Source organism: Cyprinus carpio, chromosome B11 (assembly GCF_018340385.1).
Source record: "Cyprinus carpio isolate SPL01 chromosome B11, ASM1834038v1, whole genome shotgun sequence".
NCBI classification, from domain to species: Eukaryota; Metazoa; Chordata; class Actinopteri; order Cypriniformes; family Cyprinidae; genus Cyprinus; species Cyprinus carpio.
Window position 1 is genome coordinate 11,672,633 of NC_056607.1, and position 144,179 is coordinate 11,816,811.

A 144,179-nucleotide genomic window follows, 5' to 3' on the forward strand; every position below is an offset into this window, starting at 1 on the left:
AACACAAATGAATTTTGAACAAACCTACCTTGTGTGTCAGTCTGCATGTACATTGTCTTGAAAGACAGTATTTCAGTTTTATTGTATATGTGTTTTTACAAGAAGTACAGTACATGAGTGATTTATTTTAAGCTCTCCTACCAGCAATGTAGTTTCTGCAGTGAAGCAGTCACAAGCCATGCTCTTTAACCTGTGAGGTCCATATGGAACAATGCATAATTAAGAAGGCTTTTTTCCAAAGCATAGTTCAAAGACCAGTGGCCATTCTTAGCCATCTTATGTGCATTCTAAATGCCTAGAATAAGCAAGTAAGAGCACCAGTGGCATGCTTCAGGCAGGTATATCATGTGCTAGTGTTGCCAGACACCATGTAAGCTCTTAAGCGGCTCCTCCGAGCCCTAATAACCAGGATTGTGCACCGTTCAGAATCGAATTAAGAATGCTTTTTAAATTTCAATTCAGTCCATGAAGAATTGCAATTAGTTTTTCCAAACATAAGGACGTTAAATTTAAATGAATTGAAATTTAAATAAGTAAATACAGCCACAATTTTTAACAAGAAAACAAGACTTTTAGCTTTCCAAAGCTTTGTTTTGAAACATTTGAAGTCCTGAACTTTCAAAGTTTATAGATATTACAAACAGACAGGTGTGTAGATAGGTGATTGGATGGATGGATGAACGAACAGACAGACAGACAGATGGATAGATAGATAGATGATGGACGGATGGATGGATGGATGGATGGACGGACGGAAGGAAGGAAGGAAGGAAGGAAGGAAGGGAGCCAGTTCTTCAGTTCTGAATTTGGCCAGGCCCTGTTAACCGCAGAGGGAGTTTCAACAAACTGCCATCCGAACCAGCTGCCCCCGAGTGACCACAGCAGAGCAGAACAGACACATCAGACTGGTCCATCTGAGAGATCATTTCAGATCTCCCACCTGTACTGCTGCTGAAACCGCCAACAGACACAATGCCCGGTGAAGGACAGGCGAATTGTCAGCCTCTGCTTACACCTCCTAGTCGTCACACCTGGCTGGCTCGGGCCAGACGGATGGTGCAATGGACTCGTCAGCAGTGGCATTGGGTCTTGGTAAATGAGTCACTCTTCAGCAAGCTCTAGAGAGATGGAAGAGGTAGAGAGATGGAAATGAAAATGAGTGGTATGTTAATGCCTGTGTTCTGGAAACCAACCCCTGGTGTGAAAACTGGAACATGGTGCGGGTTGCCATCTACCATACAAATAGGATGCAACTGAATTTTATTGAGAGAGACCACCCAAAGCCAACATGCCAGTCCCTTTGATAACAATAGAGAAATGCATAGTTTGCGCAATTTAAAGGAATAGTTCACCCAAAAATGACATTCCTGGCATTAATTACTCACCCTCATGTCATTCCAAACCCGTAAACCTTTGTTCATTTTCAGAACACAAATTAAGATATTTTTGATGAAATCCGAGAGCTGTCTGACCCTTCCATAGACAGCAACACAACTGTAATGTTCCCAGGTCCAGAAACATAGCATAGACATCTGTAAAATAGTTCATGTGACATCAGGGGTTCAGCCATAATTTTACAAAGCTACGAGATTACTTTTTGTGTGCAAAGCAAAAATGTATCACGACAAAAGCACTTGCTTCTGCATCATGTAAACGATGCATGTGCGTGTTACGTAAGCACCATGCACATGCGTTGTTTCCACGATGCAGAAGCAAGCACATGCATTGTGATACTCTCCACAATGGTGGCCTACGCTACAGATGGAATTAAGAGGAGAAGACTTGTTGAATAAAGTCGTTATTTATGTTTTTGGTTGTATTTTTTTTTTTTTTTTTTTGCAAAAACTATTCTCGTAGCTTCATAAAATTACGGTTGAACCCCTGATGTCACATGGACTATTTTATTATATTTATTTTACTGTTGTGATTGCCTTTGTTTGTTTATGTACCTGGGTGGGTTAATTTTGTTTTTGTTTCTGTGTAGTGTAGGAGAGTTCTCAGATTTCATCAAAAATATCTTAATTTGTGCTCTGAAGAGGAACAAAGGTCTTACGCGTTTGGAACAACATGAGGGTGAGTAATCAATGACAGAATTTTCATTTTTGGGTGAACTATCCCTTTAATTACTCACCCTCATGTTGCGCTAAACTTGTAACTTGTAAACTTGACCAAATTAAGATATTTTTTGATAAAATCCGAGATCTCTCGGACCCTTTATAGACAGCAAGGGTACTACTACAGTCAAGGCTCAAAAACGTAGTAAGAACATCATTTAAAAAGTCCACGTGACATGAGTGGTTCAACAATAATTTTATAAAGCTACAAGAATAATTTTTGTTGTGTCCAAAAAAAAAAATAAAAAATAAAAAAAAAAATATATATATATATATATATATATATATATATATATATATATATATATATGTAATAAACAGAAATAACGACTTCATTCACTGATTTATTCTCTCCCCGGGGTAGTCCTCTGCCATTATCGAGAGTTCCATGACACACTGTGCATTCCTCTACTCGTAAACATGTTCATGCATGTTCTATATTAATGGTACTCTCAATAATGATGAAGAACTGTCCTAGGAGAGAAGAAATTGTTGAATAAAGTCGTTATTTCTGTTTTTTTTTTTGTTTTTTTGTTTTTTTTTTTTTTTTTGTTTTTTTGCATATAAAAGTATTCTTGTTGCTTCATAAAATTAAGGCTGAACCACTGATGTCACATGGACTATTTTAACGATGTCCTTACTACCTTTCTGGACCTTGAACGTTTCAGTTGCATTGCTGTCTATGCAGGATCAGAAAATCTTGGAATTCATCAAAAATATCTTAATTTGTGTTCCAAAGATTAGTCTTACAGGTTTGGATCAACGTGGGGGTGAGTAATTAATGACAGAATTTTCATTTTTGGGTGAACTATCCCTTTAAATAGTTCCATTCAGTTTTTCTGTCTTTAAAAATCTTATTTAATACCTGAATTTATGATGAACTTCACTGCATATAACCCATCTGATGTCTGTTGCATACAGAAATGTAAAAATTTATCTCAATAGGGCAATCTCTAATCTGATTGCCTGGCTTTGTGCACATATTTAGGGTCGGTCACTTTGATCAAAAATACAATAAAAGCTGTATTTTTATATATATATATATATATATATATATATATATATATATATATATATATATATATATATATATATATATATATATGATTACAATTTAAAATAACTGTTTTCTGTATATATTAAGATATATTAAAATGTAATTTATTCCTGTTATGGCAAAGCTGAATTTTCAGCATCATTACTCCAGTCTTCAGTGGCACATGATCCTTCAGAATCCTTTTTAATAATCTGATTTGTTGATTAATAAACATTTGTTATTATTATTATCACACTGACAGTCAAAAGTCTGGCTATATTAAATTGTGCAGAAAGAAATGGCTAAAAAATAGTCAATTACTAATCTGCACTTTCTGTTGTTTTTCAGAGTATTTTGCTTGTTTATTGGTATTGTCAGCAATGAAGGTTGAAATTTCAGACAGACATTAAGCATTTCATTTCCTTTTGCCATCAATATGTGCGTTAAAGTTTGTATATTTTGTGTGTGTGTGTGTGTGTGTGTGTGTGTGTGTGTGTGTGTGTGTGTGTGTGTGTGTGTGTGTGTGTGTGTGTGTGTGTGTGTGTCTGCGTGTCCGTGTGTCTTTGTTCATTCTGAAATTCCTTTCAGGTCAAGGGCTTGGTCCATTGATCTGGATATTTAATTTCATCCAGGAAAGCCCATTTGCAGAGGGATTCCTACTCTCTCATCTCTCTCCCTCTCTTTCTTTTTTTTCATTCAGCAGTGTTTAGCTCCTTAGTGTTGTTTTCAGAGGGGAGAATAGGCTGGTCTTCTCAATGGCGATAGAGGGAAAATGTAAAAGAGAAGGAACAAGGGAGAAAATAAGAGTGTGTGAAATGGGTTGAGTCAGTCTCTGGCGGGTAGAGTGGCATCAGCAGGGTACCTGTCAATCAAAAACTGTGAGAAAGACTAGCCCTTCTGAAAACTTCAGCACTATTATAGTGTAGATGGCTTATTCTTAGGAGCCGCTTCTCTATTTGTGTGCACATGATTTATTGCTTGTTTAATTATCAGAGGAAGGGAAAAGGAAAAAAAAACAGTTACTGAACTTACTGTAGTCACTTAGTCAACTGTTTAGCATGTAATGCAAAAAAAAAAAAAAAAAAAAAAAAACATAAAATTCATCGTTGTTGTTGTTTAAATTAAAAAAAAAAGTCCCAGTTCATCATCATTTTTAATTGCTTTTTTAATCTGTTAAAATATAATCTACAAAAATGAGGTTGCAAACATTCTATTTTATGTAGATTTTTTTTTTTTTTTTTTTGTATGTAAAGTGCTTCATGCAATATATTGAATATAATAACGGAATTATTATAATAAATAATAATATAATAAACTTCTTTAAAATTACAGAAGCCATTTTTGCACTGCGTTTGCAGCAACTTCAACGCTGATGTGCATCAAATCAGTTTGTTTATGCTTAAATTGAGAAATGTCATGAGAAGACGAGGCTTAATTTATGTATTTTAACAATACTGTTAATTGGTGCCAGACATGGATGTATGCCGAGTGTTTACATGTTATCTAGCATCAGCACAGCTCACAAAACAAGCACAAACTTTCCAAAACACTTCTGCTTGTCACAACACTCTCTTCTCTTATTTGTCTCAGCTAATACTAATAAGCTTTGTGTCTCACCTCTGTTCTAAACAAGGAACTGCAGAAAATATTCCGCTTGGTTTGTTGCCCGCTTCACTGAAATTATGTGAAACCCACACATCACATTTTGGCAGCTGTTCACTGACCTGTTTGTGAGTTGTAGCCCCAGACAGAAGCCAGTGCTAAAAGCCCTGCGGTGTGACGGGAGAGATTGTGGGGGAGTGTGTGTGTGAGATTGAGGTGTCTCATCTCACTTTAATTATGGCCTGGGATGTAATCCAGTGTCTCCACAAACTGTGCTGCCCTCTGCCACCTTGATTGACACAGGTTAAAATGAGATAACTGTCCAGTGCAATGTGTCCTCCTTTTGTACTAATTTATATGGAAGAAGCCATTATCACGAAAGAAGAAGATCAACAGGCTGTTTTTTTTTTTCTTTCTTCTTTCACTCTGTTTCCATGCTCTGTTTTACTATAAATGTCACTAATTCTGTTGGGATTCCATCATTTGTCTTGTCAAGGTGGGGACATGACACACATTCATTCTCTTACACACACCCAGGCACAAAAGCAACCTTCAACAGTCTTTCTCCACTAATACCAATATTTTGGAACAGAATACTGTTCTTACAATGTCTGTAGTATAAATAGAAAAGGGCTACATATACTTTGAACATTGACCTTCCATTTAGTGTGATGAAGGAATCAGACATAATTACAACTGCTACAGTATGTTTAACCTCTCTCTCTGTCTTTTTATTTGAAATAACAGTTTTTATTTCCTTGAAGCCATTCTGGAAGCCATTTACAAGTTAAATGACTTCAAGTGACAATGTAGCATGCTACTATTTGAAGAACTGATCTTGAAATAATGCCTACTGTGTGATATGCTGTTGTTTAAAAGTAGTAGGCACTACACAGTGTACACTATACAGTTTGCGCATTTTTCTTTCCAGTGGTGATGGTTTTCCTTAACAGTGAGTTATCGAAAAAAAATAAATCACACTTTAGTAATGGTAACACTTTAGTATAGTCTATACTATTCTCACTATTAACTAGTTGCTTATTAGCATGTGTGACCAAAAAAATTAAACCTGAAAAATGAATAAAATGAATACATTTTAGCTGTTTAAGCGCAACTTTGCACTTAACAGACATGGACTAAAAGCTATTTTAAATTGTCTTTAAAGTGCAAAGACTTCCTGAGTAATCTGGAAGAAACTGGAGGTGTCTAGGAGAAAAAATCCTAGTAATCTTAGGGTAGGTTTACATCACAGCAATGTACTAAAATTGAAAAAGTGTTTTCTTTGCATTTTTTTTTCATACATACGACAACATTGCCCAGACAATCCCGTTGGTTGTGATTTGTGTTTTTTGTTGTTTACATGGAAACGAGAATGGTATTGTTTTCAAAAACTTTGAATAACGTTTTCAAAAGCATGTTCTTCAATCCTTTAAAACTTGCTGTTGTGTAAATGAATAGCCAAAATGTATAAAAATTTTCCATGTCATATAAACGGCCACCTTAGTAATTATTTTGTGATTCTATATGTGCTGCAGACATTCGAGTCTTCATGTTTAGGAACTGTCGATCTGATTGTCTGAAGGTGTCAGACTGTCCTTTCAGCAGACGGATGATATCATTCAGCCACAAAACAGCAGTGTCATGATCACAGCATACTGCAGGTCCTCTAAAATGACCTTTAGCTGCAAAAAAGAGAGGGAGCGACCGAGAGACACCTAAAGATGATGAAGTGCTGCCACAGCCCCAGCTGATGGACTAGGGGTCAAAGGTTAGACTGTTATGTGCAGTTTTCCCTCCTCTCTTCCTCCCTGCCTCCCTCTTTCTTTCAAATTATTACTGTCTGTACATCCCCACATCAAAGCGGACTGATAATTCTATCAATTTCAACCTGGGGAAATACTAAGATACAACAGAGAGAGCAAAGGAGAAGAGCGAAGCAGAGAGATGAGTGTGTTTGGTTGCTAAGGAACTGCTTGGTCGAGCTCAGATTATACTGTCTGGTGTGTGTCAAAGTGATGGCGTGGAACCAGGAGTAACATGAAACCACTTTCTCTCCTTATTTTCATCTCTTGAACAGAGAGATAACCTCCTATCAGACCGCACGCATCGGGTCCGAGACCTCTCTTTAAAGGGTTAGATTGTAGCTGGGCTGCTTTACCTCTCAGCTCTACCTCATCAAACTTTATGGTTAACCTCTCATCTGTGCCTCAGCGCACTATTGTTAACCTTGCATCGAACTTTACCGTTAACCTCTCATCTCAACCTCGGCAAGCTTTATTCTTCGTCTGTGTAGCACATGTTTCAAAGTGAATAAAAGTCATAAACGGAGAACCTATGAGAAGCAGAAGATATAGAATCTTGCAGGAAAATGAAAAGAAGGAAAGAAAGTCTCGTCTTTCAGTAAAAAGTACCAATAAGTTTACTGGTAGAGTGTATATGTGCATTAGACTGGGCTACTTGAAAAATACGATTTTTCTTTTAGCCTAGTCTGAAGAAGTAAAATATTATGATAACATACAGTCCAGATTTTATTGTTGATTTGAAATATGTAATTGGAGCATAAGCTTAGCCAACAGTTGTGGAGATTTCAGTCTTATTCAAGTAGATAGGAGCCTGCATGCTTTTTAGAAATAGCCATCCAGGGACGTTGTCAAGATAGCCAACAAGTGAACTGGCTTGCTTTAAATGGAACTAAATCAGTTTTATCTGACAAAGCAAGAAGCGTTTAAAGCTATAACATCCATGTAAATCTAACATTTTGTAACCAGCCACAATAGGACATTCTTAGTTTCTATGGAGTGTTGCAGGGTCAACCTAAAATTTGGCGTCACCCAAATATCTTCAACAAAAATTTCAACAGGATTTTTCCATTTGGCTTTGGAATTGTTGCAGAAAATAAGCTCTGTGTCAAACAAAAGGTTGTTTTGTATATGTTTTGTTCACAGATAAACAAAACTTTTATGAATTTTGAGGCCTAAATGCAATTGCCAAAAGTAAAAAGCTAACCTTTATCTAAAATCTAGAGGCTGGAAAGTTTAAGTTACAATAGTTTGCAAGAGTGTAAGCATAAACACAACAATGCTATTAAGGCTATGAAAAAGTTTATCTTCGTTGTTGACGTTTAATGTCCCTGATAATCTCTCTAGACCCATTTTCCCACTTGTAATTGCTGCTTTTTTCAAGACGAGCACAATAAAAACTTAAAGAGGTCCTATTAGGCTCTTTTTTTGGGGTGTACTAGAACAGGCTCTCATACTTGGTTGTTCGGAAGACACATAATTTTTCACATATTTTACATTATTACAACACCTCTCTCCCCAGTCTGGAATGAACAGCTCGAACAGTTCCTGTATCAAATGAATGCCCGCCTTCTGAAATACGAAATGTGCTGTGATTGGTTAGCTGGGACAGTGTGTGTTGTGATTGACAGCACTCGGCGCCTGTTCGGGAAATGTCATGCCCCTTACCATAGCCGACTGTGAGCTTCAGTGTAAATATTGCGTCAAAATCAAATCAATTTGAGCACGATTTAAATCCGGATGATTGTAACCACTCTAAGTTCACCTGCCGTTGGAAAGCTAGCGTGTCTCCAACATGGTGATAACACTTATTGTGTCCTCTAGTGCTGCTCAACCAGGTCTCGTCCCATTCATCGATATTTGTGATATCACAAATCCCGGAAAATATGCGTTGTAGTTTTTGAAAAGTGATTTCTGTTAAATTAAATATCTACTTTTGAAGTGGACTTTGAGCTTTGTAACTTTGCAGATCTTTTAATGCTCAAACAGCAACATTACAGACTAAATAAAGTTGAAAAAGTGAAAAAGCATAATAGAACCCCTTTAAAAAAAGTGGGGTATAAGTGATGTATTTTAAGTCACAGATTAAAATAGGAAAATATCTTGAGCTTGTGGTAACTGCAGAGCTTGTTTCAAGCATTTAACTGAAAACCTATTCAGAAAACCCATTGACGTCAATGACGGAAATGGAAAAGCTACAAAAATGTAAATTCATTTCTGGGTTTTAGGACTCATTCCTGCAGCATGTAATTTTTGTTACGTCATGCTGGGTTGCACCACCCACAGTGAAATCTCGCTATAATTGTTATGTCTTGCTTTCATTTTCAGACTGGACAGAAAAATTACTTGTTGCTGGAAACCTGTAGAATCACAAGTTGGTGAGAGTGACAGAAATACATATAAACGGACTCGGCTAACTATATGCAGTGCAGGCTTGAGGGCAGTGAGCTATATGGATGTAATTATGGAGTAGGCATGGTGGAGGGATGCCAGAAGTATTTTCTCAGGAGTTGAGCAGCCATGTATGCAGAAATATGATTGGCAGGATTAGATATACATGGTTCTACAAAACTTTTGTTTCCATTATTATTATTATTCTCAATTTTTCATGTCACCGATAAGAGTTAATCATTTCTTGGTACTGTTGTCCACATTCATTGTAGAGAGTTCATTCATTTGTGTGCTACGTAATGTACATGAACATGTGGAATACAAATCAAGTTATTATGTAATTCCTGCTTTTTTATCTACATGATTTTACACCTCATTCCACGAGAGGCCAAAGCAAATAACAGCAATTACAATAACCACATTCACGCAAAATAACTGTGTTTACACCTGCTCCCTCTGGGCCTCACATACACACACTCTGTTTGTGTGTGTGTGTGTGTTTGAAAAGACACAAGGTTGGGGACAAACGATAGAGGTCATGGGTTAAAGCGATAAATAAAAAGAACATGAAAGCGCGTAAAGTCAAGGTTGAGGCCAAAAGGAATGACAAAAGGTTCTAAATCATCATTCATTGAAGATGAATAAAATTAAGGCCTTGTCATTTGAAGTCAACAAAATAAATAAAAAAACTTTTTACTACCAAATGCATTTGCCTTGATGTTTTGTTTGCATTTTATACAGGCTTGTGAAAGAAAAAGTCAGTGCAATGCTATGTAAACAACAATATTGTGTTACTGGCTTCATTTGCCTAATGATTACTAATGAAGATGCTTTCTCAATGGAAGGAGGTCTTTGTCCTCAGTGCCTTCATTTTAATCTTGAAAACAAACATTATAGTTTAAGATTGATACTTTCTCTAATGTATACATGTCAGTTTCTCTAATCTTTTTTTGTTTTTGTTTTACAGAAGAAAGTCACAGGTTTGGAATGAACACTGGTAGCAGAGATGATTAAATATGTATAAATGCAATGATTGTTTTACATGTTGATTGAACTGTAGCATTTCACAGATTCATTATATTCTGCTTTTCTACAATGCCTTTTGCTTACAATATTGGATAACAGCCAGATATCTGAAAAGACCAAGTCTTTGGGATATACAGAGGGTTAAAGTTTAAAGTTTTGAAGCATATATTATGTTGATTTTTAAATTACTGTTATTACTTATTTTTATACACTAGTCTCTGAGACCTTAAACATAAAGATAAATCAATCTAAGTGAATATGAGTGTTAAATTATGCACAACAAATGAGCTGCCTCGAAACTGTTCTGTTCTGTGTTTTTCACCACCTCTCAGACTATTTGAAATGAGTGAGCAAGCTTTGAATATTTCATTAGTTCGCACATATGATAAACTAAAATACAGAAACTCTTAAGTTAAGTAACAATCAGTGTTTTAGGCACTTTTGGAGGTACCACTAGGTGGGGCAAAAGAGCCAATAGAAGTGTTGAACATAAATCATTACATGCACTGTCCCAGAACTATTAGCTTGAAATTGATTTTAAAAATGAGGTATAATAGAAACAGTTAAGCCTAAGTGAGGATAGGATGTAGGGCAAAAGAATAGCTTGCTCAGACGTCTGTTCATTTGCATGCAGTGCAACTACAAGGTCCAGTATGTAAAGTAGGCAAGATGGGCAAAACTGACCTTTTTTGCTCTCTAAAACAGGTTTTCCTAGTCCAATTGTGATTGATCAGTGCATGGTTCTCCAAAGACTCCTTGTAATATTTAATCAAAATGTGGTGACATAGATGTTCCACTGTCATAAATTTGTTAAGATCAAGTCAGTTCTAAACATGTACCTAATTGTCTCTGTATTAAATTTTGCTGAGAAATTTAGCATTACATCACTTGCTCACCAATGGATCCTCTGCAATGAATGGGTGCCGTCAGAATGAGAGTCAAAATAGCTTATTAAAACATCACACTAATACACAAGTAATCAACATCTCTCACGAGTGTGTAAGAGTAAAATGCACAAACACCATTTACAAGCAAAAACAGTTCTAAACAAATATGTTGGTGGACAAAAAGAAATGGACATTTTCATTAAAGGGAACATTATGATGGATTATGGACTCATATTTTGGCCAGAAGCAACAATTTAAAATGAAAATGACTTGATGGATTTGTTTCTTACAAACATGCAGCACTTTACTTCACAAATCATTAATTGATAGACATGAACTGATGGGTAGTCATGTGGATTAGTTGTTATATGTTATTATCAGCTGTTTGGATTCTCATTCTGACGGCACCCATTCACTGCAGAGGATCCACTGGTGAGCAAGTACTATAGCTAAATTTCTCCAAATTATTCTTATGTAGAAACCACACTCAACTACACATCTGGGATGGCCCGAGGGGGAGTACTTTTTTTTTTGTTGTTGGTTTTTTTTAGGTGAACTATTCCTTCAAAATATCTCGTAATTATGCACGTACTTAACATAAGCAATCTGACATGTTGCTACCGTAGCCAGATACAATCAGGTAATGAGTAAATTTTAGTCGTGTCTGTATTTCCCAAGGGAATTCAACACAGCTAAACATCCTTAACCGCATAACACAGCTGGCACTCAGCAGTCATAAATAATAGAGATGGTAGTGTTTTGCTCTTTATAGACAGCACATTGGGTACAAGGATTGGTGCGTCACCTGGAAGTCAGTAAGGAATCCTATTATTTTACCCCACCTTGATTCCTCCTGGTATGAAAGAGTGCGGAGCGATAGGGAGAGCGAGAAAGCACATGTGAGCAGGCAGAAAGAGTGAACGCAGCTCATGCATGAGGGGACACGACACTTGAAATGGGTTACATGCCTGACTTGGCTTTGTAGCTGAAGATAATAGCAGGAACCAGCTGTGAATTGCTGGTTCGATACCTGCACAAGCACGCTTCCATTTATACACCGCAGAAACACAAGCCAGCGCACAGAATGAGGGAGAGAGAGGCAGGAGGAGAGCGAGAAAGAACAAACACTTAACAGCTATTTAGGGAGAGGAAAGAGGAAGGAGAGGGCAGAGAAAGTCAGAGAAAGAGAGAGTGATTTGTTTTATCTCAGTGGTGAGAAGCATCAATCTCTAATCATTGTCTCTTCGCAGGTGCATCAGTAGGACATAGATCCGTCTGACAGCTATTTAAATAGGTGCTATTTTAAGGGGCGGAAATACATCAAGAAAGATTGATCAATATGTTGTGCTGGCAAATCTGCCTTTGAAATCCTCCCCGGAGCTGGATTCAACCAAATGTTATCATCTATATCATGTGTGGTATACTATATTGACCAATCACCATCCAGAACTAGAACTAGTCAGTGACTAATGTGCAATAATTCTGGCTGATTATTCAGCCAAACTTCAAGACTCTGGATATCGTCTAAATCTCTCTTCCATCAGTTCCAAAATTTGCTGATAGCACTGGAAAAAGGATAATGAATATATGGTGAAGTTTGAGTAAACACTGTGTTAAGTGTGTACCTTATAACACATATAACATCTGTCTTTGCCAATACAGTTAAAGCCAATGAGTTCCAAAGCAACACTGGACCCTATTAACTTTCAAAACACAATTAAACTGATACCTTCTTTTGTTTTCTACAGAAGACCAAAAAGAAAGAGATTGGAACAACATGAGGGAAAGTAGATGATGACAGAATTTTCATTTTCAATGTGAGCTATCCCTTTATATGGAATAGAATGTTTTATTTATCAAACATGCACTTTAATGACCTCTGATGAGAAATTCCTGCAGAGAATCTTCCTAGCCATTGAGTATGCAGGACTGAGTGGTATGCAAACCCCACCACGTTAACTAACATTGTCACCCCTGATTTCCACATCAAAGTGTGCGAGAAGGCATTGTGAGATCATAAGAGGCTGCTCTTAACGGAAGCGCAGTGGCAAAAATACGAGTCAAGAGGAGTTAGATGTCGCTGTCGAGTGTCTCATTCTCAAAGCTCTCTTTCCTCAGAAGTATTTTGGACAGGTTTATAACGTGATCCAGCAGTGCCTCAATGGAATTACTGCCTGGTTTTCATGGGCTTCTGCCACCTCAGTCAGAAAAGCAAGGTTCACTTGGCTGATACTCAATTTGTCTTTTTTTTTTTTTTTTATGAATCCAAGTTTTTCGATGTTATTTTTTAAAGACAAAAACAAAGGTTGTATTTCATCCCAAAAACAAAGCAATAAATAATCAGTTTTCTTTTGCTGAATGAAAATTAAGCCAATTTCAGGAGCATTCAGATTCACTTTTCAGATTGATTGATTTTTCAAATTCTCATTAGTGTAATGGGCTACACTTTATTTTAAAGTGTCCTTGTTACAGTGTATTGATACATTTACGTACTGAGTGATATCAATTAACTATATGTATTTACTATATGGTTAGGGTTAGGATTAGGGTTTGTCTTAGGGTTACTTGCATGTAATTATGCATAATTTATTGTTATTATAATAGGAAGTATATGTAACGTAACAAGGACAGCTTAAAATAAAGTGTTAATGTTTAATTAAGATGTATACATTAAGTCTTATATTTAAATAAATAAAAAAAGAATTTGAATTGTAAAACAGCATGATTTTAATAGGAATTAAAATAAAAAAAAAAATATATCCATGCACATTATGGTAATGACACTTTTGGGGAAAGTAATGATACCCATGAAAATAATAAAATATAATTTATTTTTCTATCTGTTGTTTTGGGGGTAAAATGTGACATTTTCATGAGATTCTCCCAAATGTATCCTAAAAAAACACATTTATAAAGCTTTAATATAAAAAATATCTCTAATGGGCTTTAAACAAAAAAGCCAGCTGAACAGAGATGGTTTGCGGTTATATTATTTCCAATCTTCCAAATTAACCAAATATGAATAAGGGGAGAAGCTTAATGAATTGTTCGCCTCCTCACTTCCTGCTTGGCCTCTTTCCTCCAAAATGACCCCTTGTCCACATCTCTTTCTTTGGGTGAATAATAACAATAATTGGGGGCTAAATTACAGCTTGAGAACAGAGTCGCCTGACAGTAGCTTCCTCAGGCACAATTTCGGCTTCATCCTGGCCCTGTGACACTCACACATGGTCTCTGTCAGCTTCTAAAACATGTAAACATTTATACCTTTCTTCGTTCTATTTTACCGATACTTTGAAAATGTTGACTTACCCTCAGCTGGTTCTCTCATTTTATAGATGTACTGTAAGGACTCCAAGCAACAAATTCTATTAAAGAGTATGTGTGGGGACAAAAAAAAGTGTGAGAATTAGTCAAGGACAAACCAAATTAAGAGCTAAGAAAAGCATTTCATCCTTGATAGAGTCTTTGACCTTGTTATAATTACTTTGTTGGTCGGAATGAAGAAAGAAATGAATTTGAATGTTTGGTTCTGTGCAGCAACCTGACAGAATATGGAACAACATAATTTTACTCAACCTCATTCAGTTCGATTTTTGACACAGCTAATTGCAGGGTTACACTGAGAAAACATGGCATTCTCTGAGAGCGGAATAAATCAAGAATGAGAGATTTTTCTGATTAAAGTGACGATGGATTTATTATAGATTTCGTGTTAACTGTGATTCACATTATTAATTCATGAGCCAGGCTGTCAGTCATGTGAATTCACTGCTGTGAGCTCTCAGCAGTCTCTGACACACGCACACTTGTCATACAGTAGATGTGAGAGCAGAGGATTTATTTACTGTAGATAGGATGCTTCATCTACAAATATGTAACCTAGAGCATTAAAGGGAAGAAAAATCCCTCTCTCCCCGGTTTTCTTTTGTAGCTCAACTGGTAGATATGCAACTAGCAACACCAAGGTTTGATTCCCTGCTGAAAAAAAAAAAAAAACTAATCAGATCTATACATGCAGGTAAACTCTGTTTACTTCATGATTCATGACGGCGTACATCACTTCATATATCATTATTCTGTTGATAAAACACGCTGCGTTGTTGCTTAATGTTTCCAGCTAAATGTCTAAAGTATATCAGTCAAGTAATTTACAACTGATCATTTATAATTATTCATTTTAAATGAATATACCTGAAATGGTCATCGTACAGATGTTCTGTGAAGTCTGTATATTTTGGGGGCTTTTTGTTTTCTTTATAAAAAAAATGTAATCAACATTAAGGATGCTATTTTAAATATCATAAACTCAATATTACAATTTTGTGACTTGACGTCAATGAGTGTTAGAACTGATGTAAAACAAAACTTGTCACAAATGTTGACAAAGTTCCCTTTTAGCAGATCTTCTCTGATATAATATTGGGCAGGAAAATAAAATAGCAATCTAACATACTGTACACTAAACTGTGCTTATCAAGAGATTTCATTATGTCTGTAAAGCCACTTGTAACCGGCAATGTTTAAAACTCTTGTTTTAGCACAGTGTTTAATTGACAGACAGATCCTTTGCTGTTGGCGATGCATCAGGATATATTGCAGTTACACATGTGATGTGATCACAAACTGTGGGTTTTTCACTACCTCTAAATGTGTTTTTAGTGAACAAATCTCAGAAACTCCATCTGTGAAATAAATGTTAATTCCAGGTGAATATGGGTCTGGATATCTTTTTCCTTCTGATCTTTCCTTATGCTCTTCTGATGTGGAATCTCTCTTTTGCTTTCTCTCGGTATACAGATATATTAGACATTTAAATGTTGTAATGTATTAAACAATTACAATGAATTGCATAGGTCCACTACATTTTACGATATGCAAAATAAATAAATCACACGACATTGGCTAAAAAATAAAATTTACTTGCCTTTATTTTGAGTTTTTACATTTCTATAAATATTCTCAACAGCCAACACTGTGGCACAGATCACGATTATCCTCCTGGCTAGTGAACATGTATTTATTATTTTACTAAAATATTTTCTTTTACTTTGCGTAGATGCGTTCATAGTTTTCGAGGATGGCGCCATTGTGGCTTTTTGTATACAATACAATCTCAGACTTTTTCCAGTGAACTATTAGGGCGCCTTCATTACCAACTTCAAACTATTTAAAATAATTTCTTTACTTCTTTAGGGCTCATGTGCCTTGCCTGAAATCATGTGCTGACCCAACTCCCCAGAACAAAGAAAAAAATCCCTCTGACCCATTTTAGTGCGAAGTAGTGCAAGTTTCTATTCCGTCCTTACGGCTGAGATGAACAAATGAGAGCGCGGAGGCCGTCCCCGCTGTCTATAAAGAGCATTGTCTCACACAAACCAATTTATTGCAATTCCCACTAGGACAGAAATAGATTTGAGTATAGTGATTGTGCGCTGTTTTCATATAGACAATGATCATGCCCGTAGGGCTAGAAAACGAGAGAAATACAGAGAGGGAGGCAGAGAAAAGGGATGTAAAATTGCTGAGATGTTGGGCTGTGGAGGCTGGTTAACTATCCCACATCTACAATGAATGCACTCAATGGGTTTGCACCGCAACAGCCTGTCTGCACCATGAGTGCAAGACACAACAAAACCATTAAGCGTGTTTGGAGTGTTTCTCGCTTTGTCACGTGGTGTGGCTCGCTTGCAGTGTTGACACTTCAAAGTTGGCTGTGCTTCAGGGCTGATCAATAATCACATGTAGAGCATTAGTTTCTCCTGCCAAGTCCATGTCCTGTTCAGATATATACACCAACCCTGTAGAAGCCTAAAACAACGGGCAACTCAATATGATAAATACAGAGCAACAGCATTACACACCAATTAGAGCGAACTGAAAACGTGGGTGTTTATGTTCAAGTAGGTGTTGGATTGAAGGGAACAAAAACAATATTCTGATGGGTGGATGTACAATCTGAGTGTGGGAAATGTTAGGCTGAAAAGAGCTTTTGAAAGAATGTTCCGGGTTAAATGCAGCGTCTAAGGCATAAAACTTGTGTCTGAGTTCGTAGAAATAATCAAAAACTCACGTACAGTAAGGAAAGTCTAAGGGTCAAGTTATTTCTGTATACACTTTTTGGAGCATGATTTAGGACGAACTAGAAAACTTTACAGCAGATATTAGGCATCAAATTATTAATAAGTGCTTTAACAAAAAAAAAAATAGAAAGCTTCCCCGTTGGTTTTTAAAACCTCTGAAATGTCCCACTGACTTAAATTTTAAGTGCATTACTGCAACAGATGCTGTCGATAGTTGATAACATTAATCAATATTTTATTAGGGCCTGTTTATAGGCAGATCTTTGATGGATACTACCACACTGTAAATGCTTGATTTATGCAAATGTTTAGGGAAAATTAGTTTCCTCCTACTGCGCTTATTTATTTATTTAGGATGTTCTGATTTATTCTTGATCATTTATAAATAATCATTAGAAACGACGCCTGGTGGAAATTTGCAGCTCACTGTAAAATAACTTATGCAGGTTGTATTAATTATTTTGTGAGCTTGGGACTAGCTGGGTTTAAGGTTAGCAAAATTATTTCACTAATGATTGATGTGATATGAAACTTCCTGTCATCTGCATTATGAGAGTTGTTACTCTCATAATACAGTGGCAATTACAGTTAAGTGGTTTGTCTGTGTGATGTTTATAAGGCAGAAGAAAAAATGAGTCAATTATCTATGGTGGAAGAAAGCAAGGAATTGAATGTGTTTTTATGTGGCTACAGTGGCTGCTTGTACCATTAGCTCGAGAAACTTTCAGCTGTTTATTTCTTAATTTAATCTTCTAAACATTAATTAAAATGATATATTTGTATGTGCGTGTAGTCCAAATCACTGTCGTCCACTGATCTCACTGTGTTTTAGACTGACAAAACATTAATTAGAATTTCGCCTTTGTCAGCTTATCTCACACCTGCAGGACAGAAGCAAAAGTGAGAGAGAGAAAGAAGTTTAGCTCCACTGGGAGCAGGCGGGAGAAGAAGAGAGAGAGAGAGCGAACCCTAGATTTCATCAATGTGCTGCCAATCTCTACTGGCTGAGCAAGTTTAAGATCGATCAATGAAAGAAAAAATTTAAATAGAGGAAGATTTTGATTTTTTTAAAGTAAGGTGCCATTCAAACAGAATACGGTTTTGCATTTCAAAACACGGGCAGTGGAATAAAACACAAGTTCCATTGAACTTATTTTAATCTGAGCATTTAATTTTTAGAATGCAGTTTCATGAGTATCACAAATCCAGTCCAATCCAATGTTTAGATTGAAAAATAACGCAAAAACTCATTCTGTGAGCAGATATGCTATGCCAAACACAAATTTCATTTGGTTGAGTCAATGATTTGACTCGCTCATGAAACACTCATAAAACACTGATGAGGTGTTTCGAAAGAATCAGTTGAGTAAATGATTCAGTAACTTATTCATACAGACACTTGTTCTATACCTGAATGAATCAGTTTATTGAACAAATCGATTGATTGAATGACGCAGCATCTTGCTCGGAATGAGTCATTTGTCACTACCTACTGGCGTAACAATGTAACCTACAGAAAAAGTTTCAGAAAAATCCCCACCACTAATGTTCAGACAGATAATGTGTCCTGGTATTACAGTATATGCTAAATTAATAAATAAGCTCAACCCTAAAATATAATTAGTTGCTAGAAATGCTGTTCCTTAAGCATGAACATATGTGACCCTGTCTGTGAAATCCATGCTAAAGTCTCAAAATCGAATTATGAGATAACAAGCAGTTTGATTTCAACCATTAATTTCACTAAGATTTCAATCTTTGACATGGCCTTACTCAGTCAATATTAAAGATATAAAGGTTATATTTTCACAGAATGTTCTACATCTTTATGAAGGATGATTTTATGTAGAAAACAGTAAATCACAAAACAAAAATGACTTTAGCTGGGTTTTCACAGGCAGGGTCACATATAAGCATGTACGAATGTAAAGCATATTGACAGTATTTGATTCTGGGCTCTAAAATTTAGTCTAAACCACGTTTGTCCTTGTCATCACAGCAAGAGTGTAGACACACTCTTATTTTAACACATTCAAAATTGTATGCCTGGTTTGAACAAAAAGTCCATTCAGAAATATTTTCTGTTGATTTTTTAGAGTAAATGAGTGAAGTCTCTCTGTACATTCAGCACCTCAGAAACTGTATAAAAAAGCTTCGTGATCTGGTACAAAACAACATACATCTGCTCAGACTCTTGCACTTTTTCTTACAAACCAAAATGGCACACAAACACCTCAGTGCCATGTCTCTGAATTCAGTTGGCAAGGTCTTTCTCTTTCTCACACACAGACATCACCTCAGCACCATTACCAGTCCTCTGAAGGCAGCATGGCAGGGACTCCACACAGACAGAGCGAATGAAGCCAGCAGACCTGTCGCTCTCTCCTCCTCCTCAGCTCAGCCAAGACCCCCTGTAAGGTGGATTGAGGGTGTCTAGCAGGGTAGAGTGGAAACCTTCTTCTCTCAAACCACCCCAGGTCTGACCCAGACATTCTTGCTTGGCTCGTGGTGAGATGGAGCCACACACTGGGCCTTTTTTCTTGAGTTGTTGTGGTGTCGACTCTGAAAGCCTACTTAACTGTTCTCAACACTGAATGTACAGCAGGGATGGATGGGTGATACCTGCTGCTATGTACTCGTTTCACAAATTTATTGACCTTTCAGTGAGTGGGTGGCCTGTGGGGATGGATGGATAGACAGACAGACAGACAGACAGACAGATAGATAGAAAGATATATAGATAGATAGATAGATAGATACTGTAGATCAGGCAAGCACGAATAGACATTCAGATAGATAGACATACAGACAGATGTATAGATAGATAGGAAGATACATTTGAAGTTCTGACATTTTGTAAGTGCAGGGACAAAAAAGCTCTGATTCTAACACACCCCTTCATTCCCTTACCATTGCAAAACAGAACAAGAGGAGAAGAGAACAAACGAAGATGAAAATGTTACTGGAAAGGGCAGCTACATTGAAAAACCGTCTCCTCTGAGAATTGTCCTCGGCAGACGTGAAAAAAAAAATGCATTTTGTATCACATAAAAGCCTCATCTCCATAGAAGGAAGAGAGAAGGAGAGAGAGACGCTGCTTTTGAGGCAGCCCAGCCTGTCCATAAAGACCAGGCCCTCGCAAGGTCTCATTACCTGAAGAAAAACTGTGCCATTAAATTGAAATTTAATTTGCAAAATTGTGTTTTAATGTAGCTATTCGCTTCCATCCGTCCAAATGTGGCTTCTGTCGCCAGCATTTCTTAAGGCAATTTAATTGGACTAATAGAGACAGCTGTTAATAGTAGGGCTTCTGTTGTGTGGCTTTGGTGGTTTTTCATCAAGGCTGGACCCTAAGGACACACTGATAGAGTCTAAAGTAGATTCAGTTGGAATCCAGAAGAGAGGTTTCAGCTTCTGCAAGCAACAAGGAGAGAGAATTGACACAACACACACACAAGCACATGTGCCGTATGGCTTCTCTCATAAAGTCCCTCAAAATCTGCTGAAGTAATTCACATGCCAGTTTTAGCTTGCCAGTAGCACCATATGCATCTTCCATGTAGTTAAGAAGAGCATGAGAGGAAAAGATACAAAAAGACGGATATGCACTCTCTCTTATATCCCCTCTCTCTTATATCCCCATCCTGTAACAGCTCATCATGACTAGGACATACAGTATGTGCAGCACTTCTCAGAGAATAGAAAAACCTCATCATCAACGTCAAAAGGAAAGGTCATGTCCAAGGTCAAGGATACGGCAGCCCATATTGAGTCTGAACGGGAAGATTTACAACTGAAGCACTATCCAATGCTCCTCTATCTGCGCATAATCAAAGGGCATTAGAGACAGAGAAGCTTCAAACGGCCTGCATTACAGAGGCAGCCCTATAATGGTATGACAATGGAGAAGCATCTCTAGAATATTAAGGTGCCATGTGCCGGAATTCACAATGAATTCAGACACCGGCTCCAATCCCCATGTTGGCCGATGATGAGTCAGGCCCATGCGAGCAGCCTCCAATATGAGCCAGTGAAGACTTGCATCAGACAAAGGCGACAGATCTGGACTCAGATTTATTATTTGCCATATCAAAAAAGGATTACAGAGCATGACTGACACCAGATAAGTGGATGGGGTGAGTTCTACCTAAATATCTTTATATTTGTTTCAAAGCATTGTTCTACATGATGTTAATTAAATATTATTCAATTATAATTATACCATTTTTTTTAATTGAATTTTTATTTTTTTATAATTAAATAAAATATGGTTGAATATTGTTTATACATTTTTAGAAACATATACAAATAATTTGTATCAAACATTATAAACTTGTATTTGTAAAACATATTATAAATAATTTATATATATTATATATATATATATATATATATATATATATATATATATATATATATATATTTTACAATTAATCAAACACAAATAAGCAAAGACATTTAATGTTTAATAAATATACAATATTACATTTGTATTTCTCTCTGAAACAATATTTAATATTCAATCAAATGTAATAATAATAATAATAATAAATGTACTATAAATATGCTATATAAAGTACATTTAAAAAATATATACACACAATCTTTGTAATGTTCAGTCATAAACTTCACTGAGACTGAAAAACGAGGGAAACTCTAGTTGAAGGTTCAAAGGTGTCCACTAGAGGGCCTAATGAGCTGATAGAAGCATCTGGTGTTTTCTCTTCCCTTTTCATCCTTCAACTGCTTGGCACATCTCATAAAGCATTTATATAGCATTTAAAAACATTTACTTTGCTTATTATATTTTGTGTTCTTAAGCGCAGAACAGTCTGAAAACCTTGCACATTTTCACTGTTTTGAAGTATGCAAACCTATGCAGAGTATTCTAAATAGTCTACTTTAAAATGTGGCTGCCGGTCTTAAAAGATATTCTAGAAAGGTTTTTTTTTTTTTTTTTTTTTTTTTTAATTCTCTCTTTACTAAACACCATTCAAGCCATTAGTCTTGAAACTTAAATTTTCCTTATCTAATCATTACAGTTATATTTCTTGAGAATTACACACTTACTGTATATAGCCTAATAGTGACTCCTTAGAATTCCGAATTTAAAACCATTTGTAAAAATATATTTTCCTGGTGTTTTTATGTCTTTCTTTAGAGCTAAAGGCCAAATACAATACCAGCACCAAAATGTTGAGGGAAAAAAAGGGAGAAACAAGACTTGAATCTGTGAAACTGGCAAGTGTGTTCTAGAAATCTCAATGAATAAAACCAAACGATGAACGTGTATAGCCTGCAGGTTTCTAATCGTTCAGTTATCTAGTATGGTGTTGTTTTTTGAACATTTTTAGACGTATGCACCTTCCACAGCTTCATCAATTCCAACACGGAAATATGTTTCTTTTGAATTCATACCGGATATCATTTCGCATTATTATTAATAATGCTAGTCAGTAATATTATTAAAGTCTAACAAAACAGAACATTCTATGGGTGCGAAAACACTCACCAAGTTGAAAATATTCTGAGTGACAGCCACACAAACGTGTACCAATGACATTATTTAAATCACATTCAGTATTCAATATTTACCATCAGGATCTTCAATCTATGAGCGCACTGTGAAGGTCTTAAATGTGTATGTTTAATAGGCCTAGTGTGTGTGTGTGTGTGTGTGTGTGTGTGTGTGTGTGTGTGTGTGTGTGTGTGTGTGTGTGTGTGTGTGTGTGTGTGTGTGTGTGTGTGGACATTCTGGCTACTGAAGACCGATTTAAATAAAGGCAGTTTCTTCAACGTAAAAAATTCCAACCCCGCTCGTGCTCTCAAAGTTCAAGAGTATTTTATAAACTCCCGTCTGCGCTTAGAAACGTGTCCACATCACTCACGTAAAGGACCGCTTTGGAAGCCCCGCCCACAATTTGAATTCCGAGAACCCGATTGGCTGCGTTACCCCCCTCCTCCTTCATCCATTGGTTGGCGGCGGATCAGTAACAATGTTTAATGCACTATGAGACAGAGTCAGACAGTCAGAGAGAGAAACGCGCAGAGGAGACAGAAGGGACACCGGCACACCACAGTGCATTTATTCCCGTACCGTTATTGACAGCTGGTCTTAGTGACAGTAGGAATGGACTGAACACTTTCGGTTGATATGCACATTTAAACTTTGGACACTCTTGTTTTCTCCATTTCGGTTTTTGTATTAGGGACTGGACGTATATTTATCACGGGGATGTCTCACCCCGCATCAATGCAGTACAAGAAGCTGTTCGCGCTGGTGATATCAACGGTTGTGGATGTATGTTTTACGCTTGGGTCAAGATATCTGTCCTGAAGCGTCGATGAGCGGAGGACAGTCACTGCATCCTAATCAGCCTCATTGATATTACAAGCGCACTTTTAGGAAGCACTTTATTTTTCCATACAGTCTAGCTGGAGTTTTATTTATTTATTTTTTTTTCCACTCATTGGGAAGGTGCATGAAGGATGTAACTCGTCTTTGGTGATGGTTGTGTTTAGACTGGGTATAAGGCTACAGGTAAGTCTGTGTGATGTTTCTTATCATCATCCTCATTCTGTTCCAAAGTGTCACCCTGGAAAAAAAAAGATGAGGTGACATGTCATATATGATCCTGGAGATGCTGGATGCGCACAGTGCCAGAGAGGATGCAACAGCTTCTTCTTGTATTTAATCAAGAAGCGCAGTATACATAACCACCCAGGATTGTGTTTCGTTTGCTCTGCTTTATGCGACTATGTTAGAATTGTATTTAACAGCCGGATTATGCCGGTTAAGAGGCTTATTTCAACGCATTTGCATTCAGGGGGTTGCCTTAAGACAGCAAGGTATAGATATGGCATCAGTTAAGCAGCTGTTTCAGGACGCAGGGACATAGAAAGAGATTTATTTGTTTTTATTTGCTCACCACCTTAATGCATAATTGCGCGTTTGATGCGCGTAACGCTCTTCGTTCCACATGGCGCATCCTCGACGCATAGCTTAGCCTACATGTTGAAAGCAGAATAACACAAACATCCACCTGTGTTCAGCGCCAAAGCGCTCCGACGCATCTCAAGGTTGGATTGACATGCCATCCACGTCGTTCGCCAGGGAATGAGGAATTGCGCATTAGAATTACGCGGTCACACTACAGAGAAAGAGAAAAAAAAGCGAATATGTTGAGACGCGAGGTGTTTGTTAAAATCTGTATGTCAGAATTAAAATCATCAAGTGTAATATTACATGCAATAATCTGATAGAGATTTTTTTCTTTTATTTTTATTACAGGAAAAGAGGCTGGGAAAGGCTATTTCTTTGTGGAAACTGGATTGTGATTATGCCTCCAATGCGCCTGGGCGTTCAGCAGAATATAAATTAGCTGTACAGCCCCACCGTTTGTTGTAAAAACTCAGGATAAAGAGAGCCCTGCAACGGAGGAAAGAAAAGAGCATTCAAAGGAAAAGCCCACATAATGACTTTCTACATGTTTTATCATGAATTGGCATGTGTGCTCAGTAATTGAAGGTAGAAATTGTGATATTGCCGGGAAGATCAACAGGTTGGAGGTGTAAAACGCATCAGAAACCTAAGACACTCTCACTGAAAGGGATGCATCTTTCTGTTTTCCTTTTCCTACTTTTATGGGCGCAAGCCCTGACATTGAAAAACTTGAACTACTCAATACCTGAGGAGAAAATTCAGGGCGTCATTGGAAACATTGCCAAGGATGCGGAGCTGGAACTGGGAGAGCAGGGGAAAAAATCCAACTTCAGGGTGTTGGAGAACTCCGCCCCACACCTTATTGATGTGGATCCCGAAAGCGGGCTATTATACACTAAACAGCGGATTGACAGGGAAACACTGTGCAAACAAAACGCCAAGTGCCAGCTTTCCATGGAAGTGTTTGCCAACGACAAGGAGATCTGCATGATTAAAGTTGAGATACAGGACATAAATGACAACGCACCAAGCTTTCCTTCTGAACAGATCGATATCGACATATCTGAGAACGCAGCCCCAGGCACACGTTTCCCCTTGGGTGCTGCCTATGACCCTGACACTAAGGAGAACGGCCTGAAAACATATCAGATCACGCGGGATGATTATAGCATATTCTCTTTGGATGTTAAATCCAGAGGGGATGGAACCAAATTCCCTGAATTGGTCGTTCAGAGGTCCTTAGATCGAGAGGAACGTAGCCATCACACTTTAATTATAACTGCCACAGATGGAGGGGAATATCCCAAATCAGGCACAATGCAAATTAATGTGAAAGTCACTGATTCCAATGACAACAGCCCTGTGTTTGAACAGCCCTCATATGTAGTGGAGATCCCTGAGAATTCACCCCCAGGCATGGTACTGATAGATTTAAATGCTACCGATCCTGATGAAGGGATTAATGGGCAGGTTACTTATTCCTTTAGCTGTTATGTTCCAGACAGGATCAAAGAGTTGTTCTCAATAGACCCCCGAACAGGTGTCATAAAGATTCAGGGTAAAATTGACTTTGAGGAGAACCCAATTATAGAGATTGATGTTCAGGCAAAGGATCAAGGCCCCAACCCAATTCCTGGCCATTGTAAAATCACAGTTAAAGTGCTTGACAGGAATGACAACTGGCCGTCCATAGGTTTTGTAGCTGTGCGTCAGGGGGCAGTTAGTGAAGCAGCAACCCCAGGGACAGTGATCGCACTCGTCAGAGTCACAGACAAAGACTCGGGCCGCAATGGGCAGCTCCAGTGTAGGATTTTGGGGAATGTTCCCTTCAAGCTGGAGGAGAACTATGATAACTTCTACACTGTAGTGACCGACAGACCCCTGGACAGAGAGGTAAAGGATGAGTATAACATCACTATTGTGGCCAAAGACAATGGCAACCCACCCCTGAACTCAACAAAGTCTTTCACTGTTAAGATCTTAGATGAAAATGACAATGCACCCCGCTTCACAAAAATGGTCTATCTTCTCCAGGTGCCAGAAAACAACATCCCAGGGGAATACCTGGGTTCTGTTCTTGCTCATGACCCAGATTTGGGCCAAAATGGTACTGTATCCTATTCCCTCCTTCCTTCGAATGTAAGCGAGGAGTCTATCACTACATATGTTAACATCAAACCCACTGATGGTGCAATTTATGCCCTGAGGAGTTTCAACTATGAACAAACCAAGTATTTTGACTTCAAGGTCCAGGCAAAGGATTCAGGTAACCCTCACCTGGAGAGCAACACCACTGTCCGTGTCAGCGTGCTGGATGTTAATGATAACATTCCTGTCATTGTCCTTCCGTTACTTCAGAATGACACTGCTGAGATCCATGTGCCTCGGAACGTGGGAGTCGGACATATTATCACCACCGTGAGAGCGGTGGACAATGATTTTGGTGAGAGTGGTCGCCTCACCTACGAGATCTCAGATGGCAATGAGGAACACTTGTTCGAGATTGATTCGGTGACGGGTGAGGTACGGACGGCCCAGCCACTGTGGGAGGAGGTGGCACCTGTTGTGGAACTCATCATCAAGGTGACTGACCATGGCAAGCCACCACTGTCCGCCATGGCAAAACTTATCGTCAAAGCCTACTCCGGGCCCTTACCAGAGGGTGAACCGCGCATCAACGCAGAACACCATAACTGGGACATGTCGCTCCCGCTAATAGTTACCCTGAGTATCATCTCAATTATGCTCCTTGCTGCCATGATCACCATAGCAGTCAAGTGTAAACGGGAAAACAAGGAGATCCGCACATACAACTGTCGGATCGCAGAGTACACTCACCCGCAACTTGGCAAGGGCAAGAAGAAGAAAATCAACAAGAATGACATCATGCTGGTGCAGAGCGAAGTGGAGGAGCGGGACACCATGAACGTGATGAACGTTGTCAGCAGTCCCTCCCTTGCCACCTCTCCCATGTACTTCGACTACCAAACTCGTCTGCCCCTCAGCTCTCCTAGGTCAGAGGTCATGTACCTCAAACCCACTGCCAACAACCTCAGTGTTCCTCAAGGTCACGTTGGCTGTCACACCAGCTTCACGGGACCTGTTACGAACACCACCGAGACGCCAGTGAACAGGATGTCAATAATACAGGTAGGAACGACAACTTATATTCTCCTTCCTTATTACCCTCCATCCCCCTCTCATCCTGCTCTGTCTCACTAGGTCAATACAAGAATGGATGAGTAGATGTGTGTGCATACAAAGCAGCCAGTGAATCATAGCATGCGGGGGGAAGAAGGGGATCACAAGTGGTGATAATATGAAACACGAGTCGTTCTCCACTCTTCGCCAGATGCTGAAAAGCACCATGCTATCGTTTTTTGAAATCTAGCTTTGCTCATTTTGTTTCAAGTAATGCGTTAAGAGGAAATTGAGTATGGAATACAATTCTGTTCTGGAGATATTGTTTTGATGTTACCTCTGGTGTGGAGAGATTTGATGCACTGACAGGTTCAGCCCTAAAGGCTTGTTATTTCATAACGGCCGTACCATGATGATTTGCTGCTCTTGCCTAGAATATATTTCCAGCTACTATATTGCAAATGAATAGAGCTTCGATCAATATGTAGTTTCCTGTGGCGCTTTGAATGTAAGGTTCCTACGGTTTGCCTCTTAGAGTGACAGAATTAATGTTCTTTTTTTCTGCTATTGATCAAATGCTAGGTCAAATAAATACATGAAAATGTATTTACATCCAATGTAATGCAATTTGTCTTGACTTCAAACATTTCAATTTTCAGTCTTGGCACTGTAACACCCTAAACGTATTACTTAGCAGGTTTGTCTCACCTTCGTACTCAAAAACACTGTGACAATCCTTTCTCTATTAAAAACACTCATACTGCATTTCAACGAAAGAAAGAAAGAGCTTTCCCAGATTTCCTCATTCCTTGCTAATACGTCTTTGTGTGGAGCGATTTGGTTAAGCCAGTGACAACTTATGTGTGTCTGTGCTGCTAAGCCAGTTTAAAGTCATTTGAAATCTGTCGTGTTAGATGAGGCTAAAGTCACCTCTTTAAACTCTGTACATCAGGTACACGTGTATGTGCAGCGACTGAGATTATAGCTGGCAAAAATTAATTTACCTCTTTTTTGCTTAATGCCTTTAATCAATTTTTTGTAATATCTCTACTTAAGAACATGATTTAAGTGTATACATGTATTTATTTTCACATGCTAATTTTGCCTTTTCTCACATTTAGTGTTAAAGATTTGAACAAACCTCTAACTTTAAGTATTAAACTGGTGACTAACTCATCCCACAACCCTGTCAGCCATCCAGAGCACATTAGCATTGTGGCTAATTTAAAAAAAATATATATATCTGAGTGATTTCAGAGGTGTGGAGCCGGTGTTTTTGTGGATAAGCTTAAACTTGTATTTGCATGTTTTCATGAGTGTCTTGTCAATAACGTTCTCTAGATCGGTCTGTTTGCTGCTGCATGTGTCTGCCCATGATTGTGTGAGCATGTGCGTTACTATTCATCGCATCCCAGCTGCAGGTCATAGGTCAGAGTGAGGCCCATTATTCTGGGCCCTTTAATAATGAGCAGAATAACTGCAAAGGTCTCATCAAACCACAGACACAGGAGCTACTACATAGATACATGCCCTTTTCTCTCACTACCTTCAACAAGCAAGCTCCAAGACACATACATGCGTTCTGTGTTTACACAGATCCATACAATACAGGATATACTCTCCATAATTTATAGCAGAAGTGTGGCAAGTGGCAGATCTGCTATCCTGTTACTGAGCCCGTAAAACAATCTGGCTCTCCTCTCCCCTGGCCTGAAACACAGAGAGAGAGCGAGATTAAAAAAGAGCCATAGAAATGCGAATCCCAGTTGAAAGGTTATAAAAAATGTTAGAAATTCCTCCCTTGCCAGTCCCTGTCGATCGATGTGTTCTGGTGCTGTCATCGAAGCTAGAGGTAGCCTGAAAGCTGAAAATAAATGTATATATAAACAAATTATATATATATATACATATATAACCCACAGAGTCCCCAGTGCTTGCTACACAGCTGCACAAGAGCATTCGAAATGCATCCCATCAGGCCCGGTGGCAACAGCAGCAGCAGCCAGGAGCTCCTTAATGCTGTTTTATAGTAGCTGATCCAGAGGTTGCGAACAGCTGGCCATTGAAGTAATAGCCTACGTCTGAAATGAAAAGTGGTTCAGGGTCAATTACAGCACCAGAGCGGTCTGCTCTCGGAGAACACAACAGAATGAGGGGTGTAATTCGATTGGCCGAGAAAAGTTTCCTCGATAAAGGGATGTAATAATGCTTAATTGCACCACAGGCATCCGGATCTATTACTTAATGGTGAATTGAGGTTTAAGAAAATCTTCAGTGGTATCCTTCCAACCTGGTAGCAGGGGATTTTCTTAATTCTTTTGTCTAGAGAGCATTTAATATCCACCCTAATGTCTGCAACATACTTAACAGCATATTTGAGGCCAGAAAAAGCTAATATATAGTTGTGGATTTATTTGCAAGGGGGGAAAATCATAGCTTAAGGTGAAAATAACATTTTAACTGTTTGTTACCTCAGTTTTAGAGAGAGGAAATGTGTGTGAGGACGAGCCAGAGGCTCATATGGCTGCCGTGAGCATCAGGGTTGGGGTTCCTGGCTATAAAAGTGTCCCCTAGGTGGCGACAGTCTGCCTTCAGTGTCTGGCAAGCACATAGCAAAGTGAATGAGGCTTGATTTGAATGCACATGCAGTGTTTGCTATCAAATTTATGTCTTTCTGTAAGCGTGACTATAGAATGATGTTTGTGAAGTGAAAGCTGCATGTTGTTTAACATCTTTTGATGCTTCCATCCTTCTTTTTATGTTTTTATCCTAAATAGAGAGCTCAAGTGATGCGCTTAAGGTAAAACAATTAAGGCCTGAGTAGCAATTGTGGGAGGGCAGTGGGGGCAACACACTGCAGTTATAAAGGTCAGCGGTTGGAGGGAGTTTACCGCTGGAAAATAGTGATGCCTCTCCAGGGATTGTCAATCTGAGCTATTTCTTTCCATTAAATGCGCCTAAAAACAGAAAGAGAGGACTCGAAAGTAGATGACAACAAATCATGGTGTTGAGAGTAACTGCTTTGATATGAGGACTGTAGTTGTGCTTGTGGCATAATGCTGTTGTGTGGTGCGGTGAAGTCCCAGTGTTTCATAGAGATTGGGTTTCTGACTCCTTGTTTTTGCAAAATTGAGCGATAAAAGCGGCTGTCAGGTAATCAAATTGCTGCATGAGTTCTAGATGTATTGCTTTGGGAATTGAAGCGAAATACTGTCAAATGGCAAGGCATGAGAGAGTCAATGTCTGACAATCTGTTTAGTGCCCTTTTTCTCTCGCGCGCACTGTGTGTGTGTGTGTGTGTGTGTGTGTTTTGCAGTGGGACAGCAGGAGTGAGAGCACAGTCATGCATGCTAATGGTCCTGTCCTTGCATGCTGCATTATACGGTACATTGTGTGTGTGTGTGTGTGTGTGTGCAGTGTGGGAGGGGGTATTAGTGTGTGTGTATGTGTGTGTGCGTATGTGTGTGCTTGCAAATTGAGTCATAACATTTCCCCTTGATAGCTGTAACAGCCCATTGTTTGTCCTTCTCTTCTCTTCTCTTCTCTTCTCTTCTCTTCTCTTCTCTTCTCTTCTCTTCTCTTCTCTTCTCCTCTTCTCTTCTCTTCTCTTCTCTTCTCTTCTCTCCTCTTCTCTTCTCTTCTCTCAGTGTAGTTTTGTGTACTGAGGCTTAGACATTTTGAAATGCATTTCCCCCTTTAAGCTCCCTGCCTGAGAAATAGAGCGTTTGTTTATGGCTTGTAGTTAAAGACAAAAGACTGAAAGAGAGAAATAGGGATCAAGGAGAGATAATCATAAAAGTTCGGAGAGGAGTTCTTCCTCTTCTTTCAGTCCCAGCTCATCCTCCTTTAGCGTTTGCGTATTAAATGTGTTCTTTTTTCTGCCCTTGGTGTCTTGTTCATATTTTCAGATGGTGTGTTTGCGCTGAATTATTGATAGGTGGTTTTGATATACACACGTGATTGATGTGTTCTGCAGTGTACGAGGGAAATCTAAACAGCACTTGTCTGCCAGGGCTAAACGGTGCACATGAGACCCTACAGTAAATCTTGCCTTTGTTTGTTTGATTTCTTCAAGCTTTAGGCCTTCCAGAGTTGCATGGGTTTTATTTTCTTTACCTCGTGATCACTGTTTGTGTGGCTGTTTATTGTGTGTGTGTGTGTGTGTGTGTGTGTGTGTGTGTGTGTGTGTGTGTGTGTGTGTGTGTGTGTGTGTGTGTGTGTATTCTGAGCTCATACGATCCTCTGCTATATTTACTCGCTCATTAATAAATCATCAAATTTAACAGAACAAGACAAGACCAGAATGTCGCAATAAACGTCTTTAATTTCTCATACCACTTCATGTTAACAGCGGAAGAATGTGACCACAAAACCTCACCTTTATTAAATGGTCTATCAGAGGATGTGTTCATATTTTGGATATTTTCTTCATCCTTCATCTATGCATAATCATTTATGCTGCACAAACAGACACTTGTTTTTATTCATCTGCGGAGAAGCCTTGGGTCTCAAGTGCTTTGAATCCAGATTAGAAGAAGGATTGAGATTAGCCCAGTTCTTCGGGAGATGAAAATCAATCCCGCGAAGCCAGAAACAACAAATAAAAATCCATCTGTCTGTCCTCCCCTCCCTTCCTCCTTCACGTGGTCGCTGATTTTCTTTGGGTGCACTGGAGTGTGTTAAAACCTTGGCATGAAAAATGTAGCAGGGAGGGTGAAAAGATCTCTGTAGTTTTTTGGCACACATTTAGGTGATTAATTACTGCACAGTTGAAGTGTACAGATATGTGTATAATAGTAGAGACATTTGTTGAACTGCATGTATAATGTATGGCAATTCTGGAAATCCAAGTAATGTCGTTGAATTATTTATTGAGTTGTATAGCTCTATAACCCAGCTCTGTCCGCCCTGCGTGGTTTGGAACCCCAGACCCGTTTGGAAACCAGCGGGCCGAGGCCATTAATAACTCATAAATGCATTCGTAATTTTACCCCGCCCTTGTATAGTTCCGCTTGAACGATGGAATTAATCTTGAGAAAGTCATTGTGCCGGAGTCGTTGGGCTAGATTGATGACGTGCCTCTGAATGCGCAGACGAATGAATGGATGGATGAGTGAATGATACATATGGTCTGGAGAAACGAACGGATATGAGAGGCTGTCGGGTTTCTTCCTATCCTTCTATGTGACCAAATACATCTTATCTCAGTGAATTTGGAGCCAGAGAGACTGCTATAGTTTACAGTGCTGATGTTTCATATTTTCTTTAACTTCTAATATAGCTATTAACAATGTACTAATGATATCCCATAGTTATTTCTGTCACGTCTCAAATAATTTAACAGCTTTTTGTGGTGGAAATGACAATTAAACTGTATTATCACACTTTTTTGCATAAATTGACAAAATTACAGCTTGATCGGAAATGACCATATTTTCTCCTAAACAAGTACGTCATCTTTGGAGAACATTTTTAGGATTTATTTGTTGCGGTGAAAATGATGCCACAGCTGTGGGACAGTTTTAAACACATTTAGAAATGATCTTCTCATAAATATTGAAATGGTTTATGTTTATTTCAGTCTTGGTTTAGTTAATCATCATTTTAAACATTTAATAATTCATATTGGTATGATGGATTTCCATATTTGAAAACTGAAAGTGTGTCTGGGACAAGAGCAGTGCTGATCTAGGAGAGTATAGCACAGATAATTTTAGATGTTTATGTTAGTTAATGTGTCATTTTTGCGAAGCGCAGCAGGCAAGTAATGCGTTTACAGAGCGGGGGTTATTTAATTACTTAAGCAAGCCCTAAAACCTATTCGTTCTGAATGTGAAAAGGAGAAATATTCCGGCAAGAGTTACAGTATAAGACCACAAGATTTGACCCTTGAGGCAGAAAACATTGAGGCACTTAAACTAATTTGCTTGGTCAACTCAGAGAAGGATATAGTGGAGTAAAAAAATTTAAGGAATTGAGCATCAAAACTTTTGGTGCTTGTTTAAATTATACCTACAACAAAATGTTCTTTTTTTCTATTGATTTCACAGTAAACACCAATGTTTCTCGTTCCTTGTCCACAAGGACATTGCACGGCGGGGTGTTTGGGAAACAAGTCCCAGTTACTCCCTGTCAATATTTGTTCTGGCTCCTCCATGCGAACAGTAGTGGCTAAAGCTAGCCTTGCTAATGCTTGAGGGCATTGGCGTTGGAGTTGCTGTCAAAGGTTTGGTTGCTTATGTGCTTGTTTGTTTTGGATAGTGGGATAAGCTAACCCTGATGAACATGGTTTAGACTGTGTCAGTGGTGTCGGGCAGAGTGACGCCCACATTTCAGATGGCTTATGGTTGTGTGTACACTCCTCTCTCTCTTTTTCTCTGGCACTGATTGCCAGCTAGCCTTTTTAGCCATGTGGCGCTTAGTTTTTGAGACGAGACACTCAATAAGACAACTGCTCTTTAATTAGAAACGAAGACATCATCTGCATGTTTAAATGATGCAGACGCTAAGCTAGAAATCTGCTAGGTTACACGTGTCAAATGGTTGACCTCTGCCCTTGTTCCTTCCCTCTGAAAGCTGTAGCAACTTGTAAATAGTTAATGCTAGCTGTGTGAACAGTGTGGCTGCTAAACACAAAGCCAAAATCAAATTACAAGGCCAGAATGAAAGAATCCAAGACAGGAAAACTAATAATTGAATACGAGGACTAAATTTGTGCTGGATTTAATGAATTGAATGAAATCTCACACATCCACAGATAGTGAAAGATTACATTCACACAGTAACAGAATAGGTTTGTTAGACCTGTTTTAGAGTGTTTTTGCTTTATGCTGTGCTGTTTTTTCTTTTGTACTACCTAGCACTGCTTTTTTGCATCTTGCGGATGAATCCCATATTTTAAAGATGCCAGGTAAAGTTAAAATAAGTTTCTTGATTGGACTCATTAATGTGTTAATTGTGAAAAGACATTGAGTTTTTAAGAGTTGCCATCTTTGATACTTATTACAGTTGATGTTCATATTTATAGCACAAATAGAAAAAGAATTTGACTTTGGCTATTCGTTGTTGTTTTTTTTTTTTTTTTCAATTACTAATAATTGTGTTGATTACTCGTAAATATAGTCACATTAAAAGTTCTTTCATACACACATTCATTTGTTCTTAAACAAGTTCTAATATTAACAAGCGAATAATATTCTAAATGAGCGACTGTGTGCACAATGTTATTAATTTGCATAAAACACCAAACCCAAACCATCTCCATATAAGGTCTTTCCTTTAGTCTTTCACCACTCTCAGCAAATATATGATGCTCTCTAAAGATGCATGATTTTGCATATGTGTGGTTTCAGTTGTCCTACAATTTAAAATAAAATTTTAATACAAACGTTACTGATAAAATGTTTGTTCTTGAAAGCATTTGCATTCAGATATCACGTACAAATTTGTGCATGGTTAGTGATTAAGAGCCAATTTCTCACAACTACTGTAAGCTTTTGTATGAACAGGCAAACCGAAAGTTGCACCTGTTAGTAATTGCGGTTGTCGATTTTAAACTTTGTAGCCAAAGAAAACAGCAGCAACTTCTGCAAATTCTGCTCTTAATCAATGCAAACAGATCGTTTTCTCTGCGTCTTCATGGAAAAAACACACACAGCTGTTTGTTGCGGTGTGTTTGGCCATAGGGAAGCCAGTGCTCACAGCTCGCTGCTGCGTTCTTACTCTATGTGGCAGAAATCGTGGAGCATTGTTCAATCACAAGCTGTGCTTTCAAGCACCATCTCTCCTAGTATTATTTGCAGATTGCGTCAGTTCCCCTACAGGGCCACTCTAGACCCTGAAGGGTTCTTGGTATACCTCCCATGGGGCTGCTTCTGCTAAACTGTTTAAATGGCAGTATCCACTTAAGGCTGTGTTTGTTTGCTTTCCTTTATTTATTTTATTTTTATTTTTCGTCAAAAGACAAAGTTCATACATTAGCATTAAAATTCACAAAGCACACATCTGGGAATAGGTAACGATAAAAACGGCATCTTGTTTCAGTGTCAAACGATGTGGAACATGTTTTATTAAGTGTTGGCAGTTGTCCAATCGACAGATCTTTTTTCTTTTCGTTCGACAGATGTGTTCTTAGGTACTTTTTCACAATGGGATTTGTGGTCTTTTTTTGTTTTTTTCTCTGGAAAGTAAAGAGAGATCCACTTTCCACTTCTTAACGGTCTCCTTTTTCTTGCATCATGTCATTTTACGATTTGCGGAACTCTTTGTAAATATCCAACAGACATGTTGTCGGTTGCAACATCCTGATGCCATTAATGTTGTCAAAGAAAATAGTAATTAAAGAATTCCCGCTAGCATAAACAGTAAATTTGCACAGTTCTTGTCCGCCTCAGGGTGATGTTCGAACAAGTTCTTCATACTCCTCACACCTCTTATTCCTCACGCTTTAGTGAAATACCTAAAGATAGCTCTAGGCCTGTCTTTCCAGTGAGGTGTTGTGCGAAGGAAGAAGGCTCTCTTTCGAGATATCGGATTGCCATGTGACAGGGCCAGCTGGTAACATAAACCCCGCATATGTGGCCCGGTCAAGTTTAATGAGTGAGCTTGTCAGCACTCATGTTTTGTACACAGTCTTATCTGTCTACAGTTACATCTTTTCACCTGCACTGATGGGCTGAGGGCTGTCAGCACCCAAAGAAAATGGCTGGCGGTTTTTATGGGGTTTTTATTTCTGTTTGTTTTTCTTAATCCTAGTAAATAGAGTGGGAAAATGCTTGACTGGCAAAAACCTTCTATCTGTTTATGGTTCCTTTCTTCTGTCTATTTGTTTTGTTTTCCTCTCTGTCTGTGAGGGCGATGTCCTTTTCTGTATGCTTGAGTTCAATAATGCAGCATTCATACAGAGACATACGGTAAGACCTATGTATAAGGTGACAGGTGACACTACTCATAGGAAAATGAATGGGAGAAACTGTAATGCTCATTATGGTGGCTGTAAATATAGGAAAGTTCTGCCTTTCCATAAAAATATATCCAATAGCAGGATTTTTTTTTTTTTTTCAATTTATTCTAGAACACCAGTGCGCTTTTAACAAGAAGAACATCATTATATATATTATATATATATATATTATATATATAAGATTGATTTATATATATATATATATATATATTTTACTAGGTTTTGTTGTGACCAGTTTCCTATCATTCTTGGTAGCAGCAGAGTAATGATAAAATATATATTGATAAAGCATCCGTTATAATTGCCAGCATTTTCCTTGCTTTTTATTTTTTTCCTTACTTTGTTGAGAAAATATGAAGGTGTCCAACTTGAACCAAAACCTCTTGAATAGATGCTTGGATTGATTTTTTCATTGTTTTATTTAATCAGCACAGAAATAGTATAAGATGCTGGCATATTATGAAGCATTTACTTTTATAGAGAAGTCAGAAATCATGCAGATAATGTTGATTGTTCGTCAGTTTTCATACAGTAGAGGTTGCAAGGTTTCTGAGAGTAGATTGTAAATCAATGCCTCACACAAGTTTCTGTATTGTATCACAGCACTTAAACACCGGACTGAAGATTACTGTATAGCTATCCACTTATATTTGCAAAAACAGTATATCAGAACATGCTCACGTTACAAGCAAATAACAAAATGAATGCGCCTTGAAGGATGCACCATCTCTCCATCATTCTTGGCGCCCTTTTAAAGTTAAATCAATCCACAGTCTCTGCACGATTGATTGTTACAAAGAGTGAGAGGTTCATAACTGCCCGGGCCAGTCAGAGAGTTGTTTTCTAAAAGACCACTAACACACTCAGAGCTTATAATTGCAGCCTCGCTTTCTCGTACATGCTCTCTCTATGCTCTTGTCATTTCACATCAGAGGTGCAAAGGCTCATGTTGCTGACGACCAAATCCAAATTTCTGATGATTAGATTATCTTGTCACCATAGCAATCTTCACACCTTTCCGTCAATTGATTTGTTAATAAATGAAGTGATGCTCTCGAAATCCGTTGCCTCCATTCTGAGCCGGATCTAAGGTCAGTGAATATGCAGGGCTCAGCGATGTGAATGCCTTTCCGGCTCGGTGTTTTTAAAGGGATAGTTCACCCAAAAAAAAAAAGGAAATTCTCTCGGAATTTAGTCACGCTTATGACATTCCTTCTTCTGTGAAACACAAAAGAGGATATTGTGAAAAACATAATTGACTTGAAATGGAAAAAATTTAAAACAATTCTAAAATATCATTTTATAGGTTAAAATGTTGTTGTTCATATCTTAATACAAATGTTTTGCAAGATCCACAAATGTCCTGGCTTGCACTAAAGTTTTCCATCTCGTTCCTCGAGCATATCTATATACAGTAGTTTTATTTCTGGATGGATAGAAAATTGGAGCATAAGAAAAGCCAACAGGTTTAATTCCTTTAGTGCTGTCTGCAGAACATAACACTGCACGATAATTTATACAAGCTCCTATAATGGTATTGAAATTTATGCTGATAGTCAAAAGTCTGCCTTGTCTTAATTACTGAGCATAATTGCAGCCCTAAATGGATTTAATTCTGACAAAATTGATCAGACATGAGAATGACTAAACGACAAGTTGTGAAAAAAGATGTATTCGAGACAGAATCCCACCCTTAACGCCACCATTCCGAGGAATCCGAGGCAGGAGTCAGTATTTTCATAACAAACAAAAAGGTATAGCGAAGCCAAAGCAGAGGTCACTTTCAAACCAAAACAAAAAAAAAGAACTCGTATGGAATTTTATTCAGAATTGTTGGGAAGGCAGGAGGAGCAGTAAATCATTCCTCTTCATAGGAAGAAAAGATTGGAGGGCTGAAAGGAGAGAGAATTCTATTGACTCCCTCAATCTCCCGTTTGAAGGTGGAAATTTAAGCGCGTTTGAAGGCAAGGTCGGCCGAGTTTATAGCTTTAAATTATGCAATTGTTTCTTCAGGGGTTTGCTGATTAATTCCATACTCTGGCTGACAGGTTCTTAATGCACAGCGGACAGGGCTGCTACGGGACGTTCTGACAGCATTGCATTAAGCAAACCTCGCTTTTCTCAATTTATACGCACGCATAAAGAGAGATGCACATAGCTGACCCTGAGAGAAATGGAAATGGAGAGAGAACGAGTCACCTTGGAGTGAAAGACAATTGTTCTGAGCGCTGTGCTCAGGCTTTTATGTTTTTGTGTGTGTGGCATCTCTTTCTGGAGTTGTTTGGAGAGCAGTCTAGCAGCTTAACAATGCTTTCTTTCATTACTATATTGAATCATATTATATATTTAATTTTGGGCTTCGCTTATGAATTGTTTATCATCTCCCCGTGACCTAAATTCAAGGCTCTGTTTCTCTGTTGAGTCAGTTGGCAACATTTTAATCTTTATCAAAGCATTTCGGATTGCAGAGGAAGGCTGCGGCGCTAATGAATGGAGTCTAATGGAGTCTGGTCCCACGGTTTCTGGATTCTACGCCTGGCTCGTGGGAACCACTTTACCTGATCTTTGGTCTGGTATAGATTATATCATGTGTTTGTAAGAAAAAGCGTTTGTTTTGAAGTGGTATGCTGTAAACTAATTTGGGAAGAGATCTGAAACTCATTTGCTTAGCTTGTTTCCAAAATGCTCCAGGAGTGGATATGGTTAACCGCCCTCCTTTCATTATGCATCGCAAAATGCTCTACCTAGTTTGGTGTTTTGTAATTAGTGCTGCTTGCTCTAGGGCTCATGCTATCATTCATGCTTAGGGATTGAACAGACACCTTACCCTGAGAACTGCATCTCGGCATGAATGTGACCACCTACAGTAAAACCCTAACAATCACCCAGACCACCCTAGCAACCATCTGAATATTACTGTACCAAAAAAACACTAGCAACCAGTTTGAAATGTGTCAGCAACTTTTGCAAGCATAAGTTGCACTCACATTAAAAAAAAAAATAGTCTTTGTTCTATCAATAGTCTTTGTGGCAGAATGTAATTTGCAAGTTTAAGTGTGTAAAAAACAAAAAAAAATCATTAATGTTTTTGAGGTCAACAGCAACACACAGTCTCTTGTTTCTCATTTCTATCTAAACTTCTACTAATAAATCTTTCGCTGTTCACTGGGAGCCTTCAGGAGATGATCAGAGATGAAACTGCTTCTGCTGCTCTGCTTTTAAGCTCTGTGTTGGACATAACATACTCTGAATTGAGTGTACTTTGTTTTCAAACCTTGTTATTTAATACATTTTAAAAGCATTTTCACATGCCGGCCTGACGGTCTGTGGAGATTGTTCCAGCGTGATGGCAGGAAGCGGTTTGGCGTGAAACAGCCTCTATTTTGAGAAAGTGTGTGAACTGCTGTGTTAGGAATTTTAGGGAGAAGGGGAGGAGAAAAGCGATATTTCATTCCCCCGAGGCTGTACATGTCACAGATGCGGTTCGGTGATACCAACACAAACAGTCCATAGACATCCCGTTTTAAATTTCTTATCTTCTTTGAAGAAAAAAATAAAGCTTCCATTAACAATATCTTTGCTCATCATAAAAGCATGCTCATATGAGAGATGAGAGGCAGCTCATATACTCATCACTGCTCCTTGATGCATTAGTATTTTCAGCATTCAGACCTCTGAGAGGGTTGCACATAAATAATCCATCATTTGTTCTGCAGAGATCAGGTTCGTTCGTTCATTCACATCGGACTTCCCGATAAGTGCATAAGGTTTCTTAATACACACACACGTTTAAGATCACTAGTTCTAAACAGATACTTTGCATTCTGAAAATTTTTTGATAAACATGCATTTTTAGGAGAGCAAAATAAATGTTTATTGACCTTTGTTGACAGAAATCTAGTACAAATCTTTTGTTATCATAAAACAGTATATAATATTATAGAATTTAGTATTACATATAAAATTTTGTGTTATTAATTAAATGTGTTTATATTAGAGATCGACCGATATGGGTTTTTCTATAGCCGATGCCGATGTTTAGAGGTCAGGGTCAGCCGACGGCCGATATTTGCTGCCGATTTTTAGGGACGATATCTTGAAGTTTTCCCCTTTATTTACATGCTAAAATGTCACACTAATAAGTGGATGCACAACATTTCTAAACTTATCATCATTTATTGAGCACTGACTTGAACCATCTCTCGAATCTTAATTTTAAAAATGCGGTATTAAAAGCACGGTATTAAAAATAAAAAATATATCCAAAGTTAACCAAACAAATCAATAAACTGACCAAGTATTAAATATAACACAGGTTTATATATATATATATATATATATATATATATATATATTATATATATATATATATATATATATATATATATATATATATAAATAAAGTCAATAATTTACATAAAAGTTTTAGAGCATCTATCAAGCAGAATTTTTCAATTTTGTTGGAACATAAATGTAAACTTAAATATACATTTAAATAAAAATAAATACAATTTTATAAAAAAAAAAAAAAATCAATTAAACTGGAAATATTAAAAAAATAAAAGATATAAAAAATAAATAATAGCAACCAGCCACATTTGTGTTAGGTATAAATGACACAGAACATCTAAAGTGCATTCTAATTTAATTTTTATATCGGTGTGTTTTTTTTTTTAATATAGTGTACTCAACTAAACATATAAAAGGTTACACTGGTCAGTTTAAAATAGACCGTAGTATACCGGTCCACTCTGCTGTTATGCCAAGGACATTTTTTCTCATGTGAAGAGGATGATATTTTCTGTCTAGTTTACATTAAAAAAATATATATATTATAGTTTAACATTCAGATACATTGCGAATATGGAAACATTTGGATATGTACAGAACGAGACGTGAGCAACAACCTCCAAATACATCTAGGCAAACCCGCGTTCGCTCGCTCGTCCTCGTCTGCACGCACGCATGCACTGTCACGATCTAATGCACTGTAAATGCAGGTTTTTATTTTAAAACAAATAGGCCTAACATTACCGGAACGCAAAAATTCAAAATCGAAATTTTTTGCAGTACAGGATCAAATAAAGTACTGGTCATACTCGCATAAAAGGTTTAATGTCAAAAAAAACGGTTCACTGACTGCGCAGCACAGCCACACGCGCCACAGTTGCATTTGGGATAATTTTATTTTTAATACTATATAGTGTCATTTGAAAACATTGCAATTGCGTTTTAAAATACAACAACGAGCACCACGAAACCATTTAAAGAGGCGCATTCAGCGGTCTCCTTGACGGAAAACAGTCAACAAAGTAAAATGATCTGAAACGTACAGCGCGCTCCCTTCATTTTATCAAATCATCATAATCACATCTATTCATTTTACAGTCCTGCTACTAGCATTTTATTCAGACTAAAACCCCTTTAATTTGGGTGAGAAAGCTTGTTTTTCCGAGTGGCTTTTGCACATAATAATAATACCGCTGCAGACGCATTTTTTTTGCAGCATTAAGGTTATTAATTATTTAAACGACGATCGATCAGAAAACAAGGAAATGATCAAATATTGACATCCCTAAATGCAAATGAGTTGGATGGAAACCTCGCTATTGTCTGCATCAAACCATGCTTCCGAACAAATGTCATTCACCATTCTTGGCTGCTCCAGGACAGCTGTCTCTCCGAGCACGGTGCTGTCTGTGAGCGGGGCAAAGTAACGTAGCCCTCAATCAAGCTGCAGTGTTTGTGCGAGCTGCCACCTACTCCACCTCATTTACAGAGTGAAATTCTCTGACTACCTTTATCTCACGGGACTGTTGTTTGAATATTTCCAAAAGTTTTGGCTTGGGGTCCTTCACATGCGACAGCAGCACTTTCCACCAATAACACGGGGCTGCCCGCGGACGTGCCTGAATTTAAATCGGCGCTACTAAACACTGATATCGGCCGATGCCGATATATTAAAAAATGACAAATATCGGCCCGATATATCGGCCGATCGATATATCGGTCGACCTCTAGTTTATATGTAAAATACAATGCATTTTTATTATTATTATTATTACTATTGTTGTTGTCGTTGTTATAATATTTATTCATTGATATGTTCTGATAATTATGTACTGTATATTTAGGATAGCAAAATCTTGTGTTCTAGTAGTAAATGGATAAATAAAAATTATGACGATATAAAATTATAAAATACATAATTTAATATAAATATTAATAATTTAATAACAAAACAACAACAACAACAACAACAACAACAAAAAATATATATATATACATAGCAGCATGACTCACATGACACCTGGAGGTGGCTTAGGCAAAGCTGATGATAGCCTCAGCTCCCAAATCACTAACAGGTGGTCCAAGACTTGGCTGCACTCACTGTCTGCAAACTGCATGGGGTGTTTTCTAAGGAAAGATTAAGAGGTCTTTGACCTGCTGCACACTAGTTTTAACACCTTCTTTAGCAGAGTTAACCCTATTGGTGAGAGCTGTAAGGCTATTGGCCGAGGGGTTATCATGCTTAAATAGGTTTTACTTGGCGTGCCCGTTATCTGTTTTGTGCTTGAAAGACGACCAAGTGTCGTTACCTCAGGTCAACTCAGGATCCAACTTCCAGCGTGCTCCCACATGCAACCTCTCAGATACTTATCCAGCGATAATTGAATCTCTTGCGTCAAGGCCGGAGAATCCCGACCACAGCTCCATTTAAGTTCCCAGCTCCAGCCTTTTAACAGCGAGCAGATAGGACCGATATCGAGGGCCGACGTCTAGTTGGATGTGTTTTGTGGTTTGGCTTGAAATTTTCAAAAGGCCTCCGTTGCGTAAAGTGGAAAAACTAATAACGGAGGCTCCAGCAACATGGAGAATTGCTTTGTGCACTTCTCACCAACATGAGCTGTAAAAGTTTGATGTACAAGTTGAGCGCTTGTAGGGCTTAGGTTACAGTTTGTCTCTCAATCTCGTTTTCTTGTCATTCCTCATTGTCTTTAATGAGGAGATATGTTTGGGATGAAGCAGGTTGATATAGCTAGCTGCTAAGAAGCTTGGGAAGATCTGAGTGTATTGATTTTCCTGTTCTAACACTGCAGTCTCCACCTTGTGCTTCTTAATGTTCAAATTCTTCTTTGCTATATTTATCTTTATTGCCTTCTTGATATATGTTTCATTTCTTTGCAATTTTTGTACTAGGGTTGTCATATTTGTTGTTCTCTTTCTTTTAAATGTCACATCTAGTCCATCTCCTCCCTCTAGCTAGTAGCTCAAACAGGTATGAGTTCGATTTTTTGCTGAGAATGCATTAAGTCATACATTATGTTTGCAGGAATTTATTTTAAGATGGAAAAAAAAAAAAACTTTAGTGCATGATTCAGTTGGATTATTTGGCTTCTCATACATTTCCTAAATAAAAATAAAGAAATAATCTTCAAAACAAGTAAGAACAATTGATCATTTGAATAGCCATGGAAAGACTGCTAAGCACAGCATTTTGTTGGATTTTAAGTGTGTCGATGTTTATGAATGTAAGAGGCCGCAGTGGACCAGATCTTTGGCATTTGTTTGTTTTTAAAGTGCTTTAAAAGCTTTGCGCTCTTCTGCGAGGTGTCCTCGGGGAGGTCTGGACCACCAGTGGAGGAGAATCAGGAGGAATGCAGGAGTCTTTTGTGTGAGGCTCTGGGCTTTCAGGAGCGACCTCGGATGATTAACAAATCAATTACACGCCGCTGCATTTGGTAACAGAGAAACATGTGCCGTAGCTCTGTATCCTCAGCATGGAGCTGTGCTGAGTCGAAACACCCTGCACTCTGACCGACCCCTGACAGCACTGCTCCAGCCGTGAACCCAACGGGTGACCTTATCCAATGAGAGTGAGCAGATTGCACATGTGTTTGTTTGTTTTCACATTCACTGAAGCAGAAGTGTGCTTGACATTTCCAAAGCGGTACCTCAGAGCCGCCAGCGGAAACTTTTAACACCCTTCCACTCAAGAAACACATTCAAGAGTTGGCATCATACACCCAGAACCGCTCTTAATTAGTGCGCAGTCCATTTGCGGATGGTTCTATTTCTAATATACTTACATTATCTCTTTCAGTATCATGTTTGCTTTTTTTGAAACCACTTAGCCTTTTTCCAAACTACAGGGTTCAGATAAGGATTAACTGTCATGCTGTTTGATGCTCATCCGGGGTTCTCTTCCATGTAACACCTTTTTGAAATTCTAATTAGTCCCACACACTTCATCCAAACGAAATCAAATTATGTAGGAGATTTCTGCACAAGTAAAACATGCAGTGCAACGTGGGAAGTGAGGTTGTTAAGCTGTCGGTGAAATCGCAGGGCACATTTTGGCCGAACCGCAGGGCTCACTACTTGAAAGGGAATAATACAGGGATAAGAGGTGCACATATTTGAACAAATTAGTTTTGAACAAGATTTTTTTTTTTTTTTTCTCCTCACACATTTTCCCATCTTTGATAAGAAGCAATCTGATTCTTTATCTCCATCTGTTCCTCTCTTTCCCTTTGTTCTTTTTGCCCTTCCAAGGGTCAGTCTACAATATGTGTGGCATTCGTATATATATATATTATAACATGGTCTTTATTTTGTCTTTATTCTCTATCTGTCTATATATCTATCTGTCTGTCTGTATGTCTGTCTGTCTGACTGCTTACCTTAACAACTGGTGAAACTATACAGTATATATAGTTTAGTATGAAGTGGCACAAAGCAATTTCTTAACACTTAAGCACATCATATTTTGGAAAGAATATTATAGTTTCATATACAGTAGATATTCTTGCAATTGCAAAAGCCACCGATTTCCTAGAAAGACCCCCAAACCTTTTGCTCTCTCTTTCACAAGTCTTGCTCCCTAGAGCTTCAGAATGGTTAAACCATCCACCATGTTTCAACTCAGAGAAGTTATCCCTTGTATCACACCTCTAATGTGCTTAACTGGAAAGTCAAGCCACTTCGCTGTCTGTCTCTCTCTCTCTCTCTCTCTCTCTCCAGGTCTCACCCTGGTGTTATATCGATATATATATCTATATATATATATATAATATATATATATATTTTAATATATATAATATATAATATTTATATATATATATATATATAATATATTTTTTTTTTTTTTACATAATGAGCTTAAGAAATGTATTTTCCACTTCACTTGTTTTAAGAACTGTGACCAGAGCTGTAAGGACGGGTTGAATGTCAGAAAGCCTTTTGCTTTTCATATTCAACAAACCTGAGAGGTTTTAATAATGCAAAACACAAGTTGCAATGTGCATTTCTTCTTCTTTTTTTTTTTTTTCTCTAATTGTACTAGAAAAGGAAAGGGACAGTATTTTTTTTTTTTTCTTTTATCGTTATTATTTTTGGTTTTGTGTTTTTCTTTTTCCAAAGAGAGAATTGGGTCTTATCTGGTCTGTATGACAGTTGCCACAGACTGCAGCCGTGTCGGCCGGACACAGAGAGTTGGGAGATAGAAGCAGGACTGCCCTGAAGCTCTTATAATCCCACCCGGTATTACTGTAATCTCCCTCTCATTTTTGAAATCGGGATTTGTGAAAAGAAATAGTGACTAGATGCGGGTATTGCCACTGAGATACACTAAGGCTTAAATATGCATAAGGGATTCTTTTGTGGCTCAAATCGCTTGATCTGTAGTTGCGACGAGCACTGGAATTGGAAATCGCAGTAATTGCTCTCAGAAAGGATTTCATGCATTCAAGACACAAAAGAACAGACATGTAAAAATGTAATGCAGATCTGTGTTTAGATTTTAGCATTAATTATTCTTATTCAAGCATTAAAATAGCTTTTTTTTTTTTTGGAGAGGCTATGATCACAAAAGTGTCTAAGGGGAGACATAATATATTTTTTATTAGCTTTGCTTATTAATATTAATTCAGTGACATAACATTTATACAATAGTTCCAACTGAAATGCAGGTGGCCATTAAATCGATTTTAAAAGCGACAGAATGACAAATTATTTTTATTTTTATTATTGTATTGTGGCCAAACAAAACAAAACATAAAGAGATTTTTAAAGGTGACGATGGCTGTTGTGTTCCTGTCTGGGATCATTTTAGGACAATGATATCACTCAGAACTAGCATCTTGCATGGACATTTGGAACATACACAGATTAGACTTCAGCCTTAATGGCGATTTATCTAGTGTGTGCTTGCACATCAGCGCTGCTTAAACCCTTAAACAACAGAAAGCGGTGTGTCGTGGCTATTATATTTAAAAGCTTCCTGTCAAATCCAGGCTTAGATAAAAACGGATGACCTGTGGTGTCTGTTGGGCTCCCTGTAATTAATCTCGATGAATATAACTCTGACCACAAACATCTAGAGTCATGTGGTGTTAATTTCAAAGGCAGCAATTAATTTTTCAAAACTTTTAACTGGGGGTCTGGGGCTGGGAGCAGGAATTGAGCGGCGATGGCATTTGGTTCGTTAGGGCTAGACGATTGATAGGCTCAGTAACCACAGGAAAACACATGACTGGCTAATTGAATTTGATCACTTGGTAATGCACTACAGAAATGACCTAATCAATGCTTGTGCCATCGAGTAGGCTATTTTTGTCTCTCCCCCTATAATGATTACATCGCTTGAGAGTCCGATTGTTCTCTTATTCATTTGATTCGGCTCGGCACGCACAGGGGTAACTTGTCCTGGTCTTGTTTGTTATGTAGTTGTAAACATTGATCGCTCTTTGTTTATGAAGCTTTATTGTGTACATTTCACAAATGCTATTCTACCCAGGGGCCTGGTGTTCAAACAGCCAAACGAACAGATGCAAAAAACCCTGTTTGCCCTTGAAACCTTTGATTCTCAATAGCCCGTCATGTCAGATGGCTGTTTTACACTCAATTAGGGAGCTGTTGGACCCGAGTCTGTTTGCAGTCAGAGTTTAGTTTGTTTAGTTGCTGAGAAAGTTTTCTTCTGAGGTACAGTTAATGTGGACTCCACTTTGTATGAATAAATCTAAATGATGGAAGTGAGCCATATTTGAGGTTCATTTGCATCTTTGCATGCTTTTGGTAACATTTACCAAAGTTTAATGCATTTCTCATAGCTGTTTTTCTCAGAATAAAAGTTTTGTGGTAAATACAGCGCAACAAAATATGAATAAAAAAATAATATTTTGAAAGGTTTCAAAGTGCAGACACCCTTACTTTTACATTGCATGGGTTCAGTGTAACCTTTTAACTTGTACATTAAATAGTAATTGCACACTACTGAGTTTGAATGATAAAACTATATAGCCACGATCCCAAAGAGTGGACAGTTTGTCAAAAAGCTGTGTATATTTGTCCACTTGGCAGACTTACAAGGTGAAACTGGACAATTTTTCTACATATTGCACACTCTTCTCTGAGTCGTGTTTGTGTTGTCAGACAGCAGAGGGCACATATCTGGCACGCCGGAATACCCAGATGCATTTCACAAGCCGGAGAGCTCCAATGACGTTAGAAAGGCAGATGGGCATCTATGCTGCAGAAGCATCCCTTCCTTTCCCTCATGGCATCTTCCCTCCACTTCTGTACCTTTCACTGAATGTGCCTCTACATTTCTCTCTACATTTCTAATGCACACACACAGGTTTGCTTGTCTTTTGTTCATTTGTCTCTATTGAAAGGAGGCATCTGGCTGGTCACCGTGAAAACACTCCAGAGAGGGTACTGAGGATTCACTGAAATAGATGAGCCATTTTCTGCCCATCTCTTGAGAGAGTCTGTTTTTCACCCACACACTCCCTTACACATACAGATTCCCTCTTGTTTTGTTGCTTCTCTTTGGACTGCGAGCTTAAGGAAACTTTTTAAGGAAGCGGCTTGTGATGACAACTGTGTGTTTGTGAGCGGGGGTTTGTTAAGGGAATTTAAAGTTTATGTTCAGAAGTTAGCTACTGTACATCTTATAAAACTTTTTGGGGAGACTTGGGGATTACAGTTCGATTCATATACATTTTATTAGTATTTATAAATTAAGTAAATGTGTTATTATTATTATTATTATTATTATTATTATTATTATTATTATTATTATTTAATATAATGATGAAATGCATGGCATAGAATAAATTATATTTAATTATCTATTTATATTTATTTATATTTAATTATAATTATATACATTTTCTATGTGCATGTGTTTAATTAAATTATGCTATTTTAAGAATGCTTTTACATTTTAATATTATTTGTATTATTATTTAATTTTAGGGAGTTATGTCAGGGGTTTTCATCTTTTTCATTATTATAATTTCTAATCACATAATATTTTGTTGTGACGGGGCCTGAAAACTGGAAAGAAATTAAAAGAAAATGCAATGAAAGAAGGAAATGAAAACTTGAGCAGTATTATACTTGGTTTATCTGTACAAAAGTGTTTATTTATTTATTTTTTTATTTTATTTTTTATTTTTTTTATTTTTTCAGAATTACAAGCTGTGATGTTTTCTTTGAAAGGTATAAATGTAGAAGTAAGAGTTAGCAGTTAGCCTTTGTCTCTGTCAATAAAGAAGCATCTGGCATTTTTGAAAAGTCTATGTTAAAGTTTAGAGCATAAAAGAAGTTAGAAATCAGCCAAATCTAGAAATCAGTCATGGAAAGTCTGAAGTACTAAGCGTTTTTGCTAATGGCACCAGATGAAAACATGCAGATGGAAGCTAAGCATGTTGTTAATACTCGATTGATGCAGTAGCACAAATGATGGTCCAGTGCCCTCAATTAGGATTTAAACACTCAATTAAAACAAGCGCAAGTTTAGTAACGGCAATAAGTAGTGTAGGTCATTAGCTGTCTGCTAGCCTGTAGCATGTAACAGCTGGACTAGATGTGAAAACAGCAAAAACGCAGTGCAGCATTATTTATTAAAGTCACCCGATGGCTACCTGATGCCGTCCACGTCTCATTAAAACCAGGAGCCAGACTTGTAAAAAATGACTGTGTGCTAATTGGCAAGAGAATATGTGATCCGTACTGCTGTAATGTACTTTTTATTAGCTTTTAGTTGTTGATACAAAGCCTTTATTTATAACGCCTCACAGCAACACCATTGGAACGAGAATTCGACTTTGGACGCCAGCCTGCAAGATTGTGTTGTGTTTTTCCTGATTGTGGATATTTGCAGGTTGGATGCTTCTGAAGTTTTCGCTAAAGACACATGGTAGAAGAAGAAAAGATAAATAAGCAGGCCGCATTGACTCGTGCATGACCCAGTGTTTCAGCGGACACAGCTTGCGTAATCTCAGAAAAGCCTCATAAATCTTGATTCAGACCGGCACTATCCTTCTCACTCTCTCGCTCAGACGTTCTCTCCAGGGGCAGTTTGCATACAGGCAGGATGTTGTAAAACACTTCCCGGGAAAGTGCTCTTATCAACCTTTTAAAATGTAGACGCTTAGAGGTCGTATTCATGTGATTCCTGTCACTTCCAAGGGCACACAGACGCTACTGTCAAAAGGAACCATCTTCCTCAATTCTGGAACCCCTGCAAAATGCATGATTTTTGCATTCTGGGAAATTGGATGTAGAGCTAGTTGAATTTACTGTGTGATACTAAATTTGCTCCTTTTTTTACCTCTAAATGCTGCAGCTACATGCATCAACACTGTGAAAATAGTTGATTCGTCCCCTGACCCTTGTGCTAAAGAAACCATTCTACACTTTTTTTCCTCAGAAACTAAAGTTACAGAACCAGAGTTCACCTTGAATTTTCAAAAGAGTCATGACAATTACAACTTTAGCTGTTCCAATCGCTGATTTAGCCTTTGATTCGGCTTCTGCATCTGTGCTTTTTATCTGTGGCTGCGCTTAAAAGACATGCTCCGTACCGCGCTAGAGAGTCTCAACAAAGCTTTATAAAGGTCACGAGGGTAAAGGGAGGCCTACGTGACCTTTCACACAATCCCACAATCCCCTCCTGCTGTGACTTTACCGTCTCGTTTCATCATTTCATCCATCACGTACCATTCAGATATCTCCTTTTGAAGTCCACCGGTGCATTGAAGAAAAATATTATATCTCTTTCTAGCAAATCTCCATATATTGTTTTATGGTGCAAGGTTTCAGAAGCAAAAAAAGAAAATTGAAAAGATAAACATTGCTCTCGTAATTTGATTATATAACAGTTTTCTTTTTATCTAAAAGACCTAGATTTTCCTGGTTGTATCTTTCAAATGTCTTTGAAACAACAGGTGTGATAACACTTTGATACACCGAGTACGTGTGGTAATGTCAGGCATAAAAGCGTATGTTAGTAATAAAGAACATTTCTGCACTGCATTACTGTACCATCAAGATGTCTGAGAGGGTTTATGATGGTGTAGAGAGAGAGAGTGGATGTGGAAGGGAGGGAGAAGAGAAATGAGCCAATGCATTAGTCTCCCTCGGTCTCGCATTTAGCCGTGTCAATATTGTCTGGACCACAGCTGAGTCCAGATTCTCTTCTGTTCCACTCCGTATTGACTCTGAGTTGGTGCGCAAACACATTGTGGCAACATTGATGGTACATTGAGTTGAGTAATTGAAACCTATAGGAGAGAGATGAGAGAGGGGTTATCGGTTCTTCGGTCATTGTCAGCCATTGAAGAGAGAGAAACACTGAGAGAAATCCAGTTTATATAAATCTGGAAAGAATGACAAACCGGTGAAGTTTAGGCTACTCAATAAAGTGTTTCTTATTACTCAGCTTTGTTGTTGTTTGGCAGAACTGATTAGTAGAAGTTGAGACATATTCTTTTTTTCATATAATGATCAGATATGCAAAGTCATCCAAGATGAAGTAAATATGCTTACTGTGTAAGAGTAGGCAAAAATCTCAAGATAACTGTATGTGAATTTTTAAAAACAAATTCTGATTTAATATGATTTAAATAAAAATAATCAATATTTAAATATAATTTTTATCATAATAGAATAATTTAATATAATAATAATGTAATGTAATACAATACTTTTACAAAACTTTTAACTGGTACTAATTACCATTTTTGTAAAATTATTGTATTACAGTAATGCTACTAGTTATGCTTTATTCCCATGGCAGATGATTACAGCATTTCACTAGATTTGTAGTGAGACACGTTTTTGTTTTTGTAAGCCTGATTTCTCTGAAGCTGGAGTTTTCCTTCAAAATAAAAGCTTAAAAGTGTGGTATGAATTGCTGACAGTTAGCAGTTTAAATGCAGTCCAAATTCAAAATATCTCTTTGAAGTGTAGAAATTAGGAAATAATTATTGTAATTTCCCTACTGTAGTGTAAAGCAAAAATAATATACCTATGAAATATTAATTTTCATTTATTTTACAGTGCAATTGTTTAAAATTATGGCTACTACTGTCATTGTTGTTGTTATTATTATTATATTCTAATTTGTTTGGTTTCCTAAAACACCAGTGTGAATGTAATTTAGACTGAGACAGTATTATTTTCTTTTTTTTTTAATTCTTCATTTGTCTTTTTTTTTTGTAAATACCACAATAAATATCGTACCGTGGACTTTATATCGCAATATTATTGTATCGTGAGATTTTGATATCGTTACATCCCTAATATTATGAGAATAGTAAGAATCACCAGTGGTGGGTGGGAAATGGGAATTTTGGGGGAAAAAAGGGATTCATTGTCAAATAATATGTCACAGAATTACTACATATTACATAAAAATTATTTCTTATTTTTAGATCATTTTGAATAAATATATGACACAGGCTTGTTTTGTTTTTTTGTGAGAATCGCTCATCATAAATGTAATGGATTCCCACCAAGAAAAAAAAAAGATAAAAGTTTTTATATTGATTTTTTTTTTTTTTTTTTTTTTCATACATACAATATAGGCAAAGTGTTCATACACACACAAAATCAAACCAGACATAAAAACAGAGAGGAAAATAGATATATCAATTTCTCTCTCTTATGTATACATGCAATATAAATAATATAAATCTGCAAAAAAGGTATTAAATAATATATATTGCTATAAAATAAGCTCTCGATGAGACATTAATGTGTATTAAGACTACACTGTAGTGCAGGCAGTAAATAGTGAATATAAAGATCAGATTGCTCGCTGTATTGCTGTGTATTTATTTTACAGTTAGTGTCAGTCTAAAGTAAATACAATTAGCTTCTATTACGAACAAGAGTTGTGAATGGGAAGTTCCCTGATGGATTAAGAAGGTTGTGCATGTGTGGGTGAGTGTGCAAAGCTTTTTACAACTCATCCTCTCTTTTTCTTACACCAACACACTCCCTCCTCGTCTTTCCATTTTCTGCCGTGCTCCTCCACTCTTATTTGTATCTAACAGGTCATTAAATTCACAAATGTGCAATTGAGTGTTTTGGATGTTTAATTAGCATGTTTCCTTGACTAATTAAAATGCACAAATCTAAGGATTAAAGCCCCCTCCATTTTTCCTTCTCTCCCACCCCCTTTTTTATGAATAATTAATCAATCTCTTTCACCAGGAGATTCTGTTGCACACCAGGACACATTTCAGTGTTGTGCAAGATGTAAACTCTTTTCCTTTTTCCTTCACAGACAGACAATTTTCCTGCTGAGCCCAATTACATGGGTAACAGGCAGCAGTTTGTTCAAAGGTAAGGCCTATTTAACAGTTTTCTCAGCTTTATTTGTCTTAAACGCCCCTGCACACAAATGTTCTTCGGATAAGAACTAAAAACCTATGCATCCTTACCCGGGTTAATCCGTTTGATTGTTTTCGTCTTGTTTTTCTGACTTGTAGCAGCTCCACGTTTAAAGATCCAGAGCGAGCCAGTCTCAGAGACAGCGGCCACGGGGACAGCGACCAAGCAGATAGTGATCAGGACACTAATAAAGGCTCCTGCTGTGACATGTCTGCTAAGGAAGCGCTCAAGATGAAGGCCACTGGCCTGAAGCCTCAACCACTTGAGCAGGGTGAGTCCTTCAACATCAGGAAATTCATTATAAACCAAAGACTGAGTTGCTCTCTCTTTTTCTGTGCTTTCTCGTAGTCTCTCTTTTTGCTATTCGCTCATCGTTGTTGGACATTTCATTTGTTCCTTGCGTGTTTGTTTATTTTACTCTGGTTTTCAGCCGTCTCCTTCTGGCGCATTCCACAAATGCAGTACTCTCAGTCCCATGGTATTATACTACTAGGTGTTAGCTTTTGTCATGTTCCACCTTGGAGGCCTCCTTGACATATCATATAGAACATAGTACATCATTTTAACAAACTGTTGCATTGATATTAGTCAAGTTTTTCATTCTGAACTTTTAAATATTCTATTACAATACATATATATTACATTTATATATATATATATATATATATATATATATATATATATATATATATATATATATATATATATATATATATATATATATATATATATATAATATGTTAGTGCTGTATATCAATAATCACATCCACAAAAAAAAAAAAATGTTTACTTAATATGTGTATCGTGTATATTTATTATGTATATATAAATACACACACATACAGCATATATTTTGAAAATATTTACATGTATTTATATTCTTATAATTTATATCATATATAAATATATTTAACATATAAATTAACATATTTTTCTTAAATATATACATGCATCTGAGTGTATTTATATATGCATTAAAAAATATACACAGTGCACACACATATACTATGTTAACACAAACTTTTATTTTGGATGCAATTATTATAAAACATATTTTTAAAAAAAAATAATAATTATTATTATAAATCAATATTGCATTTAAAATAAATTTCAAATATCTAGTTTTTCAATAATGTAAAAATATATCTAACATTTAACTTTCCTTACAAATGTGCCAATGTGTAATTTTATGACCATACATTTTGTACCCTATGCCTTCTCTCTCTTTGCCGTTTTTTAATGCATTTCCTTTTTTTTCAATGAAGCTTTCAGTCCTTTAGAGTCTTCAATCAGTTTTTCATTTGCTGATCTCACCACAGTTGAATCTTCTTGCTGTCTCACTCTCATTTTCGAAACAGCTCATCTCTTTCTCCCGCTCTTTTGCTTTTCAAACTATCTTTCATCATTTAGACTCCTTATTTTACTTGTCCTCTTTCCTCCATCTTTCATTTTCTCCCTCTCCCTCTTACTCCCTCTCTCTCTCCCTCTCTTGTATTCTAGCCACGTTCTCAGTTTATTAAAGCAGGCAGGCCCATTATGATTTTATAAGCCAAACCACTCTAGCCGTTCCATTTAGTGAGTGCTGGCTAGGCGCTGGGAGGCGCTTCCTTAAAATTTTGATAATGGAACATGGAAAATGACTTACCATCCAGCAGGCCATGTCACATTCTCCACCTGATTAAATATGAATAATTATTCTGGGTCTCTCTTGGTAGGACAAATTAGTCGTGACATGGGTAGAACAATAACTTCTGATAAGCAAGTAGTCCCATGCTCCCTTTCCACTGAACTCATTCAGGAAGGAAGCATGTAAAGATGGTTTTATTCATCTAAACCCAGGTCTGTTGGGTCATCTTGAAGACTATTACACTGGTTGCCGTATCCCTCAAATGGCAATCCAAGAAGAAAATAATAAAAAAAAAAAAAAACATGAAAGAAAGAGAATAAATGGGCCACAGAAAGCAATACATCAAATATAATGGCACAATTAATCAATAGAACAGAGGGGAATCTACCGCTATCTGAGCCGAGGCAGCGGACGAGTACACCAAGCCTGTCTGCCTTGATTTGGCTTGTGTGTGTATGTGTGAGTGCTTTCATTTGGATTCAGGAATAGTCTGAATGCACTGGCAAGAGAAATTGGCCAATTAAAGAGACCCATATGTTTCATATTTTGAGAATGTAGTCATTTAATGGTGCATGGGAATGGTTGGAGAATGGCTGAAATTAGCAAGTTTAACGGTACACTCACAAAGACAAGAGCTACAGTTGCAATAGCTGCATGTCCAACAAGCTTTATAATAACCTTAGCCATGAACAATGAAGACCTGACAGTGATCTGCATGGGTTTTATCCTTATTTGTAGTTGTTAATGATTATTTCTGCATGTTATGCCAGTAGGTCTCAATAGGTGGCAAACAACTGTCTGAGTGAATCATTCACTGAACTGATTTATTCAGAAACACTGATTAATTCACACACTAAGCAGCTGTATTAATTGTTAAATCATTGAATTATTTACTCAACCAAATAGATTTGCTAAAAAACAGTAATTAATTCAGGAACAAAATGGTTGACTATCCAGTGAATCATTTACCCAAACCCAATCGATTCATTCCAGAACATTGATTCATTCAGGTTTGAAATGGCTGACTGTATAGTAAATCCATTACTCACATTAGCTCAAAGCACTGATTCATTCAGGAACTAAACAGCTGTCTTTATAAGTGAATAATTGAATCATTTACTCAACCAAACTGTTTCATTCAAAAATGTTGATTCATTTAGGAACAAAACTGTCTCTGTTTTGACTTTGATTGATTTTTAATTTTTTTTTCTAAGCAAAAATACACAAATTAACTAGAAAGTCACTCGGTATTTGTGTTTACTGAAACATTATATTTAAGTCACAGTTTTTCTGCATGGAAAGACAAAAGCTATTCTCAATAAATAAATAAATGGACACTGAGCAGCGTGGCATAATAAACAAACTGTAACTTATTTAATCTTATATTCATTTGCATTAAATAAAATAGGCTGCCTTCTGGCTAGTTCTACAGTGTGTAATTGTATTCTCTCAAACCGTTCAATTTTGATGGCCAAACTCACTCACTTTTACTCGCTTTCCTCTCTATGTTTTCTTCTATTGAGTATAGAAATCAATATTCATTCTACAAGACAAGTTAACTGGGAACGGCTGTCTGTTTTGCCAGTATCACTCCAGAGGGCTGGGCGTATCTTCTCACAGACAGGGATGCTTGAATCTCTCTTACACACAGAGATGACACATGACAGTCTAGAGAAAGCACAGGCTAGCCTAAAGATCCCCTGTGTCCTCTTGTAAGCATTATCACCTCCAACATTAGACCGTCTCCACTACAGCCAGCTTCTAAATCTGCGTTAACAGCTTTTGAAATGGATATTTTACTGTTGCTGGATGGCTATAACAACATTGCAGTGGAGTGAACGTTGTGTTTCACTGCATATGCAGCTTGATATAGCAGTGTCTTTAACAGTGCAGTGTTATAGCTGTTTATGGCAGCAAGTTATGGTCAGTGGATATGAGTCTGTGTGTGTGTGTGTGTGTGAGGAGCCGCTTGGGTTTGATGCATTATTTAGGAAATAGGAACTTCTCTTTTTCTGCCTGCTTTTCCCTACTGTATCATCCTCCCTAATCTTTCATTCCTCGAGTTTGACTCATATAACACTAGACATCGTTTAGTGTAAATAACTTTAAAGTTATTAAAGTATGCATTATTAAAATTATTTGTTTTTAAACTTCGATACTGTGGGTGGAAAAAAAAAGACTGACCAAGTAGCTTCCTCTCCATTTAATGAGACACCTAAGCTTGTTTGTCTTTCACAAGTTTTGACAGTTCCCAGGCAATTGTATCTGACATTGTGAGGAATCGACGAGTAACAAACAATCTGCTTCACAAATCTACCTCTGCCTAATGTCTCTCTCTCTCTCTCTCTCTCTCTGTATATATACATATATATATATATATATATATATATATATATATACACACACACATAGGCAATCAGCACTATAATTGATGATCAATGAAATCTCAGATTATGTCAACAGGAGGGGAAAATATTGTAAATAATGTTAAAGATTGCTTTTTATTCTAGTGTAGAACTTTCCAGTTAATTCCCAATTGATAAAAGTCCCATCCTACATATAATTTTATTGTTAAATATTATGTTTCCCTGCGAAATATGTCAAATTACAAAACTAAAATGCTATTCAATTCAAGTTTTCAATTCAAGTTTATTTGTATAGCGCTTTTTACGATACAAATCATTACAAAGCAACTTTACAGAAAATTAAGTTTCTACAATATTTAGTAGTAGCTTATCAGTGGTGACTGTCAGTTCATGTGCATATGGCAGAAATGTTCAGAAAAATCAATAAAAAGACTTAAACAAACAGACGATTAACACTATTAACAGCAACATTTCATGTTGACTTTAAGTCCTCCTCAGGTATGCGTACCCCTGGTTGTAAATCCACTCGCTAGATGTATTTCTAGATATACATGTATGCTTGGAATATTAACTATCTGCTCTACCAACAACTATTATTGCTGATGGCAAATTGTGTATTCATAAGGGCAGAATTAAATACATGAGAATGCAAAGAGAAACAGAAAGTTATGTTGACGTTTTGGTCATTTAGTTTCCTGTATGATAATCATACATATACGCATGCATGTTTTCACTTCCTTTTAGACATGCACTCTGGCTAGTTTTCAATGTTGTGAATTTTTTATGCCTGTGTAAGTGTGTGTTTGTGTGTGTGTTTCTTTGGACTGTGTATTAAGTCATAATTCAGTCGGTAGAGAGAGACCAGACCCTGTTCACACAGACATAAACAACAGAGGGTAGCAGAAGACAACACTCATCTTCCTCTCTTTCTCTCTCACTATCTACTTTAATTATGCTCACCCTCTAGCGCAAAAACATTTATAGGAATCAAAACTGAAAAGACATACGCATTGTGAATAGAACAGCAGTCTCTCATGGATCTAGTGTCATGTTTTTATCCCTGTAGAGAGTTAGTTTTATCTGCCATGTTCCTTTTGCTCTTTTGTTCTCTCTGCTCTTAATTGGATCAGAACCAAGTTGTTCTTAGAACAAACATGAGCTTTGTTTCAAAACCTTGCAAGCTGTCTACCTAGACATTGTTTTAAAGCATCATAGGCACTTTCCCAGTGGGAATGCTGTTCCGAAATGAGGGCAGCAATTTAAAATGTTGTTATGGCCAAAATTTAAGTATCCTTTTCAGACACAGCAATCCCAAAATGTCATTTTTTTTCTTTTATGAACTATCTCACTCAATATTTGTGTGTGCTATGTATTTATATTATTTAATACACACTCTTTTTTTCTGTCTATTTTATTTCACTCCCCTCTTTTTCTCCCTCCATTCTTTTTTACGCCAACACGTGTGCTAGTGTGAAACTGATTAATTAGACTCTCTAAATTGGGAGCTGTGTATTAATTACGCAGAAAAGTTTTGTATTAATTGTTGATTAATTGATGTATCGTTTTGCCTGCAGCAAGGGCTAAACCTGGAATGTGTTCATCAGCGGCCATCAAATGGTCCGATACACACGTATGCAAGTTAGGAACGCCGACCCATTATTCTCAAGTGCCGAGATGTGTATACCTGCTATAATGTGTGCATGTGCATGCGTGAAAAGGTCCCATTAGATTGCTGTGTAAGTGTTCTAGATGACCTCCCTTAATTGTGTTTGATTGGAGCGCGATAATCAAATTGTCTCACCTCTTTTCCACTGTAATGCTTCAGATTATTCATGTGAAGGAGCAAAATGGAAGAAATTTAAATAGAAAAAGGAATTATTGTAATAACTGAACCATTGTCTTCCCAGGTTTTGCTTGGTCCAGTTCAGTGCTATTTTAGTATCACTGATATACTATTTAATATTATATTGTTTTAGACATTATTTAGTATTATTGATATACTATTATATTTTTGTTTTGACTATTTTGTTTTAGTTAATGTCCAGTTAACTCTAACTACACCATTATGTTGGCAAAGAAAAATATAGCAATATTTCATTATATTTCAAAATTTCAATTTTTTGAAAGGACTCTTTTTTTCCAGCTGCTTATACACAAAATCTTTTTTTGTCACACTATTTCTGAAACCTGACACTTAAACAGCAGAACCACACACCAAATCTGCAAAACCATGCACTAATTCTCGGCCTTTGACTCAGTTTTCAATTTCATAAAACACTTTTTGCAAAACACAACACAGCACACAATTCTTTATGTAACACAAAAATCTAACAGGAATTAATATAATGACAAAAGTGTTTGCAAATGTTCTCTTTTGAGATGTGTTTGTGATATTTTGAATGCGGTGCTTCATTTAGCAAGAGATTGGATTTGTGTGTTAATTTTCGAAAAAAGAGAAACAATTTGAAAAAGTGTGCAAGCAGTTGAAAAAAATCTGTAAAAGTGTGAAATGGGTTTATGTTACTTTTTTTTTTTTCCTGCATTTGATGTCACAGGATAATCACTAATGAAGTACTTGAAGCAGTGCCATCAGCAAATCAGCATCATCATGATGTCATTTTCGTGCAGCTCCAGAGTGATTAGTTATATGACATTTACTCAAATAAAGACATTGGCAAGCCAAGCAACTGCCATGGAGATGAATGAGAATGCTAACGGATATCTTTCTCCAGACATGAACCCAGTCACCCATTTCCCACACTTTTTTTTTTTTTTTGGCAGAGTAATCAAGATCTCTATTACCCACTTTATCTATTGGAACAAAGCACTGTGATGCTTGGTCACACACGCATTCTAGTTTTGAGACTACCTGAGAGTGACGGCTGATTGATTCTCCGTGGCCACTGCAATGCTTTGAATTGAATAGTCAGGTGGAGGCAGAGCTCTGGGAAACAACAGACGATACAACAAGACTCCAAAATGCGTCAGAACACCACACTCAGACGAAAGGTCTGATCAGACATATCGATTATGATCCTTATTCTACAAGCCTTGTTTAACTTCTCCTCTAGCAACATGATTCATTCATCAATAAATGATTCATTCAGTAGGACCTTCACAAACTAAATAGGTGCTGGAACACTCAAGTGTTTAAAGACGGCATGAAAAACAGCATTCATAATGCGTGCTACTTGTGACAAAAGTAACTTGACATACAGCCAAGTATGGTGACCCATACTCAGAATTTGTGCTCTGCATTTAACCCATCCAAAGTGCACACACACAGCAGTGAACACACACCCGGAGCAGTGGGCAGCCTTTTATGCTGCGGCGCCCGGGGAGCAGTTGGGGGTTCGGTGCCTTGCTCAAGGGCACCTCAGTCGTGGTATTGCCGGCCCGAGACTCAAACCCACAACCTTAGGGTTAGAAGTTAAACTCTCTAACTCTCTAACCACTAGGCCACGACTTCCCCTTTTTAATTAAACTTGGAATAGTTTAATTAAAAATAATTTAATAAAGGCCTTCATATCAAGGACCAATAATGCCATTACTTTTCATGGCCCCCAGAATATTTGGTTGTCAATAGAAAGAAAGAACAAAGCCTCTGCTTAAACAAATAAATATACATAAAACATACATAGAATAATTAAAAATATTCTAGCTTCATTTTTATTTTTTATTTTTTTATTTTTTGTGAAATAGTTAATTTCAGACAGAAAATATCCAGTGGACATATTGGGATTTGGTTGAATCAGACTTGTAAAGCTATGATATAATTTATTTACATTAATTTCCCCTACCTACGCAGGTTGTGGTTGCATTAGCAGAAATGGCATTTTTGAAGGCAGAGAAAGTTATTAAATTTTCCTTCAGAATAGCATGCTCTGAAGATTCATGCACATTAAGATCAAGGACGTTTATTTCATTGTCTCTAAGAAGTGTGCATTACTTTTCTCACACCTGTTTTGTACATGGCATCAAACGGAAAGCACTAAAAGATATGCATACACGCACCGCCATTTAAGAACTGGTAAGGCTGTCTGGTGTGTGATAAAAGGGCTGAGATGATATTTTTTTTCAGGTAGGAAATAAATCAAGAAACGTAAAGCATTCTGAAAATATACCTAAAAGGGCTGATATATTTTTGTGTGCATATCCCACTTTGTGATCCTTAAACACATCCACTTCAAAGGAGCAAAATCTGTTAATTAATGGCATTCTAACTGATGCCCTTTTCCCACTTGTTGCCTTGGTAACCTTTTCTTCCTAGTGCTCAGGCATTAGCGGAATCCATATTGACAGATCTGAATGTGGATTTTTATTTTTTTTTTGCTTCTTTTTCCCCTTCAAAAAAGGTCATTTCCTGTCATTCATAGTTTATGCGCAAATAATGCAGCCGTGTTTAGATGACGGTGCGGTGTCTTGAAATGGCTCAACACTTCTACAAGGCTATTCATACACACTCTCAATGGAATATATAAGCATTCCTGGCTTTCTTGTCAATTTTTTTCCACAATGCTTCATTCATCTCTTTTCCTTAAGTTCCTCATCTGTTTTCTTCTCTCTTTTCTACAAAGAAAAGCGGGTCTGTGTAATGCAGATAAAGAAAGATGTGTGTAAATGACTTCCATGTAAGACATCAGCCTGTTTTCTAAGATGGTAGAGCCGCAGTAAACACACATAAACACAGAGACACACACACACACATTTTGGGTGACTCAAATGTCTGCTCAGAAAAAGCATAGGCTTTTGGAGAAAATGTGCAGGGTTTTTTTTTTTTTTTTGACTTAGGTTTAATTAACAAAATTAACAAAATATATATTTTTTAACCAAAATAAATATGAAACATTTAAATAATTATCAATACAATACAATTAAAAATATGCAATTAAAAATATTGATGTTTTAGTAATTTTATGTGTTTTTGTCATTTTTTTAAATTTATTTATTTATTTATTTACGTTTTAGGTTTTCTTGTGATATTCATCACAAGCTTCACCTTTATTTCAATTAACCAAAACACAGACCATAAATGCCCTTAAAATCAGAGGGAACTAATATGTTGATATCAGATAATAAATTTATAATGTTGCTTAAGCTTAAACCATAAACTTACAATTTAATCCATATCCCAGTTGGTTAAATCAAAGTAAACGTGCATTGATCCTTTCATTTCTGTAAAGCAGTTCTGTATGGATTTCACTCTTGCGCAACACTTAATCTCCAAAATTTATCTTACTGAAGTTTATATTGCAGAAACTCTGGAAGCAGGGCTTTTTTGAGTTTAACAGGAATAGACTCGGCTCTGTCATCAATGCTTTCGTAAGCCGACTGTCAGTAAGAGTAATCACTGTCATTGTCTTCCTTTAAAGTGACTTAAATATGCATTAATATCACATAAATCTTACAGTTTTAGACGGCAGTGTATTTTTCATGTCTGACAAGTTTCATATCTCTTTTTTTTTATTTCGAGGTGGAGCTGTCATCACGCATCAGATTTAGCCATATAAGCTCTTGAATTTGTTCTCTATCAATTCCGACAATAACAGACATGTCGCAATAATGTAATTGATTCGCAGTCGGGAGTAAAATGCAACTAACAACGTAGACAAATTGAAGGGTCAGCTAATCTCTTCTGATTTATTTTGTTCATTTTTTTGATACCTCTCGGCATTGGTGTGGTGATTCATCAGTCAAAATCGCAGAATAGTTAATCACATTCTTTTCTGTATTTTTCTCACTTGTAAATGAACTTTGTGCAAATGAGATTTTGATCAGAACATACATCAAAACTGATCGTCTATTTTCCTGAGTCATGTTCCCAGAAACACGAGGGTGAGAGATATGGCACAGTTGTGCGAGCACAGGCTTGGCCGTAGCAGATATATAGCCTGAGACTTTGTGGGCATGAAAGCAGCTGACCTGCCGAGTCCCGTGAGGAAGAGCGGCTTTTCCCTCATAACGATTACAAATCACCAACAATGCAATTACCAGGGGCTAAGGAATGACTCTCGCAAGTTAAACAATGGTAGCCAGTCTCGGACAGCATTGTTCAAAAGCAGAATAAAGCTGGAGATTTGTTGCTCTCTCAAACGCAATAAGACACCACGTCCATTCACTTCTACAAAGCTTCTGGGAGCACTGAAGGCTGTTTTCAGGGACCATTGAAGTAATATTTACGCTATTAAGATACCTATCTAAACATTTAGCATACTGAATACTACCTCAGGCTCCCAGTATCTAATGGAGATATATGTCTGCTTGGATTTATAGGTATTTGGGGATGTCTACACTGAACACTCGTAAAAAAATAAAGCTTCCTAAAAAGGGGTTTTCGCAGCAATGCCATCGAAGAGCCATTTTTGGTTCCCCAAAGAGCCTTTCAGTGAAAAACCCCGTAAAACAGCAAAGTTACTGTTAATTTTCTGACACTACATTATCTGTTGAGTTTATGGAAATTTCCTTAATCTCTAAAAACACAACACAGTGCAATTCATAACATAAAATATAAATATGAAAAACCATTACGGAAAATGTCGCTATAAACACAATAGATATGACAAAATATTGCCCTGGGTAGTGTTTTGGTCGCACGTTATTTTAAGATCCTATTCTGTTTCCAATAAACAGTCAATATGTTAATAATAGGCATGCTAATAAGCAACTTTAGTTAATTGGTCCCTATACTAGAATTGGTCCCTATACTAAAGTGTTACTAATTATTTTTTTAATCATTGTTATTATAGTTTTATTAATATTTTGAAATATAATTAATTTTGATATTATTATATTTTTATTTCAGTTGAAGTTTTAAAAATGTTTGTTTGTCTGTTTGTTTTGTCTAGTTTTTAAGGTTTTGTTAGGTTTGAAAGGTTATTTAGTACTTCAACAAACTAAACAAAAATGCAAAATAAAATTAGTTTGAGGGGTTTTTTGTTTTTGTTTTTTCATGCAATGAAAAGTTTTTTTTTTTTTACGATTTTAGTTTTAGTTGTTTTGTTTTGTTTTTTGATTTGTTGTTTTAGTTTTAGTTGTAGTTTAGCAGTTTCCGGGCTACAATATATATATATAGGCGACATCCCTGTTTGTTAGTAAAAATCACATTAATGTTGTATTTCTGTTAAGGACAACAGCTGGTACTGTTAGCCTCGGCCGAGAACTTTAATTAACGTGTTTGTACGCATAGGACCTAAACACTTACCATATGGGAGATTGCTGGTTCATATTTCAGACATCTGTCTGGTAAATGTGATTAATTGATGTTTAATGGTTTGCATCTCAATTCTACCGATCAAAAAAGATGTCTCAATTTAGTGGAGTCAATCGAATCAAGTAAGGAAGTGAACTGATCTTATAGTGATTCATGAAAGATGCTTTATTTCCATGAAAGCTTCTCTTTTGCATGGGAAGTGTGCAACTTTGCCTGTCAGATGGCAGGCTTTTGTTGATGTCTCAGATAATTATTTCATCACCCCGAAATCGATGTTTTTCACCCTCATTAATAGTGCCTCTCCTGCAACAGCCTTTGTTCTCTAAGTGAATAAGCACGACCCAATTGATGCATGCGAATGTCAGAAGAAACATTTGGAGAGGGAAATTAGAAGCCTGAGCAATCTGGAGTAGCGTGAGTCTTATCATTCATGTATCGCTGTTGCTGTTGTTTTGTGTCCTCACCTCACTCGTTCACACTCTCGGGCTCAGACGCGCACACTTAAAGCAATTTAGTCCACTAAGCAAGCACAATCCCACGGAAAGGCTGCAAATCGTTTTAAAGGCAATATCAGGAGCTTAGGATTTTGTTTCCTTTATTATGGAAGATTTAAGGGATTAGCTTTCACTCTTAGTACACAAAGTTTCATTTTGTTCCATTGTGTGAGTGTATTTGTGTGGTACCGGACGCATTCTGGACCTTAAGTCCTCCCTGAGGTTAAGAAAAAATGTCCTGTGTCTGCTTGTCCTGTAATGATTGATGACTACTTTTGTCTCATGACTTACAACTGTGAGAGCGTCAAGATTTTTTAACCATATTTGGCCTACTATATCATATTTGGTATGCAAATTTGTAAAGCCTAAATTGTCATTCAACTTTTTGCTATAAAATCTTGATTTTTAGAAAGTAAACTTATTGTTAGGCTTTTTTTTTTTTTTTTAGAAAAATCATGTTACAATGTAAGTATGAAGTATTATACATCAGGCATTTGAGGAATGTTTGTTTATACCATATTTTGTATTTCTCTTAATTTGAATTTTATGCAAGTAGTCAGCTATACTGCTATAAGATCTCGTTAATTTACTGTATATTACAAGCTATTAGAAATTCATCTTATCAAATATAAGCAACTGCCACAAATTTCATATTTTAGCTCAGTTTATGCCTCTGAATACAACTGATGTGCTATATGAGCTGTGAAAGCCTGATTTATGAATATGATACTCAATAAAAAACACATATGCAAGGTATGCAAGACATTTTCTTTTTTGACTGAAGGATCAATATATGTGTGTGTATATATATATATATATATATATATATATATATATATATATATATATATATATATATATATATATACACAGGTGCATCTCAATAAATCAGAATGTTGTCCCGAAGACAATCATTGATACCCTTCACAAGGAGGGTAAGCCACAAACATTCATTTCCAAAGAAGCTGTTCACAGAGTGCTGTATCCAAGCATGTTAACAGAAAGTTGAGTGGAAGGAAAAAGTGTTGAAGAAAAAGATGCATAACCACCTGAGAGAACCGCAGCCTTATGAGGATTGTCAAGCAAAATCGATTTAAGAATTTGAGTGAACTTTACAAGGAATGGACTGAGGCTGGGGTCAAGGCATCAAGAGCCACCACACACAGATGTGTCAAGGAATTTGGCTACAGTTGTCGTATTCCTCTTGCTAAGCCACTCCTGAACCACAGACAACATCATAGGTGTCTTACTTGGGCTAAGGAGAAAAAAGAACTGGACTGTTGCCCAGTGGTCCAAAGTCCTCTTTTCAGATGAGAGCAAGTTTTGTATTTCATTTGGAAACCAAGGTCCTAGAGTCTGGAGGAAGGGTGGAGAAGCTCATAGCACAAGTTTCCACAGTCTGTGATGATTTGGGGTGCAATGTCATCTGCTGGTGTCGGTCCATTGTGTTTTTTTTAAAACCAAAGTCACTGCACCCATTTACCAAGAAATTTTGGAGCACTTAATGCTTCCTTCTGTTTACCAGCTTTTTGAAGATGCTGATTTAATTTTCCAGCAGGATTTGGCACCTGCCCACACTGCCAAAAGCACCAAAAGTTGGTTAAATGAGCATGGTGTTGGTGTGCTTGACTGGCCAGCAAACTCACCAGACCTGAACCCCATAGAGAATCTAAGGGGGAATTGTCAAGAGGAAAATGAGAAACAAGAGACCAAAACAATGCAGATGAGCTGAAGGCCACTGTCAAAGAAATCTGGGCTTCCATACCACCTCAGCAGTGCCACAAACTGATCACCTCTATGCCACGCCGAATTGAGGCAGTATTTAAAGCAAAAGGAGCCCCTAGCAAGTATTGAGTACATGTACAGAAAATGAACATACTTTCCAGAAGGCCAACAATTCACTAAAAATGTTTTTTTTCTTTTTTTGGTCTTATGAAATATTCTAATTTGGTGAGTTTTTGTTAAATGTGAGCCAAAATCATCACACTAAAAAGAACCAAAGACTTAAACTACTTCAGTTTGTGTGCATTGAATTTATTTAATACACGAGTTTCACAATTTGAGTTGAATTACTGAAATAAATGAACTTTTCCTGGACATTCAAATTTATTGAGATGCACGTATATATATATATATATATATTATCTTTTTTTTACAGCGTTAAAAGTAAAAAAGTTCTTTGATATGTTTTTATGAATCAGTTTAAACTCTAAACTCTCAATTCAAAGATTTATTTGTGTCAGCTCAGAAATGTTCCAGGAAATCTATATTTCTCTTTTTTTCCTCAATATTTAAATATTTTAGTATAAATATATAGGTAAATGTTTGTTAAGTTTGTTAAATATTGAATATTTTAAAACAAATATTGCAATTTTTCTATTTTTGTTCTATTTCCCAATCCTTCTGCCTTTGTGTGCGCATATACCCACATACCTCTTTTTCATGTAATTAAGCTGGAACCTCGTTAGCCCCTGAGTATCGTGGTTATGATATTTGAGAGTCATAACGAAACTGAGTCCTCTGCCTTCTGAGGGAGCAAACCATAAATCTGTGACATTAGCCTGCCGCCCCTGTCGCTGTAGTGACTAATTATGGTCTGTTTGTATAAGTAATGGCTTTTTCTTCACACAGTACAGTGTGAACATGATTAAGAAGGGACCCGCCGGAGCCGTAGACTCATTTTCCTTTGCTCTCATTGGCCGCTCGCTCATCTCTCCCTCTCCTCTTAAATGAAAACTCATTATTTGACGTGTGCTAAATGCTATTCGGGGTGTTTCTCCCACTAGCCCGTGCTGGAATGAAGAAATTAGGAGGTATTAATCCATAAGGAGCTAATTTATACCTCACAAGCGAAGTGGACAATGATTCGTTTCAGAGAAAAACTTTAGAGATGGTAATTGGAGGCTAGTCGCAGCATGGAGCAGCTCAAGTGCGACTCACACGCTTGTTCTTTATGATCTTTTGCATCTGACCTTATCATTTGTTCAAACGCTTTGACATAAAGGTTGGAAAAAATGTTTTTCTTGGCAAAAAAAAGGCAGCTTTTAGAAAAGTGTTTGGTTTTATTTTTCAGGGCTCACCTGGACAACAATGCAGTTTCTTTTATTTTCTAAGTTGAGAACCTTTTTTATACTGTCTAAGAGTAGAAAATGCTTTATGAAAGCAATCAGATTTGAGTAGAGACAGCATTTAAACTGGGCACAGTGGCTGTAAACCATTACATCCAATATCCCAAGAACATCAGCAGTAGATTAATATACTTTAACAGTGCTTGAGAGATTTTCACATATGAGTTCATAAAACAAACCTGACAGCTCCAGATGCAGGCTGCAGTATTAATGCAAAAACCGCTCGCCTCTTTGTTTCCTGTCATACATGACCCGTGGTACTTTTTTGCAGTTTACACAGTTACGGACAGATGGAAATGCCCAAACCGTGTCTGATGATGTATGTCTCAGCCATTTTTGTGGACTTTTTTACCAAACAGTCAAGTAGAGTCTATAGTATTGTGTTTTCATGCAGCCTCTTTATGTGTAGGTCAAAAGAAATGTAGTTTCCTGTTGAAAACAGCATTACAAGGAAGATTAGAAATATAGGTTGGATTTATAATGGTGTCTCCAACCACAACAAGTGGCAAGAACAGCACTTTCAAATTTGTATGGTTCACTTACACTCATGTGGTTCCAAACATGTTTTTTTTTTTTTTTTTTTTTTTTCCTTCTGTGGATCACGCAATAAGGTATTTTGAACAAGATTTTTAGAAGAAAGTCATACAGGTTTGGAACAACATGTGGGTGAGTACCAAAAGTTTCATTTTTAGGGGAGTGATCCCATCAATGCACATTTTTAGTGTTATTGTGCACAGCTTTTCAATACGCATTATTCCTGTTCACAATCCAGTCAATTCCTAATGGTTAAAATCAAGTCTCAATGTGCAGTATCCATTTCAGTCTAAAGTATGTCACTTGGAGAAAAAAAAAAAAGGTAAAATGGGTTGTGAATGTTATATCTAAGCAGTTTTTAGCCTGATCTATTTTTGACATTTAGAATAGCTGTAGATCGTTTTCTTCACTTTTTTTCCCTTCCTCCCCTCCCTCTTTCTTTCCTTCTCATGGTTGATGTCACTTAAACTGATTAATAACTTTGATAAGCACACATATGTTGGATTAATTAATGCGTTGAATCTAGTCCCCAGGCGATTCAACTCACATTTTAGTTCTAACCTTTTACTTTAAGGCATTGTTAGATGTATAATTATGCTTGGCTTAATTAGTGAATTATTAAGACCTGTGATGAGATATGACAGGATCTAATGGACTTCAGAAAAAAAAAAAAAACTGACTGGAGGATTATAAAGGTTGTTGAAAAGGTTGTTGAACTGCCATGCATTTCATACAAACAACTTGATTAAATTGAAATTGCTTCTTGAATGGTATTAAATAGCAACAAAACTAGCTGTTGCTTGTCATCTGTTTTCGCAGGCAGAGCTTAAAGCATACTCTCAACGCTTGTGCAAACTCCATTTCTGATGGAGGGAAATTGATTGGATCTATCCAATAATAATCAACTCTTATTGTTTGTTTTCTGAGGTTTTTATTCTTAAGCAGGGCTTTTGCGAGAACACAAATTGGCGACCTTGGTTCAAGTGTCCAATCATCTACACAGCCACCCTTCCTTGTCAAGTTCATCAAAATCTCGATTTTTCTGTACCCCCCTCCTTTCTATCAGTCTCTCTGTGATAATGAATTATCAATTATTTCCCTTTTATCCACACTGGCCTCTTCTGCTATAAACAGCTTGCGCTAATTTATTTTATAAAAGCATGTTTTTCTGATATTGTGAGTGCACACAAATAAAAATAGACCCTTTCCAGTTCCGAACACTGTATTACTCTTACCTTTATGAGCAAAAATGCCACAGTATTTTGAAATGTTTCCAATGCAAGTGATCGCACTGCTGCCTCCAAGTCCTGTAAAGCGTGCTTCAGCTTCCACTCTCTGCACAAATGATTGGATATGCATCAGCGCACATCTATCTAGGTTAAGCGTTTAGACTAACATTGTGGAGCTGTTTTATAACTATAGATTTAATTTTAGACTAGTCGTGATGAATTGAGAAGGCTAAATTGATCAAACATAGGCTATGATCAATTCACTGCAGCTGGCCGCTTGGTCGTTACTTAAAAAAAAAAAAATAACTTATATTTAACAAATAAAAAATGCTCCAAATGTTTTTTCTAAATTAACTTAATAAAATAACAAAACAAAATAAAATCACTATGCCATTTCATACAAAACTGAACTATTTGAATAGCTGAAAAAGTAAGCTGTTTTAGGAGACGGGTGAAAAAATACAGGCTCAGGTCAGACTCGGGCTGAGAATTCTGATAAGTTTACGGAAAAGGCCCAGGCTAGGGCCTAGATTTTAGGCCCATGCAGGGCTCTAATATACTGTACATTCCATGTCTGTGTCAGATTTGAAGCAGGTTAGAAATAATTCATGGTCATGTCTACTTTCCTCAGGGATGGCTCCGTTTCAGATTGCGATGTCTTACTGGCGACCCAGGGAATGTTTTATGAATCATTAAGAACTGACAAATGTTTATGCTAATGACTTTGAACTAATTTTAACTCTTTCCTCAAGGCAACCACTTAAAGGTCTGTTAGGAGTAAAGCCTAGCACCAGATATTAAGTAGTTGAAGAAATAACTCAACTGTACATAAAAATTACATCATTTATTCAATCCCATGTCTTTCAAAACCTGTATGTTACTTTCTTCTTAAGAACAACATGGCCACTTTTATTTTCAGTTAGAGTGAATGGGAATTGAACCTTTCAGTACAAAAGCACCATTAAAGTATTATTAAAGTATCTTATGAAGCCATATGGTAGCTTTGTGTGAGAAAAGATTTACAGAGTCATTAAGTCAATGAAGTAAACTCGAGAACTGGTTCATCAATAAATCATTCAGACAGGTTTTGGGAATCAGATCAGCTTGGGAATCATTCACTGTAAACTCTTACTAAATAATTGATTTGAGTTGGGCAAACTTAAACAAATTAGTTCAAATAAATGAACTTTTATGAGTGTTTAGAATTTTTCTTTTGAGTTCACAAAACGGACACATTTTAAGTAATCTGAATCGTGAGGAGCAATTAACATATATGAGTACAAATCTCCCAGTTCTGCTTACTGAAAATTTAACTGTGAATTTCTGAACTGACTACTTCAAATTTTGAGTTTTGCCAAAAAATCTGGATTTACATTGTGGAAAGATCCAGCTCAAAAGAATGATTTGTTCGTGAATCAGGCGACTCTCATGAACATGCCACAAGAGATTTGGGCTGATGTCAAGATTTTTATTTAATAACATCTTATATTTCCATCTGTTCTTCACACAGAGATGTAAACTTGGAAAATTGACTTGAGGTCATATTGATTATGGTACTTTGTATTTTTTGAGCTTAAAAGATTTCTTTTTTGTGTGTCATACAGAATAAAGAAAGTCATAAAGGTTTGAAACTACATAAGGGTGAGTAAATGATAACAGAAAGCTCCATTTTGGCTGAACTATGAGGTTAATAGGATTTTACACCATTCCCAATGTAGATTCCCAAAACAGCTTAGTTACACATAGTGCCGATGCGTAAAAATGAAGTCTGATTTAAGATGTCCTGCTCTTTGACAACTTTAAGGGGAACGTGTTGGCATTAAACCATTTGCTGGCCACTGTTTTGTCATTAGTGAAGGTTTAACGTGACCCTGGTCTCATATAGGAGTGTTTAGTTTAATGAATCGTGCTGCGATGGAGTGTGTTGTGTGGGTAGAGCCGGGCAGAAGAGCTATGCAGCCTTCAAGCCTACAGAAGGCCTTCTGACCCATCTTTGGCACACTACTCTAATTTAGCTTGTATGCTATGTGTATGTGCTTGAGTAAATCTGTACCTCTGTGTAAATTTAAACTTGCGTGTGTCTGTCTCCGCCTCTTAAACTCTGTGGGGGAAACATGTTGTCCAGCATCTCCATACCGATGATGCCCCAGGAGGAGATTATGATGATGCGTCCACACTTCTTGGCTCTCTGCCACTTCTTCCCATCTGTGCTCTGTCTTCAGCAAGCGTTTTGAGTGTTCTCATGTAGTAATGGCATTTTTAAAAGGAAGTACAAAAGAAAACATAATGTGGTTTGTTCCAAAAAAAACCTTTCCTTTTCTTAGTCAACATATTAGCAATGTTAATATAATTATTAAATAGTCCAGAAACAGGTTTGGAACTGCATGAGGATGAGTAAATGATTTTTATTTTTGGGCAATGAACTAGACACTCGGAAAACAAGGAGATTTGCATAATTCAACACTGTCATCTCGCATATTTATTGTTATATAAAGTTCCGTGCTCAACACCCTTGCTCTTACTTTCGTCTGCCTATCCTGTTCTATAAATGATGACTTCCTGTTCTGACAGCTATGGAAGATTCTCAAGGTTCTGCTCTCTAAGTGACATCTTCTCCCCTTCATCTCCAAGCTGTGTTTAAGCGAGCCAAGTGCGACCTCTCTGTGGGAGGCCTCCTTACATTCACATTTGCGAAGGGATTTGAGAGAGACGCACATGAAAGCTGTTTGCACCCGTTGGGCTTATCGCGGTGTTCTTGTATGTATAGGTTTTTCTCCCTGGTGGGAAATATTTTGTGTCACTTTGGTGGGTTTGAAATGCTCAAAACCAGTGTTTTCTGCCTTTATTTGCTCTTTTTCATGTATGCTGTGGAATAGTAGTTGGAATTCCTTTACAATGTGCCATTGTGCTCTAACAAGTGATGTTACTGTTAACTAAAACTAAAACTATTATTATTTTTTTAAATTATTATTATTTGTGAATTGAAATGAAGTATATTTATAATTATATAAGATTATGATAAATCTCAAACTTGAAAAAAATAAATAAATTTCATTACTGAATTGACTAAAATTGAAAAAAAGAAAGCTAAATAGAAAATGCAAAAAAGACTAAAACTAAAATTCTAGAAATTCTAAAAGCACATGACAAAATGTACAAAGCTAAAATCAAAATGAAGCTAATTCAAAATATGAATAAATACTATAATACTAAATAATCCTACTGATATTATTTGAAACAGACTTGGGAGTTTACTGACCCAGTTCCCCAACTTCTCATTATTATTTCTTGTATAAATAAAAGAAGTAAAACCAGATTATACTAATATTTGTGAATATGAGATGCACTTTTATGTGTGGGCGGCCATGGGTTCGAGTCTAACTCGGGTCGTGTCCCCAGCCCACTTCATCCTACTGTCTCTTTATTTCCTGTCTACTCTCAGGCTATTTCGAGATGGAGGATAGACAGAGATAAAGGGACTGAAAGAGGATGGGGAGTCGAGCTTAAGTACAGATCTGTTGTTTCCTGAGGGCTATAAGCCACCTACAGTTCAAATAATAATCAAAAGACAAGCTGCTGAGTGAATGAGTCTGTGTGCTTTATGGTAATTTGACGGATCATTTCTGTATCTCCTACCATGGTACTTACTGTGATGTTAATTGTCCTGCTTTGTGGCACCTACACAGTGATGTTAAAGTCTATATGAAATCAGAAACAATCCCCTAGACTTTCTGAATACTTTGTATTTTATTATACATTTTATATTGTAATATTATAATGCCTTGTTAATTAAATGCACACTAAAAAGTAATAATAACAATAACAAATACATGTATACATTTTAAATATCTATAAAATTATACACTGTAATAATTTATCATAGTTTTATAAAGATATTTATATAATATTTTTTGTCCCCCATTGAATATCAATTTCACTTAAGAATCTGTCGCATTACTGATAAAAAGGGTTGTCTGTGCTGATTCAATTGACTTTAATGAAACATTATTGACTTCCTGTCTCACCCTGATGCTCATAATTACTACATTATTTGACATTTCACCATTATTTTTATAATAATTCTTTAACACAAGCTTTTTTCATTAGCAGAGGGTAACAGTTACTCAAACAGCAAGACAGGCCTTTCTGATACTACATGATATATAGAGTATATAATGTGTGAATGTGTCTGTGATTATATGTGTACATGTTGGGAGTGTTTTTCCTCGATAACCTGCATTTTTCTGACTTTTTTTTCTCCTGCTGAATTAAGATAAGGGAGTTTGTTAATTAAACTGTCACATGGCAGCACCTTGAGGAATCGCAGTGGAAGAGCTGCTTTAATTGGGAAGCTATTGTCTCACTACACACACTCATCTTTATCCAGTGACTATCATAACACAGAGCAGAGAGGAAGTATCACCCAAGACAACAGGAAGTCAGGGAGTAAAGGGATGTTGTTCTTGATATATAGTATGATGTATAAATGTGTTACCTTGTCAACATGTGGTTGTTTATACAGTATATATATATATATATATATATATATATATATATATATATATATAAGTAGCAAAACTACTATAAAAACACAATAAACAGGAAGGTGTTGGGATCAGTAAGACTTTTAATGTTTTTTTTTTTTTTTTTTTTTTTTGCATTTTTGATCAAATAAATGAAGCCTTGATGAGCAGAAGAGACATCTTTAAAAAACATTACAAGTCTTACCGATCCCAAACTTTTGAACGGTAGTGTATATCTTATCAACTGAATATTACCTACACTAAGAAAAAAGGTGTAGAAACTATTTTCGCTCAGTAAATTGCTAGTAAATTGAATTAAACATGAATAAAACATTAAATTAAACATGGAATTTTGAAGTAGAAAGCATTATTGTAAAATGTAATCTAATAGTCTTTATTTGTTTACAACTTGGGGGAAAAAAATATTATTTTTCTCTTTTTTTTTTCTTTTTCTTTTTTCATTGAAGAAATTGAGGTGGGCTCATTTGGTGGTGAAGAGTGCCACTCTTTTTTATTTTTTCTAGAAAATGTGCCTCTAGATTCCCTTTTCTATTATTATCTAGGGAGTGTATCTAGAGGATCAGTGCTTTTAAATGATGAACCACCCTGGCCACGACGTCAACTGTAAATACCATCAGCAATTAACAGTGATCAGAAAGAGAGAGAGGGAGAGAGAGAGCAATTTAGCATCAGAGTCCTGCATGGAGGATCAATTATTGAGATTTTCTATCTCTGGTGCTCATTACGTCCATGGCTATATTGGGTTGTGTGTGTGTGAATTTGTTCCATAAGGCGGTTATTTTGGATCTATAGATTCACAGTCACATGAAGGCTTGTGCCTGTAGTCTGTAAAAATCTGTCCGGCCATCTGGGCTGAAGGTGTTCAAAATCCGCCTTGATTAAAAAGTGCAAATCTGGAGATCACAGGCCCACTGATCTTCTCCTTCACACTTACATGTCGAGCCCAGGCTGGATACAGGAGTGACCCCCTCAGTAATCTCGTCTGGAGATTATGATGATGCTTCTTTAGATGAGGATGTTGTTAAAGAGGAAGGGAGGGCACGAGACACATGAAAACACTGTTGTTGTAGCTAAGCAACTGCTAATGGCATTTGAATAAGAACTCAAAAGGTAAAACCAAAATTACGTGTTATATTTCGACAGTTCCAGTTTTAGCCATTATTATGTCCTGGCTACAATGCAGTGCTAGCTAAATATATATATATATATATATATATATATATATATATATATATATATATATATATATATATATATATATATATATATATATATATAAAACATGCTTTGAGAAGCATTTTATATACTCCTGATAAAGAGTGCAGATTTGTCATTATAGATAATATTATATACAAATAGAAGCAAAATTGTGTAAAATGAGATTTGTTTAACTTTAGGCTCATTGTGCCTAATTTTGCCCTCTCGTGGTGTACTGCTGAGTTATTGACCAACTGAGTTTGTGAAATCGCATGTTCTGTAAACCGGTTTCCACCAGTTAAAGCAGAATGAAACAAGCATTCTGTTCGTGCTTCGTTATCACTGCTGCCAATTATGGCCCTGCCTCCGAAAATCGGTTTTGCACAGATCGTGAGCTGCCTATCTGAGTATTTGCCTCCGAGCTTCAGTTTCCCACCAGCCGCTCGTAATCGCCTCACCCCATCGCCTCTCGCAAGCACGTTGGGCGTGCAGCTGCTACATCAACATGACAAGTGTTTCTAGAACATTCTTCATTGTTCACTGACCAGTAATCGAAGTGCAATGGCTGCCGTCGGGGGATATTTTCTGCTGTTGGGCTCTGAAGAGCGAGCACCTGGACCTGCACTGAGGTGAGAGAGATAGTCATGCTCAAACAGACCGCCTCATTGTGATTTCACCTCAGGCTTTGTTGCTCTGAAAGAACTCACGGCCTGCTCCAAATCAGTGATGTTTGCTCATTCATTTGAATTCACTGTAAACCTCACACTCCAGTGGTGGAGAGGGTGGATACATTAGTTTAAATTAGCTTCAGCTCGGCAAGTGCAAATACGTTTATGACCTCTCTCAGACTGTGACCAAGATTTTATTGCTTAAAGCAGAAAGTGAGACGTCCATGCACAATTACGCACTGCTTTTAGCCTGGTTGTAATCTACTTCAGTCTTAAAACGCTGATTATTTTCAGTATTCCTCCTCAATAACATCAAGTTTCTCACTATTGATATCTAAGTGTCTAATATTTGTCTTTTACCCCTCATAATGTCGTTCCAAACCTGTATGACTTTCTTCTATGAAACTAAAAAGAAAGATTTATTTATTATAATTTTTTTTTCCATATAGTCAAAGTGTGATTTTGGGCCTCAATGACTTTCATTATATGGACAAAAACTGTTTTTCTTCTTTTGTATTTCAAAGAGGAAACCTTTAAAATTACATGAATGTGAGTGAATGATGACAGAATTTTAATTTTTGCTTGAACAGTCATTTTAGTACTGAATATCATGACTATTATTGTGCATGGATTTGGAATAAACCACCTAACAATGCTGTGGCAAACACCCTCATATGACCTTTCCATTGAAACTATATTTTCTTCTGAAAATATACAAATCAAAAGCTGTTCTGATTTCACCCAACCTTTTTGCAGTTTCAGATGAGAATGCATGTTTTTTTTCCAAGGAAACTCATGAGGACACTCATAAATCTAATCTGTAATTCAGAACAGAGAAGCCCGTGGAGCATATCTAATCCCAGTGAACCGGCTTTACAATGACCACAGTCTGTCATCAGCTGTGAATATTCTTTCAGGAACATGTCACTTCCTCTTCTGTCACTACAGTAACTGTGCTTTTAAATACTAATAGTTGCTTAGTGGCTTCAGTAATGCGTTGTTTGGTTGTCGGTGTGACGTACATGTATTATGAGGCTGTTTACAAGCCAGGTGTTTTGATGAATACACCAAACTCAGATCTCTGTTTTAACATTGTTGAGCGTTTATAATCCTCTTCTTATCCTATGTAAAGCTACTAATCTTTGACCTTAATCTTAAAGTGGTACATTGAATAAGAGATGTTTTTTTTTTTTCTTGTCTCTTCCACCCATTTAAACGCTGAAAGAAAAAAATGAAATATTTGTTGATATAATTTTACTCTCATTGAGGGAGTCAATAAAACTGTCATTGGAGTTCATAATGCTTAAAATTGTATTCTTCATAAACTGCATTATAAATTACCAACCTGCAAATGTGGAAAAATAAATAAATTAGCAGCTAAAAACAGCTGAAATCTGATATTAAAGTGAGATCTCCAAATGGGTGTCCCTCAACAACACGAAGGCTAAGCGTCTGTTATTGCATTTCAGTCAAACATCTCTTTGTAATTTGATTAAATTTATGAAGCAGAGAGTAAATATGTATTTATATGAAGGCTACAGAAGCGGTGAGGCTCTAGACGGCGCGATGCTGTGCCTGTCGGAGAAGGAAAGGTCAATGCTAATTTAATAAAGTGAAACGGAAATCTGCTAGCATGCTAAGCTAGGTAGCGCGGCAGGATATGGAAGCAGAAGATACAGGATAAGAGCTGGACAGATGTGCGGTCAGAGTGTGTTCGTTTGCTCTGTAACCAGGTTAGCACCAGGATTCCGACGTTTAATACTTTAAACAGAGAGACCATCCTCTTATCTCTTACTTTAGTCACGCTTTTCTTGTTTGTCCCGTTTTAAGGTTGTTGTCATTCAGTAATGCATGTTTATTACAGTATTTGCTTGTAACTCCAGTATATGTATAAAAACTGACACTACACTTTTGTGTAAAAAAAAACAAAACAAAAAAAAAATATATATATATATATATATATATATATATATCATCACAACAATAAATTACATTTTTAAATAATTATTTTTACATTTATTAATATGTTTTTCCTGTGAGGTCTTTCAAAAACATTCTCACTGACTCTTTTCTCACTACTAACTTTTCAATAGTAGTGTATATAAATAGTTATATATATAATCATTTTAACCATACTCTTCAAAATCCTATGGTTGCTCCAATTTTAGTCACACCAGAATCTAGACACTTTTCTAGCGAATTTCTAGTGAAATTAAGCAAAAGATTATTATTAATATATAATTTATTTGCAATAATTATTACAATAATTATGGAATTTTAGCAAAACCTATTGGTTACCATGGTAACTAAATGACATTCTTGGAAAGCATTCCAAGAGGTCAGGTCCTCTGTTGAACCTGAACTGTTGTGCATTCTGTAGGATTCCTAGACACTCGGTCCCTGGAAACGTGCTTTCTTCATATGTCACTTTTTGTAAGTCTTCCTTGAGCTGCATGTCTGTGCACAGTGTGTGTGTGTGTGTGTGTGTGTGTGTGTGTGTGTGTGTGTGTGTGTGTGTGTGTGTGTGGACCCCTGGTGTCAGCTGCAGAGATTGGCCCTTCCGTCAGTGGCAGGCTTGCTTATGGTGGGGGCCCTGCAGCTGTTGCTAAGCCATTGCAACACTGGCCACAGTTGCTTTGATCACTGAAATACCAAGAATGACAAAATATGCCTTTAAAATTGAAGTATATTTATTTATTCTTTTGAGAAATTTTTAAATTAGGACTGTCAAGCAATTTGTTTTACATATATAAATATTTTCCACGTTGTGTTCCGAAAGCATTAATTTGAAATCACAATTAGTGGCTTTAGCAGTTATGTTTATTTCTGTATTCTCACATTTTAAGACACCATGTTAAGTAATTCAACTCTTCAACTAAGCACTGACTGCGGATTCGTAAAACATGAAGTGTCACTTACAGCATGAATTGCTTTGATGGTAGGAAATCCCTTATTACAGCATTTGCAGGGTCAGGAGGCATAATTAATAGCATTAAATTTTATTGCAGATTTCTTTTTTTGGAACTAATCACACTAAATTAAATTGACAGCCCCAGTTTAAATGCATCATCTCAGCCGCTCTCTCGACTGCAATGTCTCAATTTGTGAATTAGAATGAGGACGAAACGAGTGGACGGCGCAATAGACAGCCAGATTAGAAGGGGTGCAAGGGAGCCAACGCAAAATTAAAGGACTGGAACAGCTGTGTGTCAAGCTGTGTGAATAGAGAGGGATCTGGCTGTGTTCTCTTCCTGTCCCACTGAAAGCCACTCATGAGATTCAATAGCTTTCTCCCCATGACCCTCAATGTTCACACTGAGAGGGCCGGCTTCAATGGATCAATTACCACAATGATTACGTTCATCAAATACTTGATTGAAAATCCAATCCCGCTATAGAATGAAATGTTTTTCCTCACGCGCACACTCATCCAGATAAAAGAGATGGATTAAAGACACTTTCGGTCTGTTGTTGACCCTTTGTCCGTATTTCTTCTTTTCACTTATTGCCTTTCTTTATCTCCCTCCTCCATCATCCTGTCTATCGTTCGCTTGTCTTCATTAAGAGGTCACACTTTATCTCTCAGAGTTTATTCTTGTTTTTTCTCCTCTCTCTTTTTCGTCTTGCCCACATCCTTCCCTCCCATTCCGCCACTTAATAGGGTAAAAGCCATCTCCATTACTGTGAAGTTGTACACACGAGTACAGATAACACCCGCTGTGTCTAGTAATGAGTGATTGGACATCATCGAGCGCGTGTGTTTAGTTAGCTCGCCGTGCCGCCGCAATCCTCCTGCATCTTGGAGAAAAGGAGATAATTGACAGACATATAATCCTCTTCCTCCGTATGGGACTCCGGGGAACCATCGCGGTGACAAAGTGATGACACGTGGAAAAGTATTAAATCCAATTGTGGGAAAACAGCAGGGGAAGGAAGGAGCGTAGACCAAGAGTGACATTTACATTACAGGAAGTGATTTAGAAAGAGAGTTGCTTACTGCAAGTCACTATTCTGGTCAGATCACATTGATTTAGACCCATGCATGGCAGTATGGCAGTATTTCCAGCTTTTGAATGATGGAAATACTGGTTTTGTCAGGTTTGGTTGATATATATATAATTCTGTGAAATAATAGGGGAAATGTTAACAGCTAGATTTATATTTAGACTTGCTCAGTCAATACTAATATGAAGTTTCCATAAAATGTATTAATTGTCGAGTGAGGAACAGTCCCCTTTTATCACCAGTTGTATTTTTCATCGCTGAAAAACTGGTGGGATGCTTTAGTAATTAGATGAGTCATTGCTTTCCAGGCTTAACATTTGTTTATTATTGTAAAAAAATAAATACAAAGTTACACAGAGATGGAAAAATAGAGAAAAGAAGGGAAAAACAATACTGTATAAATTACATTTGGGGAAATTAAAACAAATTAATACAATTAACGAAAAAGGCGTTTTGTGTGTTTGTAAGCGTAATTAGCCAGTTATTATAGAAGCAAGTGGGACTTGATTCACAGTAGGTGTGTGTGTGTGCACCTGCTATCCAGTTCTTTCCCACCTGTGGAATCCCGCAGCGGATTTTCAAGCTTTTCCAAGACTGAACTTTGGCTGCCGCTGTGGGCGATCACGGCACAAAGACCAAAGGAGAACTTGAATGCCAACTGGCGCGTTCACTAGAAAGATATTACAAAAACTTCACCCAGCATGAGTGTGACTTCCTCCGTTCGTAATTACAAAAGCGTAAACGGCACAGCGAACTTCATTTTGCCTTTTCCATCGTTTTCTCTTCTTTCACGCAGCCCTGTAATGGGCTGAATTTTTCTGAATGCACAAACAGGTGAGGAGCTGCACCTGTGTCTCGCCCCAGTCACCGCAGCTCTTGAATATTTACAGCGCACATGAAAGACATACCACAGAGTGTGTATGTCAATGGGTAGAAATCTCTTCCTGTTTTTTCCTCTTTCATTTTTTATTCCTACAGTCTTTTTCAGGTACACGTCATCAGAAATCATTTTCTGCCCTTGTGTCGCCTGTGTGGTGCAACTGTTGCTTTGTGTGAACCTTCCTTCCTCTCTAGTTTCCATTCAGCCACCTATACACAAATATTGAGAGTACACAAGGTTTCATTTCAAGACTTTTCAGTCTATTTGACAGACAGGCTGTATTTTTATTTGGATGAATTCACCATATTGCTATTTCATTGTTAATATTAAGTTATTATTTAAAATAAAATCTAAAAATAAATATTACAATTGAATTAAAATTGGAACTGACATCATAATATCATGACCAGCCTGCTCATGCTAACCAGCAAAACTTGACAAAACAGCTTATAAACACTCACATACTCACATATTATTTAATTTACTTTTCATATTTTTATTTATATACATAATATTACAAAATCTAGAAAGAATTTAATGCAAATCTTAAAACAATAAATTAATGAAATAAATAATACCAATAATAATTTTATATTTGAAATACTATTGAAATTATTTGTGTTTTTTTTTATTATAAATTTTATAACATCGTAATAAAAAATATAAAAAACTAAATGAAACATTACTATAAAGAGGTATTATTTATATATATATATATATATATATATATAATCAGTCTATCTACCTAAAAATTGTTTAATATTTTATAAATTATATTAACAGTTATTTCTCTATTTTATACATGCACAAGTGCATAATGGTGCATTAATGCAAACATTGCCAGAAGAATATGCTTGAACAGATTCTGTAATGTGAGTTCAATCTTTTGAAGTGTGTGTAAAACTCGTCTAGAGTGTGGAGGACAGATCTGAGCGTGAGTATGATCACTGAGATCAAAGATGCTGAGATGCTGAAGTCCTCTTTTGCTGCTGAAGAGCCTGATGATGCAGCTGAAGTAAATCATCTGGGGTGCTTTTTTCTAGAAACTGTTCGCCGGTCAGACAAACATATAAACACACTCGGGGGAGGCACAAAAGCACACCGAACTAAACAGCACATAATGGAGCTAATTTCACCCAATTCGAATCCAACACAAGAGAGTATGTACTCACCCAAGAGAGCTTGCTTTGTTGAAACACGACATCCAGCGATCCATAAAAGTAGCCATAGCCCTCCACCCCCAAAGTCCCTTTCATGTGTGTGTTGTGAAGGTTAGCGCATTCTCTTTGAAAGGCCAACAGATCTTTCCCCCGCAGGTGAGCGCTAAGGCCCGTAAGCCCCGCGCTGAGCCCCTGCTGCGCCAGGAGAAAAACATCTCTCGCTAACCTCTCTCCTCCCCTCAGCACCCATTCTCTGCCTTGTACTTTTGTCTCGTTCTGCCAACTTCCGTCTTCAAGGAGGTCCTGTGTGTGAATGGCCATTGATTCGGCTTTGTGTCTTTGTTTGGAGTCGTCTCCTTCGTCGTCTACTCCGGAGGCGACCTACCCTGGGGCCTCGGCTTAGAGTAACTTAACCAGGCATTAGCTGCCTGCTGCTCGGCTGAGAATGCATAATGAAAAAGGAGCGTTTGATCGAAAGACATTTGTCCTTGGCTTAGTTAAAGCATCTTCACGTTCCCTTGCCGTTTTCAGGAGGCTTGTCGATGAGCCTCCCCAGAGTCCATTGGTATTTGCCACCATACCACCCCTCACAACTTATCCCGGATCAAAGCGTTCTCTATAAAGAACAGCGGTAAAACAGCATCTACTGTATGTAAACTTACACCGTAAATTTTCAGGACTAACAACCGCATTCTCGGAACACACGCACTGTGTGAACGGAACAGGACTGGACAACTTGTGTGTTACGTGTTTTAATGTGTGTTTTCAGTAACTTACAGTGATGGAGAAATGAGCTGTGTGTCATCTGAACGTTTTAGAGCCTGTCTGTTTTCAAACGGAGCTGCTCCCATTAGTTTTGTGTTATGCACTCGATTCAAATGCTCTGCTCTCCACCCAAATTTAAAAGCTGCTGTTGGTTAATGAAGATTTGACGAAAGAACTTGCATCTCGATTGAACTCTTGTCGTGTCAGAAAGTGATAAGACTTTCAGTTTTATGGATGTCACCATCTTTGATTTTACTTTGGTTACTGTCGCTATGGTTAGTGGTAAAGAATACTGGCTTGACTCCCATTGCACGTTCATACAGACAGTATTTTAAACACAACTGTAAGCTGCTGTGTGAACGGGACATTTCGAGACTCACACCTGTAAAGAAAATGCGGTTGTCAATCCCAAAAACTGACAGTGTGAATGTGACCTATGGAATAAAAGCCATGGAATAAAAGAATAAAAAAGGTAAATTTGAGTTTATATTTCAAAATTCTGACTTTATTCTCGCAATTCCGAAGTTATATCTCACAACTATGATAAGAAAAATCAACTTATCATTCTTGCTTTTCACCTTGGCTCAGAGTCTGCCTTTTTTCCTCAGAATAGACAAACTCACTTAAATCAAGTTATAAAATCCAATCTAGGAGATATAAACTTGAATTTGCGAAAAAAAAAAAAAAAGAAAAAAAAAGAAGTCAGAATTGGGAGATCAAATAGGTAAATGTTATGCAAAATGTTATATTTTAAAATAGTATTTCATGCTGTAACTGTAGGTCTAATACATTATGAACTGCATATTATTATGTGAATATTATGTAGACCTATCAAATTTATGCTTTTAATATTGGGTAATCATAGCAGGTTTCATCCATAATCTGTCCTTTTAAACGTCTCCGTTTAGCTTCAGATGGCGTAGTTGATGACAGTATTCTATAAAAATGATTTTCATTCTGATTCTGACATCAAAAAGCCTCAACAATACATTTTTTTCTCTTATTCCATGGATTTTACCCATTTCCCTCCACTTGTTACCAGTGTTTTTCTGCCAGCACAATGTGCACGCAGCTACAAGTGACATAACTATATTGTCTACTCCAAATTGGTCTATAAAGAACCCTTATTTTTAACAGTACTTAGCTGTGACTTAGCTGTGACCTGAGATCTTCATTGATATAGTTTAACCACTCAAACATGCAGACAGGTGCGGCAGCAGCCTGTCACAAAGGCCTTGAGGCCTGTTCCAGCTGCCCTGTGAGCCTTCAAGGTACGAGGCCGACTACACACACTCACTCACACATGTGTTCATCCCCTACCAACTGCACCCCAGTCTGCCAGGGCACAAGTGCGAGCGCTCTGATGCTCCTCTGCTCACGCTGCGCAGCAGTATCACACTTTCTACACAAAGCCTGTGTTCACTGTCCCCACCCCACTGCGATTGTGCCCTCTCATGTACCCTCACTCCACACCACCCCCAATGTCACACCTTTTCAAATGTAAGGCCAATGCACACAGTCCACATGAATGCTAACATGCAGAACTAGCTGCTAACATCATGTTTGATATTTAATGTAATATTCAACAGAATATTGATCTTGTTTTTGCTCTTCTGTTTTTTTTTTTTTTTTATATTATTAATTATATATTATAAATACTATATATACATACAGTCAAACCAAAAAATTATTCAGACACCAGATATATATTTTTTATATTTTTTACTAGTGGGTGCAAGACAATATAGTTCATTTATGTAAGTGAGAATAGCAAAATAAAGGAAACTGTGACATATTATACCCAAAAATTCTTCATACAGTGGACTACAAGTCAAAAAAAATAAAAATAAAAAAAAAGTTTTGCTGACCATGTTTTATTTTTTATTTTTTCTTTAATTGCTAATGTGACCTTTTTACACAGACTGAACAAAATTAAGCAGTTGTCTAAATTTTTGGTTGATTGTAATCCAATACATAACTTTCTATTCATTCTTGAATTATTGTCATATTTTATTACTATTTTCTAAACTGTAGCGAATAAACTGTGATAATGTGAGAAATGTTGAAGGTGCCTGAGTTTGACTGTATATATATATATACATATATATATATATATATACATATATACATATATATATATATATATATATACATATATATACATATATACATATATATATATATATATATACAATATATATATATATATATACATATATACATATATATATATATATATATACATATATACATATATATATATATATATATATACATATATACATATATATATATATATATATATATATATATATATATACATATATACATATATACATATATATATATATATATATATATATATATATATATATATATATAGATATATATATACACACACACCGCTTGCATAATTATTAGGCACGTTGATATTCTGATCATATTTTTTTTTTTCCAAGCACATTTTACCAATTCCAAACTACATCAATCTTAATAACTACATTAATTTTGCATTTAATAATGTATAAGTGATATATAGTTGTCCATGAAGGCTGGAAGTGAAAAACTCCTTATATTCAGGTGTGCAGAATTATTAGGTATTTTTTCTTTTACAGATAAAATGAGCCACAAAATAGGGTTAACTCTTAAAAAATTATTAAATCCCCATGAGAAATAATCAAAACTAATGCAATACATACAGTGATACAGAAATTGCAAAGTTAAGACATGACCACTGGACAGCAAAATGCTCAGTGGGAAAGCGGGCTTAGACTAAAAAAAAAAAAAACGGGGGAGAACAAAAGCCACACGTTAACTGTAAAAGATTTAAGAATTAATGTGAAGAATTAGATGTAAAACCGTCAGGAACCATTTAGTCTCCAGTGCCACCCTTTTCCAGAATTGCAACCTTCCTGGAGTCTCCAGAATTACAAGGTGTCAGGTTCTGAGAGACTTTGTTTGTTTTTTTTACCCTCACTTAACAAGAATAATAAATAGTATTGTGAAATATATTAAGACTATGTTTTTATAGGCTTTATGGACAGATAAGTTGTGAGTGACTCTTGAAGCACCAGAACCTCATCCTCTTGTACCACTATTTGAAGGATTTTTTTCTTCAAGAATCTGGCAGCAAGTTTTAGGAGCTCATTTTTAGTCAATCCTGCAAGACAGACTTTTCAGGATAGGAGATGGAATAAAAATGAGCTAATGAGCTAATAATTATGCATGCAGTGTGTATATATATATATTCTATAATATTCTATTATTTTTATTTACTCCTTTATGGTCTCATGATATTTTGTTTCTTAATTATGACATAAGGGCAGATTTATAACTGATGTCTTGGACTGTCATCTCCTGTTTGTACCCGCTGGTGGTGTACAGCAGATTGAGGGAGGGAGAGGAGGCGGGAGGAGAGGAAATTGATGTTGGCTGAGAGACACAGCGTGGACCAAGGAAAGCAGGAAGCTAGTAGTGCGGTGCTGAGATCGGGAGGGGTCACTGGCGAATGAGCAAAGAGAAACATAATGACGGGACTGAAAAACGAGATGCTAATAAAAGATTTGGCAGGAGGCCTTAATGCACTGAGTCAGAATATACTATCTGTCTCTCTTTCTGTCTCCCTCATTCTGCTTCCCAGCTGGAGAATCAAACAAAGCACCCAGCCACCCGAATTCTTCGGAGAGATGGAGTGAGGAAAGAAAGAAACCCTGGCATTTGAAAGCTTCCTTCTTAACTGAAAGCGCGAGGTGTTTGTTAAATGGCTTCAAACTCTTAAGTTGCCTGGATTCTCCTTCCTGTCTTTTTCACCCTTTCTCTCACCCATCAGGCTCAGAGGGAAGTTTCTCTGGGCAAAAATCAAATGAGGGTGAAGATGAGGACTATGTTCATTATGTTGGCTCTGGTGGTTGGCTTATTAGACTGCTGAGACAGTGCTCAGTGTTAGATTGTGTGATTCCAGGTCCAATTAATATAGTTCGTCACAAAGTTTTGATGGCAAGATTTTGTGCATTTAATCAATTGTAAATGTATGAATTAATCCAAATAAGACAGCAGTCAGCAATTATGCACACACATGCATGGTGTCATCCTAAAAATTCAGTTTGTAATGTAGTTTAAAATGTCATCATTCAATATATTACAAAAATAAATAAAATATATTTTTAAAAAAATAATGGCAAAAATCATTTATTCCATATTTAAAAAAGGTTCATAAGTAAAATTAAAAAAGAAAAATGAATTATTAATTAATTTTATATCATTTATTCTGTATTTTAAAAACTGAGATTTTTCATATGTATGACAAAATTCAGTTTGTAATGTATTTATTAAAATACAGTATATTTCAAACTGAATTATTTTGATGTAATACATATGTGTATATTTGTTAATTGCAGATTGTAAAATTTATTTTATTATTTTATTGCATTAAAATAAAATATGATTAATTTTTTACAGTAATTGTGACAGATCAGTTTTTAATGTGTTCTGAATTATATGTCATACATATATGTGATCATTTGTTGATTGTAGACTGTAAAATAGTTTAATTTTATATTGTAACATTGTTTGAAATAATAAGAATTTTTTATCATATCATCTATTATAAAATAAAATATATAGTTTATATAATTTATACAATTTTTTATAATTGCATGACATAATTCAGTTGTATTTTTAATTGAAATACATTAAAAATGAATAATGATGATGCATAAGTGTATATTGATTGCAGATTGTATTTTATTTTTGCAATATTTTGCATGATCTCATTATAAAAAATATATATATTTTTTTTATTTTTATTTTACAAATCCATAGTAACACTGTTGCTAAAAGCATGACATTCATTCTAAGATTATAATTAAAGCATAATTAGGATGTCAGAGATTGTGCTAATATAGTCAGATCTTAAAGCCATTATTAAGCAACCCATGCAATATTTACAACCCTTTCAGATGTGACAATATTCACAATATAAGACATCTCAACTCTTATTTTTCCAGATGCAGCAGAGAACAAATCATGAAGTAGTGAATATATTATGAAGTGACCTTCTGTTAGGACTGTCATATAAATATGGCGTCATCTCGAGTTGCTGCTCTGCCTTTTTGTGTGCAAAGTAAAATGAGATTTGTTATACACACATCATTAGCTTGATGTGTGGGACAAGCGCTGTTCTAGCAGAAGCCTCGCACTCTGAAACTGAAGTCTGCGAATCCCAGTAAATGGTGCACAGAGACGAGCGTGTGCTTCTTTTGATAATAATTGGGCAGTTGATTTGACATTCCAGCAGAGTGGCCGATGAGTGGCCCATAGCTCACGATGAGCCATTCGATATTATAGATCTGTGCCTGGACCATCAAGAAAACACAGGGATGTCACACAATACAATTATAATGAAGTGTCCCCAAAACAGCTTGTAACCTTGTGTACTGACTCTACATGAGGAGGGTTGGGGGTGGCAATAATTCACACCATGCCTCCTGCTTTGGATCTGGCGACGAATTAGTGGCCTCAGCCAGTGTCACATATCTTATTGTTAGTCATGGCGACCCTGCCAAGTCTCAAGGTCACCTGTTCCACCCAGGCATGAATAATCTATTGAAGGATTGGTTCCTCCTCACTGCCTGCATGGAGATGTGTCAGTGTGGATTATTTATGCTTTATTGTGTCTCCATTGAACGAGCAGTCAGTACTGAACATACTGGAGAAAGCAAGACTGATTTGCTTTATTAGCTTAGCAACGCATTTCTGTTGTTTTTTTTTTTTCACTTGAAGGTTTGGGGTCGGTAAAAGGTTTTTTTTTTTTTGATATCTCTTATGCTCTCGAAGGCTTCATTTATTTATCAAAATTGTGATGGCAAAGCTCAGTTTTCAGCAGCCATTACTTCAGTCTTCAGTGTCACATGACACTGTCAAAAATAATTTTAATATAAAACAAAACATTTCTTATTGTAAAAGAATTACTTAAAAAAATATGATATGTGAAATATGATATGAAAGTGTGAAACAAAGATATTCCCACTCACACAGAGAAACTGTTTAGCATGCATACCCACGCTAATTTATGTTTATGGAAGATAAACATCTGCAAAATCTAGCAAAGCAGCTCAGATTCAAATCCCATGCAGATCTGAAGAGGACACTGTGTTTGAGTGTGTGTGTGTGTGTGTGTGTGTGTGTGTGTGTGTGTGTGTGTGTGTGTGTGTGTGTGTGTGTGTGTGTGTGTGCGTGTGCGTGGGAGATCTCATTATTTAAAGTGGACAGCATGTTCTTCCTCACCTTGTCACACATGCTAGTTTGTGCCACTCAGGACTAGCCCTTGCCTTTCTCTCACACAACACATGCTAAATGTCAAGCTCTCTCTCTCCCCTCTTATATGGTACTTACTCCTGTCCTCTCACATCCTTGTAGAAAGTGTCCCTGAAGACGTACCAGCCTGCTGACCCTCTAAATACGCAAACAGTCTTCATACATGGCACAAAACCCTAGGTGTCCCCCAAGGTTCAGTCTTAGGCCCGATACAGAACTGGCTTTCCCTCTGCTCGTTCCACAGATGGACCACAGATTTCTGAATGTATGTGTGTTGAAAAGACATATTTTGACCTCAGGAGATGCAGGTGCAGTGTACCGTTACCATTGAGAAGGGTAGGGAGTTTGAAAACTTTTTCAAGGTTAGCAGAAACCCCACAGACCAGAAACAAACTGAAGGGAACCCCAGGGATAGGTTTTTGTTGGCCAGACACACACAGTGAAATCTGGAACAACAGGGATTCAGGAGCCGAGTTGCAGAGGATCATTTTTCATGACATGGCTTGGCCTTTAGCAGAGAAACATCTGAAAGAGCAATTTAAAATATAATTAATGATGATAATAAGGTCAAGTGGTCATCATTTATACACACCAAGCCTTTGCAAGAAGAAAAGAAAACCAATTGGCTATACTTCTGCGAAAGTAAACACAGATATCAATTTCACTATGAACACTTTAGCACAAAGAATTGATGCACTTTCACTGAATAAGAAAAAGGAATAGTCATTTCTTCAAGCTGAATATCCTGATTGTATTTTCATATGCATGGTAAATGCCATGGAGGGAAAATGAGTACATCTGTCTGGTTCGGTTTCTAAATCAAGCTGCTCTCAAACTTTAACAAGCTTTTTGAATTACCATGTCCCATTGTTCATTTCAAGAAAAACGAAAACAGAAGTGACATGAAATACAGCAAGTAATGATCGTGGAAAGTAAGATACAAAATGACATTTTCATAAGCAAAAAGTTTCTAATCTGATCATGCACTGTTTGAGGTGAAGGATTTATTAATATTGTTGGGAATTACAGTTCGGGAAATCAATAACACAACTGAAGATTCTAACAGCATATGTGCTAAAGTCATTTTCCACTATCATCTGTTATTCCAAGACACTTTTTGGGGTCTTAAATGGGTGAATGATGACTGCTAGATTATTGAAAACGTTTCTTCTCATAAATTCATGAAGTTGTTTGTGTTTCCATGTTTTTGTCTCCCAAAAGACAGACATCATCAAACTATTAAATATGGATGGAAGACTTTTGTTTGTTCTGCTAAAATCACTGCACTTCTCTTGTCAAATGCACATTGAACCAATGGCACGGGTCCCGGCATGTGAGGTTTGTGTGTGTTCACAACCAAGGGTCTCAGCTTTACCTGAGCTATTTGAGCATTTATATTCACAGGGCAGCAGCTGCACTTTCCTTTTCACTTTTTTTCACTTTTATTTTTCATGTTTTCCCTTTTGTTCCCTTATTTTCCCCCCTTTCTTTCATTTCCCATTTTAAAATACATTATTTTTTATCCTCTTCACAATCCTGGACCCATTTGACACACCATCAGAACAGCCCACAATAATCCAAAATGTGGTTTCTTCTGAGCTGAGATGAAAAGAGGGAAGATGCACACAAACATACACATGCAGTGCCGCACTAGACACTTGGCTCTGTGATATGGCAGGGTTGCCTTGGGATAGCTTCAAAGCCCAGTGACATAAATTTATGATAGCAGCGCCACACTTTTTGCCAAAACTGAGCTGTTGTTGTTCTACGGAGAGGCGGGGTGAGGAGAGAAGGAGGGCGTACTGTAGAATGCGTGAGCATGATAGGGGGAGAATGGGGTAATTCTTTGCCATCTCTTTGATCATGTTTCTGGAATTATTTAGCCAGATAATGCGCATCTTTCTCATTGAAAGTCTTCTCTTATGGAATTTATGACTTTGTTTAGCTTGGTTGTGGTGTGTGTATATATTTATCTATCACTATTTAGAAGTTTTGGGTTTGTAAGATCTCTTAATGTTTTAAAAGAGGTCTCTTATGCTCTGCAAGGATGCGTTTATTTGATTTATTTAGGAAAAAAGGTCACACTTCTTTTTTTCTTAATTTTTTTTTTTCTTTTCATTATATTTCATTACTTTGCATTTTTTAAGTTATATTTATGGGCTTTTTATGCCTTTATTGGGATAAGACAGTAGAGAGCTGACAGGAAAGCATTGGGTGGAGAGAGTGGAGTGGGATCAGCAAAGGACCTTAAGACTAGAATCAAACTCGGGTCATTGCGAACGCATTTGCACTATATGACGGCGCACTTTTGTCGGAGTCATTTGTTCATGAATCAGATTACACCAGTTGTTCTGTATGATTGTTCATTTTGCTGGTACACTGTTTCTTATCTCACCAAATTAAATATAGACTGCAAACTTACATTCACAGCTGCAGTTGTGGTGTGGGAAACTCATGTGTTACGTTACGACAATCTGTTTTTGCATTTATGACAGCTTTATTCATTTGAGATGAATAATCTTTGGGTTCGTTTGAGATGACTTTTTACTTAACTTAATTATTTAAAATTAGCCAGAAATTTCACATGGTTATTTCTTAATTGAATTTCCAGCCAAATTCATTTTTTTCTCTCTTTCTCTCTCTTTCCAGAGGAGGATTGTGTGAACTGCACTGAGGAGTGTCGAGTGCTGGGTCACTCTGACCGTTGTTGGATGCCCCAGTTTCCCGCGGGGGCTGGAGGAGCAGGAACTCCCCAAGCCGAGGGCTCGGACTACCGCACCAACCTCTTTGTACCGGCCGGCATGGAGGCAGTCGCAGTGGAAACCGAAACTTATGAGACGGTGTGCAACCCCAATGGCAAAAAAACTTTCTGCACATTTGGGAAGGAGCGTCGAGACCACACCATCCTCGTGGCGAATGTTAAACCCTACTTAAAGACCAAACGTGCCCTCAGCCCTCTCTTGCAGGAGGTTCCGTCTGCTTCATGTAGCCCTACCAAAGGCTGCAGTACAGGTTCCCCGTGCTCTTCGGCCAAAGGGATGGGCGACGGAGCAGAGGGCAAGCCCAGCACCAGCCACTACGGACCCCCAGATGGACAGTATATCTCCCCGAATAAGCAGAACAAAGAGCAGGGCTACTCCACGCTGCCTCCCTCCGACCCCGTAGCCAAAGTCCTGGCTGAAGCACGTTCGCGGATCAGCCAGGAGACGGCGGTGGAAATGGACAGTGTTTTGGAGCAGGGGGGAGGAGAGATGGGCCGCGGCACCATGGATGCAGACCAGGTGGTCAGAGACATCGACAAACTGCTGCAGGATTGCCGGGGAAATGAAAACACCCCCATCAGAAAGTAAAACGGACTTTGCAAGCATAAGAAACTACAGCAGACGAAACATGGACCAAGTCGAGATGCTCTCCAAGAGAGTGTGACGCAGATGGGGACAAAAAACATGCGCACTTGAAGATCTTGACAAATAAACATAGGAAGCAAAAGAACAGTTTGCTTACATTCATTTGGATGCCGTGTTGTGTTTTTGGGGGCAAGGGAATTTCTTTAGAGTTGCAGAAGTTGCTGCTTCTGGCTTCTTGTGAGCTTTTTCTTCTTCTTCAAGTGCCCACCAGCTTCAAACTCTTTCTTACTGTGACGTCTTTCTGTCACTGAACTGCAGACGGAGCGTCCCACCCTTCTCCTACAGGGACTTTTGGAGGAGAAGGGGTGGACGGAAATGGTTTGTTCTGACAATCGCAAGTCAAAAGGGTTCGGGGTGCATCAGACACCCCCAGAACGGTTGGATAACACCAAGACAGAGACTCTATCTTTAACTTTTATTGGCTTTGTAATATCAGCATAAGAAGTGCAAATTATATCAACAAACTCGGAGCGGGGGGGAGGGGTGTGGGGCCATGAATCTTTAGGGCGGGTGTGGAGGGTTGATTATAAAATGTAACCATTCTTCACCTGTCATTTCTAGTCACGTGTAAACTGTGTCCTCCTCCCCCTATGTATACGTACACATGGAACATTCCAGAACGGTGAACCTGTTACTCTCACTTATTGGTCCTCTGTGATCATCTGTCTTCAGCTTTCACTACTTTTAAAGTGACTTTCCACGTGTCTAACGTTAAGTTATAACAGTCACTCTTGTATATAAGGGACATTTTTCCTCAACTGTGAAAAGATATATCTATATATACATATAGATAAATATATATAAATATATGAACTTATGTATAGTGTCCAGATAACAATGAAAATATTTATACATTTTGTAAAAAAAAAAATAATAATACAAAAAAAAAATACATTAATCTCGGAAAAAAAAGGGTGCGCACAGGATGAAAATGCAGTTAAAAATATTTATTGAACTGCAAAGGACACTGTTTCAATTCCAGATAAACAATACATTAACAACAACAAAAAAAAAGGGTTTAAAAAAAGGAAATGTCCCTTCACATTGTCACTTATACACAATATCATTTTAATGTGCAAAATGTATCCAATTTAATGTGTTTACATCAAAACAACATATTTTTTATTGATTTTTCTGCCGTTTCTGTGCATTTGAGCCAAATTGTTACGTGTACAAGAGCTATATTGTGTATTTTATTAAATTAATATATGGTTGTGTTGTAATATACATGGGCTTATATTGTACTTGGCAACTGATGCCTTAGTAGTCGTCAAACTCTATGAGTTTAATTTCCATTCGGTTTCATTCTTGGTTCACTCTTCTGCTCTCGCTTTCTGCTTCGCCTCGCTGCTGTGTGTTTTGACAGGTTATGTTGTTTGAAACACGTGTTGGAAAAGACTTCTTACATGACATGTTCACTACTTGCTAAGCAACTTGTTTTTGTCTACAAGAAACAAAACTAAAAAATAGCCACACATGACTACAGTTTGTGTAGTTTTTTACAATACAAAAGACTTTTATGGGCAGCTAATTTTACAAAAATGCTCATTGTTTGGGTTTATTGAAGTGTTTTTTTTTTTTTCAGCCTTTTTGCTCTATTTTTATATTATGAGCAGTGGCAGAAAATCCTTTGTGAACGTTTAGTGATGCTGTCTAGTCTGTTTAAGGTAATTTGTACTGCAGAGGGTTGGAAGAATTCAGAAAAAGAACATGCTGTTCATTGCATAAAAAGGTCCAAAAAGAGGCTCCCTCTGAGGAATTTGTGAAGTCATATATCTATTTTGTCATATTCTCTATTCTTTCTCTGAATGCATAAACCCTGCCACATTTAAAAACTTTCGCTATGACTTTCGCCCTGTTCCAAAAACTAGTGAGTTGCCTCACTGTCTTGAGTTTAATACTCAAAGTTTGATGCATGGAGGAACAAACCAATATTTTACATGCATATTAATATGCATATCAATACTTTTGAATATTAAAAGTTAAAGAATTAAAGAAGCAACATTTCTAGCATGTCATCTGACATCTAGGAATTTTTTTGTTTGTTTGTTGGTTTGTTTCCTTTTTTTTCACTGAGTTTGACTTGTTTCAATGCATTCTTCAGTGTTTTATATTTGCTGCCTTTGTATACGACCAAAACGAAGGGAACTTAAAAGTTAGCATAATTAAACCTAGCTTTTGAAACAACCTTTGCATCAGCAGCACAAAGGTTCCCATCGAGGGAGCTCACCAGTTTTTTGGAACGTTTTTGTATTTTCTATGTCAAATGGAGCTCATTTGTAGCAGCATTGGTATCGCAATCTATCCATCCAGTTCAGCTTATAATACTCATAATGACCTTGTGCACTCTGTTCATATTATGGAATATGAGAATATAAACAATGAATATATGAATATATATGTCTATATATTTATGTTATTAGAACGGTACCCTGCCCACACAGTGTACTTTGGGATTTGAACTATTCCCAGGCACAGCAATATAATGAAAAAGCACTCCTCGTAAACGAACTCCAGTTATGTTATGTTGCCAAAGTTTTGCTGCATTGTGACTAAAATGAGCTGCCACAATCACAAAAGAAACAGAAAAAAACCCAAGGGGAAGAAAAGCATTTTCATGATCGGCTATTTATGTCATCAGAAAGCATTGCCCGCGGTGTGCGTTAAACACAGGTCGCCCTGCACAGCTACAACAGGGAGTGGGAAAAAAAAAACTTCTCTCATCTTACGTAAAGTCACAATCACGTCTGTTCCATTATTTATTTATTAATTTCTTGGTTTATTTATTTATTTATTCATTGTTCTACCCATGCATCTATTTTCCTGCTTCAAAGAATACACTCCTAGACTTTCTCCTTTGTTTTTATTTTTTTATTTTTTTTTATTTTCTCTCATCGTTTCATTCTTTATTTTCCGCACAGTGGGTTTATCAGTACCCGGGAAAAAGAGATAGCAAAAAAAGCAGTTTGTTGTGAGAAAGTGAAAGAGAAGCGCTATGTTCATATCTAAATGAGGGTTTGTTTTTTGTTTTTTTTCTCCCAAACATAGTGATGAGTTTGACATGCCGACACACTTGACACAACCGCAACAAATAACAATACACGGCGCGGCAGTTGCATCTCAGATCTCGCTGTGGTGTGTGACACAAGCACTTTTTATTTTCTACTGAGCTGATTCTCCGTGATCAGCGCACTGCCACGGTTCAGTCTGTTTCATTTACACGAACAACGCCTTCAAGAGACATCAAGGTTCTTAAGAACGCTTTAGCCCGAAGCCACACAGATAGAAATAACTTCCCTGCTTGTCGCTCGTCTCAATTTGTTTCTTTTTTTATTCCTTTATACCTTTAGTTAAAGTTAATTTTGTATTGCTTCTGAATGTGAGAGCCAAGCACCGGAGGATGCCTTCAAGTCGATGTGTGTGCATTAGAGAGCTATAGTGTGTTTCACTAAAGCTTATAGACTTTAAACTAGCACAAAATACAGTCTCTGCCTGTCAACAACACTGACTTAGTGTTTGGAATAGCATACTACCATACTATATTTATGCAGTATATAGTATGTATGCCAATTTTAATTATGGCAGGTTGTTGTGAGCCAATCACTTGAGCTGCAAATGCCATGTGACTAATCACAGGAAAATGATACCATGAAAAGAAAAGAAAAAAATCATTAGCAACTCTCCAGTGCTGATGGCATAAATAAATAAAGCACTAGTGAAATATCTGCTAGAATTAAATAAAATGAATTATTTGTTATGTAATTGTTATATAATTTGTTATATAATAAATAATTTGTTATATATATATATATATATATATATATATATATATATATATATATATATATATATATATATATATATATATATATATATATATATATATATATAATGAGCTCATGCTAAACTGAATACAACAGAGCATAATAAATACTATATTGTATTCCACAATGTTTTTTTTTTCCCAAAATATGTTTTTTTCCATATGATGAAAAAATACCCTACAAGCAACTGACATTAACATTATAAAGGACATTTATATGAAATAATGCAGTTTTTGAAAAATATGACTATATTTATATAAAACTACAAGCAATTGAAATTATGCTTAACATTATGTCACAAAAATTGGATTCAAATGCAAAAACGTAAAATACTTGCATGTTATTTTCAAGGTAATTAAATGTCACTCACTGCATTAAACTTGCAATATGAGTCATGTAGCATATTTTCTGAAACCTTTAAAGATTCACATTTTGCATACTTTTGTGATGGCCCTTTCTGTAATATTTTATCAAAATTATATTTAAATGTAAAATATATGTATTCTAAAAAAAAAAAAAATAGGCACTAGTAAAATATCTTCTATAATTAAGCTGAATAATAAAATAAGCTGATTTATTTTCTGTTGCTATAAATAAATAAGCGACGGTTATTTGCCGGGGTCACATGAGGTCCCAAATTCAGGACGTTTTCTAGCAATGCCTGTGCGTGCAATGCTTCAGTCCTCAGCCGAAATGGAAGGCATGGTTTATTATGTCAGCCTTGTGCGCTATTTGCTGTCTAATGGACTATAAGTTGCTGAGGTCAACACATAGTTTGAGAACCAGCATAAAGCAGTTTCCTCATTATTGTCTAATTACACTCAGTAGGCATGAAGAGAGACTGATTGCAGTATTAGTGAACAGGGATATTTTTGGCCATCAATGTCTAATGCATAAATTTGTAATTGAATGAGACTTTCTACATACGTTCACAACACACACACACACACACACACACACACACAAGAAACAAAGCATACACAGTATGGATGAGCTGCTATTGCCTAAAGCTATATTCTATGTGATCTATGACATTAAAAACAAAATTATCTTATTAATTGATACATCTCTATGCTTTTTGTCATCGCTACGCCATGGGAGTAAATATGCATGGTACGTTCAAACAGCTGCTCTGTTGAGGTTTTGCGTTGACAAAGATGGTGTTTTTATTACAATCATCAAACACTGAGGCGAGGAAATATATTTATATAACATATCGCAAATCTGCAGCATGCTTCCGTAGTAATATTGGTTATCGCCTGTCATTCCCACCCGCCTCTTGTACACTGCTGTTTTGGGTTGAGGGATCTGCATGTGTTTTTTTGTTGTTGTTTTTTTGCTGAACATGGAGGATATCTTTAAAGTTTAGCTCTGGGCTAATGATTCTTAATTTATCTCATTAGTTCACATTCCCACCACTCAGAGAGATTAAAGCACAGAGGTAGCTGTCAGGCACGAGGCAGGCAGCAAGCGCACGGATGCTCTGAATCACAGCGATGGCACTTCTGCACAGTTCAGCTGCTCCAGGCGCCAGGCCAGAAGAACCTACAGGCAGGTTTATACACGAGAGCAGCTTTACTAAAATGACAGACACGGCTTATAACATAAACATCATCTCTCTTTGCATAATGCAGGGTTTTTTTGGCCCATTAACGATAGTAGTTTTTGCTTGTCTGAACAAAGAGTTCTGGTTCCAGGTGGCGGCCTGAAACATAAAGACCAGCAAAAAGAGGTTGATTGTTGAAAAGAGCAAACCCAAGCCAATCCGTGTAACTTTTATAGACAATTGTATGCTTTACAAAATCCACAATGATTTAAATTTTTCAAAACAATTGACAATATATAAAATTATAAAAATAAAAATATAAATAAATCTATTTTAATTTTTTACTACTTTAATTTAAATAATTAATGAAATCATTGTAACAAACACTCTTGATAGCCTACTGCTTTTATAAAATGTTAATTGTATGCCAACACTGGTGTTCATTAAACGATTATTAATATTAAATAAAACAAAACGAAAAATCATGATAAAACACAATAAATAAAATAAAAATGTGTTTATTTTATACAGTAAAAATGAAATAAAAAATAAAGGTTAATTTATTGTCATCTATGGTTCCATGAAAAACCTTTAACATCAACAAAACATTTCCAGTGCACTAAAGTTTCTTCATATAGAACTTTTTTCTTTATATTAACAAATTATATATTTTATAAATACTATATTAAAATAGCAAAATTTAACACATTATTATTATTGATGATGTTGTTATATACTAATAGTATGCCTAAATCAGCTTTATAAAAATGCCTTTGTGGCTCATTCAGTCAGATTTCAGAATTTTAATACTGTTTATTTTGGACCCAGCAAACGATTTTAGTTTTGGAATATTTGCCTGGGGTACAAATATTTGCAGCTGAATTAATTCAATTGGACACTGATATCAGTAGCCCCTTGAAATTAAACACAAAAGTAACTCAGTTTCCGGCTTCTAAGCCAATTAAGAATTTCATGAAAATGCATAATGCGTGGTACAATATTTATTTTTCAAAATAATGTTGGATGGAAATTCATTTCCATCTCTTATCTTGTATTTGCTTCAATTTGCAGCTGCATTTCATGTGTGTTCCTTCTTGTTTGTATATATCAGTAGCTTGGGGGCAGGTATTAATTAATGAGAAGGAGGATTCTGGGAGAAATAAAGTCTGATCTTTTGCACAGTGCTTTCCCGTGCCAAGCTCATTTAGCTCGGAGCTTTTTCTCTGGGTGCCTGTCCGCCGTAAGATCTGTAGACAGACCTCTAGCTAAGGCTTAAACACTGGGGCAACTAACAAGCATCGCTATCTGAAGTGTGCAAGAACTGCTTAACTTTACAAGTCATTAACAACCTAGCAGATTTCCCAAATTTATTTAAATAAGATAAAGTCTTATTAGTAATCCACTGTGAAGTCCATAACAGTGCGGGTTTGGCAATATTTGCAAATGTGTAGTATATTAAATGTTTTCAGTCAAAAATGCCATCATGAAGAAACCACTCCACTGGCTAATGGGAAATTATGTCGTCAGCTTCATAAAAGGCAAACAGAATGACCTTGTTCTGAGCACCAAGGTGACACACCACACCACAAAGATGCTAACACAGGAAGTAATGGTAGTCTTGCTCTGACTCGAGTGCTGAAAAACCAGTGTCGCCAAACAGCCGTAACAGAAGCAGCTGAAAGCCGATACGCCTCAGTGTGAAGGAATGAGAATCTGCATTCATGGCCTTTGTGTGCGTGCTCGGGTGAGACCTTGATTAAACAAGATGAGGAAAATTCCCTCCATGTGTCCTTTGAGAAGCACCGTGCCTTGTTTTGCAGTAGAAATTTTTAATGATATCTCTACGGACATCAAAATGAACCAACAGCAGAACAGAGATGGACAACAGCAGCAAAAAAAGTTCCAATTACCAATATCAGATCATCTCACAGCGGCCATGTTGTTTTTTTATTGGATTAAGTGAAATGTCAGGCAGCTAATTAGAGAAGTCGAACTCGCTCTGCCCGGGTAGAGGGGGGCGTCATATTCCCAACATTACATTCAAAAGGTTAATCTCTAAACCCTTCGAAAATATTGTAGCCTGAGTGTAAAGTGCATTATCAGTCTGTCTGCCTGTCTCGCTGTCTTTATTTAGAAAACCACTTCCATTAAAAACATACCTGATGTCTTCCAGCTCATTCTGCTGTGCAAGAACAGCATATGCTTCAATGCTAATCAGAAATTACATGCATTTAGCAAGAGAGTACATCAGTACTGCAATGTTGTATTGATTCCACAGACTCATTTGCCATGTACTGTTTTCACATTAGAATTAGCAACTAGCTAAATTAATAACCTTAAAGTCAGCATGAAATGAAAAATGAACCGTCTATTTGCTAAATGCAGGTTATAGATCTTATTGTGAACAATTCATCCATGTATGTTTCAAAAAAAAAAAAAAAAAAAAGCGGTTTAGAACTCTTAGGGCCAGATTTACTAACAACTTGCACCAGTGCAAACCGTCTTTTGGCTTTAAAATAGTACTGTCAGGATGGATGCACTTATTTTTGCACCTGACATTATTGAATATGCAATTGTAGAAGGTTCCCTTTTAGACACAAAATTTATGGGAGAAGAGTATTAAAATGAATCATGCAACGTGATTTACTTACGTTTGCCCTTGTCAAATTAGTATTTGCGCCATTATTAAACGTCCAAAAAAAGCATGTCTTAAAGCAGGCGGTAATTTGTGCTGCTCTTGGTAGATTGTGCTGGTCATTATGGAAATGATCTGGTTACATCTGTGTTTTTTAATGTGCACATTTTTAGTAAAGCACATGCAGAATTTTCCCCTCCCATTGGCGCTTTTATGGAATTGTGCTCTAATGCTAATATGCCCTGTTAAGTAAATCAGGACCATAATGGTTAATCAGAATTACTGGATCTTCCAAATCGCAAAATCCAATCAATAATCATGCATAGAATCAAGGCCAAACCTCTTTTACTTTTTTGATAATACGTTTATACAACACATCCCATGTCTGTGTCTTTATAAAGTGCATTATAAAAAAATGATGACTGTTTTCAAAGAGGTTTCCTCTTGTTCAGTCCATTGGTTGGACAAATGGATAATCCCACCTCAAACTCATGCCATTGGTTGTGTGTCGAGCCAGTCAGGATCCTCAAACAGCTTAACCAATGTTTCAACAGCACCAAAAATTCATTTTAGTCTAATATTTTAAAAAGGCTGTGCAATTTAAGGTAGACAGTTTCAGTCTTCAAAAATCAATGCATTACGATTCTACTTGGGACAGTTTTGCATGCAAATTTGGACATAAAGCTTATTCTGTCTTGGCAAACAGATGCCTTTTTTATCCATCTATATGAATCAATTTATCAGCTAAATGCTTTGCGCTTGCTATGATGGGGAGGCAAAATCGCTGAACCTGAGGGCTATTATGACAGTGTCTCCACCCAGTCACTCAACACGCACAGCAGTGATCCGTGACAAACAGGGTGTGCTCCCGTGCCACCCCAGGCTTCTATTTTTTATGTCTTTGTTTTACAGACTATAAACGACAGCCAGTACACACACATCTGCTCAGTAAAAGATGCTCTCTCTCCTAACAAAGCAGCAGTCAGAAGATAATGAGTCCTGACAAGTCCATAGATGTGAAGAATCGCATATGCCAGAGAAAATGAAAAGGTCAGTAAGCAGTGAGGAAACTTAATATGAAGTAGACATATGAATCCTATCCAAAGAATTATTGCCATTAGCAAAGACCAGCAATGCCTGGCACTGCCAAATCAATTCTTAAATATATGCCGAGATTACGGTCTCTCTAATGCAGCTCGACCTGTAACTTTGAGTGTAGCTCTTGTAGGACACAGTCTATGCATTAGTCAAAGCAAAGCAAATTAGAGCCTGTGAGATTGTAGAAATAATTCTAAATAGAAGAACAGTTTGTTACACTCTTGAGTGCGGCATTCAGATCTATATTCAGACATTTCAAAATCAACCACAGAATGTTGCCTAAAGTTAAGAAAAAACCTCCACCTTGCCCTACACACTTACATTGTTCACAAATATAACAAGCAATGAGTCGCAAGGCAAGATACAGAACAGCTGCAAACATATGCTCATCAAATAGTTCCTCATCAGATCAGCTGAAGATGGATTATTAAAAAACACTGAGGATCTGTGCTAATGGAAGGAACACTGATATCTTTTAAAACTACATCTGGTACATGTTGTTCTTGGTGGTTACTCATATGCATTGGCACAGAAACTTACCCATAATTCACAGTTGTGGAAGTGGGGGTAGAACAGGTGGAGGTGTCATTTTTCATGCTGTGTTGAAGCGCTTTGTTCTGAGCACCAGCCAATATGAGGACATTCCTCACTGGAATTAATAGTCTGAGATCCTGAAGACTGAACAAAAACAAAAAAAGGAAGAAAAAGAAGAAGGTGGTGAGATAAATGAGGAGACAGCTTTAAAGGAAGAGACGACCCCCCCCCCCCCCCCAAAAAAAAAGTGCAATAGAAGCAGGCCATGCACTTCTGAAGCAAAACAATAACTTTGTGTGAGAAACAAACCAAAATTTAGGTTATTTACTTTTAATATATCATGTCCATGTTCATACTTGGCACCAGCTTTTACATCATTGATGCTAAATGCTAATGGCTCTCTATACTGTAAACTAATTGTTTGAAAATATAGACTTGAGAATGAAATTTGAGAGGTGATGTGACTGACTTTGTTTGAATAAATAAGTCTAGCTGTCATGGTAAAACATGAACCAATAACATAGTTGTTTCTCCATCAATGATACGAGTAAGGTAACCTTCTGGTAATTCACGCAACTTGCACACACACATACACACTCTTTCTAATTTCCCTCCAGGCACCAATATCTGGAATGCAAATTAAAGACACATAATCACATTTAAATGAATACTTACTGCATTCTGCCCCCCCCCCCCCCCTGCCCCCCCCCCCCCCTTTTTTTCCCCATTTAAACTTTGTGTTGACACTTGTGCTGCTCTCCATGAGACCACATCCTGAGACAACTAATTAAGTTTGCTTTGTTATGGAATGCTCAGGCAAACGACAACACATGGTAATTAAAGCCCCCCATCACCACTCTTTTGTTTTGGCCCAAGTGACCCGCTATGAGGCCTTGACGGGATTTTAATTCTTTTTATCTCGGGACGCCGGCGTTCACGTCTCTGCAAACGGGCTGACATAGCTGTCACCCCTCGGAGGAGATTCTAGCCTGGCACGACACTGCTGACAGTGCAATGTCTCTGGTAATTAGGAAGATAGGGCCACGCATTGCACGCATCAGCATGCAGCATCCGAGCTGTGTCAGACGTACGGGACACGCAATGCCCGAAATGATCCACTCAAGGTATAGTACTTGACATAGACAGCTTTCGTTGTGCCAGGACCTTCTTTCACACTTTTAACTTAGAGATCGGTCCATAATTACATAAATAAGAAAAACTGTTTTCCATGTGTAAGTGTGAGTTTTATGTTCATGTGGCCTGAAATATAGGAATGGGTGAGGTCAATTAATTTAGATTTATTATATAAAATGTTCACATATATATATATATATATACACACACACATTGCACAATCCTAGTATTTGGCTTAAAATATTATGAAATGTATATTTTATTGCATCAGCTCTGAGAAGTATGAAATGCAGGTAGAATAAAAATTGCTACGTTTATTGACTTTTAAGACTAATGCATTGCCTAAAGTGCAAATTATTAGTTTGACATAGTTCTTTAGAGCTACTTTTCAATGGAAAGTTAATCAACACTCATAGTGGCATTAAAATGTCTGAGTACCATCCTGGTGTATGGGTTGTATCTGTGATTTTTTCCTCTCTCCTCATAACATATTACTAACAAAGTTTCTGTGTATCTGAGGCCTGTGACCGAAACACAGAAATGCTAACAAAGCTGATTAAGCGCGGCACAATGTCTGTGGTCTGATTGGTGGGCCGGCGCTCTTTGAAAGCTCCCGTGATGACAATGAAAGGCAAAACGAATTGATGAGACAGGCCAGCCTGAGCCCCTGTAGACCCACTATCAAAGCAAATCAGCAGGAGACAAACACAGAGACAAAGTGATGCTAAGCTAACGGTCCAGGAACACAGATAGAACTGCCATTGAAAACAGCAGTTTGGAGCAGATGTTTTTAGTGTAAATGAATTCACGGTAACCGTGTAACCATTAGCTCCTAAAAACCCTCCACAACTGACTTTCCCTCGCTAGTTATAATACGTGAGTAAAAATTGAATGGTAATTGGCTCTGCAAATGCTACATGCATTCCTACATCAAAATATTAAAGGGCAAGTTCACCAAAAATGATATTCTGTAATTATTTACTTACCCATGTCATTCTAAAGCAATGATGTTGTCAAAATGTAATTCATTATTCACTCATAATCCATTTCAACAGTGTTGGCAAATTATATTGTTACTTTTTGCATGTTTCACAACACTTTCAAAATGAAATGTCCAGTGAGTGGCACTGAAATTGGGTTCGTTTCAGAGACAGATGAAATGACTCTAGCAACATTTTATTAGGTTGGTTGTTGAGCCCTCTGTATCGCAAGAGCAATATTGTACCAGGTGAGCTACTGAGCAAGTTTACTACATCAGAAAAGTCATACTCATGGAGTTATGTGATGTAAACATCAAAATGTTTCGTTTACAAATCATGCACTATGATCAAAGTTATTTGAGGTCATATTGTGCAAGAAACCATGTGAAAACCATGCATCTTTATATATTTGATAATTTGCCCCTATAATCATAATATGTGTTGAAATATCAGGTGTTTTACTGCCTCGGTAACACTTTATTTTAAGGTGTCCTTGTTACAAATGCTACATGTACTTACTATAATAATAACAATAAAGTGTGCGTAATTGCATGCAAGTAACCCTAAACCAAACCCTAATCCTAACCCTAACCATATATTAAGTACATGTAATTATTTAATATTACTCAGTACCTAAATGTATAATTATTATGCTGTAACAAGGACACCTTAAAATAAAGTGTAACCACTGCCTCATGTTTATTTCAGCTGTAAGTCAACTGTATTTTATGTATAGGTAAGTTTTTGGAGTTTTTCAAGAATATAGGTAGAGGCATGTTTTCCCAGTGAGCCTGGGTTAGTGCTAACAGACAAGTGCCAGAAGTTTATAGGAAGATGAAAAGGGCTATGAAGGTTGAGAATCAGGATCATGTTCCTCTTGGTGTTAAGCTATGTTTGTGGCCAACACTGATCAGGATTTGACTGACAGCTGAACAGTGGAACCTCTGTGATCGCCCGCAAAACACAATGTGTCTCAGCAGCTTGCGCTGATCAGGTTACAGGTGGTACATCTTTCTCTCTTCTTCCCCCTTCTCCTGTTGATGCTTCATGTCAACGGAAAACTCGGGCCATTTAATCCACAAGCTCTATCGCCTCAGACAGGCAGCATTGTTGTTTTGCGAATAAATCTGATATGAAACTCAATCATCCGGCATCTGATAACTCGGAGCAGCAGTCATGCGATCGCCTCCATGCTGCTGGAACTATTTTAGTGCTCTTTCATTCATTACAGAGAAATGCATAATGCATCTGGCCAAAAGAACGACATTCAGGAGAGCAAATTAACTTGAGTGATCTTCGAGGAGGTGGATGTGGCAATTGTATGATCTGGAACCCCCTCATTAGTTCCAGAACTTCAACCCTCCAAGCATAAAAGAGCTCTCTTCTTTATTACCATCCATGTGGTTATCAAACGCCCTCCCCTGGAGTGCAGGAGATGGGCCTATGTCTGATCATCAAGATCAGATTTTTGATAATGATTTCATCCATTTTGGAGTCCCGGGGTGTCGTTAATTCAGAGTCGAAATACATAAATACCTCCAAACCCAGATGGTAGACCATGCTGCTTTTGAACCGTTCAATTTGCAGGGTTTTTTCCCCATGTCATGGGTAAGTGGGCTGCAGCTGGTGTGGGGTGAGGAAGAGAGGAAGTTCATATGTGTGTGTAACAGACAGAGAGTGTCAAAAGGAAAAGGAGGAATGTCGATGTGTGTGCGTGTGGGGGGGATTTCTAGACCACATCAGAGCCTGATGGCCCTATGCAGAGATACTGGAGCAGAAAATTATCTCATGTGTTGGGCCGCATTGCTACAATGGAGGTCTGTTCTGTTCTGAAAAACAAAAAACAATGCCAAAGACAGTCCTAATTAAAGATTTAACATTTGACGATAAAGGACTCCATCTGTCCATCTTGTTTTTATTATTTAAAACATATTCACAAAGAATTTACCATGAAACACACATACCACCGAAGGAAAAAAAAAAAATTTGTCATCTAATTTGGTTATTTGGTTAATTTTAAATATTTTTTATTTATTGTAAAAAAAAAAACAATTGTGGGATAAAGTGTAAAATATGAAATATGAAATTATTAAAATGAATAAGATAGATAAGATAGATGCATAAGAAGACAAATTCATATTGTGATATGAACTTGCAATTGTGATAAAGTCAGTTACAAGTAATAATGTTAAATTAAATTACCTTTTTATTCATTCATTCATTCAGCTGAAGACTTTCTTTTTGCCTTATAGTTATATAAAGATATGAAGTCAAATTGTGAGATACGAAGTTAGTTTTGATAAAGTCAAAATTACAAGCAATATTGTCAAATTACCCTTTTATTTATCTATTTATATAAATTATTGTTTTTCATTTCAGAGTACATAATAAAACATAACTGTGAGATAAAGTCCAGAATAAGAAGTGGCAATTGTGAGAAAATCTAAAATTAGAAGTTTTAAAGTGAAAGTGACGTGACATACAGCCAAGTATGGTAACCCATACTCGGAATTCGTGCTCTGCTTTTAACCCAACCCAGAGCAGTGGGCAGCCATTTATGCTGCGGCGCCCGGGGAGCAGTTGGGGGTTCGGTGCCTTGCTCCAGGGCACCTCAGTCGTGGTATTGAGGGTGGAGAGAGTACTGTACATGCACTCCCCCCACCTACGATTCCTGCTGGCCCAAGACTCGAACTCACAACCCTTGGATTGCAAGTCCGACTCTCTAACCATTAGTCCACGACTTCCCCAAACTGTGAGCAAAAAAAAAGAAAGAAAGAGAGAGAGAAAAAAATCATACTCTCAGATATGGGGGGTTTGGGGGTTGGGGAGGTATTGGGGGTGTGGCCATAGTCTCTTGCACATGAATATTTAATAAATATCCTGAATTACAGAATTAGTTTTTGTAATATGTTAATGCTAATATTGCGCTTGGATTTGCTTAGGCTTACTTGGTAACAAACAAATGTTTATCTGTCACGTAAGCCACTCACCTTTTTTTTTTTTTTTTTAAAGCTTTTTTTTTTTTAAGTAAATATGAACTTACTTGTGAAGAGATTCACCAGTCCCTTTCTGCAACCTGGGTTTGATATTGAATTCAGAAGCTAGTCAGAACTCTGTGTACTCTGCGTGCTGGTGGCAGAAGGGCTTGTGTTGGAATTTGTGATGAAGAGGGGAACGCTGGGATGTGCTTGGCCCACTGAGTTCCACATTATGGATGTGTCCACGGCTGTGAGGCTGCATGTCTCTGTGACAGCTCTCTCTCTCTCTTTCTCTCTCCGCCGGTCTGCAGCACGCCATGTTAGATTAGAAAGCCTGTCTGCTTTCTGCTCCGGGACGGCCAATGCATTATGAACACCACAGATCTAAGAGGAGGAGAGAAGGATGTTTGTCATATGTAGGGTTGGTTATTCCTTGCAAGTATGAAGAAGAGCACTCTGCTGTGAGCTCCAAAACACGGTACCGTCGTAAATACTGCAGACGGAGGGTTTGTCATTCCAGAGTGCTGGAGTCACATTGCCTGAGACTTGGCAATATGCCTCTTGGCTCCACGGTGACAGCGCCATATATTGTGATGTATTGTTGTAAATGTTTAAATGCATTCGCGTCTAAGCTGGCAGAATTGTGCTGTAATGTAATTCCTTACAAGCTATAGGGAGGAAATAGTTCTGGTGTGAGCGTGCGGTGACGTTTTCGCGAATGTGATCGATTGCATTCCGCTTACAGGTGATTGATGCGCGTGCGCGGGGCCCTGTGTATTACTGTGCATAATTTAGCCTGTTTGCTCTGTTGATAGAGTAAGCTTTCAACCGAGCACGTCTCACAGGAGATGGACGTTATCTGGGCTCCTAGTTTCCGTGGCCGTTTGAAGTTCCCTGTTTACTGTACAAACAGGTGAGTCACCGTTAAAGAACCTGGGCTAAAGCTAACAAGCTTTACCGCGACGTGTCACAAAGTGGGAATCTGAATATAGAGTTTCGAAGCGATGATATGGGTGCCAAGATTCAGCATTCGGTGACACTTGTTTACGTGACAAGTTCAAATCCGCTTTACGAGGAGCTACCGTGCTTATTTGAATAAAAAATAACTTGTGCCCCCTTAAAATATTTCATTTGCATAAAAGCTTTCATTTAGCACAGCTGAACGCGGGAGGCGAGCGAAGAGCTTGCTAGAGATTAGAGCAGTTCATTTGTCACATTAAGAAGAATTACGTGTGTTTGTGTCACTGAGCAGAAGGAAAGAGAGAGTATAGGGTGAAATAAAGAAGCGACAGAGAACGAATGGTGTTTGAATGCAATACAGTAGCAGCATGAGCAAACAAATAAAAGAATAAATGCGTAAACCGAAAACAAACAAATGAATACATTTGAGCCTTGAACAACTAAATGACAACAGTAACAGTATTAGGTGGGATTTCAGGAATTAATAAATGAGGGTGCTTAATAGTGGCTAAAGAGAAAAAACAAATCTAAATGGAGCCTGACGCAGCCCTATGTGGAGGGAAAACTGAATTAACTCAGTAAATAAAAAACAAAAAGAAAAAACACTGACCACATTCCCTGTTTTGTGGTCTGAAAGGGTTGGATAAAATATAGCAAATATCACATTTAAACGCTTGTTTTTCTATAATGGTAAAAGGGATAGTTCACCCAAAAATGAAAATTCTGTCATGAGTTACACACCCTTATGTCATTCCAAAGCCTTAGGACCAGGCCTGGCTCCAGAAACAAATCACAGAGGGTGCTTCATAAATGAATGAGGGTGCTGTAACATTAGTGGTTGAACCATAGTTTTATGAAGCTACGTACAAACAGGTGAGTCACCGTTAAAGAATCTGGGCTAAAGTTAACAAGCTTTACAGTAACGTGTCACAAAGTGGGAATCTGAATGTAGAGTTTCAAAGCAATGATATGGGTGCATTAGCAATGAATACTTTTGTGCACAAAGAAAACTAAAATAACAACTTTATTTAACAATTCTTCTCTTCCATGTCAGTCTTCGACGCACATTCACAAGAGTACTGATTTTACATACTATTTTAACAATGTTCTTACTACCTTTCTGGTCTTGAACATGGTAGTTGCATTGTTGTCTATGGAGGGTCAGAAAGCTCTTGTATTTCATAAAAAAATATCTTAATTTGTGTTCCAAAGATGAACAAAACTCTTACAGGTTTAGAACGACATGAGGGTGAGTAATTAAAGACAGAATTTAGATTTTTGGGTAAACTATCCATTTAAAAGAATAATATTAACATTGAAATGTATTAACATTAAAGCTAATTCAAAGCATTAATTAATAAGTAATTATTAGCATTAATTGCATTATGTGCAAATTATGTGAGCAATTTTGTCCCCTACATATATGAGCAAACCTGCACATGTACCACTTTCAGATTAGTAAATCCTCCTAATAAATGCGATATAACTTTAACCAAAAACTGCTAAATGATTTTTCCGTCTGTTGCGTGGTCAGTGTGTGCGTGTTTGTGTGTGTGTTCTGATTAAAATGATTAATGAACAAACACACAACATTGGCGTCCTGCAGAACGGCAGACGTTTGAACAGATGATTGCTCTGACATTGACGGATGGAAGACAAACGTGTTTAATGTTCCAGGTTCAGACAAATCTAGAATGCCCTTATTACAGACTCCAAAGACAGCGCTCGTCATTTGCAGCAGGCTGTTTATTGAATAGAGTGCACAAATGGAGAGAGAACCCCTACTTTTTGTCCTTTGTGTTGTAAAAAAAAAAAAAGCTTTGCGCCAGATAGTTCACTCACCTCCCCCTTCTGCTCTCTGCCCCACAGTGGGTGGAAAAAATAAACTTTTTGTACACCTGGTTGGCATTTTCCCTCTTTTCTCCACTGAGGATGAAGGTCAAATGAATAAGACTGCTGTGCTGGGGTAGATTGACATGGCTCGGTGGAATGAACTTCATTTCAGCTGGACTTGTTGGATGAGGCTTTTGTTACTTTATGTCTGATACTCTCACTGCTAAACACAGGGGAGGGACAGGGCATGACAGGAGCGGGGTCTTTGTGATCCTGTGAACAGAATGACCCACAATTTAAGAAGCAATGTCTTTTTTTTTTTTTTAGACCTGAAATCCACAGCACTGTATAGAATGGCAAGCAAGCTCTGGCCTCCTGCTAAGATAAGGCTTTCACAGCTAAATGTATCTGCACACCGTCACTCATATTTTGATGATTCTGGGACATCTCGGTTATCTTTGGATTTCTGCAGCAGGGTTGCCAGGATTTCACAAGAAAACCCGCCCAGTCGCTACTTAAAACTAGCCCTAGCCCAATCACATTTCAAGGGGGCCCGGTTAAAAATACAAGTTTTTTTGGAGAGGTTCCCCTGCTAAAATTCGCATTCTAGGGGATAAATATCATGATATTGAAGTCACTTCAACATGAAAAACAACCCGCAGCAACAGTGTTAAAGTAGCCCAATTCCACGGGAAAACCGCAGACTTGGCAACACTGGTCTGCAGGTGTTTAAATGATGCTTAAAATTTCACCATGTTTCCATAACGTTTCCTAAACACAGAAGTAGAAAAAAGAAAAACTGGGATATGTTGTATAGGTGGGGAACTAAATTTACAGTAACTTAATACTACAGTTTTACATTAAAATACAACAAATATAACCAACAATAAGAACAGTAACACACTGAAAAACATTTGGTGTAAGATTTACTTTGAAACCATCACTCAAACATTGCTAACTTCAAATAATTATAAAGAAGCAACTATAAAAACATTAAATTGAACTTTTTTAAATTTTGAAGTGAAAGGACTAAAACAGTATACTCTTGTAAAACATATTCCAGTAAACTTTGTTTTATTTATAACTTTGTTTAACTTCATAAAATTGTCTTTACAGTGTATCTTTTCTATTTTTCATTGATAGTAATGAATAAAAAAAATATATCAAATATAGTGAACACTAATTTGGCTAGATTACAAACCAAGTGGGATCTGCTCAATATGTCAAGCATTCAGTATAATAATCAATTGTTTTATTTTTAATTTTTTTTTATATCTTTCAAGATTCTACTACACAAGACTGCAAATATAAGATGCTCCCCAAAATTTGACATTAAAATACAATAAGAATAATCAAAAATAAGAACAATCACATCTGTTTTTCTCAGATAGTAAAGCACAAATATAGTGAATACTAACCTGGTTTGATAACTTAGTCCAGTTTCACTATATGAGAACTGCAAATACAACTGACAAGCACCTATGGGAAATGCATTGAAAAACGTAAATTATGAAAGAAAAAGAAAAAGAACAAAAAAACCCTGTGAAAGCACCCTGAAACAAAGGTAGTGGTACCACTCCATTTTGGAACTCAAGGAATATAACCACACCAAAAATTCTTATTTGTTATGATAAACAGGTTTGGTTTCCACAAACAACATACATCCCCTGCAACATTCTGCACAAAAGCCTGAACGAGACAAACACTCAGGCTCTCCAAAATTTAATTCTCTAATTTAGCTGTGCAGGCAAATGTAGATACGAAGGTGGTGAGCCACCTTTAGACCGCAAATTGCTTTACCGATGTGCATTTATAAGTGTGTGAATTGCTATGGTTTCTACGTTCTGATGTGTGACAGTAAAATAATGGGATTGTTTCACCTGTTTTAATGCCCAGAATGCTGAAAACACCTTCAGGGCCAGTACATGCCAAGACTGCACCATCCCTAAAAAAAAGAAACAAAAAAATATAATCTATTTTTTTAAGATTCCTATTTCACAACACAGTCTCGAACTACATAGAATTTATTACTTTCCTGATTCGCTATGTTTAATGACAGACTAATTTCTTGACCCCTTTTTAACCCTGCATCATCTTCCTGCGTGTGGCGGAACAGTGCGAGAGTGAAAGGCTTTTGCGTGAGTGCCAGCAGTGTTAGGTGGAACAGCTGGAGATGTTTGAGAGAGAAACGTTTTGGCTCGTCCTTGGTTGAGCAGCATATGGCAGCTGGCCCGCACCTGTGAGCCTTGACCTCTGCATTCAGACCTGGTGGACAATCACTTACCACAATATACAGCACATTACAGCATTGTGGATCCCAGGCTGGAAACCAAGAGGCTTTAGAGTTCAAATCACAGAAGGAGTGATCCGAGAAACTGGACAAATGATCTGTTCCCCTCTGACCATTGTGACTTTGAACAAAAGGAGACCGGCTCTGTAATGTAGGATGATATATATTGGTCAGCTGATGACTTCAGTTTTACTGTTATTGATACGTATATTGTTGCAGTGTTTGTTTTATTGCTAGGTTGGTTGTTTTGTATATTGTAAGGGGCATTTCACACAGAATGTGGTTAAACATGCAAAACGTTGGGCAGTGGACACTGCAAAAGATGCAAGCGCGATGGTCAAACATGTCTGTTTAATGCATGTTAACAGAAATTAATGGAAAAGCAGTACATTGGAATGCAAGAATGCGTTCTGTGTGAACAACCCCTAAGAGATTATTTTTATTTCTTGGAAGCTCTATGATAATATAATTATATTTAAAACAAATTAAACTCAAATCAATTTCATCAAATCAATTTATTGTATTGAGTAGTCATGCATACATAGTGTGTGCAAAATAATCAGTGCCAAAAATATTTCTAGAGGGAAATCAGATGCACCAAGATTAATTTGAGTCTGAATACTACTAAAAAGTCATATTTTGGGATGTTCCAGGGTTATTCTTCTACATTTTCTGTTCAGGAACTGGATTTGAATGCATTTATCTGATTTAGTGTATAAAATGTTATAGACTTTATTTGAGTGCTAATAAATAAAATAATAATAATAATAATAATTAAGACTGAAAGAATAATTTTAAAAAAGAACATTGAAAAGTCCAGTAGTGTTCAAAGTTGTGCTCAGGTCACCAACAACAACACTAACAGAAGAAAAAAAAAGGCAAGCGTAGGTTTGATATGATGTATGAATATGTGTGGTTTGTGTTTTGGCAAGCATTCCTTCATCAGATTTGTATACATTTGATTCTTGTGGTGTTTGCGCCAGCCTGACCCTAGTGCCATATTAGCGGATTTCACAAAATCAAAGCTGTGCTGTGAAGTTCGCAAGCGTCTCTGACCCATCTCAAAGCTGGTTTGTGTTCTTGTAGACTCTTGTAATGGCACAACAATGATGAGACACTCTTATTCTGTTTCTTTTTCTCTTGTGCGTTAAAAACTTAAACAATAGGGACTTGGGTCTCATCGCTTGCTGGAATGATTTATAAGTTCTGCGTCTCTAACGATCTTGGCGTCTGTGCTATCTCGCCTACTTCAGCAGGCATCTGCCACCAGTCCTCGACACGCTGTACACAATGTCAACAGAGGTCGCTTCTGAATATCAATTTATTAAAATATACTCTGTAAAGCATCACACTATAGTAGAAGACAGCTGTGCAAGATCTATTTCTGGTGAATTTAACTTCTCAACTCAAAAGTTGTTTGTTCTAATATCATCCTCATGACTCAACGTGCAATTAATGTAAGAGTTTTTCATGGAAAGTGCGAGAAAAGCTGGCAGTTTAATCTGAATATGTATGATGAGACTGTCTTCTTGTCAATAATGGTAATTACAGAATAGGGTTGCACACTATAATTACCCTTTACTCTTTTAGGGTTAATTCCTGTGTACACCCTTGATAAGACCTGATGCAGATGAAATATAATGACCCTGTGAGTGCCCTCTAGCCTGGTCAAAGTGATTACCCACAATGCACCTGCTGGCGCAATCTCTGAGACATCTGTGTTTGGCTAGGAAGTGGCAGTGGCTCCTGTCCAGATGTGAGACGATGCAGGGATTGGGGGAGAGAATGAACGGGATGAGGGGAGGCTGGGTAAGTGGCTGAACGTGCAGGGTGTCAGGACGAACGGGCTGTGGGGATCCGAGAGAGCGGGTCCGACTGGAGCACCTGGTCCTAATGTGTATGAGTTCAGCTGTAAAGCATTAACCTAAGCAGCCACCCGATCCCTTATACGGGCAAACACAGCCAGAGACACCTCAGTACAGGGTAAATGGGAGACTGTTGTGTACAACACATGGCCACAAATACAAAAAAACACAGCTTAAAATTTGTAAAAATCTGGAAACCAATGCCTATAAAAAACAACTAAGGTAATTTCAAGTTTTTCAAATTTTCACCCACTCATAAAGGAGTGGTCCTTTATTATCCAGTACCTTCTCTTGAGTGTCAGCTATTCCACTGTATACTGCAGCTGACTGACTAAAGTTTTCAGTGTACTCACTTATAGTTTCATCTTTCTTCTGCATACAACTAGTGACTTTTGACCAGTCTTCAACCAACAATGTTCTGTAACACTCCCAGGACTCCTTCTCTCAAATCATCTTTACTAGCTTGTTGAAACTCTGACTGGAGTATGGGGGGTTGCAGATGGAACAGTTTCAACCCCTTCTACCCTACTCTGAGACCTTTGTCTCACTCCACATACTTCAACTGCATTTACATATTTCTCCATCCTTCCAATATTGCAGTTGTCCTCTTGTGTACATGAAGACTTTAAGTCAGGATAGCTTTCATCTGACTTTTGGTCGTTTGAATCACTTCTTGTTGAGGCCTTGTTATGGACCACCTTTTTTATACAAGACAGTTGAGTGTGCAGCTGTTTGTTTTGTTCTCTTAACTGTTCTTTAATATCACTAAACTAAACTCTCTGTGACAGCAGATAATGCCTTTTATGTTTTTCTTTCTGATACATGCCCCAAGTACCTTTTTGGATTCTTCAAATGACCATACTCTTTCTGGATCAATACCAAATTTCTTTGTTAAATCCAATCTGACTGACTCTTGACACTGTTAAGTCCATATGCTCTCCTAACAATGATTTGAACTCATTGTCTGTCCATAAAGGGGTAGCTAGTTCACCTTTCTCAGTTGTTGGAATCAGCCTATTATTTCTTCCAAACATGTTGTAATGTGTTATTGTTGTAATTTCTGACACAACAGGACACTTCCAACACCTCTCTGGCAAGCATATGATAAACTTGTTAACACACTGTAATAGTTGTTAACTTCCCTGACTGAACAGAGGATGAACTTTCTTCCCTGACAAAGCAGAGGATAACTAGTCTGTTAACCAAACCCTGCAGCTGTTTGTCAACACTTCTCTGACGGCGCAGAGGATAACCAAATTTACTGGTCTGTAGTGGTTCTTTGGATAGAGTAACACTCACCAAATTGTAGTTGAGTTAAAAAAGGTCTTGAATTTAGTCTGGAATGATCTCCAGCAAGAAGGTCTATGGCACCAAAACTGTTGGAACCTCAGAAGCGAAGACCAGGAGACTCTTGGGTATCTTCAGAAGTACTCTTTATTGAGAATGCGCTGTGTGGCGCTGCAGTCATCAAAAGTCTAACTAAGGCAGTGTTACATTGTAGTTTATATACATTTAGGGGGAAGTGCTTAGGAATGGAGACAAAGCACCTGGGTGACAACCTTAAACAAACCATGCAAATGAAATAATCAGGTAAAGCAACCTGCCCCATTTTAAAAAAAAAAAAAAAAACATACAGCCAAGTATGGTGACCCATACTCAGAATTCGTGCTCTGCATTTAACCCATCCAAAGTGCACACACAGACCCGGAGCAATGGGCAGCCATTTATGCTGCGGTGCCCAGGGAGCAGTTGGGGGTTCGGTGCCTTGCTCAAGGGCACCTCAGTCGTGGTATTGCCAGACCGAGACTCAAACCCACAGCCTTAGGGTTAGGAGTCAAACTCTCTAACCACTAGGCCACGACTTCCCCTTAACCAGTCCTAATCCAATCAGCATAACTACTCAAAGACTGGGGAAGGGGCACCAAGAGCAATTACAAACAAAAGGTGAGATTCTCAGTAATCTGGCTTATTGGATTTACAATAAGAGAACAGGAACTGGCAGGAACCTCTTGCTACAAACTTTGCTTGAGAGAATAATTTGTCTGATGTCAACATATTAACCTTAAATGCTAAATACATTGTACTTCACCTTAGTTTTTTTCATGTGATGCCATGTCAGAACATAGGTTCAGCATATCTTAAACAGATTTTTACATTTGTTATCCCACATAAGCAAACATCAGAATGGCATGACGGTTCTAGGATTTTTAGTGGCTTGTATTTGATACTGTGACTAATATGATGGTCTGCTTCGTTTGCTGAAAACATGCAAAGGACAAGAATCTCAACAATTTTTTTTTTTAGGGACAAAATAAAATAAGACTAAATAAAATAAAACTCAAACGTTAATGAACATATATTAATAAATTAATAAATATGTTTGTTGATGTTTTACTTGAAAGTAAAGTACAGGACAAATTAAAAACATTGTTTAGCCATTGTTTAGTAGTTACAACTGCCTGTTTTTGCAAAAAGTTTTGGCTGGTAAATTTTCTCACATCACCGGCCATTGGCAGGTGTGGCAAAAATTTAGTTTTAGGCCCTGTATGTGTATATAGTGCACATCATAAATGAGTACACCCCCCTGCGAATAAACATAAAAGATGTATTTTCTTAATGATCACTAATATAATTCATGGAAAGATGGCAAAATTAAAATGTATTAAACTTATACTTAATAAAAACAAAGAAATATATGCCAATATTTTCTGTAAAATAATTAATTTAGCCAATTTTGTTTAAATGAAGGATTGCAGAAATGAGTACACCCTAGATTTAACTCAGCAAATGTATAATATTCTAGTACTAAGTATGTCCTCCAGAACTTTAAGTATTCTGCTCTGACCCTTCTTGGCACTGAGTGTACAAAGTTCATGGCAAATTTTCACATCTGTCCTGTTTAAATCCTAAAGGATGACCTCCTTAAATGCTCTGGTCTTTAATGGGGAGTTTTGCTCAACTTGTCTCTACAGAATCCCCCACAGGTGCAGTAAGATACATGTCCACTGAAAGATTTTCACCTCGGAAGAATGCATATCATTATTGTCTTGTTAAAAAAAAAAGCCCAATAATACAGGGAATGAGGGGAGGGTTGCATTTTCTGTTTCAAGTTTTTGTATTACATTACACATTAGTGTTTGAATTCATGCCATCATTGATAAAGCACAACTCCCTCACACCTTCAGCACTCATTCCTCCCTATATAAAAGCTTTAATACCACTGAATGTCAGTGTGGGTACCAAGCACTTCTCGCTGTACTCCTCCTCTAGCAACACAAGAACATTTTGGATCCGAAATGATTGACTTGGTCTCTTGAGACCAGAGTATGGATTCCCAGAAGTCTCTGTTTGGTAAATATGGGCCTTGGAAGAGGTTAAATAAGTTTATTTTGCTTTGGCTACAGTAGGTAATTCTAGTGGTGACAACAACCATGCGTCACTTCTGCAGGCTGCATCATGTGAGATAAAGTGTCACTATTTTTATAGCTTTTGCCAGTCCTGAGACACTTGCATGTTATTTCTCATGCTCTTTTTTTTCAGCAAAAAATCACTCACCACTAAATGAAAACTTGAAGGCCTGATTATATCAAGGGGTTTTGTCACAAGTCCATTGTTTTTGAATGGTGGTGTTACTTTTGCTATATTTTCACACTTAAAACAATAATTTGGTATTGCTCTTGTACCATTGTCCTCTTTTATGCTAAGAAATGCCACCTGGCATTTCTCTCCGAAGTGGTCCCACTGCTGCCAGCATTAAGTCTGAGTATGTTTCAGTAGGCTAAATAACACTTTTAATTGTCAGGAAATTACTTTTCTTTAAAGGTGTTAGTTAAACATACTTACCTGTTGATCGAGCCTTAAACTTTTTTTTTTTTTTTTAGCAACTTTCAGGAGGGTGTACTCATTTTTGCAACACAACATTTTATCACTTTGATAAGATATTTTTGTTTTGCAAGTTTTTGTGAATTTGGTGAGGTTGTGTTTTGTCATGGATTGTTTGATTTGTTTGATAGGTGTGTGTGTAGTTGTGTTAGTGAGTCTGACAGTGAGACTTGGCCGTATCTAATAGCCAAGCGAACAAAGAGATGAACAGTTTATTACGCTAACAGCATTTCTGTATATCTGGGCAAAGCACAGCTGTAAATTAGCTCTAGCGCTTTTACTCTCTCGCAGTGACACTTTAAATTCACTATGACAAACACCTCAGATATGTGCCTCAATATTCTAAGCTTCCCACTGGAAGACTTCATGTCATCTCTTTGCTGTCTAAACACACTTAAGACAAATGCCTCCAATAAAAGCAAGTTTTACAACAGTTAGCATAGCTCCTCTTAAAGTTTGGAGGTTTTTAAAAAATGATCAGCTAAACTTTAATATATGTCAAGTTTTCGAAGACAAGAAGCGGCGAAACATGGCTCTCAGCGACATTGCTTGCATATAAAGCCAAGAGACAGAGGGGAGCAGAGCAGGCAGTGTAAAAGTGATGCTATTTGAGCTCATTTTTATGATTCTGCACTTTGTGATTTATAGCTGAGCTCTTCCTCATAAGTGTTGAGTGTGTAATGTCAGTGAGATATATTGTTGGCGGACTGAGAAAGTTTTTCTCAGGTTGTTGGGATTTTATATCTTTCCTGTTTTGATGGACGATTATAGAAAAAGGCGGCAGCTTGTGCCATAAATCAGGCCTCAGTCAATAAGCGAAGCAGGTCCGCCGTTTATGTTTACTAATTCTCCAGGTGATGTCGTAAAGAAGGAACGTTCAATGTCATCAGGGACCATAAAATGGCAATGGAGGATGCCACTGTTTGTCTCTCTCTCTCTCTCTCTCTCTCTCTCTCTCTCTCTCTCTCTCTCTCTCTCTCTCTCTCTCTCTCTCTCTCTCTCTCTCTCTCTCTCTCTATCTCCCTCTCTCTCCTCCACCCACTTCTCCTTATGGTGAGATTGCTGCTGCATATCTAATAGTAGCCATGAGCAGAAACTTCTTAAAGGGCGCTTTTTATTAACCTGTAACTCCCTGCCTAGCTTATTCATACTGATGAATACACAAGTTTTATAAGCTTTCTGATTTTCTTTCGTGTTTCATATTCTACTATGAAATCGTTTAAGGAGGTTGCTGGATGTTTTACAAATATTGTTGTGCTGTGCTACATCAATACTATATAAACAGATTTTATATCAGGAACAAGAACAAGTGAGCACAGGATGTTGTTGTTGTGGCAATACCAGTTTTTTTTTATATATATATATATATATATATATATATATATATATATATATATATATATATATATATATGTATATATATATAGATATAGATAGATAGATAGATAGATAGATAGATAGATAGATAGATAGATATGTAGCCTACTATATCATTCTTTAAGTCAGAGAAATATATTTACATATATTAACAAATATATTTACAGTCATTACTCTGAATCACACATACACACGTTTGATAAATATCATAGATCAAATGTACAATGATTTCTACTCAACATTTTATAAATGAGGCCCATGATCTCTGCCTTAGGTTATTCAGTCATGTGACATAAAACCAGCAATTTGTTGCTTTACAACATGTTGGAACAATTAGCAAGAATATAGTTGAGATGCTACTACAAAATATGATATGAACATTTATATAAACCCTAGTCCTACCTGCTGTTGTTCTATATGGATTGTATAATGTGGAACACTGCATAAATAAGGATTAATTGTCCGTGTTTTACGGATTGCCCTCGTAGATCAGTATTTGATTAGTGCTTCAGTGATCCTGTACAATAAGGTTGCATACATTTAGCATCAATTAGCATCTTTGCATGGGCCCCCGCAGCATGGGTTAACCGCTCATCTTCTCATAATTAGCTCACTTGTTATGAGGAGTCTCCTCAGAGCCCATCATAAGCACTCAGCTCATACTAAACTCTCCATGGAAATTGTTCCTATGATTATATACATACATGAGATTAAATTACATATAGAACTTCTCAGTTATGAGTCGATGGTGAAGAAACCATATTTGGTGGGGGGAAAAAATAGTTTTCCATCTCGGCATTTACTTTATTTTTACGATTAAAACATATATAAGAAGATATCTGCACAATGGTTAAATAATTTTCTGGCCTGTACAGACATTATCAAATAACTTGCCTATTTGATGTATTTGACTATGCTATTTTCTTAATCTGTAGCCTGTTTTACTTGTAGCCTTTATAGCCACGTTTTTGGTTGTGTTGTGAGTATATTTGCAGCACATGTGCTGTCAAACTGATGAAGATGTTTTCTTAGTTTGCTGGTGCTTTTTGCATGTGCGTTCTTAGGTTGCAGCGCATTGAGCTCTCTAGTCACTGTAAGTATTAGTATTATTACAGTATTATTATTATTATGCAATGTACTGAATTCTACACAGCATACACTTAATACGGTCTATTTAAACAAAATAAAATATAAAATAAGAAAAAAAAAGAAAGTGGTACACTACTTTCAAATGGTGTCCATTTATCATCTTGGGAACAAAAATGTATTTATTTGTTTGCCAGTTCAATCAAAATAATGAGCCAAAAAAATGATCTGTAGATCATGGATGATATTACTTTAGATCCTACCCTGGAAATAAGAAGTTAAGTCAAGTGCATTGCATTAGTATTGCATGCAGTGTGCTCTGCCAACACATTTTGTGAAGTAGCACTGTATATCACCGGATACTCCATGCATACAGAAAATTCTGTGCACAGTATACATATAATACACTTAAAGCAATAGCAATAGGGGAAGTCGTGGCCTAGTGGTTAGATAGTTTGACTCCTAACCCTAAGGTTTTGGGTTTGAGTCTCGGGCCGGCAATACCACGACTGAGGTGCCCTTGAGCAAGGCACCGAACCCCCAACTGCTCCCCGGGTGCCGCGGCATAAATGGCTGCCCACTTCTAGTGAACCTCTAGGCTCCACATCTGTCCAAGCGTCTATGTACAGTATATGGTGGTGTATTGCCATATCCAAGAGCCAGCTTTACAGATTACACCATAAGGACCACAGACAATTGCTGGAAAAATGTGTGGAATCACATTTTAAACAATCCCACATTTTCTCATCTTTTATCTCTACCCAGCATGGAGTGTGTGTGTGCGTGTTCTTAAAAATAATCGGCCTTAGCAAGCCTATACTCGCTCTGTACTTCCTTTTTTTCTCTTGGTGAACAAAGAGCTGTATAAGAGTCAATGCATTTAATTGCGCGTCTTGTTGAAACAGAGACAGTGTTAGGAAATGTTTGTGTGCGTGTGTAGGAGTTTGTGTGAGTGTGTTTGTTTTCAGTCACTTTGAATTATAATGTTATCAAGGGAAAGCACTTGAAAACAAGGCCATCAGCTCAGATTTCTAAACGAAAAGAGAATCATTTATCACGGCGCCATGTGATCGACATCCAGTGTTTTTACGCTGTCAGTTTGCTTATTTGGAAAAAGTGTCATTTGTTTTATGGTTGTCTTCATGCTCTCATTAGAAGGGTGTTTGCAAGACAGTTCATTCAGAAGAGGACATGCATTTCTCAAGTGGACATTCATCATGGCCGAGCTACAACTGACGGATTCGCTTTAAACGGCTCCTTGCCTCTTAAGTCCCAACCAATTAGTCACTGTTTACTTTCATGAGGCCTAGCTGGACTCTCTTTTATGTGTAAAGTGTGTTTTAGTATATTTTCTATAATGCACAGAGGAATTAAATCATTATACCACAATAATATATCATTATATGACAAAAAAAATATATAGCATTATACACTGATATAATTGCATTGTCACATGAAAAAAAAAATACATAAAAATTGTATGTTTTTACACTCTGCAATCCAAAATATGAATATAAAAAATTATCTATTTTTAGCATCATAGTGAACAGGGGAGACTAGAGAGTGCTGGAGCACCATTGGAAAGGGGTGACAGTAGATTAGAAAATATTAACTATAAAATATTTATAGGATTAAAATTATTTTTGATGTTTAAAAGTAAACCTTCATAGTAATATCTTAAAATATAGAAGTATACACTGATAGAATTGCATTGTCATAGAAAAGTATACAAGAGATGCTTTTACACTCTCCAATTAAAAATATATCATATCTAAATCAGGAGTCACCCAACTTGATCCTGGAAGGCCAGTGTCCTGCAGAGTTTAGCTCCAACCCTAATTAAACCCACCTGAACTAGTTAATCAAAGTCTTGCTAGGAATAGAGGGTATGCATTGACATCACTTTCCCCCCAGAACATGCCCCCTCAGCTGGACTGAGTGGCAAAAAGCCTGCTGCATGACTGGATTTAATAGGGAAGCTGCAAAAGCATGAGTAAAACAAATGATTATCAGGTTGCTGGACTTGATATAATGTTCCTTACAACTTACCAAATATCCAGTGTTCCATGGATATTGACATGCAGCCAGGAATCGTGTTTCCTGACATGTATATGTGCCTGATTTCAAAGCTGGAGAAAAACATAAAGCAAATTTGCCTGTGAATGCATTTTGTAAATACAAGTTGGTCTAAATCAAGGTGATCACTTATATCAATGTTGCATATAAATCGTTGTATCATCCAGCCCAAAAATGTTTATAGTTTTTGTCAGTGTTCTAGTTTCAGAATATTACATGGTAAATATTTAATTGATGAGTTGTCAATATAACATATAACAATACAATATATAAGGTATGATTTTACAGCAAATTCAACATTTGACATAAAATGGTAACTGCAAATCCGTGTTTCGTTGCCTGGAGTCCATTTGTTTCTTTGAATTGCAGGGATCCATTTGCACGGGGAACGGAACTCGGACATCTTTTGGTTTCAGGGCCATAGAGAAACACTGGAAGAACCGAAGCGCTCATTGGTTTGATGGTGTTTATGCTGCAAAAATGGAAAAACTATGTGCCTGTGTTACTTGCTACACTGATTCCAGGTATCCTGAGAGGATGGGCAATATAATTTATTTTATTACATTTCCTAAACCCAAACAAAACAGAGCAAAATGTCCCTAAGCATTCAACCTCAATCCCAATGAAGACAAAGACATTCATTTTCTGGTTGTCATACTCCCATTAAGTTACAATTTTCATTTGCTCAAGCAGAACTTTAATGTCATCTTGTGCTTCAGAAAGGTATCTCTGGCTAAAACTAGCAAACGTTAAAGTTAGTGAATAAATGCTATTACAAACCTAAATACCGAACTGTTCTTACATCATGTACAGTGTAAGTCAAAAACACATAAATAAAGGTCTACATTTCAGTGTCTCACCATATTAAACTGGTTAAATGTACAATAATTTAATCGTACCCTGCGCTACATAAACTGTGTTGATCCGGGATGATGTCATCCGCGATCGTGACGACCGTAAAATGAGACTTCTCCCAATTGCATTGTGATCTGTAAACCCTAGTTTTGAGTTACCCACCGTATATATTTTAACATCTTTTATATATCCCTCCAAGGAATATTTAATTCCCACTTGAATGGTGCCCTTCTGTGTCCAAAATTGTGCAACAAACACTGTGGGACAAGGTTTTCACACTGATAGCTCATTGTTTGACAGTGAGTAACTCCGTTTGTTTGTCCGAGAAAGCAACAGTAACTAAGGGGGGGCGGGGCTTACCGATAAGTCAATTACATCAGCAGATTCGGCACATTCGCGATAGAAAAGTGGCGCTTTCCAACTTCAGTAACGTTATGGAATTACAGCTGAGAAATTACAAACAAAAAATACACATTCTGAGACATGAACTGAAATTAATTGTGAATTTTATTAAAATTAAATTGTCCTCCCATTTTCACCTCAAAATTTTGAGAAAGCTGTGCCTCCCCCAACAAGCCGCCACTGAAAAATATAGCTCAGATTTCTTGTCAAATCTATTTGTACAGTCAATTGCAAATCTCTTTCTCATTTTAGATGTGTTTTGTGTGTTCTGTCGCAGCATTCAAGCTGAAAACCAATGCTGCCATTCAGTCTTTTTGCTACCCAGTGGGTGGAACCGCGCTCACTCCAGCTGACAGTGTATACCTTTTATACTTGAAATATCCAGGCAGGTGTGCTGAGGCAAGTTGAAGCTAAACTCTGCAGGACACTGGTCCTGTAGTGACCCCTGATCTAAATTATTAATATTCTGGCATCCTAGTGAATAAGGGAGACCAGAGATTGTAGTAGCATCTAAACTAATTTTGATGTATACACATACAATTTCACAATACTATAGTATTATACACTGATATAAAAATGATTTTACACTCTGCAATGAAAAATACCAATATCTAAACTATCAATGTTTTAGCATGCTTGTAAATTGGAGAGAAAGATATGACAATAGAGGACAAAATATGAAATATAAAATATTTATAGGACGGCCAATTTTGAAATATAAAAGTACAACTTCATGTCTGATTTATAAACTGATCTATAATATAATGGTCTATAATTTGATGATTTGATCAAAATCATAATTTTGACCAAGTAAATTTGATTTCAAAGCATAAAATCATCCATGTGTTACAGCCTATCAAGTAATGAGGTAAACTCTTTGTACTCTAAACTTATTTCCACTATGAATAAACTGTACATTTCAGATACATTTGGGAGTAATATATGAAAATCTGAGAAATAGCTTACAGGAAAAAAAACTCTCTGTTCTCCCCTTAGTCTAATAACCACGCAGCTCCAGAATCCACATCATTTCATGAATGTCTCAGGATCATTGCGATCTCTGTTCTAAGGTCAGCACACAGTCAGATCAATGACCCAGTCTCGCTGCAGCACTGGTGACCACAGCTCTTAGACCAGTCCTCTGTCATAAAGTAATAAATCAGTTGTGCTGAAATGCTTCCACACTTTCATTTCATTCTGTCACATGGCTGAAAAGGCTGTGAAAGGGGTGCAGAGTTTCGCATTGATCTCCTGCCAGAGCTTTCGGCCATCATGACTAGGCGGCTTTTAGGAAAGATGTTGCGAAGAGCTCAGTCTCAAATCCGAAATGTCTGGGAATGCTTGAGCACAGAAAACTCTGTCTGTAAGGCAGGTCTCATTATTTGTGAACTAGTGTTTAGATTTGCTCTGGGGATTTGTTCACTCACTGCAAATGAAAGACACTGTTTTCCAGAGTGCCAGTGTGCGCCAGTCAACTTTTTAGAGGGCTTTCAAAGCTATTGAACCTTGCTTCATCTCTCGTATGACTTGAAGAAAGCACAAACATGATGTCAAACATGATCTCATTATTAAGTAGCATTAGCATATTAACATTTAAGTAAGGACAACATATGAATATGATGATCATTCAGTACCACAGTATATATCAAAATAGCCTGGTATTACCATCTGATAGGAACAGAATATACGGTAATCATATTCACAAACTAGAATTATTTTGAACTTTCTATTCATCAAAGAGTCCTTGCGGGGGAAAATGCATCACAGTTTCCACAAAAATTCAAGCAGCACAACTGGAGAAGAATGCAGAATGGAGAAGAAAGATAATTTAAATGACTTTAAACATGCTTGCCGGTGCCAGATGGGCTGGTCTGAGAATTTCAGAAACTGTTCATCTACTGGGATTTTCACACACAACCATCTCTAGGGTTTACAGAGAATGGTCTGAAAAACAGAAAATATCCAGTAAGTGGCATTTCTGTGGGTGAAAATGCCTTGTTGATGCCAGAGGTCAGAAGAGAATGGTCAGACTGGTTCAAGCTGATAGAAGGCAACAGTAACTCAAATAACCACTCGTTATAATCTAGGTGTACAGAAGAGCCGACACTGGGTGCTATACTCCTGTAAGCCAAGAACAGGAAACTGAGGCTACAGTTTGCCCAGACTCACCAACATTGAACAATAGAAGATTGGGTAAAGGTTGCCTGCTCTCAGTCTTGAATTCTGTTGGAACATTCGGATGGTAGGGTCAGAATTTGGGTATTGTTGCTAACCACAGTATACCCATTTTGTGGTGGCTACATTCAGCCAGATAACGCCATGTTACTAAGCCCAGATCATCTCAAACTGGTTTCTTGAACATGAATATGACAATTAGTTCACTATACTCAAATGGCCTCCACAGTCACCAGATGTCAATCAAGTAGAGCACCTTTGGGATGTGTTGGAACATGGATGTGCAGTTGACAAATCCGTAGCAACTGCATGATGCTATTGTGTCAAATAGACCAAAATCTCTGAGGAATGTTTCCAGCACTGTGTTGAATCTAAGCAATGGCAGTTCTGAAAGTAAAAGCGGGTCCAACCTGGTACTGGTAAGGTGCACTTAATGAAGTAGCCAGTGAGTGTATATTATGGTATTTATGATGATAAATCAGGTATAAGTACCCTGTTTTTTCCATCTGCTAGATAGTCTAATGTCTTCCATCTTCATTCAGTCAAATTATTGCTGCTTTTGTTATGCTACATTGTACACTTATGATTCACCTCTGCCAGTGGTTTCCAAGGTGATCTATCATGAATTCCATAAATTGACTTGTTTGTGTGAATATTTTGCTCCTGTCTGTACTCATTATATTCAGTGTTTTGAAAACAATCGTTTAACAAGGATTTTTACACAACTCACAGAAATCTGCATGTTTTAATTATATAGATTAAATATAGAAAGATAATTATCAGCATTGTTCACAGAAAATACGTTGTGTTACCATTCTTCTAAAGTGGCATCAAAATGCTAGAAAAGCACAGGAACCAGTCAGAATAATGAGAGTTGCTTTATAACACGTCAGACAGTTTGTTATGTAAATATCTGCTTGTGACCTACATGTCTTTAAAGCTTATATTTTAAGCGTGGTTCAGGCTATGCTAGCAGTAGTTTTTTTTTTTTTTTTACAATTGCAGAGGAAACTTCAAATAAACATCTCGAGTGTTTCTCTCTCTCTTCCCATCAGCCGCTGCACTCATTTCCTCTGAGCAAAACACAGCTAAATATTTTGTCTCCAAAAGAGCGAATTTACATACTGTTTTGGAGGTAATGGAGCAAAAAGCTTGACGCGCTCACACGCAGACAGTGACTGAAATGAACTATTAGCCGTTTTCTGTCGACGCGGCCATACCTCATTTGCGTCGCATTGCATAATTGTGTTTCATGCCTTTTTGCGAGAGGGTGGGGGGGTTATTTTACACTAACAGCATTGCTTTGATGAAGAAACGCTCTCTTTCTCTTTGCAGAAAGGGAGTTTGAGAACTCAAAGGTGGGAGGATGGAGACAGAGAAGGCTGAAAGAGAGGAAAATAAACTCAGGCTTACGCTAGTGCATTTATGTGGGTTTGGCGAACTAATTGAATGTACTTTCGTTTTGTGATTGAGGGTTTTATGATCTAGAGGCAAAGTGGAGTCTGCCAGTGCGGTTCTGGCTCCAGAGACTCAGTCTAATCAAAATGGGTTTGGTGGCATAGCCCTTCAGCACCGTGATATCTCAACAGACACTCGTGGGTTTAAGCCATCTGCCCTCAATAATACACCCACCACATGTGAGCTAAAGCTCAGTGACTATACTGCATTACTGCTCACCAACACCCGCTTTACAGTTTAAAGGCACAGAAAAGTCCAAACCCCAAAAGACCAGAAGAGCTTTTGATATAAAAGGGAAGCCTTGAAATTGAAATGCAAGGGGATAGAGGATTATATTGCAAAAAAAAAAAACTTTGTCAACATGAGCAAAGTTGCACACCAATTCTTTGATGAGCCTAGGTAAGTCTGGAAAAAACCAGGGAAAGTGTCCTAATCGTGTTTAAGACAAGATCTTATGATGTACTGTTAAGGTCGTCTGAGGAGCTTTGCTCTCTGTGTTGGTATTATGCTTTAGAAGTTTATTAAGAGTAGATGACATGATCATGTAGATCCTTTTTTATCATTCTTTCATGATATTATACATGCAGCTTTAATAACCTCATATTAATTGAAAGATTCCATGAAATATTTGTGCTTTAGTTAAGCTCTTTTGAAGGCAAAAAAAATGGTGATTAAAATGATGGAAAGAGAAATGATGACCAGTTACAGGACCCATAATATTGGACAAATCAAATTGTATCAAATAAATAAAAATGCTTTTGGACTTGCTGATCTTATTTTTTAGATTACTTTTATTTTGGTGTTATGTATCTGCATATACAGTGGTGTGGTGTAGTGTGGTACAGTGGGCCATGTAGTTTTGGACTTTGTTAATAACAAAAACCTTCATTTAAAAACTGCATGTTGTGTTTACTTGTGTTATCTTTGACTAATATTTAAATTTGTGTGATGATCTGAAACATTAAAGTTTGACAAACATGCAAAAAAAAATAAGAAATCAGGAAGGGGGCCAACACTTTTTCACACCACTGTATACAGTGCTGTGAAAAGGTCCTGTTCTTTTAATTTGTTTGCAGTTTTGTGACACTTAAAAGATTCAGGTCATCAAACTAATTTAATATTACACAAAGATAATGCAAGTAAATACAAAATGCAGTTTTTAAATGATGATTTCATTTATTAAATAAAAAAAGCTGTCCAAACCTAACTGGCCCTACGTGAAACATTATTTGCCCCCTCCTCTTAAATCATGAAAGAACTGTGATTAACCACATTATTTTAGAAAGCGGAGTTAAATTTCACTAGCCACACCCAGGCCTGATTACTGCCAGACCTGTTGAATAAAAAAAAAAATCACTTAAATAGCACCTGTCTGACAATGTGAAGTATGCTTAAAGAGCAACACATCATGTCACATTCTAAAGAAATTCAAGAACAGCTCAGAAACAAAATAGTTGACATATATCAATCTGGAAGGGGTTATAAAGCCATTTCTAAGGCTTTGGGACTCCAGCGAACCACAGTCAGAGCCATTATCCACAAATGGAGAAAACTTGGAACAGTGGAGAACCTTCCCAGGAGAGGCCGGCCGACCAAAACTATTCCAAGATCGCTGAAAATTCAGTCTTCATTCATTAAAATAGAAAATGGTTATTTTAAATTGTAATAAAATTTCATATTACTGTTTTACTGCATTTCTATCCATACCCTTGAACAGCAGTGTGCATTATGGTATTTATGACGGTCATGTTCATGATAATAATATTGAAGTGGCCTTGTATTCCCCTCTCCTTACAGTGCTTTTTTTGGAAGTCAGCAGCAGATATCAGCAAAAACACATCTTCATTCAGTCAAATATGGATATTATGTTTTTAATTATGAGCTATAAATATTCAGATTTTGATTGACTTGATATGGATCTTATTTATTTATATGTTTATTTGTTTTTATTTATTTATTTGTTTTGTTTTTTATATCATGTACCTGTATTTTGGGATGAAATTCAGATGGGCAGAGCAGTTGTGGAGCTTTCCGATCTCCCTCAAATGCACCCAGAGATGTTTTTGTATAAGTATAGCACTATAAGTACAGCAAATTACTGTGTACTGAAAGTATATCCACAAGTACACATATATTTATGTACATTCATGGAGTAGAGTGCATGGCAGATTCTGAAAGAATGTGAAACAGGCCATTGTGTGTATGTGATTTCAAAATTACAGCACTACATCTCTGATTACCTCCTTGTATAGCAGAGATCACAGCCTGTGTATCCTTAAGATCCTCGAGTCTGTTTGGAGTTTTACTCCTCCTTCTCTCTCAGCGGTGTAGTGAGTCTGTGCTGTTGGCATTGTTCCTGAGTCATGCCCATCACCTTCTGTAGCTGCTCTCTCATGTGCCAGATGTGCTGTCCTGGAGACCTGCCAACCCCATTGTGTTGGCACAGCAGGATCTGATGGGAAACTGTGCGTGTGACCATACTCACTCTCAAAGGTAAATTGGACCGTGCACATTTTCCTTGTGTACAGCAGTTTATCCACCTGCAACAACAAGAAAAGTAAATTTACTAAACAGTTGCACCACCTTATCACACAGTAATTCCAAAACCTGCATTTAAATCACAAACCACCCACAATACAGGTTAATCCGGCTCTAAATGTACTGAATGATACTTTCTATTTAAGTTATGGGCTTACATTCTAATAATATAATTAATGTTTTACTAAAACTTGTTTTGAGAAGATTTCCTCTAAAGCTTTTAAGCAATTTTCACATATTTCTGACAGAATTTTATTAATTTAAACAGACATTAAATACTTTTGTGGGAAAAAGCAAGTATGATTTTTTTCACATATACAGGTGCTGGTCATAATTAGAATATCATCAAAAAGTTTATTTCACTAATTCCATTCAAAAAGTGAAACTTGTATATTCATTCATTACACACAGACTGATACATTTCAAATGTTTATTTCTTTTAATTTTGATGATTATAACTGACAACTAAGGAAAATCCCAAATTCAGTATCTCAGAAAATTAGAATATTGTGAAAAGGTTCAATACTGAAGACACCTGGTGCCACACTCTAATCAGCTAATTAACTCAAAACACCTGCAAAGGCCTTTAAATGGTCTCTCAGTCCAGTTATGTAGGCTACACAATCATGGGGAAGACTGCTGACTTGATAGTTGTCCAAAAGACGACCATTGACACCTTGCACAAGGAGGGCAAGACACAAAAGGTCATTTCAAAAGAGGCTGGCTGTTCACAGAGCTCTGTGTCCAAGCACATTAATAGAAAGGCGAAGGGAAAGAAAATATGTGGTAGAAAAAAGTGTACAAGCAATAGGGATAACCGCACACTGGAAAGGATTGTGAAACAAAACCCATTCAAAAATGTGGCGGAGATTCACAAAGAGTGGACTGCAGCTGGAGTCAGTGCTTCAAGAACCACTACGCACAGACGTATACAAGACATGGGTTTCAGCTGTCACATTCCTTGTGTCAAGCCACTCTTGAACAACAGACAGCGTCAGAAGCATCTCACCTGGGCTAAAGACAAAATGGACTGGACTGCTGCTGAGTGGTCCAAAGTTATGTTCTCTGATGAAGGTAAATTTTGCATTTCCTTTGGAAATCAGGGTCCCAGAGTCTGGAGGAAGAGAGGAGAGGCACACGTTGCTTGAGGTCCAGTGTAAAGTTTCCACAGTCATTGATGGTTTGGGGTGCCATGTCATCTGCTGGTGTTGGTCCATTGTGTTTTCTGAGGTCCAAGGTCAACGCAGCCGTATACCAGGAAGTTTTTCCAACATGACTTGGCACCTGCACACAGTGCCAAAGCTACCAGTACCTGGTTTAAGGACCATGGTCTCCCTGTTCTTAATTGGCCAGCAAACTCGCCTGACCTTAACCCCATAGAAAATCTGTGGGGTATTGTGAAGAGCAAGGTGCGATATGCCAGACCCAAGAATGCAGAAGAGCTGAAGGCCACAATCAGAGCAACCTGGGCTCTCATAACACCTGAGCAGTGCCATCGACCCCATGCCACGCCGCATTGCTGCAGTAATTCAGGCAAAAGGAGCCCCAACTAAGTATTGAGTGCTGTACATGCTCATACTTTTTTCTTATTCATACTTTTCAGTTGGCCAAGATTTCTAAAAATCCTTTCTTTGTATTGGTCTTAAGTAATATTCTAATTTTCTGAGATACTGAATTTGGGGTTTTCCTTAGTTGTCAGTTGTAATCATCAAAATTAAAAAAAAAAAAATATTTGAAATATATCAGTTTGTGTGTAATGAAGGAATATAATATACAAGTTTCAATTTTTGAATGGAATTAGTGAAATAAATCAACTTTTTGATGATATTCAAATTATATGACCAGCACCTGTACAGTGGTGGCCACAAATATAAGAACACTAGTATTAGGTAAAAATGATTTAAAGTTAGTTATTTCTATCGTTTGCTGTAGTGTGTCAGTAGGAAAGTTTGCATTTCCAAGACAGACTGAATGATGATGAGATCAGATATCTGAATGGAGCACTGGCTGTTGTCGATTGTGCAAAAAAACTCTCACTGGATTATTAAAATTAATGGCAAAATGAATGTTTGGAAATGTAAACTGATATTTCCTACTGACACACTACAGCAAAAGATAGAAATAAGTGACTTAAAACCATTTTTAGCTGGTGAAAATACTAGTGTTATAATCATTTTGGCCGCTACTGTACTGTATGTACTGTATCAGCTTTAATAAATATTATTGAAATAAAAGTAATCAAATGTCACCAGTTTTAATGACAATAGGTATTCAAAATGTATCATTTAACTCACTCTCTGCAAATGAGTGGAAAAATAGGTTCTGATAATTGGTGTAAAAACATATGTTTAGATATTGAATTTAATTTATTAATGAGTCTGGAATTTTCTGTTGCTGTTTGGATGTAGTAAAACACCCACAGACGTAGAAGAAAACATCTGGGTCATGTCGGCTGAGAACTGAACAAATAACCTAGCTCGGAGGAAGATAGGAATCATGTCTTTGTGGCAGTTTTTCTGGTGATTAAGGGATAATACAAGACTTCTTCACCTTACAAATGGCTGTCGAAAGCAAAACTGCTGTGTGGGAAATGATTATTTGCTATAGAGCATAATAGGCACTGTTTTTGGAATCAGCACTCCAAAATTGGTAAGCAACAAGCAGGGCTGTTGGATTTCATTCTGGATTTCATTCAATGTAAGTAGGCAAAATATAATATTATTAATCATTATAATTACATTATTTATCATAAACAGTGATTCAACTGTGAAAAGACATTTAATTTACTTCAATCTTTCAATGTCTAGTTTGTGTGTGGATACATATAGGCTTTTTTGTAGCCTACAGTTATTTTTTTTCTAAATAACAAAATATGGACCTAGAAAGACAGTAAATGTAATGTCTTTTCGCGATTGAATTGCTGATTGGGCAATTACATGAGAGATAATACATTTCCATAAGTTAAAGCATATCTTCTGATGTTAATTTATGTTGCCAATTGACCCTTCGCAAAGACCTGCCTTGATAAACCATATTACTCTCATTCAGTGAAAATACATCATGGAGCAAAGAGAACAATGACAATGTACCGAAAGACAAGACAGAGCAGATAACTTTTAGTATGAAACAAAGTTTCATCTTTCAAATTAAGGTTTTTTTTTTGTTTGTTTTTTGTTTTTTAAGAAATTCAAACAATAAATACTGTTTTGTGGCTCTTTAATGTGACGTGAGAGATTGCTGTAGCACCTCAGTTTAAGCGGCATGTGAATCATCTCTTTCTCTTTACTAGTTAAAGTATTAAATAAACATGAATGAACATTCGAAGGTATATTGTTTCAATCACAGAAAGACGCCAATGCACAATGCAACAAGTTTCAAGTCTACCGTCGTTAATCTACTCTCCAGTCTGGTTTGTTTGTTGGACAAAATGTTGGATTTAGTATTATGATAGGTCAGATCACCCGTCAATTCCAGCAATGTTTCAAACTAGGTTAAAAAGCATCAAAACAACAGTTATGTTTGAATTTTGTAATAAAATGTACATAAATAATTTAAAAGCTTTCATCAAAATTAACAATCAAAATTCAGTTTTTGATAAAAGTCGCACTGCTCAAAATGAATGCATCACGCTTTATCGCCATTGCCTGATTTGCATAATTCCTCGGTGACTCGGTTGCTGAAACTGCAAATAGCAAGTGCAAATAAACGGGGCATATCAGTGGGCACAAATCGTTATTAGTAAATTCCTACATTTCACAGTCCGGGTGGCGCACATTCATAGTCATGGACACAAGTTCAAAAACAAATCATCTCATGCACTGGAGGACACATGCAATTCCATTACATGCAGATATACTGACAAAAGATGTGCACAAGTGAACACACAGTCTCCATCCCACCCTCTGTCACACTCACGCACACACACTCATCCTTTGATGAGTTAAATCCTTTGCCGTTGCAGTCCCTGAGGAGGAAAGTGGAAATGTGTGTCCTAAATGATTGGCCTATTTGTGCAGAAAAACAGATTCTTTCATTTGCCTAACTCTTTCACGGTGCTTTGTTGTTGTGTCAACTTTAATTTGGATCTGAAAACAGGTTAATGCTGTCTCTCTGCTTCTTTCTCTGGCCACTGACTAAGTAGCCACACCACCTAATTAAGTCTTAAATGGTTAAATGGTACTTTCTCCATTTTATGAACTGTATTTAACCTTTATTATCAAGCACTCTATCTTTCATCTGCTCATGCTCATTGGGGAATCTGCTGAATGACTGTGATGTTTATTGCTCTGAAATCACTGGAAACTGCTCAACAGCTCAGAATGAACTAGACATAAAAGTGAATATGTATAGAATTTCTATTTTAATGTAGTTTCTTATTTTACGATTTTTAGTAGCTTGGTTTAATATCTGCCATTTATGTTCAGTTAAAGAAATAGTTTATCCAAAAACTAAAAATACAATTCGTTGTCATTATTTACTTATCCTCATTTCTTTCCAAACCTGTCTTCTTTTTTTTTTTTTTTTTTTTTCACAGAATGCACAATTATCCTTCTTTAATGAACTTACTCATTACAACAACAGAACAACTCAATATAAGTGACCGCAACTGTTAAGTTGCAAAAGAACTCCAAAAATACCATCAAAGTGGTTCTTGTGCACTCATATTTTAAGTATGAGGTTAAAGATATATTGGTTTGTGTACAAAATAAACATGAAGTGAACTGCCTTTCCGGTCATCCAAAATAAACATGAAGTGAAGTCACATGTGGCCAAGTATGGTGTCCCATACACGGAATTTGTGCTCTGCATTTAACACACCCGGAGCAGTGGGCAACCAATGCTTAAGGGTTTCACCTCAGTTGTGGGATTGAGGGTGGAAGAGAGCACTAGTTATTCACTCCCCCCACCAACAATCCCTGTCAGATCTGAGACTCGAACCTGTGACCTTTGGGTTACAAGTCTGACTCTCTATCCTTTAGGCAACGCCTGCTCCACTATAAGTGGTCTGACATGGTCTATAAGTGGATTATGTATCCTCATATATATCCATCACATATTTCATTAGCAACTACAGTGAGAAAAAAAAGACACTTTTTACACAAACACATCCAGATGTATAGGATGAGTTGGCAGGCATACGGCTTCAGTCGTTGTGTGTATTTTGGTTCTTCTATCCAGCTTTGAGAAGACAGCGACAGCTTGATGGAGAACCTGTTTTTTTGATGCATGACCACACTTTCATTAACGGCTTCTGTCAGAAATGGTTTGGGCGAATGTCATCTGCACTAGAACGGGATGGAGTGTGTCTTTCTCAGGTTGCCAGATTGATGGACAGACTTTTTGGCACTTGCTGGTAAAATTAGCATAGGTTGTGCATCTGTGTAGTACAAAAACAGTGGGCGTGTAAAACAGAGAAAGAGAAATAGAGGATGACAGCTGCCATTACTAGTAAACCTTTAATGCTGGCATTCAAGTGGGCTTCACTAGACAAATACTGTATGTATGCATATAAGATGAGTACAAATGTTTTCACATAAAAATTATGATTAATTAATAAATTAATTTTATATTTACAATAAAGATTAGAAACGTTTAGAAATATTCAGTTTTACTTGGAAATACATCATATTATGGAAGTAATTCCATAATGCGTAAGTACACACACACACACACATCTTCTTATGCTTCCATAATATGATGTACTTTAGTAAAACAGAACATTCAAAGAAAAAAAGGACTATATAACCTGACGAAAATTATCGTTAGCATTCCCAGTGGCACTTGGCTGCTGGATGACCCTTTAAAGTAAATAGTACATTTATGTTGACTTTAAAGTGACAATAATTCCCTGTTCAATTGCCCAGTTTGTTGAAAACTCTTTGCCCCATTTATAATTTCACTCTGAATAATCGGTCTTTGCATTTTTTTAAGAACTAAAAGTACCGGAGATATAAATACAGGATTAAAATAAATAAATAAAAACGAAGACAGCTATTACCCTACCCTGGAGACTTCCCTTGATACAGTAAAATAATTCACCCCCCACACTACACAGAGTGTTTTAAAAGGATTTAATTTTTTTTACTACTTTTAGTATGACAAGTCTATTTTTCATGCCTTTGTCCCGCCTCATGGTGGACTGTGTTTTCCTCTTTAGAAGGCTTGTTATTGTGTTTAAGGAATCACCTGGGGAAAAAGAAAGTCTCTCCAGTCGGAGCTGTAGGTGATTGTTCTTTAACAAACCCCATTCCTTCACCCCATCTGCTACTCCTACCTACGCCAGTCCTCTTGTATCTGTTCCTCCTTCTGTCATATCACACACATGTGCTTCTCAGAAGCAACTTTTGCTGACCATCCATCTTCCAGCACAGTGAATAAGTTTGTTTATATGCTCAGTTCCCTGTGTTCACATTGCCTGGAAGTGCTTTCATTACTGTGTTGTGCTCGGGGCCTTGTCGGTGCTCTCTGTTGTCTCAGCCAATCATCATCTCTCCCACTCTACCTCCATCTCCTGGGAATCCTTAGACCTAGGGTCAACTTTCTAATCCCATTCCATATTTCCGATTCAGTGAGATCGCAGATGGCAGGTCATCCGTAGCCTGTTCTACATTCCTGATTTAGTAAAAGCACTGATCCACGGTCAGTCCTGACCTGTCAAATGTGTCCACGGCTTCTCATCTTATATAACGTATGTGTCGGTGCGAAGAAGCTTAATGGTTCCTCTCTAACATGCTTTTAATAACATGCTTAAGAAGTCAGAACAAAGAGGAATTACATGCTCAAAGAGCTCAATGCAGGCGTTAATGCATTTTCTTTGCCTTGTAATATGCTTAATGAATAGCTTGCCTTCCCCTCTCCAAGCACATTATGTTGAAGTGTTCTCTTTTTTCGCATATATTCGTTAAATGGAGCATTGAAGGATATTTATGTGTTTTACACTTGCTGCCAGATGAAAGCCATGCATTTAATGATATTACTGTTTTGTTTTGTATCACTTTTTCACCATTTTCTTTTTTTGTTTTGTAGTAATGTGATGCCAAGCATTTTTTAGTAACTCATCCAGCTTTCATTCTGTTGGTTTATTGTGTTTTTTCTCAATGGATTGTACAGTTTTCCTTCTCATCCTTGGGCTTGGCTTCCTGAAAAATGGCCTTCTTATCCCTGTTGGCTGCTGCTAGGATGACATCTCACCCTGGATCGATGGCAGTTGCCGTCCCGGGTCTCTCGGGACATCACCAGCTAGAAAAGAGTGACCCTGGGGCTGCACCTGGAAATCCTGTAGGGTTAGCAAGGGGTCAAGAGGGCAAGAAAGCCTATTGTCAAAAGTCACAGGTCAAAACAACAGAAACAGTGTTGGAGAGAATCGCCTCACTTGGCACATTTGGTGATTGGAGAAGACTGGAGCATATTGTACTTTCCATTGCCTTAATAGCTAGGTATGCACAGCCACAATTCATCTCCCTTCGAATATAATATGTACAATAGGATGAGAAAAAGAGAACTACAGATTAAGAGATAACATATACTATATCACATGTGATTAGCAGCACTTGCTTTACTGTTTGCTATGATTATATCTCAAATAGTTGCTGTAAGAAATTCATTTTCCATCTCCAGAAGGGCATTAAAGTAAATATTACCAGATCCCCTGTGATTTTCATGTTTGGGATTGCATATCAAACAGAAGCAAAGTATCCACCTCTATATTAGGCCTTTGCACAGAGCAGTAAGTGAATTGGCTAGCAGGAAATGGCAGATGACATTTGGAGAACTGCCCAGAACGTTTAAATATATCACACTTTAAGCTCAGCCACTGAACTATTAACTGGACTTTGAAGCAAGAAAAGGGTTTTCTTAAAGGAAGCGCTAATGTTCTATCGCTGTGCACCTTTGGTTAATAGGTCAGTGCCTGAGTGTAAGCACCATCACTAAAAGCAAAGGTCACTGTTCTCATGATTCAAGTGAAAGGAAAGATGGATTTAACCTGACAGAGAACTGATTTCTTCTCTTTTATAGCAATAGCTCACCCAAAAATGAAAATTCTGTCATCATTTTGTCACCCTCATGTAATTCAAAACACATGACTTTCCTTTTTTCTACGTACCACTAAATTTTTATTAATGTACCATACATTATGCTTTTTGCTATATAGTGAAAATTGCTTGCTAATAACCCTTCTCTCTTCAGCTGTACTAAAATAAAAAATGGTAGGATTTTGTGATATTCACTCAATGTGTTTTTGCGTTTAAAACAAGGCACAGGGCAGTGGATTGAGTTGAAAAAAGGTCTAGACATATTTTTTAAAAACTGAAGTTGAGCACTGAATGCCGTGTCGTGCTGCGAAGAGGAGAGATGCAAACGTAACCATCAAACATGTTTGTATAGAGCATGTTTGCATAGAAAAACAATGGCAAAACACCATTTTTTTAAGGTGGCATATATAATATAATATAATATAATATATATATATATATATATATATATATATTTTTTTTTTTTTTTTTTTTTTTTCTTTCTTTTAATTTACATGATTGGTAGGATTTTTCCTTTTCTTTCCCACATAAAAAAAGAAGCACAGATTTGGAATAATGAGGTATAGGTAAATGATTTACAGAATTGTAATATTTATTTTATTTTTATTCTATTTAACTATTTTAAATGGTTAAATAGGATAAAAATAGTTAAATATTTTATTCTGATTAACTTTTCTAGATAATGTTTTTTTTTGTTTGTGTTTTTTTTTTAATTTAAAGAAATATCTAGCCCAAATGGCAAATCAAATATGTTAAGTGTTAAGCCAATAAGAAGTATCTTAATCTACAGATCTGAAACACAGCAATCACAAAACAGTTGCCTCTGCATTTCCATATTAAATGTTCTGGAGCGGGTTTTGTGAGCTAGCTCTGACTGGCTGTCCCCTGTGATGGCCAGCAGAAGTGGGCTCCTTTGTAGTTAGGCTGTTATGATGCCTGTTCCAGAGCATCTGCGGTTTCTGGGCAAATATCTAAGAGGGCTACTGTGAGCTATTCTCCTTCATTTCCGTCCATTATTTATATGACAGGATTTCATTCGCTGCCACGGAGCACAGTCGCCGTACCTTGAAACCCCGTTGGGATTCCCGGTGTTAGGCAAGAGCAAGGACAGCTAGTCAGTCGGCTTCCCCCCTGAGGCTCCGAACCTCCAAACGAACTGCTTCCTCTTCCAGCTGGGAGGAAAAACGAATGGTGATGGAAGGCCTTGAACAGTCCTTGTCTTTCCTGGCTGGCGTTGCCTCAACAGTTTCAATGTTTTTTGTTTCTCAAAACTCATTGTTCGGGAACCGACATGTTAAAAGGTACAGCTATAAATATATATCAGAGTTAAAATCATTTTGGAAAGGTCACAAATTGATAATTGAGACTCATTCTGTGGAGCCTAAAGGCCTGATTTGTCCTGTTTCTTTTACTCATCTTCCAGACGCTACTGGTACCAGGAACTCCATTTCATAGAAGGAGGTTATCGAACATGGCTGGTCCTCTCTTCAACCATGAGGGAATACGAAGAGGAGGGTGTTTCCATTGCTATGTAGGTCTAGGTGATTAAAATGAAGAGTTATACCCACAATATGATACTGAAGCTCCGCCAAGGACTTTTTTCCTTTTCCCCACTAAGATCTCCATTTTAAATCACTCCCTAGTTCCTGTTCTCTCCCTCACCTTTGACAGAAGAACAAGAAGTTCTCACACCTGCATTTGCCATCATCATTTGCACAAATGGCATAGAGACAGAGTGAAAATGAATGGATACTAGGGGCATATCCTTCTCTCACCCTCCCTCTCTCTCTCACCTTCTGCTCTGATATCCTCCGCATGCGGAAAATGCCAGGGAGCATCTCGTGGGCTTTCTGTATCTAACCCAAATCCTTCACTTTGCTTGAGAAATGGCTGGCTGAGCTTGGCCCAAGAGACCGGTCTGCCCCGTGCCAGCATCGGTTTACTTATTAAATATAAGATCTCCCCGCTCTCTCCCTTTCTTTTTTTCTCTCTCTCCATCTTTCTCTTCATCCCTCAGTATCTTCTCCGTCTCAGAGGCTGCACCCAAGCTCCCCAGGAGTTTAGGCCCAGCGTTTGTTTGAAGAGCAGTAGAGAGAAGCGGCATTCTGGAAGCTTACAGCAAGGGGGGAGGGGTGGTGGAAGCTGGTCGCCCAGGCTGGATGGATGTTCTGTCAGCCCGCTTCTGTGATGTGCCGCCCTATCTGAAAGGCCCTGATGGTGAGATAGGAAGACTATCAACCAGCCAGCTTCAAAGTCCAACAAGCCCGTCTGATCCTCAAGGGGGGCAGACAGAGCTGGGGGTGGGGGGCAGTGTAGAAGAGATATGGGATGAACAAATGTGAAGAAAAGAAGAAGTGTTAGAAGAAGAGAAAGTGTTAAAGGGACAGTTCACCCAAAAATGAATAATCCGTCATCATTTACTCACCCTCATGTCATTCCAAACCAGTATGACTGACTTTCTTCTGTGGAAAACAAAAGGGATTTATTTTATTTATTTTTTATTTTTTTCATGAACGGAAGCTTTCTAGCAACCCAAAACCACCATAAATGTATTACAAAAGTGGATTGTATGATTTGTGCCCTGTATTTCAAATCTTGTTAATGTATGTAAATTTTTTTTTTTTTATTTGAACACAAAAAGTATTCTCGTAGCTTCATAAAATTACAGTTTAACCACTGTTGTCACATGGACTATTTAATGGCCTTTAACATGGTAGTTCTGTTGATGTCTATGAAGGGTCAGAAAGCTCTCGAATTTCATAAAAAAAAATCTTAATTTGTTTTCCAAAGATGAACGAAGATCTTAATGGGTTTGGAACGACATGAGAGTGAGTAATTAATGACAGAATTTTCATTTTTGGGTGAACTATCCCTTTAAACGCAAAGTCATATGCCATTCAGAGCGCTTTTTAAACTGCAATTTCACTCTTGAATTTGAATTAAGGATGATGAATTACAATTCACGTTTGAATCATATAACCTTAATAAATGTAATTTATTAAGGAAGATTAACTTTTTGCAAATGTCTGAAAGTTTTATAGGCCTTTCAGACAGATAGATCTGTTTATAATGTCACTTATAAAAAGATATTTCATTTCTATACACTTCTTTATATTTAATAAATAACTTTTTATGGACAAAGGTGGAAGGACACCTAATTTCCCAGAATGTAAATTCCACTTAAATCCCTATTCAAATACGAATTGGGAAACAGGTTATTTTTCTTTTCTGTTTTTTTTTTTTCATACTCATATATGGCGTGACCAATTCAAATTTTTTATGATTGATTAATTTGTTGTATTGTTGGTAAGCCGCCCCCCTTAGTTACTGTTATTCACTCAGACAAACAAACGGAGTTGCTCACTGTCTTACAAAGACAGCTGTCAGTGAAAACCTTCTTCCGAGGTGTTTCTGATAAATTTCGGACACAGATGGACCTTCAAGTGGGCTATGACGTGAGAACAGTTCGCTATTTAGGTTTCACTATCTTTAATACTAACATTAGCTAGTTTTAGCCAGAGATACCTTGCTGAAGCACAAGATGACATTAACGTTCTGCTTGAGCAGATGAAAAGTGTAACTTAATGAGAGTATGACAACCAGAAAATGAACGTTTTCGTCTTCCTTGTGATTGGGGTTGAGTGCTTAGGGACATTTTGCTCTGTTTTGGTTGGATTTAGGAAATGTAATAAAATAAATTACATTGCCTATCCTCTCAGGATACCTGGAATTAGTGATATAATTACCCTAGGCACATAGTTTTTCCATTTTTTTTGTAGCATAAACACCATAAAACTGATGCGATCTTCAGATCTTCTAATGTTTCTCTATGGCACTGAAACCAAAAGATGTTCGAGTTCCGCTCCCCATGCAACTGATACTCGACTGCCATTGGCTCATCTGCGTTCAAGGGGAGGGGCTTACCGATAGGTAAATTCTTAAATTTTAAGGCCAATTCACAGCACACTGACAGACAGCAACAAATGGCAACAGACACAATTGTCAGGTTTTGTCGGATTAGTGTGTCTTTTGGCATTGATTGGTGCTTGTTTTTGCCCAATGAACATGTTGAATCAGAGTTTGTCATCTTGGAACGTGTGGTACTCTGTCAGCATTGTTCTGCATCTGTTGTTGAAGTGTGAATTTTTTCCTTTAAAAGACTGGCTCATTCACAAACTGACAAAAGCCACACCACCCACCTGTGGAACCCCATCATTCCTGCAGATGGAAAGATTCCATCACATTAACAACGAAAATTGACAGGAAAAGAAATTTGCACATCCTTCCACTCACCCCACCCCCTCTACAGAGGTTAGAGTTCACAGCAGTGACAAGTGCATTGAGGCATCAGCTTCTCCTTGGATCACTTTCGCCATCATGTCTCTTTTCCATTTTTTCCTCCCTGGCACTCGGGTGCTTTTCCATCCCCACAGAAAGACGTCAGGCGCTCAGTCAATTAGGCACAGATGGCGAGATTACAGCGAGAGAGAGTAGGGTGAGAGGGGCCTGTGTTAAACGCTGAGGAACACACACACCAGACAGGAGAAACAGCACTGCAGGGACAATCCAACATGAAAGAGAGTGAGAGAGAGAGGCAGAGAGAGAGAGAGAGAGAGAGAGAGGGAGGGAGAAGGCTGGGGTCACATAGTCTATGTGAGAAGAAAAAAAAAAGAGAGAAGTGCCTCATTGAATATTGAGAAGGGCTGCTATTCCCTGCTTTCCGGAGGCATGGCCTTGTTGTACTGCTACAGATGTAGATCCACCAAATGGATTGTTGTGTGATAAGAGACAGTGATCCAGGAATAGAACACAGACTGTAAAACATTTCATCACACAGAAAATGTGTTTCTTCAAATCTCCTGTATGTACAGATCAGATATTGGCAGATATTATACAGGAATGTATAACATGCTGTTGATTGCCACAGACAGTAATCAAAACATCATTTTATAAAATGAAGCAAATTTCAGATTTACTGTGTTGCACATGCAGTGTAAATGTATGGGAAAGGTAATCCATAGAGATTAAAAGCAAAAATGTGAAGCTTGCATTATCATCCCCTTTAAGGCTGAATTTTTTCATTTCTGTGGTACTAGTGTCACCAAACTGAATTGAAAAAACGACGAAAAAAAAAAAAAATTATTTTAATAATGTAGTGATATTTTATTTGCCATCTTGTCTAAAAATGTGTGATATCTGAGCTGTAAAATTTATTTTTTTATTATTATTATTATTTCTACAGTAGTGTCTAACTTGCAAAAATAATGACATTTAAAAAAATTTATTAATTAGTAATTTATTTTAATTTTTTTTCTACCTTGTTTTATGAACTAGGATTAACTGTTCTTACAATTGTTTAATATTTATATCTATATATACACACACACACACACACACACACACACACACACACACACACACACACAGACGTCCCACATACTCACCCCATCTGCCATTGGTTAGCAGAGAACAGATTATTTATTTAGAAAAATCTAATTTCAGATAGATTATAGTTGTCTAAAATGGAAAAGTAGTGCTTTAACACAAAAATTCTCACACTAACAAGAAAAGTGTTGAAATGAATGCATGTGGATGGTCAAGGTCAAGGTCAGTTTATTTATATAGCACATTTAAAGTGTAGTGCTAGTGTATGCCAAAGTGCTGTACATATACAACTGAAGTAAATATAGAGATTAAGAGAATAAAAAGAAATGACTCAAAACACAATCAATACAAAAACACATTAACATACATAAACAGACATTTCATCCAAATGCCAAGGAATACAGATAAGTCTTCAGGCGGGATTTAAATTTCAAGCAAGAGCAAGGTATATGCAAGAAAAGTTTATAAGAGGATCTGAGAAAGCGAGAGGATTGCTGATAGCTGAGAAGTTCGGACAAGTATGATGGGGTTAGATCATTTAATGCCTTATACACAAATAATAAAATCTTAAAATGGATCCTATGCTGCACCGGTAACCAATGACGAGATGCTAGGACAGGAGAAATGCTTTCTCTCCTCTTAGTACCAGTCAGCATCCTCGCGGCTGCATTCTGGACCAACTGCAAGCTCTTCAGCGATGAATGCTTGAGATCCATATAAAGCGCATTGCAATAATCAAGTCTGGAAGTGATGAAGGCATGAGTAACTATCTCTAAATCCTTAAACGAAAGCATAGATTATAATTTGGCTATTTGCCTTAATTGAAAAAGCTGCTCTTCACCACAGCACTTATCTGTCACACCTACTGTCAGTTTTTAGGAAAAGGATGAATGTTTGATGACATAGAATCTAGAATAATATTGATATCCGAGACAATACCTGGGGGTCCAAAGACAACAATCTCAGTTTTTCTCTCATTTAGTTGTAGAAAGTTTCTGCCAGTCCAGCCTTTAATATCTTCAAAGCAATTGAA

At 37.2% G+C, this 144,179-nt stretch overlaps 1 protein-coding gene and 1 long non-coding RNA gene across 2 annotated transcripts; one reads left to right on the forward strand and one right to left on the reverse strand.

Moving 5' to 3' along the window:
- Nucleotides 1–22,962: 22,962 nt before the first annotated feature.
- LOC109058184 (protocadherin-17-like) lies at nucleotides 22,963–93,682 on the forward strand. The gene is made up of 5 exons (XM_042733922.1): nucleotides 22,963–23,479; nucleotides 24,230–27,031; nucleotides 52,567–52,625; nucleotides 52,772–52,944; nucleotides 91,445–93,682. Exons 2-5 carry the CDS (start codon nucleotides 24,551–24,553, stop codon nucleotides 92,143–92,145), a joined length of 3,414 nt encoding a protein of 1,137 aa, XP_042589856.1. The 5' UTR covers nucleotides 22,963–23,479; nucleotides 24,230–24,550; the 3' UTR covers nucleotides 92,146–93,682.
- Nucleotides 93,683–101,810: 8,128 nt separating this feature from the next.
- On the reverse strand, nucleotides 101,811–108,163 carry LOC122138825. Its single transcript, XR_006155820.1, has 3 exons — nucleotides 107,414–108,163; nucleotides 106,997–107,315; nucleotides 101,811–101,983 (listed from the first exon to the last, which is right to left on the reverse strand). It is a non-coding gene; the product is annotated as an uncharacterized LOC122138825 (long non-coding RNA).
- Nucleotides 108,164–144,179: the final 36,016 nt, after the last annotated feature.

What these genes read in the sequence shown, in the direction of transcription:
- LOC109058184 (XM_042733922.1), top strand. Translation starts at nt 24,551, where the DNA reads ATGCATCTTTCTGTTTTCCTTTTCCTACTTTTATGGGCGCAAGCCCTG. An exon ending in ACAGGATGTCAATAATACAG is followed by an intron (nt 27,032 to 52,566) that starts GTAGGAACGACA and finishes TTTCCTTCACAG; the next exon opens with ACAGACAATTTTCCTGCTGA. An exon ending in GCCTCAACCACTTGAGCAGG is followed by an intron (nt 52,945 to 91,444) that starts GTGAGTCCTTCA and finishes CTCTCTTTCCAG; the next exon opens with AGGAGGATTGTGTGAACTGC.